The sequence below is a fragment of the Scomber scombrus genome, chromosome 20, assembly GCF_963691925.1.
Source record: "Scomber scombrus chromosome 20, fScoSco1.1, whole genome shotgun sequence".
Classification (NCBI taxonomy): domain Eukaryota; kingdom Metazoa; phylum Chordata; class Actinopteri; order Scombriformes; family Scombridae; genus Scomber; species Scomber scombrus.
Genome location: NC_084989.1, coordinates 16394190 through 16538368, shown reverse-complemented (window position 1 = coordinate 16538368; position 144179 = coordinate 16394190). Strand labels below are relative to the sequence as shown.

General features: G+C 38.6%; 4 protein-coding genes across 4 annotated transcripts; 2 read left to right on the top strand and 2 right to left on the bottom strand.

Moving 5' to 3' along the window:
• The first annotated feature begins 3865 nt into the window (after positions 1 to 3865).
• On the top strand, positions 3866 to 5464 carry LOC134002390 (uncharacterized). The gene is made up of 4 exons (XM_062441731.1): positions 3866 to 4024; positions 4114 to 4222; positions 4537 to 4611; positions 4760 to 5464. Exons 1-4 carry the CDS (start codon positions 3946 to 3948, stop codon positions 4980 to 4982), a joined length of 486 nt encoding a protein of 161 aa, XP_062297715.1. The 5' UTR covers positions 3866 to 3945; the 3' UTR covers positions 4983 to 5464.
• Positions 5465 to 9460: 3996 nt separating this feature from the next.
• ccl34b.4 (chemokine (C-C motif) ligand 34b, duplicate 4) lies at positions 9461 to 11830 on the top strand. The gene is made up of 4 exons (XM_062441933.1): positions 9461 to 9735; positions 11310 to 11433; positions 11535 to 11593; positions 11707 to 11830. The coding sequence occupies exons 1-4, from the start codon at positions 9666 to 9668 to the stop codon at positions 11736 to 11738; spliced, it is 285 nt and encodes a 94-aa protein (XP_062297917.1). The 5' UTR covers positions 9461 to 9665; the 3' UTR covers positions 11739 to 11830.
• A 9324-nt stretch (positions 11831 to 21154) lies between these two features.
• On the bottom strand, positions 21155 to 57956 carry LOC134002273 (vasoactive intestinal polypeptide receptor 2-like). Its single transcript, XM_062441597.1, has 13 exons — positions 57821 to 57956; positions 48422 to 48521; positions 45697 to 45804; positions 40601 to 40698; positions 27343 to 27440; positions 26378 to 26528; positions 25929 to 26079; positions 24618 to 24678; positions 22933 to 23002; positions 22337 to 22428; positions 22044 to 22182; positions 21634 to 21675; positions 21155 to 21521 (listed from the first exon to the last, which is right to left on the bottom strand). The coding sequence occupies exons 1-13, from the start codon at positions 57875 to 57877 to the stop codon at positions 21348 to 21350; spliced, it is 1341 nt and encodes a 446-aa protein (XP_062297581.1). The 5' UTR covers positions 57878 to 57956; the 3' UTR covers positions 21155 to 21347.
• Positions 57957 to 64964: 7008 nt separating this feature from the next.
• On the bottom strand, positions 64965 to 125542 carry LOC134001921 (disco-interacting protein 2 homolog C). The gene is made up of 38 exons (XM_062441104.1): positions 125464 to 125542; positions 108037 to 108108; positions 107265 to 107369; positions 106576 to 106701; positions 103045 to 103242; positions 100682 to 100837; positions 98882 to 99001; positions 96993 to 97190; positions 95485 to 95576; positions 93822 to 93932; positions 92647 to 92770; positions 92043 to 92152; positions 91295 to 91397; positions 91119 to 91183; positions 90625 to 90718; positions 90380 to 90499; positions 89288 to 89402; positions 88933 to 89072; positions 85782 to 85918; positions 84979 to 85187; positions 82989 to 83103; positions 81775 to 81976; positions 80761 to 80861; positions 79874 to 79882; positions 79240 to 79320; positions 78906 to 79029; positions 78665 to 78786; positions 77725 to 77836; positions 76664 to 76773; positions 76094 to 76224; positions 74499 to 74667; positions 72444 to 72613; positions 72076 to 72174; positions 71904 to 71961; positions 67833 to 67907; positions 67181 to 67355; positions 66963 to 67086; positions 64965 to 66106 (listed from the first exon to the last, which is right to left on the bottom strand). Exons 1-38 carry the CDS (start codon positions 125540 to 125542, stop codon positions 65854 to 65856), a joined length of 4704 nt encoding a protein of 1567 aa, XP_062297088.1. The 3' UTR covers positions 64965 to 65853.
• Positions 125543 to 144179: the final 18637 nt, after the last annotated feature.

Below are 144179 nucleotides of genomic sequence, written 5' to 3'. Positions count from 1 at the left end.
AACAGACTCACTTCCTTATCTCAAGCCATCATGTGTTCCCTAAATATGCTTTAATGAGGAGTGACCACTCATAGTCACCAGAGGGAAACTCCATTGGTGAAAGTTACTGAATTGGTCGGTGACCTTAGTGATTCAGTGTAGTCTGTTTGCTTTGATGATATATCTAATCAGAGACAATTACTTAAAGGAAATTAGCGTCTTTTTTAAATTTTTACTTTTGAAAATGTATTTTGGCATTTTTTTTAGACAGTAGCTGGCAGAGAGGCCAACAGGAAATAGGGAGAGAGAGAGAGGGGGGGAATGAGCATTTAAGGCCAATTGTCATACAGTTAGACAGAAAAGGCTCTGCTTTTTATGAGAATCTGACATCACCTGCAATGACCTCGTGCTACGATCCTGCACACGTGCACACAAGCTTAATGAGAAGAAATTTCGGATACTTTATACAGAACCTTTTAAATGTTAAAGCTTTTTAAGATAAGATAAATACTTTATTGATCCAGAAGGCAATTAAGGCATCCCGTAGTCCATATTAGGTCAGGTCATACAGTCAGTCAAAAAATAAGAAAAAAGAAAAAAGTCAAAGTGACAGTCACCACAGGTTGGCGGGGGGAAATGCAGGCTGCAGTGGCAGAAGCTGGTGGAGGAGGTGTTGGGTTTTTTTTACTATGGCAGTGGTGGTAGTGGCAGAGACAGCAGTAGAAGGGCTATCAAACCACAATGCTGAAATGAAATGATTTGGAAAATTATAACAAGTGATACCAATCAGCCAATACAAGCATGGCTTCAGTGCTCTGCCTGCACTTTAGCTCTCATCCCAACTGCAAACACAATCTTTTCTTTATATCTGTTTTTCGTAATCTTAACATCTGCTTCCAAACAGAAAAGAACATGTGTGTGCAAGCCTGTGTTGACATCAGTTCACCGAAGCCTTAACAGCTGTAGTACATGCAACACCTCCCACCTCATTACCCCAACACTTCTCAGAAAATTCTGTCATCAAAATCACACATAGTCCTAACACCGTTTACACCTCTTGCATAAACTGTGACTGTTTACTTAATAAGGTAAAAAATGAATCCCTGACTGACATACATACATCACCAAAAAAGTATGTGGTCAGTAGGATGACGAAGACAGTTTTGATGCTATTGTGGCAAATTAATCTTCAGTTTTTACCAAATACAATGACGATGATGATTAAGAATATTGGTCTGTCAGGCATTGCTTGGTTCAAACTACTTCGATCAAAATTAAAACAGCAGCCTGGCTCCAAGCTTTTAGCTTTTCAGACTCTTAGGTTTTGTTTTCTTGAAAAAACATTGTGGCCAGATGCTTTTACTTTTACTCTTACATTTTACGAGAACACACCAAACCGAAAGTCTGCCCAGTGTGGAATGTTCTGCTTAAACTCTGATTCACTTCCAAGTCATTTCCTGTTTCCTTTCTATAATCTAGTTAGTTGAATGAGCTGCACATTTCCTTGTTTCGTTTACCATCAGTCTTTTCCCATTGACACCATTGTGGGTGCACATGTTTCAATATACACGGTCGGCAATAAAGTTGGAATAAAATATTTTTTACCTCTTTCCATTAAATGATTGTGACAATGTGATGTATTCTTGATAGATAAAGTGTATATATGCTCAAAATTGTATTGATCAATCTCATTATACCTGGTCAAAGGTGATAACTGATGCGTATAAATAGAAAATAAAAAGAGGAATGTGTCTGAAAACAAAATTATTCCAACTTTATGGGCGACCGTGTATGTAGGTGTTGATTTTCTTTAGACAGAGAACTACTTCCTGTTTCATAGTCTCTACTTAATTAATACTAACACCCAATACATTTTTAATTTACTGCCTCCTCCTTCTGCAAACTAACTTCTGGCGGCAGTTACTTACTGTATTTATACCTATTTATACTCATCTGACTCCAGTATTGTCTAGAGCTGTTCTGATTTGTGTTGATTAGTTTTTCTTGTCAGTTCCGATGAGAAAACCATGCGCATAATATTTAGATTTATGAATGATCTGTGGTCTGATCCATCAATCCATCTATACATTTTTGTAGTATACACTTATAGGAGGAAATTAAGGCTGTCATGGATGTCTTCTCTCACTGATGTTTCCAGTCAAAGAACATTAGAAAACACAACATTTGTGTTTGTTGTCCATCTGTAACTCTGTAGTATTATTATTATTATCATCATTGTTATAATTAGCGCTTACATTCACCACTTAAATGCATCACATATTGACCACATTGTGAAATCATAGTCAAAAGAGGCCTTCATGGTACAGTATCGAGGATTTACTAAAGTGAGGATTTACAGGAGTGAATGTAATAACATTGCTGCTGTTTTGAGGAATCAATGTGCATCGGACCCTATTTTTCCTTCATTTGTGATCTAAGTGACTAGATTATACATTACAGCCTGTTTTGTTGCTGCCAATTGAAGCAGTCCCCATTAGTCACCAAATGAGACAGTTCGTATGATAATACATCAAAGCAATAGACATGTTAGATGTAGAGCATTTGGATGTCACTGTCCAAATCTTGGACATATTCTTAGTCTGGATCCAATTTAATTTAAATCCAGACAATTTAATCTTGACCCAAACCACTTTTGAGTGACACATCACGATCATGTGACCTCACCTATCATCATCAGTCTACCAGTCGCCACATTTAGTAAGGTTATTATTGGATGTAGGAGCTCTGGCTGTCTTGTTTGAAAATATCAGATATTAAAAAAAAGTGAGGTTGACAGTGAAAAACATGCACTGAGAAATGTATGTTAATTTTGCTGAAGCGAAGTATGAGACTATTGTGCTTAATTTGTAGTGAAACACTGGCCATGAATGATGAAGGATGGGAATACAAAATGCCACAGAACTACCCCAAAACCACGTCGGTAAAAACCACAAAAATGAACCGATTGAAGTTATGATATTAAGACTCCAGCAGAATAATTAAGTCAAACATTTCAACAATGAATGCAGTGAAGAATACAGCAGACACTAATGTCTCCGCCTGGCCATCACACCTTTTTATGCCCAAGTTAAAGACTTGAGTACACAGTTATTACCATTAATAAAGAAATGCTGTACATTTACAGAGATCTTGAGGCTTGTATTTGAGTACCCTTGCTCTATAATGTATTACTGACTAAATAGTGAATACTTTGTATGTGACATACTTTGTATTTAGAATGTAGACCCTGCACTCTGGTGCTGTACAGCATATGACATATTAGTGGGAGTTCAGAGGTCTATGTTGTGACTTGTCTGTGTGTCACTGGGCTGGAATACAGCATGACTCGACACTATAGCTAGTCCTGCCCAGGATGATTGCCAAATTCATTGTGACACAAATTCCACACAAGTGACTTCCTCAAAGAAAAATGAGAATAGTTTCACTTTGGAAACATTAAATAATTTGTTTATTATTTGTTATTTTACTGAGATATAAAAAAACCTTTTTGAATACACTAGATCGAGGCCAGTTTACTAATTAATCCATAATTTCCTTTCTTTGTTAACACTTTGATGAATTCATTGATAAAAGAAATTATGACATGAGAGTGACCTTAGGCCTCTAAGGGTTTCCTAACCTCCCCCAGGATCATCCATTCAGGAATAACTGTGACTTAATTTCTTCCATTCGCAGTGTGAATGATGAAAGTTGTTGGTCACTTTGCGGAAATCCCCATACTACTGTTGGTCATTCTTTCACATGAAGAGAGAGGATGGAGGGAAAAAAAGTAGAACGATGACTAACCGGAGGGATTACTTCTGCTTTTCAGGACATAAGTAGCCAGTATCTCCAGTTGTTTGTCAGTTCACCAAGTTCTCTGGAGAGAAAGGTAGAAGACGGACGAACAGCAGTCGCTTTATTCAACATTATCTATTAAGCTCATAATAATCATCCTTTTTGAAAATGGTGAACTGTGGAACCCTGCTGAAGAGTGCGCTGGTCGCCATCGTGATTGTGGCTCTGGCTGATACTGGATCAGCTGGTGAGTTTAAACTCTAGACATCGTATAGATAAGCGATTTAAAATGACCAATACTGTATTTAACTCTTTTCTGTTTCCTTCCATCTCTAGCTGAGAAGCTTGCATCCTGCTGTGAGTCAGTCACCAGACAGGTGATAACCGAACCGATCTTGGGATACTTGGTCCAGAGACGTAACCCTCCATGTGTCCAAGCAGTCATGTAAGTAAAAATGTAATATGGTTCTGTATGTGCTCTGAAATCTGAATTTCATCATTTATAATCTTTAAAACTGAATTATGGAGAGTTATAAGTCTGGAAAGTGATTGTTAATGACAAATAATTCTAACTTTACTTTTTATTCGCCATAAACTGACACATCATGACTGCTTTGAAAAGAAGCTAAATATACAACCTTGTACTCTACTCAATTTTTAGGCTTTTTAATGTCACACAAAGTCTAGCCAACATGTATTTCAAGAGAAAACAGTTTGAAAAGTACTTATGTTGCATTTGTTTTTTCTTCCTTTTTGCAGCTTTCAGACAGAAAAAGGTCTATTCTGCAGCCAGCTGACCGCTCCCTGGGTTCGCAGCAAGATTGTGGCATTTGAGTGAGTTTAGTTTTATTGTTCATTCATCAACATGCTCACTCTTAAATATCTACATTTATTCATTCAATCCTAAAGTACCAAAACTATTTAGTTTGTTCACTGTCTTAAGATAACCTTTGCATCTTTTATGTTTTAATTTTTCTCTCAGGAAAGCAAAAGCTAAAGCTACTCGTTCATCTGTGGTCTCCACGACTCCTGTCTCCCTGCTCTCCATCATCACATCCACTGCCTCTCCTTCTTCACCATCCTCCTCCTCCACCTCCACCTCCACTTCCTTCTCCTCCTCCTCCTCCTCCTCCTCCTCCCCCTCCTCCTCCTTCACGTCCCAGAGGCCTGTTGATGAAACCTTTTCAGCCAAGTATGAAGATTAGGCTGCCTTCCTCTCCACCTCCAGTCAATGAAAACAACGACCAAATTTTGTCAAAAAGGTTCACGATTATGGTCTCAACATTGATATAAACAAATGTTTGAAGTTACACAAATTATCACTTTAAGTTCATATATATAGTTTCTTTTAATGCCTTTGGAGTAGAAGTATTTATTAATTTAATTTAATTGACCAGTGACGTTACAAGTATTCATTTATTTATTACCAAATGTATTTATCATTGTTTACAAGTTACTGTATACAACTTAATGGAGTTGTGTCATAAATTATCTCTGCTAAATGTTTTTGTTATTACTACATAACATTTTAGTGTTAAGAAATTATCGTCAAAATGTTTTGAACTATTTATTTATTTGAAACTTTATGTGAACTTGTGCAACCATGACAACATTGTTCATAAATAAAATGTTCATTGTATGAACTTACATCCAGTGTTAATCTGCATATTATTTGATCTCTGTCTGACAACCTTTCTGCAAAAATAAGTAGCTATGTATGACATTTACAGAAGTTTATCTGTCAAAAGATCAAACATTATATATAGCTATATGGTAGCTGTGGTTAGTGGTTGGAACATTTAGTTACGCAAATAAAGTTGTCATCGTTTATCATCGTACCATCTTGTGCACCTCATGTATGTTCACTTTTATGCAAATGGTTGGACCCTAGGAAGGACGGCTGCAGCAAGGCTTCAGCAAATGGGGGTCCTACTAAACTAAACTAAACTATCGTGTCCTTCATTTTCCATTCTGGTCTTCCATAAGTATGTGAAAATACCTTTGTTCACATGGTCATGGTTTGGCACAAATGAGATTGATGAAAAATATAAATGTCCAACAATTGGACATTCATTGGTCAGAAGTCTGGCAGGTGGAGAAAGTAGAATTTGTTTTTCCTCTGGGATAGTACAGGCAGAATTGTTATCTCTGTACAGTCACAGGCACATTTTGGGCCATATACCAAGCCACAATATGTGAGCAAAATGGCACATTTGAATGCACTTTAGGACAACGTCTCACGAACAATATGTTGCTTCACATGAAGCGAAGACAAAATTCACATCGTTTCCCGCAGTTGGGTCTGACTGATGTCAGATCACATTCATACCCCAAATGAACCGTACTGAGACTCAACAAGGCAGGTGTCAAAAAAACGCCCTATGAATCAAACTTCTCTAACTTTGTGAGAACTTATTTTATGTTTCAGTTTAATCTAAGCCACAATCAAAGTACTGTCATTAATATTTTTTTCTGCTTTTGGGGAACCAGGCCTTCTTGGTCAGGGCCTGCCAGAGGATCTGGCTCACAGGTTTGACACACTTCTAAATCTTCTAAAAATTTACTTTTAGATTTGCTTTCATGTGATGTGTCTTTTACCTTTACCACTCATGATTTTAATTTTTCCCACTGATCTACATTTCTTTTCCATTACCTCATTCCTGTGAGGAATCGTATGCTGTTTTGACACTTTAATTTAATTATTCATATGTGCTTTTGTTTATAACTGAGCAGACAATGTTAAGCACTGTGTAAACAATGTTTTTAAAAAGTGCTGTATAATTAAAGTCATTATCATTATTATTATTATTATTATTATGACAAGCATAATAATTATGTAAAACTGCATGTCATAAATGCCTCAAATAAAGTGCTTCTCGGATTGTGGAACAGAGTCTGAAATCCCCTCACGTTCCACATTTTCAGTCAGAGTTGAAGAGGCTGTGTCTGAGAAATGTTTGTAACAACCCACGATCTGTCTGGCATGCCCACTTTAAGTACCTTGTCTGAACTTCTCTCCCAAGCTCTCTTTTTTCATTCTTCTTCACACAACTACTTCCAACCTTTGTACAGTGCAACCAAGTGCAACAACACATTTTAGACTTCCCAAAAGTGTGCACTATTGCATGGTCAGTCAGACCAGATCAAGTGGAAATTTATAATTTTCATGTCATATCATACCATATTCATATTTCTGTTGCTGTGGTGTTTCGGTGAGGGCGACAAGCTATTACAAACTTTCTGAAAACTTCTGAAATCACAGTATTGTGGATATAGCACAGGACTCTCCACCGGCCAGTCCTCTTCAACGACTAGCAAACAGTAATAACATAGTTTCAAGAATCAAAAGACATCTAGACATCTAAGTTAAGCTGAAAGTATAGTTTGAACTGAAAGTTCAAGATAAAATACCTACATGTTCAAATATACTGTGGCTCTTGAAGGGATGTTGAAACATTCTAAAGAAAAATGTTAACCAATGTGATGCAAATGAACAAAAACATTTTTACTGAGGTTGTTTTTTTTAAGAACTGCATATCCAATACCTTAAATTCCTAAATGTTGGATATCTAGATGATTGAGAGTGTTTTCTATTGACTTGTTTCATCATTTCGTCACACTACCTTTTCATTCACCAGAACCATCCTACAGTCATACCCTCTGTTTGAGTTACTCTTCTGTGGAGTGTGTGAAACTATTTTTGTTTCAAATAAAAACTGAGTCAGAGCCAAGGCATTTTCTTTTCTCTGATTCATAAATCACATGACGGAAACCATGAAAGCAGCAAGTTAAAGCCATTTTTTATTTAAAGGGGTGACTGGCAGTAAATGTGCCACCAACTCAGCAGTAAGCATTGAGGTCGACTCTTTCCGGTGTGGTAGGCCCTTTACTCTCATTCCAGTCATCAAGGATGACACCAGTGTCAATCCCTCAGGGTCTTCTTCTTCTTTCCATTCTTCTCATTCATGCTGCTGGTGCTCGTAGCGATGCTTTTCCTTTGTTGAAAGTTGAAGAAAGACTTTAGAGCAAAGCCTTGGGGGGTTTTATGTATATGGCAGAAGTCATGATGATGCAAATGCCCACACCTTTGCATTTGTAGTTTTCTCAGGGGAGCTGTCTTATCTGTGCTCACAAACTAATTTGTTATTTAATTTTCTCAAAATTGAATTTCAGTTTCTGATAGTAACTTCTATAGTAGAGTTGACCAGTCTGAGGAAGGAATGGAAAGTAAACTGCTTGAATAAAATTGAAAGACAATTGAAAGAAATGTTGAATGAGAGATTGAACTGAGTTACAGAAGCTGATGGAACAAAGGCCAGACAGGAAGTGAAGTCATAGCTGATGTGGTTCTCAAATCTCCAGTTTTCTTTGATATCAGTCTATCACCTCTTTCTTTTTCATTCGTCATTTAAATGAAACTGTTTCATGTGTACCTAGCTCATAAATGTTTTTATATTATGTTACTTATTCTTTTTCCCTCCCAGATGTGACTGGCCTGCTGTTCTGATTTCACCTCACTAATTAAACCTAATTTAATGTGACATACACTGAGATGTGTGTCCATTCATGTCCTGTTATCTTCTGTCTGTTTCTAACCTTTTAGCAAAATATGCAGTATATGCATTTAGGTTAAAAATAAAGTTTTTTATTCGGATCAGTGATTGTATCAGTCAGTTAAGTAGCAGTAAGCCCAGTCTGTAAAAGTTCACAACATGTACTTAATTTCTGTAACCATAATTTGCAGAGGTATGGTTAGACTGGTAGCAGTTGTAGCGTCAGGCTGTATTACTCAACTAAATTTCACATTTCCGTTCACAAATGATTGCACCAGCAGTTACTTGCAGCTTCTGCCTGTTTCATGTTCAACCAAGTTCACATATTTTCCCTCTTACCTGGTTTCATATCAACTTGTTTATATACTACAGAAAGGTTTGTTGTGGCATACTTGTAGATGTGACAAACCGAAACTTCTGCTGCCAGTCTTACACAAAGGCTGTGCAAGCAACCACCAACTAAACATTATCACAGTAACCTGAACATTGTTTCTAAAAGGAAGCAGTGTCTCTGCTGATAGCTTTATGTTTGATGCCAATTATAAAGTGACAGTCTCTGAGCGTGACTGTATGTCAATATCAGCACGTTCAACACTATCACATTTATGTCACTGAATCAAGTGTATGAGAAACTTGTCTGACCTGATAACCTGCCAAAAACTGTAACTAATTTTAGAGGGGAAATACAACACCAAATTAAGTGTAATTGTAAATGGCACCTACAGTATCTTTACTTAGACTTATCTTTGGATCAAATTAAAGAATTTTGCCTCTCAAAAATATCCATATTCATTTTGTGGATTTTAAGGTATTTATTAGTTGATTTCGTGTGTCATTACACTACAGAATGTGAGTTACTGTTAACCTGAGTTGATATAAGAGTAAGCATGACACAAACGTCCCATTACAAAAAACCTACAGCTGTAATGACTGTAATAATTGCAGAATCAGTGTGGTTTTATATCTGTGCCTATGTGTTCTTTAGAAGTGTGTCAGGTTGTTTCTCAGAAAGATGTCAACTGATGTGTTGGTGGTTTGAAGAAGCAAAGAGGGCTAAAAAGATTCTCTGACGAGGGGCGGAGGTGTTATAATATCATGACCTGTCACACACACACACACACACACACACACACACACACACACACACACACACACACACACACACTGTATTTACATGTGCCAATATAACACATAAGTACGTCATCAACACTCAGGGTTAGAGTTTAAATACAACCAAACCCGCCTGAAGATGCTCATTTTGACGTTGCCCATAAATATCGAAACATCTCCCAGTTTCTTCAGTCAGTTGAACAACTAGCAAGTCAACCGACCAAAATGTCCAAGATGATCCTGTCCATCACTCTCATCCTGCTCTTGTGTCTGTGCAGCGACTCCGCAGCAAACAGTAAGTACTAAACATCCTAACATTTGAACTGCCTCTCTTCACCTTGCTCTCATTTTGTTATGTTTTAAGGTTTTAGGCAAAGCTGTCCATGTCAGAGAACTTGGTCTAGTTCAGGATGTGAGCATGTAAAGACTCTTTTTTATGTCTTTAAAAAGCCTGTGAGATGACAATGCAACAGAAATGCATTAACAAATTATTTGTTAAAATTTTAACAAGAAACAGAGACACTTCATTTTATCCTATAAAGACAGTTTTATATTGAATTATTTAATAATGAGATGCAGCAATGTGGAATTTCAGGGCTGAAAACACTAAACAATTATCAGCATGTTGTACCAATAACATCGATGAAAGCACAATATAGGCTATTTTTACGTTGACAGGTTTATTTTCCTAATGTTTAAGGAGCATTTACCATCTATTTATCAGAAACTTGTTTTTAATAATCTTAGTCCATTTTCTGCAATATGAAGACAAATTAACGCCAGACATGGTCTACTTACTGACAAACATATAGTAAAACTTATTGAAGATACAATGCTAATTAGGCTCAATAATTAGCGTTCGATTACAGCAACTCTCCATCTCCATCTAATAAGCTCTGTATGGCTGTGTGAAACATGCTGTAAATAAAGAATGGACAGACAAGTAGTCTCATCATGCCTTACCTTATTTTGTCAACTTTTCTATTACCATTAATATTATCTATTTCTATATTCTGATAAAGTTACTAAAGGACTTTCAACACTTTCATTTTGTGTTGATTTTAGCAGCCTCTATGGACCAAAGTAGTAGTGTTTGCCATTTTCAATGAATACAACCACATCATGTTGTAAAGATCTTGGCTAAAGTGCATTTGCTAATCATTTATTTTTTAAATGGAATCATACATTTATTTTTAACAAAAAATATAATTTGTTGTTTCTGATGTGGTTTTCGCACAATTACTTTGTTAACAGCTTTAAAGGACAGGTTCACAAGTATACAAGTCTGTCTTAAAACACAGACTTGCCACATGTTTTCATTCCTCCTGTTAATGCACTTGAGTAAGTGGTGGAGGACGAAATCCACAGTCCTCCTTTCATTTTTCAATATATGTTCTTGTCATTTCAGTACCAAATTTATTCTTTTTATAACAATCCTTCCACTGCAGCTGTCCACAGAGAGGGATATTTTACTGAAAAAAAGAGTAATTGAAGAAGATATTATTTTATTAAGTCATATTAAATACAATTTTGCTCAAGGTGAGGGCTATGGATTTTGTCCTTGAGCACTTACATTTTTAAGCTCATTTGGAGAGAATCGTTCAATGGCCGGCAAGGACAGGAGGAATGATTTCAGCAAGCAAAACCCATTTTCATGTGGGCACCTGAATATTGTTTTAAGAAAGACTTGAAAAATTATGAACCTATTGTCCAACGTTTACGGTTTCTATTATTTTTAATCTATGCAAAGACGCTCTCTTTAAAGACGTGTAAGCAGTGTGCCACCTGCAAACTAGAGTAAGTTCAACCCACCAAGCAGCAACAGGAACTCTGCCCAACACTCAACATATATCTTTCTCTTTATCTCAGGCCGCTCTCCTGGAAGAAAAATACAATGCTGCAAAAAGGTCTCAACAAGAAATTTCTCCGAAGACATAGAAGGGACCCGTTACCAAATCCAGTCTGCCAGAAAACCATGTGTGGATGCTATAATGTAAGTTTAAACATTGTCTCTGCGCGCGTGCACACACACACACACACACACACACACACACACTGGATCATCTTTTTGATGTTTTTCTTTTTCTTTTTCAGTTTCAAGATAAACTATGGTATGGTCTGTATTGATCCCAAAGCAGCATGGGTAAAGGAACGTAAGTTACTCATTGTGGCACACACATCACAAAACACACACACACACACACACACACACACACACACACACACACACCAGCACTTTATGATTTGTTTTCTTTCTGCTTTCTAGAAATTGCCAATATGACAGTTGGAAAGGTGTGAAGCATTGCCGCTTATCTACATTGTCCTGCTCCTGTTTGAAAACGCCATCATGCATACACACACACATAGATAGATAGATAGATAGATAGATAGATAGATAGATAGATAGATAGATAGATAGATAGATAGATAGATAGATAGATAGATAGATAGATAGATAGATAGATAGATAGATAGATAGATAGATAGATAGATAGATAGATAGATAGATAGATAGATAGATAGATAGATAGATAGATAGATAGATAGATAGATAGATAGATAGATAGATAGATAGATAGATAGATAGATAGATAGATAGATAGATAGATAGATAGATAGATAGATAGATAGATAGATAGATAGATAGATAGATAGATAGATAGATAGATAGATAGATAGATAGATAGATAGATAGATAGATAGATAGATAGATAGATAGATAGATAGATAGATAGATAGATAGATAGATAGATAGATAGATAGATAGATAGATAGATAGATAGATAGATAGATAGATAGATAGATAGATAGATAGATAGATAGATAGATAGATAGATAGATAGATAGATAGATAGATAGATAGATAGATAGATAGATACACATATTAAATGACTAAGAATCCCTCCTGAATGCCTCTGTCCTTGCAGCTGATATATGTGCAGAAAGTGTATCATCAAGCAATAATCATATTTGTATTCTAAAATAAAAAGAATGTTTGTGGGTTTTTTTTGGTTGTTTTCTGGATTAATGTTTGATTCATGGCATGATATTTTGTTGATCAATGTCCCCCTTCAGAGGTCATGTTATAGTATGTTGCTTGTGAGACTGGGTTGCAATTTCTCATATTAAACAGCATTGATTAAGAAAGACACAACATGAAGGGTGTAATGGTTAATCATTCAGAAGGGGTGGGAGGTTGGGACCAGGGAGGGTTCAGGGACATTTTGCAAGGCTGTTCAATGGCTTTAATTGTAAGCGGAAGCGACATAAAATAAATGTTTAATATATCACATTTCTAACTTTTCAACCCTGTATTAATAAAAAAATTTAAAAAATAATAAATGATGTTTGGTTTTCTTGACTGTTTGGACATGTGTATTCATTATTGTGTCCTAGCCAGAGCATTTATGTTCTCATCTGCCCTCAACCCATCTCTCACTGTAGGGAAACAACATGGTCCAGGAAAAAAAACAAAAAACTCTTACATGTCTTTTAGCCTGCTAAACAGTGTTTGTGGGCCCTAGCATTTTAACTCTCTGACCTCATTACCTAGTCAATGTGCCTCCTCTCCCTCTCTGGCCACCCTTCCTGCTTGTTGCTATGTTCACCTTTTTGGATCTGACTAAATTTAAGATACAACTTAAAATTTTAAATGACCTATACCTTATATTATCAAGATAATCTCAACCAGCTAGCAGCTCCAGTAAAAGTATTAGTATCAGATTATATGATGACTAATATTAGCCTAGCTATTTTACAGTTCGACTAACACAATGAACCAACAGAAAATAAGACTTTCATTTGACTCATTAGTGTTAAAGCCATAGCAGTAGCATACCTCTTGTTAATAAGAAGTTTACAATTTTAAGTTGTCTGTCACTTCTGTTTTCACTTTTTATGCAGGCTTGCTTTCACATCTACGATTTTAGCTGCTGCTTGAGAAGGTGCGAGGATGGGGGTGGGGAGGAGCTGACAAATTATTCTTTTTTGACTGGCTAACTACATTGAATCGAGAAAACCAACCACATCATCATGTTTAATAACAGTCAATATCATTGCGATATGATATTATTGGGGGCTTGTAATAGCCAGTTTTGATTTTTGGGGGTGTTACAACTCCCCACCCCATATTTTACGCCGATGCCTGACATGTAAGTTGTTCTTAGTAGTAGTCAATAACAATTATAAAACAAAAAAAAACCTCAATGCAGTCTTAGTTCAGTAAGGATAAATGACATTTATCTGACATTTTCTACATTTTATTGAAATTTTTACTTGTATATACCTATGCATTACTGTTATGTTTATGATAGAGAATGAAAATACGTATTGATTACACTCTAGACAAGCAGCAGAGGTCGGTAATTGTGATGGATCTTGCTTTGTGGAAGTGGATTTTAAGCACTTTAAGCACAAGCATTGATTTTGTCTCCTTGACCTCCACTATTTACTACTTGATCATCAGTTTGGGGCTCATGTTCAACACTCAACATTATAACAGTATACAAATAACGAATTCACAAAGAGCACATATCTTCTGAATGAGCTGCACAGTTTCACATTTGTATGTTTTTTTTACTTTCAGGAAAAGGAGACACTTACTGAATGCATGTCTTAGTGAGTGAGTTGGTCAGTTACCCAGAATAACTCAGTGAGTAATCAAAAAGGATGGCTAAGAGACTGAAGGGTGGGTGATCGCTGATGTATATCATCTTCTTCCGGGTGACTTCCTCAGTCTTCTGTACCAGGGCTTTGTCTCGTGCTGTGGGGATACATCTCTCAGAGTTTAAGCCTATGAACTGCCTGGAAAACCAAGAAAGCGTTTTAAGAAGAATATTCTGGCTGAAATTATGTGTCTATAAAAACCCAGACAAGTCTGTGACAGCACCCATAGAGACACTACAAAGCTACAGTATGTGTTTCCACTTGCTGACATCATTATGAGTTATTATCAGCCAAAGAAATCTGAGGGTGGAGCTGCAGAAACCACGGCTATCCTGTAAGTCAGGCCAACACACACATAGGAATTATTATTATATCAATTGAGTTGTTGATTAGTACCAGTACACAGTGGATGATGTATAATGTCTTCTGTGGAGAAGTTTTATTGTCTAAGAAAATGACCCTGATGATGTAATTTTGATGTCATCAGGTTATCTCAGCTTGGCATGGAGATAACAAATGTTAAACAGAAAGCCTCACCATTCATTACAAAATCTGTCTCTTCTGAGTCCCAACTTCATAGAGGTGGAGCAGTACGTCGCTGAAGAAGTCCTTTAAATCACCACTATACATTGGAGATTATGGATTAAAGGGGAGTGCCACCAATATTCTAGAAAAAACTGTGTTTCCAGGTGGTCGGGAGTTCTACTGCATGTGAAAAAAGTAGTTTAAGCCTTTTGTATCTCCAGATGGAGCTGAGTGAAATCTGATAAATGTCATCACATGAGTCAGCATCAATTGGGACCGAAGGCTACAAGTTCTCCAGGCTCTCTGCTGGAGGGAAAGAAACCTTGAGCTTAAGAAACCAGAAAACATTCACATTCAAGAAGGTAAAACCAGAGAAATGTGGCCTCATAATAATTCATTAAAGTAGTTGGCAACTTCTATCGACTAATCTTTGCAGCTTTAGTATGAATAAAACAATGCTTCTCAAGCCTGAAAACAGCTTGAATATTGTGTGTCTTACTTAGTCAACGTGGAACATGTGTTGTGTGATTAAACCACCTGCTATATCCCACTTCTCAGACTCAGCAACTGAAGAGCTGACACAAGCTGTGCTTCATCTTGGGGGGAGATGAGGGATGTAAAAATGGAAGGAAGATCAAAACAACAGATATGAGAGGAATAGTGAGAGAGCACAGATTGTTAGAAGGGCAAAAGGAGGAGAGATAGATGGAACAGCAGATGGAGGCTAATTGAAAAGATGGAGGTGAAGGAGAAGTACAGGACACAGGAGGACTGATGTCTGTGTAAGTGGATGGTTGTCTTGATCTTCTATATTTCTGAGGACCAATCTGAGCTTTAGACCTTGAGAAGTCAAATTGGGAAAGTTTCGGGGGAGAGTAAAGGGTCTGACATGTGGTTGTGATGGTTAATGGCAGGGTTAGATTCTATTATTGCACACGCATAACTGTGCAAATATGAATATTTCCATCGAAGCACAACTGCAATCATGTTATCGATACAGTATTGACCCAAATCTGTGCACCAGCAGAAGTATGTGAATGTAATTGTTCACGTACTTGCTATACTGTACACATATTATGTACACTGTATGTTACTGGAGGATTCCACTAGAGGGAACACCAGAGAACAACTAATATAAACAGAACTTCAAGATTTGTATAATATAAAATCTGCCAAAAACACAAAGAAAATGAAGCATGATGTTAAAAATAACATGGTGACACTTTGTTAATTCAAGCACATGTGCAACTATGCAGCAGCAACAACACATCCTACAGATGCAGGGTTATTGCAGACTTGGTCATTTAACTTGTCTTAAGAACTTAACACTATTGTCACTGCTGTCGTGCCCACTGACCCCTGACTCTGTCACATCCCCATACTGCTCCTACACTGCCCCCAACTGTTCATGTGCATATTGGATCTTGCAGGTGTTTCACGTTAATTTTTGAGGATGTGCACAACCTATGCTCCAGGCCAGTGGTCTCCAACCCTGCTCCTGGAGAGCTACTGCCCTGCATGTTTTAGGTATCTCCTCACTCTAACTCGTTATCAAGCAGCTGAGGCTCGTCAAAGGGCTTGATAACGAGTTGATTATTAGAATCAGGTGTGTTAGAGTGAGGAGATACCTAAAACATGCAGGGCAGTAGCTCTCGAGGAGCAGGGTTGGAGACCACTGCTCCAGGCATTAGTGCTGTAAAATGTGTGTGGATGCATGAAGCGTTGCAGAGCAAACTAATCTTAAGTGAAGGCCATGAGAAGGGCGTCCTGGCTGCTCAGCAGAAAAAAAGCAAGACTCCTAGGAAAGCAGCCCTTTTATATTCTTGGGCCACTCCCTCCTCAGGTGCAGCTGATCAACTCTGATGGACCTCTAGCACTCCTGGAAGAAAGACAACAAGATTATAACTGAGGAGAACTAGAGGAGAGAAAGAGAGAGGGCCATCACACTATATAGTACTTCCACCACAGCTCAAGAGGGAAACACTCTCAGAGGAAACACAAAGAGGGAATTTGATGCTACTTAGACTGTAAATGTGGCAGATATCCACTTAGTATGACTAACTCATTTAAGCTTCACATCAACTTTTAAATGCATTTTACACTAAATGACTGTGGTGATTTTGGCCCTCATCACTTACACTGAAAGCACTGAAGGATATATTTTAATAACCAGTATGGACAGAAGGAATGATTACAGGAAAACCTCTTTCACTCTTCATATGGACACTGGACTGCTGTACTGTCCTTTAACACAGATCCCAAGGCTTACTGACAAATTATGGACTGAGCTGTGGTTTATTTAACTTTATTACGCAGGAGGAAAGGTTTGTTTGATAAAAGTATTTCTTAGAGGCAAAGCTAAGTCTAAAATATTCACTTTTCTCATTTTAATCTGGTAAAATGATGGATAACTCACAAAGCTGAACAGTACAACAGATGATTGGCACTCTAATAGCTGATTGGACGAATTCATCCCTCGTCTGTGATTTTGAAGAAATACATAATGTTTGTATATTTTTATGTTCTATGTTTCTTCATTGCCCTCCAAGTTAGCCAGATATCAGAGTTGCTTGTCTTTGTCTCTTCTGACTCAGTTTTAACATTTACCAATGAGATGATATCAACCTCTCAGAAATAATGGCACTCTAGTCTGCTCCAATCCAAAACAAACACGACCACTCCCAGAAGAAACATGAAGCCTCCCAACAATTAATTCAATTCTCACTCAAGTTTGTTTCCTCTATTTACCAGTGGAGCAACATGCGCTCTTCCTCGTTGACCTCTGACCTCTCATAGCACGGTTCAGTGTGACCTGTCAAATGCAGATAAACACACACTGTCATGGTGGGCTTACTGTGGCCAGTGGAAATATAAACACCAGTTAAGAATAGAAGAAGTGTCTCTAGAAGTGAGAGTGAGTTTAAAACCAGTTTTTTTTTGTTTGTGGCAGAAATACTGCAGAGAAATAAAGATTTGACATGAAGTAATCTAATATTCGTTCTAATCCTTTATTGCATCCTTTATTCTGTTTTACTTTGTTGTCTGTCCATGTGAAGCTTATCATTACTGTTCCTATGGTTACCTGCAATTTACTGGTTTTCTCAGTTGATTTGGCTCAATTCTCGACTGACAGTTGAAGTCATCAGAATGAGTGAAATTCTTCTATGATCATCAACTACAAAATCAAATGTCTCGTCTTGCTGCAGTGAATGCTGCTTGTGATGATGTAACAGCAGAAACGGGCAGAGGATGGTTGCAGCGTACAAGACGATTATTACCCCATAAGGGAAAGCATTAAGTGTGGTGAGAGTCTGCAGTCAAACAGAGTTAACAGCATATCCTGTGATCCCCAGTATGTTACTGTAGTACTGTATATGGTAGACCTATGTTTTGTTTCAATTTTCAGTTATTTTTCTGTTTATTGTATTGTGCTGTGTTGTATGACCAGTGCAGGAAAATAAAGAAGTTGTTCCTCACATTATATGCACATGTAAGAATGTAAGTGCTCTCTTACTTTACAAAAAGGAATGTGAAAATAGTCTGGCACAGTAAAGGCAATCAGTGTCAGTGGAAAGCACTGATACAGAGGAGCAGTGGTTCTATTTACTGATTTTCTCGTTTGCTTTGGCACATTTCTCCAAATATTCTTGAAGTTCTCAGCACTGAGGATGTATTTCCAAAAACAGCTCACACATGCAGCAAAACACTAAAGTTAACTTGCACCAAAACCTTTAACCCTTGGTTCAAAATGAAGTAATTGCCACAAAAAATGACACAGTCCTTTGACATTGTGAAACCAAGGTGGATGAAATGTTTAGTTGTGGACTCTGGAGGTGTGTTTCTCATCTGCTTATTTCCAAACAGTCTTGTCCTACATGTTTCCTTTGACATTGAATGCCCTGCTGTACCAGACTGTTGTTTTTCTGAAGCGAATTGACTGCTGTTGAAATCAAAGTGAATATTCTTCAGACGCTGATTTAAAGAGGACAAGGTTTGACGTTCCCCTTTGTAAAGCAAAAGAGCGGTGAGATTTGCATATAATGTGGAGGAAAACAATTTTATTTTCCTGCAACAGTCACACAAGTACAATATAGTAAACAGAAAAATAACATAGGCTTACTATACACAGTACTATAGTAACATACTGGGAATCACAAGATATCCTTCTTTTTGACCACAGACTCTCACCACACCTACTGCTCTCTCTTTCAATACAACGGGGGAAGAATAGTCTTTTACGCTGCAACCATCCTCTGCATCCACTGCAGCAAGACAAGGCATTTGATTTTGTGGTTGATCTACATATCATTATAATTTCTGAAACATTAGATGGAATAGATGTATGTTTGAGAGTAAAACTATTTAACTGAGAAGAAACACAAACTATTTTGATCACAAAGACATATACAATCAGTAATTGTTCATAACATTTTGTCTAAATGTGCTAAAACATTTGCAAATGATAACAAAGAGAGAAATGCTCTTTCTGTTGTGCACAAGTATCAAAATGATACTGAACGAGAAATGAGCCAAAGCACCTGGTTGTGTGTTATTGCTTACATAAGAGACAGAATATCACAGAAAAATAATCAAAAATAGAATAAACAACAATCATAGACACCCAAGCATATGTATTAGACACTATCTTCTTGTCATAATTTTTTTTGAATAATTTTCAAATTCCAATAAATGATTTAGCATTTGCAAGTTCGTGTATGCAGGTATGTGTGTGTACTAGAGCTGCAAAAATTACTTGATTAATCAATTAATTGCCACTATTAACATAAATTGAGTAATCAATTTTCAAGAAAAAGTGTCCAAATTCTTTAGTTCCAGCTTCTCGAATGTGGATATTTTCTAGTTTCTTTAGTCTTCTATGACAGTAAACTGAATATCTTAGGGTTGTGAACTTTAAGGACATCATCTTTGGCTTAAGGAAACAGTGATTGACATGTTTCACCATGTTCTGACATTTTATAGGCCAAACAACTAATTGATTAATAGACAAAATAATCAAGAGATTAATCGATAATGAAAATAATCATTAGTTGCAGCAGGTAAGTACGTGAGTGTATTCTTACCTGTGGGGAAAAAACAAACATGTCATGATAAAAGCTTTGATACTTAAAAGATATGTGGAGTCAAAGGTTTACAATTGTGGTCAAAACTTTACAAATTATATTGATGCTCAGTCTCGACCCTGTGTACATGTACACAACCAGCATTAAATACACTTGACTGTATTAAAAAAACATAAAATACACAGTCAGTCTGTACAAGGCAATAATATTATATTTTTGGCTGTTATGAGTAGAACTGAAACCCTGTTTGTGTCATTTTGGATAATATCCACTGTTCTGTACATATAAACAGCTGGTGTGTCTGTAAGCTCATATGATGCTTTTAATTGTATTTCACATATTATACAGAATCATCTCTGATAAAAGTCTGGAAAACCTGCCAGGAAATGTTTTCTGCCTTTTTAAATAAATGTATTGAACTTAAAAGCAGCAATATCTCGGCTATAGAAAAGTGTGATTAGAAGGATTTGAAATAATTTTGTCCCATAATGTTGAATTTCAGATGCTTTTCCACCCTTTCAATGAAAATTGTGGTTGGAAACACTGAAATCCAAGGCTGACTGAATAAGAAATGCAAAACTATCGCATTCCAGGGCCCAATAGTGGTTGAATTCTGACTTTGGCAACAACTACTACACATGAAAAATAACAATCAAGTAAACAATCAAATGGACCATCAAGATTCACTTGAGCTACAGTAATATATATTTCCTGAACTGCCAGATGAAGCTTTATCATCCCATGAGGGCAGCAAGGAGGCTCTGGTAAATCTGAGGGGTCTTGAGATGATTAACAGGATATTAAAGCAGAAAAACTGATACACAATATTACATTTATTTTTTCAGGATTTTCTTCAATTTCTTTTTAACATTTTTTGCTAATGAATTATTAGACCAGTTTTGGCTGGTAAAAATGATTCATATATACAGTAAGAAGGAAGAAAAGTAAAGCTTTGGTTGAACTGGTCACTACCAGTAGTTACCTTTATGGACCACCAGGAGGCTAACAAGAGCAGTCATTTCCCATCAAACATGAAGGTGGCATGACGTCTGCCATGCCCTCATACTTGGGGGTCATATGATTTTTTTTTTTTTAATTCATGATTGTCAAACTCAGTTATTCTCCACCTCACATATTAACTCATTTGGTTATCAATAAAATTACAAACAAAATATTACTAATACATAGTTTCTGTGCCCTTTTTAACCATCACTGTGGTTTAAATGCAGGCATAAAATCACAACTCACTATTTTAATCAATAGTTGTCTTGAATGGGTTTTTTTGTTTTGTTTGTTTTTTTAACTCCAAATCTGATCAGCCTGTACATTTCTTTTATGATGTTTTATCAGTTGGGGAAAAAAAGTGTTTCCATTCTGCATGATTTTGACTGCAGCAGGCACTGTTTTGTGTGGGGATGGTGTGAAGTTGAATGATATTGGGAACCAGTGTGATAATACATCTTCAATAAGATGTCCTTCACCTTAGGAACGTTTGCAGGTCTCAGGTTCAATCCTGCAGTAAACGATATGTTGTGTAAAAAGTGTCCTTCAATTCGACTTCTGCAGTATGAGTCCCTCTGAAAACGAGCATCAGTTCTGAATGTCTCTACAAAGACAGACCCTCTCTGTCTTGTGGTCAGAGCATAATGGTCTCAGTCTGCAGGATGGACTGGGCTCGGGAGTTTCGGGGGAACTGGGAGGAGTTTTCAGTGCCGTTTCGGCTGACTGACATGGCGTGTAGCCTGTAGTCCCGCCCCACATAACGCTTGAGAGACAGACTTCTCCACGTCCTCCTCAGCTCGCTCTGGACCTTTTCAAAAACACAAAAGTTGATGTCATGTGTCTGTGAAACGGAAGATTATACTCATATTCATGAATATGGAAACCTGTGTGTGTGTGTGTGTGTGTGTGTGTAGGCTCACCTCGCTGTTAAGGAAACAGTAGAGAACGGCAACGATTAGACCCTAAAACACACACACATATATACACAACTGTTACTGATTAGGCATCATTAAATAGTTTTGATTTAAAGATGACAAGTACTGTACAAAAAGGCTTCTGGCATCAAAGAAAAATTACTTTTAATATAATGTTATTGCTGCATATTTTGAATCTTTTTGAACCTACAATCTGAGCCCTGTCATTGACTGGCTCAGACTGTTATAATACATGTCTGACAACATTATGGACGAAATTAATGGAGTTTTCAGCTTTATTGTCCAGTGTAAAACATTTGCGAGTAATTCAAATAGTAACATTATTATGTTTAGGGTAGTAATCTGTAACCTGTTACATATCTAAAGTAACCTTCCCAGCACTGGTGGTTCTGTACCTGGAAGGATCCGAGGGCCAGTTCAAAGAAGATCTTAATGCGTCTCATATTTTTATCAGCCGGCTCCATCAGATAGACAAACACCACGTAGTTCACCCCGCACAGAGGGATCAGCAAGAGGGTAGACTTTGCCAGACGCCTGCACACACACACACAGACACACACACACACACATAGCACGATGGCACTGGATCACACTCAGTTGTTAACGTTTAAATATAGTATGTTTTTGTTTTCGGATTTGTAATATCTCAAATTGAGAGCAGAACATATTCTTTATTTTGGGAGTGTACCTGTATTGTGATTGCTCATTTCCCCCAACATCAGTGCAGCGCAGTTTCTGCACCAGGATGCGGATGATACTGATGAACAGAATGAAGTTAACCTTGTGGAGACACACAGCAGAGAGACAGTGCTACATTAGCAAACGTCACTTCTTCAACATCAGCCATTTGTGGGCATGCACGAATAATCTGACATAATCATGAGGAGGAAGTAGAGGTAACTTTGTAAATTAATTGTTCAGAGCAGACTAAAGCCCGGACTTTTTATTTTGAAGGCGGCATTTTTTGATTAACTTTGATTATAACTTTGTTCAAAATAAATATCTGACATTATAACATTAAATCATTGACAGAATATCACAAAAAAAGCATTATGTCTCCTTTTTTTTTTTTTAGATGTAATAGAATCCTTAATCTACTGTAAAACTTCTGTAGTTTCACAAAATATTTCAAACAATGATCACAAACAACAAAAACAGGATATTTGAGAGAAATAATCCATCGTTAAATAACCCTATATATGCGTCTTAAAATCAGTCATGTTACTGAACTTTTGAGTTTCATCATGATAAGATGAAAGATGACAAAACTGGCACAAAACTCACAATGACAGACGCCACAATAGGCCATTCCATGAGTCTGTTGGGGATGGGGTCATCGTTAGTCTCCCAACACCTGAAAAGAAATAAATAAATCAGAGAGCTTTTCACAAGTGTGTTAGTGTTTCTATTAGGTGAGCTCGCCTCCTGCATATTATCATTAGCTATATTAAGTATATTAGTCCAAATTGTATGTTATTGACAGGATTGAGTATTTTGTCGATAACATGAGGAAGCCAGACTTTGATATCCAACTTCTCGTCTGTGGGATTCAAGTTTCTGGCTATAATATTGAAAATTAGAGCAGCAAACTTCCTTTAACACAGATCCCAAGGCTTACTGACAAATAATGGACTGAGCTGTGAGCACAGGTTTATTTAACTTAATAACACAGCAGGAAAAGTTTGTTAGTTTCCTCGTGGCAAAGCTGTTCTCTATATACTTGTATGCAGGGCCATTTTCACTTTTCTCATTGTAATCTGGCAAAGTGATGACTCAGAAAGTTGTACAGTACAACGGATTGACTTTTTTTTCTGTCATCACTCAGGATGAACTCACAGTTGATTGAACAAATTCATCCCTCGTTAGTCTGTCATTCTGAATAAATACACCTTTATGTTTGTATAATATTTATATTTTCTATGTTTCTTCATTGCCCTACAAGTCAAGCCAGATATCAGAGTTGCTTGTCTTTGTCTCTTCTGACTCAGTTTTAACATTTACCAATGAGATGATATCAACCTCTCAGAAATAATGGCACTCTAATCTGCTTCAATCCAAAACAAACACGACCACTCCCAGAAGAAACATGAGGCCTCCCAACAATTAATTTGTCTCTCACTCAAGTTTGTTTCCTCTATTTACCAGTGGAGCAACATGCGCTCTTCCTCATTGACCTCTGACCTCTCATAGCACGGTTCAGTGTGAACTGTCAAGTGCAGATAAACACACACTGTCATAGTGGGTTTACTGTGGCCGATGGAAATATAAACACCAGATAAGAATAGAAGTGTCTGTATAGAGAGAGTTTAAATTCTTCTTTGTAGTTTGTGGCAGATTTTCACATGGGCTAATCTTTCTAGTTATTCATGACAGGTTGCATCCTTTATTCTTTCTATTTTGTGTGTCTGATGATGAAACTTTCATGTATTTACAAGTTTATCTAAAGCTAATATGAAGCTGTCCAAATGAGGCAAATCAAGTAGATATCTTTCACCGTTAGTCTTTTTAGTGGCAAAGTCCCTCTTTTTGTTACTATACTTCCACTGCGACTCAACTGGGAAACACTATCTGAGGAAACCTAAAAAGAGAATTTCATGCTAAAAAAACTGTAAATGTGGCAGATATCCACTTGGTATGACACATTTACTTTTAAAATGCATTTTGGCTCCCATCCCTTACATTGAAAGCACATTTGAGAAGGATCTTTTAATAGTCAGTATGAACAAAAGGAATGATTACAGCGACGAAAACCTCTTTCATTCTTCAAATATACACCCGACACCTGTTCACAACTGTAGGCGTACTGTATTGTACAGTACTGAGGAGAATAAAAAACCCAACTCAACAAACCTAACGTTATTAATCCTGGCTGTGTCGCTAAAGGCCACGAGAGCCTGACAGTCTTCATGTTTATTAAAATATTATACAAACACTTCAATTTGCTACTGGAGCGGGAGGAGCAGACTCACCTTGTGTCCTCAAGGTTTATCCTACATATAATCCATGCCACCATGAATACAAAAGGGATTCCTGAGAGAGAGGAAGAAAGAGAGAGAGAGAGGATGGAAGAGGGGGAGAAAGTCTGTTTAGATTCTCAGTCTACCAGACACAGAACATCTTCATGAGGTGCCACGCAGGAAATGTGATGTCTACACACATGTACATTAAACAGCTGGGGCTGGATGATGATGCATTAGGGAGGAAGTGTTGGTAAAGTGATGATGGATGGTGCAAGGAGTTGTCACATGGCAGAGGCAGAACGGAACTTGGCGAACAGTCCGAGTCCAGGAGACTGTTTATGACCCGACCTTTCATTAAAGACTCTACACTGGTCCACTTCACCAGCATGACGTACTGTCTGTCGCTCTGTCCGCGCTGTATGTGTGCGTGTGAGTGTTCGGTTGAAGTGTTATGCAAGAAATGTTTTGCAAAAATAAAGAAACAGACTTGATTGTGAGTTTAAATTGACAACATGTGAGTGATGTGTATTTATATATTGCACCACCCTCCTTCCAACTACTAGCTCAAGTTTTATCCACCATAAATTGCATATTACATTTGGACATATTGTAAAAAAACAAAAACCCAATAAGAATTACAACTGTGTAATCTCTCCCTCCCTAAAATTGGCCACAATACTAATTAGAGGGCAGACACATGTTAACATGCCCACACAGTCCTCAGATAAGCTTACATCTAATCAGGCATGTAAGTGAAAACACCTGTGTGGGGTTGCAAGGCCTTTAATCAGGGTAGTTGCATCATGTTTATGCTGATTGATCTTCCCATCCTTATTTTACATCACAGCTGAACATCAGGAGTGTGCATTCATGCCTTTTGTCATTACAAAATATACAGAAATGATTGAAAACGTGTACATTTTAACAATTTCATACTTTTGAGAAAGACAACATGCAGTCATGACACTGCATCTCCAAATTGCAGTTATTAACCTCTTGACATCTTTTCCTTTTGTTTCAAGTTTCTAGGTAAATTAATAATAAAATAATAATAATAATTCCACACATTTTAAGACTCTTTCTCAAACTTCAGCCATATTGGAACATTTGGGGATCTCCATAAGAAATTAAATAAAGATAAGTTTGAGTAAAATTTGGACTGCCCAGCAGAGATTTTAAAGGCTGACCTGACTCCTAACTCCTCCCTGCCTAAGTGCAGAGGGTTTTAACTTGATGGGGTTAAATGTTTTGATAGGAATGATGACCACAACTAAGAAAAAATAAGATCCAGGTTGGTATTTGTGCTGCAGTGCCTCTTACCCCAGCCGATGAGCATGTAGAGGGACAGACGGGTGGAGTAGTGGTGGATGACGAGCAGAAGCGTGTGCAGGTAGAGACCCTCCACCAACAACCAGAAGAAGTTGGCCATGATGAAGTAATTGACAAACACCAGACTGGCCTTACAGCCCACCTGAAACAATATTATTTATTACATACAAGTGACAACAGAGGAATAAGATATATATCTGACTTTCAATACATGCACAATACTTCTAAGTAAATCAGTTCATTGTTTGTTTGGATCCAAACATGAGATTTGTTGACAATAATAAAAATGTAGAAAATCACCAGACGATGATTGTGTCTTCAGTAGCTAAAAATAAATCTACATTTTACCCATTATATTATAGGTGAATAGAAAAGTTGAAAGTAAAGGTCCTTTTAAGTACAATAAAAATAGGGGTGTGTGTGTTTGTGTGTGAGGTCACCAGTGAGGGCTGAGTGCCGCAGTCTGTGTTTTCTTCATCTGGGAAGTCATCTGAGAAGAGCAGAGTGTCTTTAGTCAGCACGGTCACGGCTCGCAGCATGAACGACACAAACAGGTTCAGATGGATGTAGTTCCTTGTGCAATGGAGCCTCCTACACACACACACACACACACACACACAGAAGACACATGTTAAGAAGTGTGTTTACAGACGGTGTCAGGGTGTGAATCAGTCCAGTGAAAGATGTGGTATCTAAACACGCTGATAGCAGCCGAGTGAACAGCTGGAGCTGATCCAGGCCGAGCTGCAGCGTTCATCAGTCTCACACACTTCTACAACAAACTGTTATCACCCTGAGGAGTATGAGTGTTAGGAAACATGTACGTTTATGTTCATATGCTGAGTTATCATACATATGACCTCAGTTAAAATATCCAAGTTGTTTCGACTTTTTATTCTGCACACAAAGTCTGACGTGTTTGTCAGTAAATGTCAGATGTTCACAATTGACTCTAAACAGTCGTCCACTGTCAGGAATGTTAATTAAAATATTCTTATTTTTCAGCATTTTTGCATAGAAAAACAAGATTTGAAGAGGTAATCTGTAGGAGAAATATATACAGTACAGTGAAGATTCTGCATAAAAATACATTTTGGAGGGTTATTTTATAAATATTCTGGGTTATTATGTTAAAGGCCTAACATAAAAAAGTGTAACACTCTCTTAAGGCAAAAAATAATAATTTTTTTTAACAAAAGTATAAACTAAACACTCCTTTGTTTGTTTTGTCTTTACAGAGCCCCTTTTTTTTGCTTATTTAATATCATATCACTTTTTTGGGGGGTATGAGGAAATGCATGTGTGACTATTTTAAACCGTGTTACATGAAGACTGCATTCACTGGTTTAACTGGTAGTGGTTGTGTTACCGGTGGACAGGTGGACAGGTGAGTGTGTGTGTTTACCTGAACAAACAGATGATGATGGTGCTGGTGAGCAGAGTGACGAGGGACAGGCTGTGACCAAGCGTGGACAAAATCTTTACCACCCTGTAGAAAACCAGCTGGACACACAAACACACAAAATACATTTCATAAGATAAATTAAACACAAAATGTAGAATTAAAATCCTTATGAGGAGCCTAAGCCTTTTTATTGTATTTTTTGACTAGATTTAATCATTGTATGTTTCTCTTGATTACATTTCACAGAAGCAGTTCTTATTATTTGTTAAAAAATATAAATACATTACATAAATGAAATATAAATAATATGAGACATCCACTAGGGGACGCTGCTCCCTACTTTTTAAACTTACACATAATAGTTATTTGTATTTGCATGAAGCTATTTTAACTTCTTTAATCCAAATAATAAATAAGTGACATTTCTGTGACATTATACACCGAACCTTCCCTCCAATTTACAAGAATGACTATATGAATAATTACTGTTGACTTATCAGAGCTGTGTGGCTTTCTGAGAATGATTAAAAAAAGAAATTTGTTTTCTGTGTCTGAAACTCATTTTAAGGGTGAGATCAAAATGGGGATGTGGTCGGTTTCAAAACATCACAAACGCTCCTCAAACCCTTCAGAACTGGACTGTGAAGATGTGTGTGTGTGTGAGAATCTCGGTGCCTGGCGTTCATCGCTCTCTCATCATCTATAAACAACATTCCCCATGTATGACACACCATCTGGCAATTAACTGGACATACAAACACACATGCACACACACACACACACACACACACACACACACACACACACACACACACACACACACACACACACAGAATATATACATTGAGACATACATGAGTCTTTTTTCGTATACTGTTAAACACACATTTAAATACACACATGCAAACAAGTGGGTTTACAATCCGACTAATACATCAGTTAAGTGTTTAAAAGTTCCAAATATATACAAATAAAATGCAGGAGGATGCACACACACACACACACACACACACACACTGACACATACGCGCACTCACATACAGACACACATACACAAGTGGAAAGTCCTGGTCACCCACTTATCCAGCTGCTTTTCTTAAGTATCTTCTTGAGACACTGTCTGGTATTTTATGTAAAGATTTCCATTTTTGGAGACTTTTTCATTTTCCTCTTCTTCGTCAATCTTTTTTTATTTCCCTCCATGTCACTCCATGCCCACTTTCATCTGTTTTCTTCTTTCTTTCTTTCTTTCTTTCTTTCTTTCTTTCTTTCTTTCTTTCAGTCTTAATAAGGTTTTTCCCAAAAACCTTTGATTTCTGGTTTTGGGGATTTTCATTGTCAGTGTTCTTCTACACAGTGATTACTTTTTCATTTTGATACAGTATATTTCTTAATTTTAACTTAAAGCACCTGTAAATGAGGAGGCACTGCTCTATAATATCAAATATATATTACTTCAAGTAAATAAAAATCATTTTATTTACTTATTGAATTCCTTTGTCATTAATATCACTAAAATGTTCTGCATTACCAATTTGTGAACTTAATTTTTCTCTTTATGTTATTTATGTGGGATGGGAAGTACGTTGGGGTTCATAAAAGTCACGTTGATTGTAATGTCTACACTCTTTACACTGTCCATCTGTTTTTCATTAAACTGCACTATAATAAAAGGATTATTCTAAAAAAATCCATTGCAAAACATGCAAAGTTTGAAAATAAACATAAGTTACTGTTTATGAAAATTTTAGTACTCAAAAACTCCTTCCGGACTGTGTGGGTGTGATCTAAGCAGAAATTTCCTACAGATTCCAGGCTGCAGATTTTGCAAAATCTACGGACTGTCCAAGTCCACCATTCATCAAGTCCATATGGACTGTGATGCACATTGCCACTTTTGCCTCAGTGAAGGGTTTCAGTACTTCTTGCAGAACTGTGTCTGAGACTACAGAGACACTCACAGCCTGGCATCAGACTTTCATTCCTGAGTTTGATTCTCAGGCCCGCTGGCTGGGAGCTGATGACCTGCTGGCTCTGGTCTGCTGCAGCCACACTGCCTTCTATGTCCAAACACATCTCCATCCATAAACTCTGGCTCGCTCCCTGGCTCGCCCTTTCTGTCTTCCTAGCTGACATCAGAGAATTAAAGCGATGTTGAACTTTAGGCTGAGCAGCTTCCTAGCTGTGGTAACAGTCTGAATCTGGTGGGCTGCCTTTATTTCCTGCTTCTGTGTGCTTTGTAGTGTCGTAAAGCAGCAAAGTCATCACCAAGACAAGAGGAGCATGAGCCATATTTGTGTCTGTCACATTATAGCCATGGCTTTCTGTCAATATTTAAAAACTAGAAGATCTGCATTACCTGAAGAAACTATGGGTGATTGCTGACAGCTGCTTTTTTCAGGCCCAGCTGCTGACATATTTACTGCAAGATGTTTAATTTTTATAAAATTCAAAAGCTCACAGCACTCCAGTTGTCAAAAGTTGCCAAACTTTTCAAAGTATTCCGATATTTCAATTGCATACACTCACAAAATGCTGATCGATTTTTGCTGGCATCGTAACTTTTTGGTTGTATTTGTATTGTAGTGCCACCTACAGGTAAAAGATCAAATTGTTAGGTTGTTGAACATGCTGAGCACATCCTGAAAGAACCTGAATATCAAGAATACCAATTTTCAGTCTGTGCCTCATAGTTCACAAGTTACTAGTCAAAATGCAAAGTGCTTCATAACTGACCATATGGTGGTGCTGTTGGTTTTCAATGTGTTGCCTCATGGTAAAACATAATTAGCACAACAGCTGGCCACAAGGTGGAGCTATTATTTACTAACACAATTATTTGCAAATTACAGTTAAAATATGATTAAAAGCAGAATTCATAAAGATAAAAACAGAGTCAGACTTCTTACTTTCAAGGCTTAGACTTGCTCCCTTAGGTTCAATGAACAAAAGTCTTAATGCTACACTTTATAATGATATTTTAGACAATAGTTTACTTCCAATATTGTCTCTTTCCTTTTTTAACATGTGCAGACAAAGTCGTGAGATGAACCAGAACGCCGACTGTGAGCCATTTCTCACTGAAGGAAGGTTTTGGTATGAGAGTATTTCACAAGACATTTTAGCACTGAAAAGAAGCTAACATATTAGAGGAAGTCAGTAAGAGCTGCTCAGTTAGCTGATGCTGCTGAACCTTGTTGTGTCAGCATTTTGGAAAAATACAAACTTTTAAAAGCATATTTAGATCGGTCCAGTTGATAAAGATCAACCCCGCTCACCAACAAAATCTCCACTACTGTGACACTAGGAAAATGCAGTTTGCAGCACTGATTCATTTGAAATATTTCAGAAGTCATATTGTCAGAATTATTCAAACCAAAATGCTCTTCCGACTGTAATTTGCTTTCTTTACATGTAAATTAAATAATCAACAACTGATTTAATGGCTGCTTATTTGAAATTGATGACAAATGAAGAATTTCTTCATTAAAGGACACAATGTGAACATGCAGATGGCATTTATTGCCAAACATAATGTAATTGACATTGTATTTTAACAATATTGATCAATATTTTACTGTTTCATGTGTGAAGTCTGTGACTCAGTGTACAAAATATATAAAATCTCAAAAATAAAGTTCTATACTAAAGCTTGAACACCCCATTGGTCACAATTAACTGCAACTCTTTCTTTTTTTCACTCTTTTTCTGTGTGGAATCATTTAAGAATATTTATTTAAAAATATTTATTTATTTTGTTTTCTATCATAAAATAAAAGCTTTAGATATGATGATATAACTTCTGCATGCTGGAGTCATTTTGGCTACCTGAGAAGTTTGTTTTCATTCATGTTTTCATAAACTTCAGCTACCAAGAGACCCGTTCAAGACAAACAGGTCGATTTTCCAGAGTGTTGGAGACATTTGACAGAGGTTTGTTATGCGAACTGTGTAAAACAGACGAGACAAATGATGTGTGATGTTTGAACATACTGTGGTGTGATGGCGTGGTCTTTTGTCTACCATGAGCTTGAAACTTGTAGGTGTATTTAGCATCAAGCAAATCATTTACACCCTGAGCTTAGATTGGGAAGTTCTTCCTCCCGCGTTGCCACTTTACAGACACTTTTCTGCAGTTCAGTTCCTGAGTGATGTGTTTTCCATGCCTCATTTTTCTTATTAAAGTCAGTTGCTTTATAGTTATATCTACCCTCGACAGCATGCAACAAACAGCTTTTCCTCCATTTAATTTGAAGTTCTTGAGTGGAGCAGGAAAAATAAGTCTATGCTGTCTGCTGAGGAAAGATGAGGAAATCAAAATGAACTTAACTGCTGGTCCCTTCAGTGCGTTGAAAGACGTCTGCATAAAGTTCAACCCTTTTTTAAACTTCCCCACATCACACACGGGACATGTTTAGATGTTTTTGCAGAGTTAATCATGACCGTAGAATTTTAAAGGTCACGATACACAATTAAAATAATAATTATAATGGAGAAAAATGTTTGAATTGTTTGTTCTTCAATCGCATTGTTGAAAGCTAATGCTCTTATGTCTAAATTTAAAACATGTATTTAAATATTTACAGAAAATTAGTTAAAGGGGACATACTCTGCATATTTCCAGGTCTATATTTATATTCTGGGGCTCTGCTGGAATATCTTTGAATGATTTACAGTTTAAAAAAAAACTATTTATCTTACACTGGCTCTTCATGCAGCCCCTCAGTTCAGCATCTGTCTGAAACAGGCTGTCTTAGCTCCTGTCTCTTTTGTTTATTAGCCAAGTATGCAAGCATTCAAAGAATGTCAGGCAATATGGACCAAGAAATGGTGACAAGAGCAAAAATTAAATGTGACGTGCAATAAATAATTAAATAACAGTGGAGGCTGAAGGTAAAGTACAATAGCAATAGCTCCTGTGTCTGCTGGTGAAGGTTTTAAGTCCCTCCTCTCCTCCCACTCTGTTCTGATTGGTCCGTTTCAGGAAGCTTCTGCCAGCTCCAGAAGATACAAACTATAGTAGCTGGATTTCACTTCTTTTTCCTGTTCCTTATTTAAAAACTTTTCACATACATGTGCGAAAATTTGCAACATGAGCAGTCATAGCAACAAAGATTATGTAATTTACGGCTGTCTGTGGGCATGTGCAAACAATCTGACCTCAGTTTGACAGGGAAGTAGAGGCAATTTTGCAAAACGGCACATTCAGTGGAGGCTGAAGTTTTGGATTTAGACTTGCAGAGACCACTTTTACTTATGGTCATATCAAGTTCTGGAGCTTTCACCATGTTTATCACAGACATCAGACATCGTAACAGTATGAAAATGACCAAAAACCCTTTAAAACCAGGTTAAAGACAGAACTTTATATCCGAAGATCACAAAATGGCACCTTGTCTTGTCTGTTGAAGGTTCGTTGAAAACTATTCGTGTGTGATTTAAAGTTCGACTCGGAGGGATGATGAAGATAATCAACCCTATCTGCTGTGTGTGAAGTGTGTGTGAGCCGAGTGCCAGCGGTGACGTCTGGTCTCAGCAGAATGTTTTCCAGACGGAAAACCTCCGTCTCTTCAACAGGAAACAAATAGAAGCTTCATCGAGAGTCAAAGAACGGGAATCCCACACCTGAGGGCTCTGGAGAGGATCACGAGCCAGCTGTGTGTCTGTCTGTGTGAGGGTATCAGGCCTGTTCAAATTCATCTTTATGTCCTGCTGTGATGTGTGTGCAGTGCGTTATTTATTAGTCTCGGTTACTCACTTTCGTTCATCCCCATTTTCCTCAGTTTGCTGCTCTGTTTTAGACTTTGCAAGTAAACAAAAACAAGCAAAACCATTTACAGTAAGTCAACTCGCTGTCAGCAATCAACAGACTCATACATCAGTGTCAGGAGTTTGTATTAGAGGAGCTGACGCGATAAGAAACTATGAATCCATCAAAGGAGCTGCACTGCGACAGAAATAAAGGGGAAATGCTTTGACGTGAAGTTCGATGCTAAAAACTTCTTTCTAAAGCTAAGCACTCCATGAATAAAATGAGGGGTAGCCATGTGACCGCCAGAGAGCTATTAGGGAGAATATTACAACCTACATGTTCATTAAATGATTGTCAGCTGCAACACAACATGATGCTGGACTGAGAGCTGCAGAAACACCGTGAACCAGCTATTAAAAATGGACTGAAATGTAAAAAAAAAAGCTCACTAAATTGGCAGCTGTGGTGAGGATAATAGAATAGAATATTAATTTTGCACCAAATACCAAAATGACAGACTAATTCAGATTAGGCCAATATAACTTTTTCTTCTTCTTTTACTTTAGTGATTTGATTTAAAAGATCCTGAATAGTTTCTTCTGATTTCTTGTGATGGATTCAAAACTGCAATACCAGTTTTAAATACAAAGATCAAACAAACTTAGCATGCATCTGATTTAAGTTGCAACTAATGATTCTTTTCAATATTGCATAACATGTTTTTCTGATGAATTAAATGTTTAGAATATAAAATGTCCATCACAATTTCAGAGAACCAACAATCCAATACCCAAATATATTAAATTTACTATGATATAAAACAGAAAAACAAAAAAAATTTGGATCATTTTGCTTGATAAAATAACTACATTTGCAGGTATTTACTTTACTTTATTTAAAATAACCAGATGGTAATACATACAAACAAGTTTTTTTTCTTGTGAAGAAAGTCAGATTATCTGTTTGTGATGTTATAAATAGCAAAAGTGGAGCTGAAGAGAAAAACGTATTTTATTCTGAGACTGGGTTCATGCAGGTCACAAACAAAAAGCTGGCTGAGCCGGGCAAAAACCGAATACCGGACAAGCATGAATAAATAGAGCCAAATAAACCGATTAAACAGAGAAGAGCAGCACAAACTGAGCAGAACAGAAGAGAGGATCCAAGAAAACTGAAGTGCAAACCAAGACTTTAATACAGACAGAACTAATAAATGAACAGGGAACAATTGACTTGACACAAGGGCAAACTGGGGAAAAACACAGTGCAGGACAGGGCTAACGGACATGATGCAGGGCAGGTGCGAAGGGTAAAAAAAACTAGAGAGAAGTGAAGTAACACAGCAAACAGAAAACTAATAACCTAGAAAACACAATATAGCCACCCTCAAGTTCTCATACTGAGCAAACACAAGCAGATAACTTGAGCAAATAAACTTCAGTACACAACAGTATGAGCTAAATAATCATACGAATGAACAAAACCATGACCAAAAGTACAGAAAACCAAAACAAACACACAAAGAGTCTAAATACTGACTCGTACGAAAGGTCTCGTTAATTTTGTTTGTAACTTAAAGAAAGTTCTACACTAATGCCAGAAAGTTTCTTAAATGCCTCTTAAGAATAAACCAATTCTTATGGGCACTTCCTGCATAAGGCCCAAAGTGAGCAATCTGACTCAGTGTGTCACCCATTTTTGAAAACCCAAACTATCTTTACACAAATAAATGTAGTCTGTAAGAATGCAGCTGCAGTTCAAGCCAAGTTGCAGTTATGGTTTATATGTGAACGTTTATCAGATCAGTCTGCTGCATGTTTCTATACAAGGCAATATTGTACAAACTGCCTCCTTATCCGTTTTCTGTGCAACAGCTAACATCTCCACGCTATCAGCAGTTTCAGCTGTCGTTCAGGAAGACAGAGAGCGTATTTATAGGTCAGCCCGCACTTCATCTTGGCATAAGTTACAGTTTTAATGACCATTAACCAAGATATGAAGCTGCTATATAAACTATCATATGTGTGGAAGATTAGAAAAATATGATTGCAGCATGCACATCTCACGTTACCAAAACCAGGTCTGAAACTGTAGCAAAACAAGCCTAAGGTGTTCATGCTTACAGACACACAGAAAAGAAAAACAGCCCAGTAATGAGAAAATAAAGATACTATAAACAGAGAAATACAAGGATGTGACAGACGTGTTGGAAAGAAAGGCGAGGAAAAATATACACATGTATCCACAGGAGAGCAGTTTTAGATGTAAAATAAAGATGTGTTAAGAGTGGCCAGATTTCCCTCTACTAGAGAGTATTTAAGACCTCATTGAACTCTATGATATTTAGGATACACAGTTTGTCTTTCTGAGAGTTGGAAGCACTTTAAAATTCAAACATCAGTTCAGCCAGACCAATTTTTCTCATCTGTTTAGGAGACATTAAGATTTGTATTATTGATTTTACTTTTTTTGTCATTTAATTCCTTGTTTGTTTGAACATTTTGACACTACAAAAATACAGATACAAATGTTTGGACCTCACATGATTTCTAGCTCTTCTTTTGCTGATATAGTCATATTCCACTGCTTTGTTGTAAAGCTGTCTTGTTAGAACTAAACTTGCTCATTTTTATGACACTAACTTTGTATCACATTAAAAGTTATACTGATATTATTATGAATGATATGATGAATGGACTGCACTTATATAGCTCGTTTCTAGTCTTCCAACCACACAAACAAGCCACACTGACCTATTCATACACACACTCACACACTGATGGTGGCAAGCTACCACACAGGGTGTTGGTGCAGCCATCGGGAGCAACAGGGTTTAATATCTTGCACAAGGACACTTTGACATGTGGATTGGAGAAGTCGGGAATTGAACCGCCAATTTTACAATTAGTGGACGACCCGCTCTACCCCCTAAGCCACAGCCAGCCGAAACAACAACAACAACCTGTCTATGAAGACAATCTTGTCTGGTCTTTTTTTAAACTCTCTTATTTAAAGATATAAAGATATAATATGTAACCATTCTGCATTAAAATGTCTAAAAACAATTAGACCTACTTTATGAATTTTTATTAATAATATTTTAAAAACAATTAAAAACACATTAATGAGTCACACTGCTGCACTGGGTGACATGTTCCTTCATCACCATGAACACACACTGTAGTTTATTTTGACTTAATCCCACACACACCGTCCTGCTGCCAGAAAATACTCGCTAGAGCACCAAATGTAGATTCCTCCACCACTGAAAATAGTTCCCAACAAATGCACAGTTTTCAAAAACTGCACTGACCAGCTGTTTTACAAAATTACTGAGCCTTTTTTAAACATGAAACTATATATCTGCAAGCTGTTTTTTAAAGATTTACATCAGCTGATTTAGGAGGAAAAGTCAGAAATAGATATGATAAAGATTTTTAGTCTATACAATAAAAAAAGTAAGTCACAGAGAGCAGGAGTGTGTGGCATGAACACAATAATGGCTCCGGATATTCTCTTAAACCTACATGTTACTCACTTGTTTAAAGCTCAGTACAAACCAAAGGGTCCTGGAATGCAGCCACGAACACAAGCAATAACTGAGAAGGTCAGAAAATAAGCTCCGTGGCATCACACGGGATGCTTCGGGGCACAAACCCACATAAATGCACACCAACGCAGTAGACAGATAACACAGAGAGAAGGGAAATCTGTAGGAGGTGGCCCTTTTTTCTGCAACCCCCTGCAACATTCACAGAGTCAGATATTCAGCTGTGCTATTCCACTTCATAATCCTCTGAAGAGTTGGCTGAAGGGTAAAAGAAAAAACTCCCAACTCCAGTTTACCTTCATCTTGTGAAAAAGCAGATATGGGAACAGACAAGGGCGGATTAGAGAGCAGAGAGTGCCATTTAAGCCAGTGTCTCGCCGCAGGTCTTCACAAAACATACATGCAGTTTGAAGGTTTAACCCGAATACAACTGATGGCTCCTTTGGATTGGATGTGTTTCTTTTTTTCTTTTTTTGAAAAAGGACTTATGAACTTTACCTGCAGCTCAAGCTATGATTCCTGGACTGTATTTCTTCTGATGGCATAAGAGAGAAAGAAAGGTGTTGACAGCATTGACGTCGTCAAAGAAAACTACAATGAAAATGAATTGACAACGCTTTTCCGCAACAAAAATAAAACTAAATCTAAATAAAAACTAAAAATTTGAATACAAAAACATTACAAAATGGAAAAAACAAACTGCAGTACGTGCAAAAGTTTTAGCCTCTAATAGTAAGTAAATATTTGTTGTGAGCAGCTTTGCCTTTAAAACAGCAGCAATTCTCTTCAGTACACCTACACACAGTAAGGTACTTGCAGGTCGGTTGTTCTGACCACAGTTCTTCTTCTTATGTGAATTTCAGCATCTCAGCTACGTGGGGGCCAAACCACCTGCTGCAGGACTACTTGTTCTTCTTGTTGCTGAAGATAGTTCTTTATGACTCTTTTTGTGTGTTTGGGCTCGTTGTTTGGGACCAACAGACCTCCCTGATGATGTTGCATTATGGAGAAGAATTTATAGATCTTAAATGCATAAAACTTTTGCACAGTACTGTATAATGTGAAAGACGGATGAAAGGCTACTTATATATTTACCGCTGGTGCCCAAATATCTCTTTTTCAGAAGTTGATTTGATTGCTTGAGAGAGAGAAAAAGAGGAGAGAGTAGAAACCAGCTGAGAGCACAAATAGTGAGCAAATGAGAGAAATAAAACTCAGATTATTCTCAGATTGTTTCATGACCGAACCAACAAACGATGAGAAGATGATTTCCCCTTTTCATTCATTCAGGAAATCAAACAATCTGAGTCAAGCAAAAGTAAATATAAAGAACAAGAGATGACATGTTGTTGTTTCCTCATGTATTAATACTGCCCCATCATTATGTTTTAATATGTCATGGGTCCAATTTGCATGATCTAATTAGTTCCCCAGATGCGTTGAAAATTCAAACAGGAATGCACCACAGGGACTTTTAGTTCTATTTTAGTTCCAGAGATTAGTTTTTGATCAAAAAGCAGCTTTAGTTTGTGAGTTTACTTCCTAGGAATATATTGTGGAAAAGGGTTATGATAAAGTTATTTTCTGCTGCTTGTTCTTTATTAAATGTCTAATCCTGATATGACAGATCTGACCTGTCACTCTTGTACTAATCTCTACAAATATATTCACAGTCATTTGCACTGAATTTATGGTAATAACTTATTCAAGTTTGTTTTTTTTTCAGCAAAAAAGCAAAACTTTTTAATTTTGGGCCAATAAAGACTTCAAGTGTGATTCAAGTCTGATCATCATCATCTTTATCATAAAAACACAAACACATTCCTCTTCTTTTCTTAACATCCTAACCTTTTTCAGTTTGAGATGCTAAGTAAATTTCTCAAACGTGACCACAGTTCACAGTCCTGACCCGAAGAGCGGCCAACTCTTTGCCCACTGACAGATTTCCCTCATTTTTAGGTGTATAAACACACACTTCAGATACACACAAACACACTCAGGATACAATGAAAGAGACAGATGATTTCACGGCGGTCTGAGGAAAGAAAAGAGGAGCTGAGCTGAGAGATCAGCTGGAGGTCAGAGATCTGTCAGCCAAAAAAACTCTCCCCCGTCTCTGTCCTCACATCTAACCTTACTCTTCGTTTATCTCTGTCAGAGTATCTTCCACGAACAGATAAACACACACAGGGATGCTTGACAAGCCACGCTGATATGATACCAGCCCTTCGCTTCGCTTTGCTTTCCCAGTCTAAGTCATTTAAAACGTATTAGGCTGATTAAAAGCTGTGATACCATCAGTACAGATAAAACTTAGGCAATTAGTTTTAGTGAAAGTATTTTGTTTGATTGATTTCAAAAAGATTAGTCAGCTCTATTTCAGGGACTCTTATTTGTTTTTGGTTTTGACTCATCCAGAGCTAGTTGAGTCAGACTATGTTGACACTGAGCAGACTACTTGTAAATGCATTTTTTTCACTCAGTTTGTTATTGATTGTTGATAACTTGTGTATCTTCTGAATGTCATTATGCACATTGACTTTTAGTGACATTTGTGACAGTTTTTAGCTAAGCCCTCTGAATAACAGATTTGCTACTGGGTTAAGTTAACACAATGTTTTATTGGTGCTGTATTGGCCCCCAACTGATTAATCGATAATTAATATAATCCGTTTTTCTGTCACACAGATTTTATGAACAGTTAAACCAGTTTGTGGCCGGGCCTTTTTTAAACCAGATCACAGAAACATTGTTCTGTTGAAAACTGGGCCTGTGGTTGATTTGTGATAAACCTCCACTGAAAAGCTTTCAAAGTGGGTCAAACAGAAATATGAACTTCTGTCTGCTCCACAGACTGCATATCAAGCACTTTCTCTTCTGCTACGTGGGAGTTCACACGTACGTACGTTCTTGTTAAAAACACAAACGGAAACCACTGTGTTGTCAAAGTGAGCAGCATTTATAAGTTACTGCTTGGACCTTTTTAACTCCAGCCCTGTCAACCTAAAGCTCCTGAAGCACACTGATAATCACATTCAATTCAATCAAAACCATCAGTTTAGTCTTCAAACAGCATCTTTACATGCATAGTTGGCCTGTTGGCCATAGTATTACAGGCATGTAAACAACTGTACAATTTCCTGGTAAAAACTGAAATAAATGAGCAAGTTCTTACAAGATGCATTGTCTCTACTTTCCCTATGATTACTAAAGAGCTAAATCAATTAGGCAATAAATCAATGATCAGCAACAATCTTAATAATTGACAAATCATCCATTTTCAAGCAAACATGTCAAACATGTGCTGGTTCCAATGTGAAGATTTTTGCTTAAGTAAAATGTGATTGTAAATTGAATGTAAATTAATTCAACTTTTTTTGATAATATATAATATGTTTGTAGTAATGTATTTGATTTTGGACTGTTACAGTAGGAATTGGAGGCCTGTGGGAAATTGTGACAGGCATCTTTTACTATTGTCTCACATTTTAGAAAGAAAACAATAAACTGATTTATTGATGCTTAAATCATTGTTCATTGCAGCCCTACAAATAAGAGTTTTTTCTAGGAAAGTAAAAACAGAAGTCATAAAACAAAACTTTTTTTTTTTTGCAGTAATGTTGACCAGTCCATTGACACTTAATCACTTGTGGAGGAACAATGAGCCTCCATCTGATCTATTTTTTTGTACATTTCCCAAAACTGCCTCAGACACATGACAGGATATTCTCAGCAGCTAAAGGTTGAATATGAACTTTTAGCTGCTTGGAGTTCATCCAACCACAAACCTCATCCTTTCTCGCAGGCAAACACTTCTACATCATACATACACTCATCGTTATCGTCATCGTCATCATCAGCCCATATCTGCATCCACAGACACACGCAGTGCAAATATAACTTCATACACAAACACAGGAAGTGACTCCTGCAGATGAGCAGGGGGATGAACTCACCTCATTGGGTTCGTCTGTGATGTTTGAAAAGCAGGCGAAGTTGATGACAGGGTAGACATTTGACCAACCTTGCTCAGTACAGTTCCTGCTGACATGACCTGAGACAGACAGACAGACACATAAGCACAGAGATTTATATCATATATTTATATTCACTAAAATTATCCATTTCCATTGAAACAATTAGTCAATTAGTTAAATAGTCATTAAAATAATTCTTTTAGGCAAAAATGCGAAAAAAATTCACTGGTTTCTTATTAATCTGTGATAGTAAAACTAAATATCTTTGGGTTCTGAACTGTTGGGCAGACAATTTGAATATATCAATGTGCTGCTTTGGGAAACTGTTGCAGGAATGTTTCACTATTTTCTTCCAAGCGATAAAAAGATAAATTGAGTAAACAGAGTCCTAAATCCTGACCACTAGTGTGGAAAAACTATAACGTATAAATCTGAATCAAAACGACATAATGGAATAAAACTTTCATGACAACCTCCTTGGATTTGAAAAAAAAGTTACAAATCCAAAATTAACACTAATACAGTTGATTCAGATTCAGCATTACACTGTGTTTATCTAGTTTCATATACAATGCTGCAAATACATAACACAGTTTGTTTTGTTTTTGGAAAAAAAGGCTAATTTAGGATTAATTTCAATTGATTTGGTGTCTCGGCTTGTTTCAGCCGCAACAGGGGTTTCCAATCTTGTAATAACATACGATACATTACCATGGCATTGACATCTAGCATTAGACATCCACACTGCACCACTAACGTAGCTAAAAATGTTGTATAGCTTGGTAAAAACTTCTCTTTTGTCACCCAGAACTGTCACATCTGACTCTGGCTTCTCAATCTTTACTCATGCAGATAGAAGCGACATCTCCACCCTCTGAACTGGAAATGAAGTGCTCTCAACTTGATGGGTTACAGCTGTGAACGTATTAAGTAGAAATGTTGGTGTAAATAAAGAGGAAGCATAGCAGGGGACTGGAATATTGGAAGTCCTCAGCTGTTGGCAGCAGTTGCAACAGATTGTGTTGCTAAACTGTAAATACACGTGATTTGTGCTCCACAGCAGAGTGTTTGCTAATGAGCCTGTTGGCCAGCTGACAGCTTGTTCACGTTAACTGAATTCCCGTCAAAGTGAGAGTGAAAGTGTTTTCAAGAAGAGACGATTTTTAGGACCAAATTTAAGCTAAATTGATCTAAATATTCAAAGTTTTCTAAATATTTTTTGGGTAACCTAGAATGATCAGCAACTAAACTGTCGAGAAAATATTCACTTCTGACCCACAATCTGCAACATACAAGATCAGATACGTTAATTTATTCATAATGCATTTTCCTGTTTCCAAAGTAAACAAATCTAAGTACAGTGAAAACTTTTGAAGGAAAAAGTTATCCTTTTTTTATCACAAAAACAACAAGCCCCTTTTAGGCATATACCTTGTCATGTAAATTTGCCAGTAATGAGTGAACCAAAGATCATAAACATGGTTATTAATAAAAGATATTATCATACCTTATCTTTGACCCCCACAAATCATCCCTTGACATGCTTATCCTGACCCTAACCTTACTAGATTCCCAACAAGTTGTTTCTGCTGCGCCTAACCATAACCATAAGCATAAGTATAACCATAACTATAAGCATAACCATAACCATAACCACAACATGAGCCCTTATGTTGCATTCATGTCATGTCGTAGTTGATCGTTAATTTCAAGTCATAATTACAACTGAGAAATTGGTATTTTTCTGAAAGGTCTATTAAATATGATTTGGCAGTTAATTATATAAATGTTGCATAATTACAGCCTTTCTTTGCAAACAGCTGCCTCCTACTGCCCAAAATGACGCTATGAGAGCGCAGAGAGTGAACCAACACAGTAAAGTTGCAGCCAGACAGCTATACAATGAGCTGAAACTCACTATAAAGCTCCATAAAGCAAAAAGCTCCAATACATTACACACTCACAATTTATAGATTCCTATTATAAAAATATTGATTATAATTACTTCACACTTTTAAATATGTAAATATTACACCATTAACAGCATTTCACTGTTTCCCTTTTATTCAAAAAAATGACAGCTAGATTCTGTTTCTATTCTATATTTCACAGCTGTCAGCAGAGGCAGAGCATGCACTTTTACATGCTGACAGACAGCAGAGTGAGAATATTTAATAGTCACGGTCTCAGTGAGTGACCTTTGATGTTAGAGCAGCAGTTGCTCTGGTGTGGTGTGCTGATTACACGCCTCATCCGTTAACTGGCTCGACTTAATGCTTTCCATCTCTGCAGGGGGTGGAGCGGGGAGGCAGGCCACTGACAGATGCTGTGGAGGGAACTTGCAGTGAAAGTCGGCCAGCCCAGATGTTGTCAGCTGCCCCGCGAATAATTAGACTCATTAACTTTGAAAGAGCCTAAAGAGGAGGAAACAGAGCGAAGGAGAGGAGAGGATGCTTGTGGAAGAGAGTGAAGAAGGACCAAACAGGAAGATGGACAGAAGTGGAAGAAAGATTCAGGATGATAAAAGAAATGAAGGAAAGCACGACAACAGCTTTAGTATCACTAACTTTTAACATTTTTTTTGTTTTTTTGAAAATATAATACAACTTTTTTCCTCGATATACCTTAAGGCTGTATACCACTGCAATTTCGTTATTTTTGAAATATTAAAACAAACTCATAACATTAAAGGGTTTTTTGTAAAACTACAGCTTGCTCAGAATATTTTCACATATTTTTGTAAAACTAGGCTCAAAATTAGGAGTATATTTAGAAAAATATATCTCTTATAGTCCACTGTCAGTTTCAGCCCTGTTTTTAAAAACATCATTCATATATACACTGCTCAAAAAAATCAAGGGAACACTTCAATCACACATCGGATCTCGCTGAACAAATCATTCAAGTTGAAAATTTTACTGTGTAAACCAAAATCATCACCCTCAACCCATTGAGGGCTCGATTCAAAATCACATCGAAAATAAAAGTAAAAAATTGAAATCTGATTCAATTTGTGAGAAATTCATCACGGCAACTCAAGTCAGTAGTGTGTTTGGCCTGTTTGCACTCCTGACAATGTCTGGGCATGCTCCTGATGTGTCTGCGGATGGTGTCCTGGGGGATCTACTCTCAAACTTGTATCAGGGCATCAGTGGACAAGTCTGAGGTGGTACTTGGCGGCATCGGATGCACGATACATAACGTCCCATAGGTGCTCAATTGGATTTAGATCAGGGGAACGTGAGGACCAGTCAATGGCATCAATGCCTTCGTCATCCAGGAACTGATTTAATCTGGATTTGAAAAAAAATGCTGCCAGTGAACATAATCCATTAGGCAGTTACATTCTCCAAAATGTATCAGGAAAAGTAAATTAGTAATTTACTAACATATTTTGTAAAATAGGGTTGTCTCTTTTCAAGTTAATCTTGGCCAAATTGATTGAAATGCACAGGAGTATATTTTATTGCAACACGTCACAATCACTGAGCAGTCTGACAGATTTACAGGTGCTAAACACATTTTCTGTGTCACAACATACTGTTATAATTGTAATAAAAAAATATGCACGAGGAAAAAAGCAGGGTTAAAAATAGGTTTTAGATATTTCTCTGACATTTGCCAGAGACACATTTCCACCATTTAGTATTAAAACTCAATTTTTCTTTTGAGTACTTTAAGCTGAACTTCCTTCAATTTTTTTTGTTTCCATTTCAATATATCTTTCCTGTCTTAAAGATTTTAGTCTGTAAGAAAACTTTTAGGAAATTGGTTCAGTTTGCATTAAAAATATTTAGAGAGAATGACAGAGTGAAAGTGAAGGTGAGGAAGGTCAAGACTGCAAGGTCAGAGAGGGGGCTGATGGGAGCGGAAAAGGAAGCAGAGGGAAGGAAAAGAGGAGGAGGGATGAAAGACATGTCAGGTTGTAATGTGCACAGATGAGAGAGGATGAAGAAGATCAAAGGCAGACAGATGAAAGGTGATCAACATGTTGGATGGAGCCAAATGAATCGAATGAAAGATGAGAGATTGTGAAACGAGTGGCTGGAAGGAAGGAAGCGTCTGGCTGAGGTAGAGGCTTCGGACACAACAGTCACTACAGACTCTGGTGGTTCAGTTCAGGGCCGAGATGCATGCAGGGAATTATTACTGGAATTAAAGCTATTATTATAACTATCACCGTAGCCTTTCAGTCTGAACTGAACATGCCAACTAACTAAGGCAACAAACCAAACACAACATGACGTCTCCTCACTTTTGTTGACTGTCACAAATCATCTAACATAGATGGTCAAAGCTGGAGTAGAAAAACTAACATCTCAAATGTGAACGCAAAAGTCGAGCCTAGCAAAACAAAAACAAAAAAAACAAAAAAAGGCCACTATTACCACAACTACAAGCTAGCAGCCATGTAGAACCCGAGTCTTGCAGCTGAAATACACCCAGCACAGATTTGATGCGTCACTTAAGTGGGGCAAAGAGATGTTGTTTACCTGCTACACAACAACTCAACAACTACCGTCTCCATCACTGCTTGCATTTTGAGTTTTGCTAAGTGATTATGTAGTGTGTTATGGGAGGGAGGCTATATTTAACTGGTACTGGAGTAGCTACTTGTAGAGAAAAAAAAGAATAAACCACGGGTGCAGTGTAGCAGTTTAAGTTGATTATAATGGACACGCTCTGCTGCGGCCATACTGCGACAGGCATGTTGTACCATGTCCGTGCCCAGCTGTTAGTCAAAACACTTATCAACCACTGGAAATGGACAAGTAAACACTAAAAACAAGTCACTTGAAAAATGTAATCACTTATGCATACACATTACTAACTTTAGTTCTGTAAAATGCACCTTTAAACAGATGGTTTGTAGAATATACAGACTTCTCCAAATTTCTTACACATACATAGACTTTTTTACATTCCCAGATAAGAGTGTTTACATTACATATGATAATAATTTTTTGGCAGTGTGGAGAAAGCCTGTGTGTGTGTGTGTGTTCAGTCCACTGTGGATGGCTGGATTAAGAGCTGAAGGAGGAAGCGTGTGTGTGTGTGTTTGAGATGAAGCTCACCTTTCTTTCCAAACAGGCGCTGGACGAGGGAAGGGCAGGGAAGGGTCATAACCTCGCCAACCGCAGCCCTCTTCCAACACAAGATCTTGTCCCACTCGCCGTGACATCCTGGACACACACGCGTTAGAGGCATAATTTAGACTTCTTAGAGCTTCCTGTTTGGCTGAAACACTTGTTCCTAACCCACTAATCCTGTGTGCTGCTGAATAAACAGTCAGGCCGTAAATCAAGTCAACATAAAAGACAGGATTTGTTACATTAGGCTACATTACATTCAGTAGGAATCAAAAATGATATAATACAAGAAAATACTCTTTAAAATCCCTACCCAATTTTTGTGCGTCATCAAACAGCAGTCAGGTGTCCATATGAACACTAAAAGAGGTTTTCCTCGCTGTAATCGTTCCTCCTGTTTATACGGACAGTGTGTCTACACAGTCATTTTTTGCATTTAAAAGTATATGTGAATCTTATATGAGGCTTCAGCAGTCTGAGTTAGTCATATCAAGTGGATATCTGCCACATTTACAGGCTTTGTGTTTCCCTGTTGAGCTGTGGTGGAAGTATAGTAACAAAAAGAGGGACTTTGCCACTAAAAAGGACTGTAAAATTGAAAGACATCTCCTTGATTTGACTAATTTTGACGGCTGAATCTTCAGATATATTTTTTAATAAATTTTTGCACAGAAGGAAGACCGTGGATTTTGTCCCCCATCACTTATATTGTAAATGTGTTATGAAGGGATCTTCTAATAGTATGAACAGGAGGAATAATTACAGCAAGAAAAACATGTTTCAATGTTCATTTGGGCTCCTCACTGTGTTTTAAGACAGACTTGGAAAAAATGTGAACCCATCCTTTAAGTTTTCATACACTAATATTATTTTATGGGGATAGGCAAATCCTTAAAAGACCAAAGTCTAAATGTTATTAGAATGTTATTATATATTACTTATGCTGTTCAGTCTGAGCTTACATTAATTATTAAGCTTTAACTTAAAATACCACTCTTGATATTGCAAATTAAGACATTACAATTAGACATTAAATGGAGCTTTGAATTGGTTGTGTACAGATTATTTGGTTGTTTGAGACACTTTAAAGCTTTTTTGAAGGAAGTTTGTCCTCTGATTGGGTTGGGCTTGGTTAACCACTTACAAACCGTTCTTTAAAAAAAAAAAAATCTAACAATTGTTTTGATGCTGAGAAAAAAAATCTAAATATACTGTATCTTAAATAAAAAAATAAGAAAATATGTTTTCATTGTGTGAAGATTTTATGACCATTCCCTTTAAAAAAAAAAAAAAAAAACAAACAACAAAAAACTGCATCTATGGTTCATCTAAGCTAAGTTTTTTCACTTATTCCTACATGTTATAAGCAACTAGAAAATCATCAAGAAGTATGAGGATAAGATGCTATTTCAAGCTGAAAATAATTGAAATGTTTGATTTCTAAAACTGGACACTGCATGTCAGATCTGATGAGTTCATATCTAACAAACATATCTGATGGTGGTTTGTCCTTTAAGATAGACTTTGTGTGAGTGTAACATACAGATAAACACACACACGTCTATAGATATGTGTGGGAAATAAAGAGGAATTCACAAGCTGCAAACCAAACAGATAAAACCATTTTTATTATCACTGTGGTGACACACTCAAACATACGTGACTCTTTAGAAAATGTACTGTGTGTGTGTGTGCATGTATGCGTACTTCCTGTTCTGCTCATGACTCTCGAGTGTTTGGTCTGAGAAGTTAATAAATGATTGATAGAGAGAGTGTTGCAACACCAGCTGAAACTGCTTGCAGACACACCCTTCTCCTCAAAAAACTGACCTCATTCAACACACACATTTGTATTTCTATCATCACAACTAAATGTCTAAATCCAACCCTTACCCAAAACTGAACCAAAACCCAATTCTAACCTTAACCTGAAAAACAAGTCTGAAGCTTCAAATTGCCCTTTGAAGTTGTGAGGTCCTCGCAACACAAATGTCCTCACAATGCTGGTTTTCAAGCAAAATTGGTTCTCTCAAGGATAGAAAGATATGAACACACACACACACACTCACACACAGGGAGCTTCCACAACTTCAGAGGACATTTCATTTCACAGAAACTTACCCTAATCTAACCTTAACCTTAAACCAAGTCTTCACCCTATTTTTTCCCCCCCGTTACATTATGGGGACCCTGCTCTTTGTCCTCATAATGTAGCTTTGGGAGGTGGGTCCCCTTAATGTCAGTAATACAGGTATAAGTAGTATCTATGTTTTTTATTTTCTGAGTATTTTTTGGTTCCTGAACATGCCAACCCTGTTAGTTATTAGTCATGTGATGGGAATTCCTTGTATGTGTGTAGGTGTGTGTACATTTATCTTTGTGAGGACCAATTTGAATACAGCCCTGTTAAAAACAAAGTGGTAGAATCAGGAATAAAACATTAAAAGGTCCAAAATGAGTCAAAAAATATAGATATCAGAATTAATCAAAATAAAATACTCAACAGTATAAAACATAAAGAACAATAGTATACCATGGGGGAGAGGACATTTTGAAAACATTTTGACTAAAACACACTTCAGACTTCAAAGGGCTGTTTGAAGGTTAAGACTTTTTATAGTTAAGGTTTGGGTTCAGTGTCAGGTAAAGATTTGGGTTTGGAATTGAGTCATGATGGTCTATCCTCACAAGGATGGAAATGTGTGTGTACCTGTGCTAGCAGGCGTCTGTTGCTGTAGTTGTGTCTGACAGTCTCTCCTGGCTCTCTCCAACTCCCAAAAGAACTGGCAGTGAGGAAGCTTTCCATTAACCTGTCGGGATGGGAGGAAATAAATATTATGAATATTATCTCCAACATGAACAAACCTTCTCTGTCAGTCAAAAGTTCAGGTTCTGGCTCCTTGTGTCTCAGGCTACATGCCAGTATACGGTATTTGATAAACGTGCTTCAGTTTTCTGGACAAAAGTTCATGTTCCTGTAATCTATTTGCTGCTTTTCTGTGGAAATTGAGGAATTCAGGGAAGGCGTTTTTGATAAGTTTTTCCTTAGATTAGAAGTCTGTGCCCTCATGTCCTCAAATAGTTAGCAGCCAATACATTTATTGCATTCCTTCACTTTTGTCATTTGTATCATCATGATTTCATTTTATCCCAAAAACGAACAAACTTTAGCCATCAGGAGCTCCCCATGGGATTTTGCGAGCTGCATAAAATCTGCAGTATCAACGTTTTTATAGTAAAACAATGAGTTATCTAGTGCTGCAATGATTGAGATGATTAATTGATTGATAGAAAATGAATCAGCAACAATGTTGATAACAGTGTCATTGTTTCAGTCCTCTTTTAAAGCAAAAATGCCAAATATTTACTGATTGTAGCTTCTCCAGTGTGAGGATTTGAAGCTTTTCTGTGTCATACATGATAGCAAACTGACCTATTTTGGATTTTGGACTGTTTGTCAAGCAAAATAAGACATCTAAAGATGTCACCTTGTGCTCTTAAGAAATTCTAACAGGCATCTATTCAGTTCAGACATTATTTAACTATTTTAACCACTTTAACCGAAACAGAACCTTTCCATATCTAATCATTACCAGTCATCCTCTGACATGATTATCCTGACCCAAACTTAACCAACACCCAACCAGTTATTTCTGCTGCACATATACTATAACCTCAGCCCTCCAAGTCCCAAAGGTACAATATGTCGGATTTGGAAGCATATCAGCGGAAAGTGTGTGACCACCTAACCCCCCAAACCCATCCTCCTCCTTCCCTCCAAATGCATCACCCCAAAATGGAAAAGGGATTTTTCTGAAAGCTCTGATATATCTGATCTGATAACCAATCACACATGTACAGCTCACATCAGTCAAAGTCGGTCATTCAATGCTATTAAATCCACATGTATTTGATATATTGCAGTTTTGTCGAAGCACAGTATTTTCAACCCTCATATGACCAACTCAGATACAACTTTCCTGAGTTGTCAGATGACGTGCATGGGAATATTAATTGAGAACGCATGATTCAAGACCAGCAGCCAGTTATAAGTCAGACCCACGTCACTTTTGGTCCACTTTGGCCACAGTTACTGCCTCTCATGTATTAGCATGCATTCCTGCTATGATAATAATCTGTTTCTCTAGAAAATAATGAACCAGCACTGAAATACCCAAATGATTTTTAACTTGTTTTCTGAGTTGTTACTCTGTTTCTTATCCAAGTAGCGGGTCGGCTTCAACCTTTGTTTTAATCATTTAGACCTTAGTCAGCTGTAAGTGTTTTTAAATGACTCTCTGGGTTTTTTCTCCAATACATACCTCTATGACCTGAAAGTATACACAAGATAACATGAAGGGGAACTAACTGGTGCTGGGTTCAGTTTTGCCAAAACAAGAGTCTAATATGCTAACACTGACTCAGCCAGACTCTGGTTGTTTGTTGGCAAGAAAATGAAAGAAAAAATAACATTGAGAAAACAAGTTGCTAATTCTTTTTGCAGATTTGTATTTGTGCCACTGATAGCATTTGATTTTACAATCAGATATAATAAATCAGAATCCATTCATCTTGACATTTTAATTAGCCTCATCATGCCAAATGTACCGACTCAGCCGCAGTTTGTGTCTCTCGTATATTACCTGAAAAACATTATTCTGCTGCCTATCAGCCCAGAGGCCTGTGTGTGTGTGTGTGTGTGTGTGTGTGTGTGTGTGTGTGTGTGTGTGTGTGTGTGTGTGTGTGTCCTGTCCTGGTACAGCTGACGTAACCAAGGACACACTCAAACAGAGTGTAAACAAAGGGCAGCGTGAACAATCTACAGAAAGAGAAACACACTCAAACAAAATGAGTCCATCTGTCAACTTGAATTCATTGATATATGGACAGTGTGTATGTGCTGGGAGGTCTGTTTACACTGAGATATATCGTCGCTCTCAGCAGCATTTCAGACCTGTCAGTGTGTTTATACCTCACACACACACTTCTCAGGCCTTCGTTACGTCCCACTGGGACTCATCTGTCCACCAAGCCAATCATCTTATCTTGTTGACCAATTAAACACCATTTCGCTTCTATCTTCACCTGACCAATCATAAAAGATGGCTTTTAAAACAATGTTTAACACCTGTGGATGCTAAATGCTTCACAGGCAAGACTAATTATCAAAAAATCAGCCCAAGCGGAACACAAACACCTCAGGTAAATACCATAATCAGAAAATAAAAATAACAAATTGTCCCATCCTAGAGCACTGCTTTCTGATTACTGACTGAGGAAACAAAACATAATCACTCTCACAATTTTCTTTGAATACTCATGTAAAACACTGAGTGTTGTTGTTGTTACTTTTCTTAAATATCTGTATTAGTCTTTAACATTATATGGACGAACACTTGCTATGAAAATGACTCAAGTAAATAAATAAATATATAATAATAATTATAATGATAATAATAATAATAATAATGATTTAAAAAACAAACAAAAAAGGGTACAGTATCGCTCTTAAAGGGCAACGTATTACTGTCTCTCAGCTCCAAACACATTATTTCCTATTGAACACTTTAAAAACATCTCTCAAATATGTATTTTAATTATTTTTTTAAAGGACCCAACAGCTGTACACTGCAGTTGTTTTTAGAAAACTTTACTCAAACTGAAGTGAATGGTGTATTTGTGGGGGACTATTTTCAGCAGCGGATGAATCCACATTTGTTGCTCTACTGAGTGTTTCTGGCAGCGGGATGGTGTATGTGTGATTGAGTCAAAATAAACTACAGTGCTTGTGTCCATGGTGATGAAGGAACATGTCACCCAGTACAGCGGTCTGACTCATTGATGTCTTTTTAATAGTTTTTGGACAACAGAGGTCTACGACACATAGGAATAAGATATATCACACACAATACTTATTAGTAGATCAATTCACTGTTGGATTTGTTTTTTTTATGGGACTTATTGACCAAACTCATCTTTTAGTTTTAGTCTGTCTGCTAAACATCAAATGTGCTTAAAATTCCTGCAGGACTGTTTGGATGAACTATATTAGAAACCTTACACATAGATCTTAAACGTTCCTAAAATGTGTAATCCACTACAGCCAAACAATACTGTATATTGCAAGAGATAATGGTGGATGTAATTCTTCTTCCCTTTTTAATACCATTTCAATGTAAGTGATGGGAGGCAAAAATCTACAGTACACATTTGATGAAAATAAAAAATAAATTCTTAAGTTTAGATAAAGCTAATATATGAAGCTTCAGCAGTATGAGTTTGACAATTCATGACTGCATCCTCTAAGGTTACTGTCTTTGTAGTAACAATTCCCGCCTTGTGTTATAGTCTCTCCGCTGTGGCTCTTAAACAAAACAATGTCCATGGAAGTACAAAGCAGGACCATACCTTCAGCTTAACTAAAAAGTAAAAAGGACTGTAAATTTAGCCTCCCATCACTTACATTAAAATTGGTTTAGAAAGGGATTTCTTTGAGGCCAGTCTTGACTGTAGTAAACCTTTCAATGAACAAAGGGGCATGTCAGTATTATAAGATATACTTTGAAAATGTGAACATATCCTTTTATTGTTGTAATTATTGACTGGAAAGTGTGCTGGTCATCTGGTGCATTCAAGCGTAGGTGGGAAATACCAGCACCCATGGCTTTAACCTCAAATATGAAACAGCAGCGTGTCTACTGACTGTTTCAACAAACCCAGATAAACAGTAAACAAACATGGACATCTTGGACAGGATGATTAGTTTGAGTTCTTCTCTTACAGTGAGGCCTTAAAGTTAACTTTAAAGTCCTGATGGCTCATTCTTATAGCAGACATTACTCAGCAAGGATATTACTGAAGATAAAGAGAGAGATGTTTGGCTTCATCAGTTTTTTCCCCCTACAGAAGCTGTTTGGACATGTAATGAACATTTTATCCTTTAGTGGTTTGAGAGAAAAAAAGACATCTGAGTAGGAAAAACAAACAAACTCACAGTGTGTTTGCTTTTCTGCCACCTTTAACAAGGCAGGCTTGACGTGGTGAGCGGATGATGAATTTGAATTTGAATTTCAGTGTAAACAAATCTTTGCAACCAAAAATAGTTTCTTTATTTCCCCTCACAGCTTCGTTAACGGTTGGAAGTGTGGCAGATATTTCAAAAAACACAAAGGCTTTGCAGACAAATTTGCACATTAGAAATATTTTTCCAGGCTTCCAGTTAATAAATACTGACCCAGACTCCAGATGTTCCTCATGGAGACCTTGTGCCTTTCACCAGATTTTACAGCTCATTAGCAATGTCTGATTTGGATTCATGTCTTTACTGATGCAATTTATTTCCTGCTTCTCAAAACAAAAAACTATGAATAGACAAAAAGCAAAGGGCAGAGAATAAGCCATTTGACCTTATTCAATCCACCACTGTCTACCAAATAACATAATCTCAGTCATTGAATGACCTCTAATACACACAAACACACAGATCAATTACGAAGTAGAGGATAAAATGTTCTGGATTAAACTAACAAAATAATGTTTTTTTTATTTATCCCCAGCTCGTAATCCTAAACCTGATCCGACCTCGACTCCATCCAAAAATCACTGAGCAGACTCAACTTGTTCTCAGAGAACAATGAAACCATCGTGAAATACCAACATCCAGAATAAAAAACTATAATGTGTTTTTTGGATGGATACATAAATGCCCTCAAGCTTTCATACGCTCGTTCTGACCATTAACAATCAAAACAAAATATAACAAAAGGGCTCTGCAGCAAATAAACAGACACACAGGGGCACATGTTAACAATGCCGCAATTATTTTTCTTTGTGAAATGGAGCCAATTTAGGCCAGAAACCCTAATAAGTATCACAAATTCAATTCCCACACAACCCTCCTTTTTCATACTATGAACTAAAGTTATAACAATGTGCTTTTCTTCATGATGTAATATTTCTAGAGAGAAAGTAAGCAAGAACAGAAATTAATCACGGTTCATATTAAGCTGAAAAACAAAAAAATACTAAGAAAAAAAAGAACACTTTTTTTTAAAGCCATGAAAATTGGTCTTGCTGAAAATCCTTATTGATTTTTTTCAGCTCTGAGTTGCTCTTCATCTCCTTTCTGCAGTGTTGCATCAGTCTTGTGTGTGAAATGAAATGATGAGGAAATGAAAGTATCATAACTGTCACTACTGGCATGGGAATCATCAGTCGGATCAATCTGACTACTGAAAAATGCAAAATATGGCCGGGATCGCACTTAAAAGGCAACATCTATTTCTACAGCTCTCAACCCAAAGCCCATTGGTTTCTACTAAAGATGTAAATCATCTTGCCTATAGATTTTTGGAAAATTTTGAAAAATGGCATTTAAAATTTCTGAAAAAAACTGTGTGTTTTTGACACTGACTGTTCTGAAATGTGCTCTTTGTGAATTTGTGGACCTGTACATTATGATTTGTCATGTGGCCATCCTGGTTATAGTTTCTGTCTTTTGTGTGTGCTTGTTTTTCACCACATTTCAGAGTACTTTTTTACTTAGCTTATAGAATACAAGACATTGCTGAACTGTTTTTCTTGTGGCTCTTTACAAAGTCTATTTGGTTCCACTTATCATGTTTCAGTTCCACCAAAGATACAATTTAAACTCTAAACTTCCTACATGATGATCCAAATCAATCAATGAAAGATTAGAGAAAAAGTCCAAAAACTGGAAACAGATTTGTATATCAACACTGATCCCTTGGAGGGGCCCAACTCCTAGGTTGGACCACTGGACAACACTATCAAAAAACTCCACCTCCAACAGTGAAATGCTGTTTACGCACTGATGCTTCAGTCACTGAGGTCATTTTTCCTCTTGAACGAGTAAATTAACCTTTGATACTTTTAAATGCAGGACTTTTACTGGTAATGGAAGATTTTTACATTGTTTTACCTAAATAAAAAGGACCTGAGTACTTCTTCCACTGCTGTCAATCTGTCTCCTGATCAGACTCTCTGACATTGATTTGTCGTGTCTATTTGCATCTATTTAAACCTCAAAGGTCAGCTGAGTTTGACCTTAGACTGTAAAAAATGATGAACATCGCCACTGTAACATCACCTGTTGATTTGTGGACTCCTGATTTGAAGCTCCAAGTTTGCTTTTTGACTGTTAGCCATCTTAGATTTTTGGAGCCAGAAATGACCACATTTGGACAAGAGGGTGTAAGTGACCCTAATGCTAGCTGCTAGCTTGGTTAGCGCGTTGCATTTACAGTCTATGTAATAATGCTAATGCTAATTTTCACTAGCAAAAAAACAAAAACAGACTCAAAACAATTAAAACAAAATGTACTCCTGTAAAAAAAAAAAAAAGAACATCCAATTAGTTAGAGAGTCTTTTATTACAACCAAACACTGAGCAAGATGTTTTTAGGTGGTCATTAACTGAAAACAGTGAATCTGGGATTACACCGTGGTTATTTTACTTAACCAACATTGTCACTGTCCCTTAATTATGCATAATTTTAAGCCTTAATAAAATATAAACTGGTGAGTTATATAAAAATTCACCCCGCATACAGTTGTACAGTTGAGCCAGGAAAATAGAAGCCAAAAACGTGTTTTGTACCAGGCTGTGAACATTTATCTCTGATGTAAAGTTAGACATGTTAACATGGGGGTCTGTGGGAATTGACACGCAATTGGAACCAGACTCAAGGGCCATTTGAGGAACTGCAGTTTTTGGCACTTCTGCTTTGACTTCATATTTCAGCTTCGGTTTGACAACATATGAACAGTTCAGTGACGTGTGCAGGATTATCTTGCTGAGTCACCTGCTGCAGCTTTGACAGTAAAATATACAAAACCAACATGAGATTAAATCAGTTCATTGCTGCTTTGTTTTAATAATCTCACTTGGGGTGATGAACTCATATTTTTATGTGGGGGCTGCAGTTGTTTCATTTTAAACTTGCTTTTTTTCCTTCTCCTTTACCTTTTTCTGCTTTGAAAATATCAACATATTCTTTGACATAGAGTACATAACAAGGTAAGCTTTAGGCCTCAGAAACACAAATAATCAGCCCTTAAAATAACATTTGAAATTGAACAATGTGAGCGAGCCCTAATAACACTGAAAATTAATCTGTGATTCACTGCAAATTGAGAAATTTGGGGTTTTCTCAACTCTTTCTTTTTTACAGTGCAAGGTCTTGTATAAAAAATACAGGAAATGGAAAACGTTTATATAATAACTGAAAGTAAAACTGTATTTAATGTTGAGTCATGTGTCTGCAGCTTGTTGACACAGCAGCAGGAACTTGCTTTACACAGAATAATAAAAGGAAACACGTCACACACATACAACTGATCGACTATATTTCTTGATAGCAAAAGTCTGATGTGAAATTTATACTTTTAGCAAAGAGGAACCATTGTAGGTGAGGTTTGTCAGGGAAAAGTTTAAGAATAAGTCTGGCTATTTTCTATATTTATCTTACTGTCAACAAATTTCTTCTCAAACCAACAATAAAATGATCTATTAAAACCTGATATATCTTATTCCTCTGTGCTGCAGACCGCTGTTGTTGTCCAGAAACTATTTAACATACGTCAGTGAATCACACCGCTGCACTGGGTGAAAGAGTCTAACGTTAGTTTGTTTAGAAACAGCTCCAAGGACTAATGACAGCAATCAAGAAACATGTCACCCAGTGCATTTTAGATATTAATTGATTACTTGCTTGGTCTTTAAAATATCAGAAAATTGTGAAAATGTTGATCAAATGTCCACAAAACAAGGATATTCAGTTTACTGTCAAAGAAGAATAAAGAAAGCAGAACATATTCACATGTTAGAAGCTGAAACCTATCAAAATATGTGGCAATTATCTGCGAATCGATTCATTATCTAATTGTTGCAGCTCTATACTGTGTATGGTGACAATAGACTCAGAAGTATGTTTTAGTTACTCCTAAATCAGTAACACCTTCACAGCTTGGATCATCTTTGTTTTGAAATGTTTTAAATCATCAGTGGTTGTTACTTTCGGACTGACTGACACAATTAACAGAAGAGAACAACTCAATCTGTGTTTTAGGGTTTTTTTTTGCTTTTAAATGTGTTTGTGGAAACAGCAACAAACAGATTGGGGCTGTTACTGTAATCGTTTTATCTATAAAATGTCAGAAAATCTGTGAAAAATGTCCAAACGTTCTACAGACGCTCGTTTTATTTGATCTTAGAGCCAAAAATCCCCCAAAATATTCAGTTTACTTTCATATGTGACAAAGAAAATCCTCACATTTGAAAGATATCTCTAATTATCTTTTGAAAAACTCACAAAATACACGTTTTTATATACGTTTTTTCTTTTATAGGAATTATTTTGGGACCACTGACATCACTACTACAACTAGCCTACTGACATAAAGTGATTCAACCATCCATTTAAGTCATCTGGTGTTAATGTTTTAGATGCAAAGCTGCAGGGAGCCTCCTGGTTCTCATCCAACACTTTATAATAACTTCTATAAATGCGCTAATGGTCCAGGCTGCAGAGTCTAAATTTAGAGTCGAGTCTACCGTATAAATCAGGCCTGTATATAAAAAATTAACCGACAGCTACTTAGAAAGTAAGTCACTATAGAAAGTGAATCTATAATTAATGTTTTCACGCTGTTAACTAGACATTGAAGATAAAGGTTCATCAGGCTGCTGCTTGAGGTGATGTGCTGCACTGAAAGGTCCAACCATTGTTTAATGGATTATGACAAATTGACAAAAATGGCAAGAACATTATCAAAATATCTGTCATGTGCACAAAAAGCAACTTTAGAAGTACAAATATAGCTGTCTATGTAGGAATATTAGAGGAAATATGAATCAAACTGGTGAATACACTATAAACTCGGTTTTAGGGAATATTTTTTGCCTAATATTACAATAATACAACTATAAAGTCACACCAGGAGATAACTGGGTTTAGGTATTGCTACAGAAAATACCCTAAAATCCTTTAAACTTCTGTATGTAAACATTAATTCTATATATTTTTTAAAGTTTGTGGCATTTTAAAAGTAAATATGTAATAATAATAACAATAGGTGACGGACTGACCGTGTGGATGAAGGTGAAGCCCAGCAGAAGCAGAGCGAGCCGGTGCGTAAAGGACATCTCATCCAGCGGAGGGTGAAGCCCACCTGAACTGCAGCTGTCACTTCATCCGTGGCTCATCCTCAGCACGGAAACGCGTAAAGTTAATGTCACCAAACCTCAGGCTGAGAAAACATCCAGTCACAATTAGTTTAACACGTCACCAGTTTTGTGACCAGTGACTTTGGCGCAAAAAACCCCAAAAAACAAAACAAACAAAAAAGGATTCAGTGTTTTCCAAAAATGAAGGTTTGAGTAAAACATTCACACCAACTGTATGTGGAGGAGCAAGTGGAGGTGTGGGAGCTCCGATGTGTAGAGCTGCAGTGAGGCGGTGGTCTGCTTCACTCTCCCTTCACTTTCAAATCAGAAGCGCGTCCCCGTCACACGTGTCCCTAAGGACACAGCGGACTGATGCGCGCTCCCGCCGCCATACAAGACCCGAAAGAGCTTCCTGGGAGCTCTGAGTGTGTGTGTGTGTGTGTGTGTGTGTGCGTGTGTGTGTGTGTGTGTGTGTGTGTGTGTGTGTGTGTGTGTGTGTGTGTGTGTGTGTGTGTGTGTGTGTGTGTGTGTGTGTGAGAGAGAGAGAGAAACAACAACAGCGACCTCTTGTGGGAGAACTCAACTCAGAACTCCTGCAATAATAAAAACTTGTTACAGTAACTTATTGGTTCCCAAATACTGGTCCTTGGGCTCTTATAGGGTCTTTATTAAACTATGATTACATCTGCTGAACTTTAATTTATTTACCCTAGAATAGAAAAACATATAAAAGCCAAAACATCACTGTACACAAGTATAAAAAAAAATCTAAATAGAAGAATAAAACATTAAGACAACATTGAAAACTGTCTGACTTTGCAGAAAGACTTATAATAACCTCAGAATGGACACAATACAGCCATAGCTGCAATGATTGATCGATTAATCAGCACCTATTTTGCTAACTGAATTATCATTTAATATTTTTTTAATCAAATATGCCAAAAAATAAAAGGTTTCAGCTCCTCAAATATAATGATTTTAAGTTTTCTTTGAATATCTTTGAGTTTTGGACTGTTGGTTGCATCTTTAACCTACAGTAGGTACTGTTTATATTATATTGATATTATCAATGAGCCACTTTAATATGAATACATCATAACATCATATATTAACTTTATAGACATATTAAATACACAACAAGATTCAGCCTGCATTTATTTGGTTTAATTTACTACATTCTGCAGAAATGCAAGAATGCATAACAATCAGGGTTGCATTGTGGATAATGTAGGCACATGCAGGTTTTGACCAGAAAGACAAATGCATGGAATAAAAAAATATATCTGTTGTTTGTTCTTTTTACTTTTATGTTTTTTTGTCCGGCTGTCCATCGTAGCAGCTTCCTCACTGCAGCTGGAAATGAAAAATAAAACTGTAAAAACCTGAAAATGTGAAATGTATTTACTTATTTTGTTTTATTTAAGGCTTCAGAGACCTGCATTAGTGTTTTTGTGTGGTTGTGATAACGATAAACTTGAATATGTGAACTAAACATCAGATAACATCCACAGGAAGCTGTAGAGATCATAGATTTAATGGATGATGATGATGCTAAAGAAAAGGGTGAGGAGGTCACTGAAAAGTCCTCTTCTGTGAACTGTTAACACCATAAGTTTTTATGATATCTCATCCTGCATGTCAACAAGAGGAAGAGTTTAGACTGAGTGTTGTAGGAAAGTTATATCATTTTGCCTGATGTTTATTTTTAAAATGTCAAATAGTTTGTTTATTTTAAAGAGTTTAACTAAAAAATCTGAAGTACTGTTTTGTTGGAGTAATCATCTTTTTTGTCTTATTGTCTGTTTCACTACCTGCAGAGAATATACTGTATATCTTAGTGTCTGTGCTCGAGGAGAAGTCACCAACATGAATAATGCTTTCAGCTGATCTGACATCACTGTAAGTTTAAAGGTATTTGTGGTGGATGAAAGAACGCAGGATTAGAAAAGATGGGAACTTACCTCCATCTGCTGAAACCACAGATCATTAGTCATTTGTGACTCTTAATACATTAACAACTGAAGCTTTTACTGCAGATATATAGTCTGATCAGACAGACAGGAGGAGAGGAAATCAGAAACAGAAAGTAAAAAGATTAACGAGGAAGGAAAAAGAGTTTAAGAGTATTTTTACACTTTAATTGTGTTTGTTTCTGACTGTTTATCCATTTATGAGCATTTCTGAAAATATAATTTGGATGTATGATGTTTGTTTGTTTTAACTTGTCTTCATTTTATGGTTATGGTTTTTATTATCAGTGAAAGTGAGCCAATAAAACCAGTCTGCCTCTGGGAAAACTGAGAGATGGAGAGAGGACTGGAAAGAGTAAAAAGTTCTGTAAATAAACAATTAATGCAAAGCTGCCAGACAAGAGTTATTTTCTCTCCATATAATACACATATTTAATTATCTCCAACAATATAAAACATATTAAGCTGGTTCATGTTAGAAATGTGAGTTTCTCTGCTGCTTTAAAAATGTGATTTAACTGAACTTAAGTTGAATAATTACTTCAAAGTTGTCTGATGAGTTTTGAAAATGTAAAACCAGACAGAAGTGAATTTGCCTAAAACTGCAGAAAAGATGTGAGATAAATAGACTGAAGGGCTTTATAACAAGTGCAGATGTCTTCTGACTGACAGACAGAACAGCTGACACTCTTTATGAACCGAAGCTGTCACCTGTTATGAATGTTAGATCTCTGCAGAACATCTCAACAGTGAAGTGTAGATGATGCTTTTTATTTATAGACTCACTTCCTCAGTTGTTACAAATAATTTACAGATGTGGCTGCTGTAGTTGGAACCAGATTGTACCAAAGTCACACAGCAAGTTTCCCTCATGTGTTTTCTTTAAACTACAAAGAGTCTCTGGAGAGATTAAACTCTCAAACAATGCATGCCGGGAAGTCTGTTAACGTCAAGACACTTCAACAAAGTCAGAGTTGACTTAACTCTCAGAACGGTCATTGAACTATGAGATTCTGAAATGGACTAAAAAATGAAAATGATACATTTTTAAAATTAATTAAATTGAAATGAAGTAAACTTTCCAGTCTGTGTTAAATTAGTGACAAAGATGATTAGATTTCACTGAATTTCTGTGTGATTTTTTTTTTTTACAGTGTATTCACTGTGCTCATATATTTAACAATGTCACTTCTATAAAGCAAATTATATCTGCTGAAGAAGACTTTGTGATACAGTCAAAGGCTCCAGTGCAACTACTAAATGGACCTTATAGTGATATTTTGTCAGATGGATGTTTCAAGGGATGTTTTTAAAAGTTGCAAACATTAAAGGCGACCTGCAATACACAATGCATTGGTCTTGTTTCTCCAAATTAAGCCTACATGTCCCATAAATCTTTGCTGCTTCGCTCCAAGAATTTCAGGTTACTTAAGGTACTGTATAAAACAAATATGATATATCAACAGTGGTACAATTATTTATTATATTTATTTTAGGCTAATTTAATTTAAAAGCAAAATATACTGACTGTTATTTTAATATCTGTGTAGTCAGAGACATAAAACAGTAAGAGCAACTTCTGTGGTCAATTATTACTTTAAAAGCAGGGAGACGCTGACAGGAGGCTTATAGAAGAGATGAAACAGAAGATAAAAAAGAGAGATTAAAGAGGAAGAAGGATCATAAAGACAGAACAAAGCACAGCGCTGACAGTAGCTGAAGTGTGTTTGATGATGAGGATGATCAGCAGCATCTCACTGAAGTTTCTGCTGGATCGTCGTCACTGAACGCAGCAGAAATAAAAATGTTTGGCCTGAAACAACCTGCAAACACAACAACCTTCACTTTTTAGTTTGGCCTTTTTGATATTTGATAAAGAATTTTACTTCATTATTAGATTTTTTAACGACACAGAATCAAGATAAATGTAAGAACTAAAAGAAAATGTATTTAAAGTAGGTAAATGACCCGCTAGAAGACATTTGCCTGTGTTAAGTGAATCAGAAATGATCCAAACGTCAATATACATACATCAAAATGTCTCAGAGTTATAAAAACTAATGTTCAGTAGTTTGTGAGACCTGCTGTTTATTTTGTAAACTTTACAGCTCACTAATTACTAAATCAAGAGCACTAACTATAGATCAAAGGCACTAACTACTAAATTGAGCACTAATTATTAAACTGAAAACACAAATTATTAAGTAAAGAGCACAAATTTACAAAAGCAAGTGCTAATTATTAAATTGAGAGCACAAATGAATAAATAAAAAACACTAATAACTAAATAGAGCACTAATTATTAAATTGAGAAGACAAATTATAAAATTGAGCACTAATTACTAAATAGAGCACTAATCATCAAATAAAGAGCACTAACTACAAAATTGAGCACTGGTTATTGAATCAAGAACACAAATGATTAAATCTAGAACACTAATTACTAAATTGAGAGCACTTATTACTAGATCGAGTGTGAATTATGAAAATGAGCTCCAATTACTAAATTAAAAGCACAAATGTTTAAATCAAGAGCACAAATGACTAAATTGAGCATTCATTATTAAATTGAGAGCACAAATGACTTATTTTATTTCTTCGTGGCCTTTCCTTGACTCCGTAGAAAATAAAACAACTCATTCTTTTTCATTTTAATATTTAAGTTTCTAATATGAAACATGCACAGACCTAAAACTAACTAGTCATGTGACATTAATGATGAAATGAGTCCAAATAATAAAACAGTCTCAGTTGTAGCCAATCAAAGCACTTTATTGCACTGTATAGTGTGACGGTGAGCCAATAGCAGGCTCTTATAAAAGTGTCATTTAATCTTTTTTATCATGTGTACAAAACAAGTCACACACACTTGTACCGTACAAAATCAACACTATTTACATACAATATACACACACACATACATACACACCTAACACACACACACACACACACACACACACACACACACACACACACACACACACACACACACACACACACACACACACACACACACACACACACACACAATCACACACACCATGCGGTCTCTCTCCCATCTCCCAACACACAGACGAGTCCTCTGGGTTTCTGATGGGATTTCCTTCTTGTTCAACAACCTCCACTTCTTTTTCTCTCTCTCTAACACACACACACACACATACACATACACACAAACACACACACACTCACTCAGGGACTGAAACATGACCGCTACGCTGCTACCAACAAACCCAAACTGCTATGTTAGCCAAACAAGCGCTAAGCAACTTCTGATATGCATAAAGATTTTTTTCTTCTGATAAAAAGACAAACGATGATAAAAGACGAAGAGACAGACGTCGACAAGAAACAAAAGAAGAACGATGAGATGATGTCTTTAGATACTTTTTTCCCCCACAGGAATGTAAACAAATATGTTCATGGATGAATTTAAATAACGTCAATACTTTGAATAAAGTTTTTCTATATATCCTGCAGTGTCCCTCCAAACTGTGCAGATAGTTCTCATATTTCACAGTTAGCCAGGAAGCCTTGATCACTACTATTTTTGGGATAAATCACTTTATCCCAAATTATTTTAAAATCTTTTTACAGTTAAATATCTCTCTTTATTCTTTTGCATTCTTACTATATTTCAAGAGTCAGTGCACATAAGGTGGTAACTGTTGTACCAAAGCCCAGAGGACGTTCTTTACTGGGGATTCTTGTCTTCAACAAAATAAAACAATTTGTTTCAGAAAGATGTTTTAGTGCAGATTTTTATGTAGGTTTTTGTCATATAACTTAAATTAATCACAACTTTTTTTGTGGTAATGACATGTTTTCACTTCTTACTATGATGTGATGAAAAAAACAATTGTTATTCTCCTGTAATTGTGTGTATTTCAATATAAGAAATGTCAAACGTTAAATATTTAAAGTATTAACTAATATCTTCTGTTGTTAAAAACAGTTAAGAACAGGAGTTTCTCACACTAGGGGGCGTCTCGTTGTCTGACAATAGCAGCCGGTTAGCAGCTAATGCAGTTAGCGCTGCACTTTTCCCCAGTGAATGTTTGTTTGGTGGCTCGTTTAATAAGCTACGCTGCAGGACAAGATGTGTGTCCATGACTCTAAGTTGGATAATACAGAGACTTTAGCAGGAAAGCTGATGTGGGCTGTTGTTCAGAGTCTGTGGCTCACGATGTGTAGCAGGAGGCTATCAGGCTTAGTGTGACTCACGCCTATATAATAGAACAACACGCTTTACGCAAAGATGTGATTGGCTGTATGGAAAGAGGGGCTCCTGCTGTGTGAGCAGGAACTAGTGGTATTTAATTAATTTGTCTAATGAAACTAAATATATTACTTCCCTGAATTTTTTCTCAAAGGACAACACAGGAAGTTATTTGCAGCTCAGATATATATATATGATGTAGTAAACATTCATTTCATTTCAGTCGGACTTGTTGCTGATTTCATGTCATGTCTTGAATCTAGAGAGGATTAATCCCTGCAGTGAAGAACGTCTTTTTGGGCATTATTGCTACAAAATTAGCTTTCCCATGTAAACTTTGTCTGTTGCTCCCTTTATCCTAACAACCGCGCTCTAATTGGCTGTTTTAAACAAGTAAATGTAAAACAACTGCAGCAACACGTCGAGGCTGTTAAGTCTTCAGTTCCCTTTGATCTAAAACTGGGACAAAACACCTCGTTTCCCATAAACTCCCTTTAAATAATATAATAATAATCTTCCCTTCTATTCTTTCATATTCACACAGTGGACTTTGCTTGGTAAGAAAGATGCTTTGGGGACGGAATTTCACAGGTGTACTGCAAGTAATCAAGTAAGATAAGTTGAAAAGCTTGCTGACTGATAGGATGAAAGATGATGATTAGTGTGCATGTTGAAATGTTGCTTTAAATGAACTACTGTATTGAAACCATTGCACTTTCCTTTTGCTTGAATTTGTGGTGTTTTTTTATTCTTTGCCATGAAATAGTTCAGAGGTCAGAAAGATCACGAGAAATTAAAAAAGATTCAGAAAAGATAAATCTGTGTGATTTTTCTGAGACACTTCGGACACTGAAAACACATCTAGTTGTTTTTTTTGTGTTTTTTGTTTTTTTAAAAAGATGTTTTCAGTGGTTCTGCTTTTAGTTTTTCAAGTCTTAATAAAAGCTTTTCTTCTTTGATCGTCTGTGGATAAAATCTGTTTGTAGTCGGCGTTTGATTCACATTCGAACTACAGAAAATGTCCCTGTCACACATGAACAGACGGATGAACACACTCACAGACAGAGACACACACACACACACACACTGCAGACACACACACATACACACAGGGTGCGGGTGGAGAGAGCTGCATATAGGGGCTACTATACCTCATTGTGTTTTAGGTACCTCTCCATATAGATTATTATGTCTATGTACAATATTTATATTTTTACAATAATCTGGCTGCCCCTGTTCTAATTGAAATAATACCACAAATCTGGGATTTTTTTTCTTTTTTTTTTGAATCGACCAGTAAAACATGATGACAGATCTTTATTAGTCTTTATTATTTTTCTCTCTCTACTTTTACCTCCTAAAACGACACGCGGTGTGACGACTAGAGCTTCTGCCCTGTACACAGTGTTCCCCTAAGGCTTTCTACAGTGACAAGCTCCTGGTAACGGTCACGAGATTAAATGGGGGTGTGAAAATGGTCATACCACCACTGAGCAATCAATCAATCAATTAATCAGCCAATCAATCAATCAATCAATCAATCAATCAATCAATCAATCAATCAACCAACCAACCAGCACAACACGACTTTAAAGAAAACGGACGACTTAAGACCACACCATATGCAGGTTCAAAAATACAGTACATCTTGATTTGGGGAAATAAATGAACAACAACGGCGATATGCATGGCATACAAATGCATGCTCGCTCTCTCTCGCTCATTCCTAAACACACACACAAACACACACACGCACACTCAGGCTACATGTTGTAGGCCACGTAGATGGGGTCTAGCTGGTCTTGTAAGAAACCGTCGCGGAGGTGCATGCGCTGTTTCTCGCCACGAGAATTGATGGGGATGACGCCTATGTCCGTCACCACGACGACGCCCACGATCAGGTAGTGCTCCTCCAGCACCGCCTTGGTCACCATGGGAACCAGGTCCAGGGCTTCCTGCTCAGAGCCCTCCAGCTCCACCACCACCACCAGCAGGTTGGTCCAGGGGAAGACCGCGCTGAGGAGGACAGAGATTAAATTTAGAATCAGATTTATTGACTGGATCTGTTTTCAAAGCTGCAGTATTTGCCTTTTTTGGCCACCAGAGAGCAGAAACACTTCACAGCAAGCTGAAGAACTCTCATCTAACATTTGTAACAGTGATAAAGATACACTACAGATGATGTCAGAAATCCAGTTAGAGATAAAAGCTTAAATGCTGTTTTTGTGGGTAAAACTGGACCAAGACATTTTCTCTTGGTTTGAAAATTTAGTCTTTGCTTGAGTTTGATCTACGGCAGGTGGGCAAAAAATCTGTATGCCCTCAACTGGTAGAAGTTAGGTTTGTGCCAAATAAGGATGTATACAATGAGACCATAGAAATCTGTCACATCAGACGTTGCTGAGAAAGTCTCTACCCTTTTAAAATCTCTAATTATTTATACATTTGTTGGATTTGTGCATCAATGTGATTTGATTTCTTAGATTACATTCGCTTCTATAAATGATTTCCCAATTCCCAGAATATATCCTGATATATTAATATCACAATATACAGTTACTGGAGGTAAAACTAAGGAAGCCCACCCCACTTTGGTTGATTTTCACAGAGAAAGTTAAAGACAAAGGAGACGAAAAAAGACCACAAAGAACACACTGACAAGAATAAAACAGAGGAAAGGAAAGAAAAGATTTTCACAGAATGGGGACAAGCTGAAAGCAGCAGTTGTTTCATTACTCTTTAAACATTTCTGAAACACAACCAGAGTCTGGAAGCTTCAAGAAAAATAAAGGAGTGATAAACATCCATTTTCAGTTCCCTTCAAGTCTGTCTGTCTGTTTGAAAACTGGCGAGAGATCAAACTGTGACCCACCACTCCATGATGCTCTTGTGTGCACGGATGACGGAGGTCTCGATGTCGATGGGGTGGTACCTCATCCCTCGCAGCTCCATGGCCTCCTCCAGCGCTCCGACCACAAACAGAGCATCATGTCTCTCTGTTCACACAAAAAAGAGAGCGAGGACATGTTGGTGCTGATGTAGAGAATGGAGAGAATCAACTGAGAAAATGGAAAAGGGAGAACAAATGACCTCCGTTGGCGTCGGTGAGCTCGGTGCGGCGCAGAAAGCCCAAATAGCCCGTCCTCGCCCAGACTGTCTGAGTGTCTCCAAAACTGAGCCTGGAGTTGAAGTGGTCGGACTGGAGAACCTCCTCTCCGTAACCGCTGTAGTAACCGCTGCCGTTATGAGCGCTGTGCACCCAGATCTGCAAGAGGAGCACAACAGTCAGAGTCCAAAAAAATCTATTGAAAAACAATCGTATCTAAGAATCTAATCTAAAAGAAAAGGAGATGAAAAAAGAGCACAAAGAACACACTGACAAGAATAAAAAAGAGAAAAGGAAAGAAAAAAAGAAAATCAAACAATCAAAATAAATAATATAGTTATAAAAGAACTGACACGATTTATGACAAACAAGGGAAAAAAGGGGAAAATAAGAGACAAAAAATAAAAGGAAGAAACAAAGGAAATAAAGCTAGTAAAAGAAAAAGAGAAAGAAAAACAAATGGGAGAAGAAAAAGGACAAAAGGAAAAGGAAAAAAAGGACAGAAGGGGAAGTGACAAGTTTCACAGAAGCTAAGAAATGAAAAGAAGAAAGACTAGAAGAGACAGGAAGAACAAAAAGGAAAGAAATAAAAGAAAAGAGAAAATATAAACAGATAAATAGTTTATTTCTGGCGACCTCTCCAAGGTGAGAGTCTCCCAGCGGTCCTTTGGTCTCTGGGTTTGCGATGATGATGCGAACTCCTGGCAGTATCTGAAAAAAACCCAATAAACAATTAAGAATAAAATAAATAAAAATACAGTTGCCATGGTTACAGCTTTTTTTATGAGTCTTTGATTGTGTTCTAAATGCGTCTATGAAATTAGACACAGATGTTTAAAATGTAGTAATACTTTAAATTTCAGGTGTCAGTGCTTCATCTCCACTAAACTGATCTGACATTAAAAACGACAGATTAGTTGTTTTTTTCTCTTTCTTTCTTAATGTTGTAACAGATACAGAAACACAGTTTATTAGATTTCAGCCCTCGGAGATTTTTCCACAAACACAACAAACATAAACTGTGAACACTCTGTTCAAGCTGCATTAAAGGACAGGAAGCATCGACTGGTAAACAACCTATTTATTTCTTTTTTTCCCTCCTCCCACACACAGTGAGTCAAAATAACCGCCAGGCTGATCGATGACCAGCGCTGAAACATGACGTCCTCTCTTTGTGTGAGTGTGGGGGAAGAAAAGACACGAACGTCTCATCAAACTCCAAGAAAAGATCTGTCAGTTTACCTTCCACAAAGATTCACTTTCCTCCACCATCACGACTGTTTTTACATCATAAAACCAGCATGAACACGATCCATAAAACTGCAGGTATCTCAGTGAACTGAATCTGTTAAACATGAGTAGATTTATCGCCAACTGTTTGGATAATCGATTAACTATTTTTAGAAAAAAGCTGAATGCTTCTCTGGTTTTAGCTTCTTAAATTTGAGTATTTGGTGGTTTCTTTAGTCCACTGTGACAGTAGACTTTGGGTTGCAGACTGTTGATCAGGACAGAAAAAGACATCTTGGGCTTTGTGAAACAATAATCAACATTTGTTACCCACAATATCTGCAGCAAATTCATCCACATTTCATTATTTTTAGTGTTGTTTAGTCACATTCAAGAACTCTAGGGTATCTTTCTTAAAAATCAAACTTTATTTGTGAATTTCTAATAATATTTTTGGGTTGCCAGTTTAAAAACCCCAAATTTGGCTGATGTTTATCCATATTTAGCACACTGTAATTTAATTGTAAGAAAATACATGTGTTTATTAATGCATTTACTCTATAACTAGAGGCTGCTGTATAAACAGATAATGAATGACAGTGTATTCCATTCGATCTGGGTAAATATGTCTCCATTTGTGTAATTTGATATTTACATTATAATTTTGTGCTTGTAAAACACTTTGTAATCTCTATTTTGATTAGTGATTTGTCTTTCAGGTCTTTTTTATATGAAATTGATTGGGACTTAATGGCATTTACAATTGTTTAGAACTTTTTAATGTTTCACAGCTTTGCAGTTATATATACTAATAACTATAAAGCATAAGCTAATTATTTATTTACTGTAATTAAAGCAATTAGTTACAACCATTTAAAGATGATGCCTAACTCTAATCTGCCTGTCTAAACTAAAATGTTATAGTATTAAATAGTACTGTATAAGAGTAAAAAACCGAACAAAGAAAGGTTACTGATGATGTTAAGGTGATCCTCCTCCTGGTATTCATCATACATTTAAAACCATATCTTAGACAACATATTTGACCAGCTGGTTTATAATTAATCAGTCATGAATAAGGTTGGATTGTTTAAAACAGCACTGATTCTGTGTTTTATGCCAGCAAACCTGACCTACCTGTACTTGCACAAAGTTATGGGACCAATTATAAACAAAGTTCATGTTCTGGTTCCTCTGGGCTGACTGTTGTATATTTAGACGTTATGCAGCGCTGCCAGTTGCTAAGAGATCTGTAATGAAACTGAAGTAAGTGCTGCTCGGGGATCAGATGAGTATAATGTCATGTTCTCCTGCACTAAAAACAGCACACTGGTGTGGCTGCAGGAAAACTCAGTTTTGCCTCTATTACTGTAAATCTGCTGCAAACAAGTAGTTTTTAAAGTTTATCCATCAGCTGAAAGTCAAAGAAGGTATAAGAGTGAGAGGGGGATGAGATGATACAAGATGCAGTTTTAACTTTGAAGCATTTTTTTTCTCTGGGTTTGGTCAAAAGTATTTGTTACCTTTGTCTTGATGCCTGGATTTTAATTTTTAAGCCATTCTTTAGGATTGAAGTTTGTCTTTCGGATCAGTTTAGCTCAGCTTAGTTCAGTTTTTAGGTCTTCAGCTGAATTCAAAATTGTTATCTTAGAAGAAGATGCACATTTCCTGGTCTACATTTATATTCTTAAAATCTACTGGATTATTTCCGGTTAAAAACGACTTATTCATCTCATACTGGCTCTTTATGCAGCCCCTCAGTTCAGCCTCTGTCTGAAACAGGCTGTTTTAGCTCCTGTCTCTTTAAGCCCCCCCTCCTGATAAATCTACTCTATTCTGATTGGTCAGCTTCAGGAAGCTTCCTCTGTTTCCAGAGGCTACGGAAACAAACTATAGTAGAAGCCTTTCACTACTTTTTACTCATTCCTTACTTGAAATACAAACATATTAATACATTTGTACATGTTTAAGCCCCGTTCAGATCTGAAATATGCAATTGGAACAAACTTAGTAGCACTGGATGGCGGTTTGTGGGCAGGAAGAAGCAGAGGTAATTTTACATTCAGAGGGTCAGAGCAGGAAGCTGAAGCCACTGAAGACTTTAGACTTGAAGGCGACATGTTTAAACACGTTTACCTCAAGTTTTAAACTCTGATCCACGTTTAAATTTATGACAATATAAAAACACAAAAAGCACAACATGTCCCCTTTAATAAGAACAAGAAAGAGTACAAGTTGTCTGTTCATGGTACATTATGTGTCTTTGACAACTGGGACACCAGACATGTTGCATTAAATGTGCTCTATAAATAAACTGACTTGACTATTGTCTGCTAATTGTGGGCGAGACATACACTGTAGGCTATGATATTTTCTTCCTATGCCATCTGCCAGCCTGTGATGACGACGTCCTGTTATCTCTGGACAACAAAGTCATTTTCTTGTGATAAAGGATTAATTATTTTATTATCTCAAGTATCTGACCCTTTGTTTTCTTCAGAAAATGACGAGTTATTACTAGAAAAACTACAAAATACATAACTTGTGATCTCAAGATAACAGAAAAGCAATTATCTATTGTACTGTAACTTATCATTTTATCACTCTGAAAAAGTCTTTGATGCAATCAAACATTAATTAAAATGGAATGCGCTCCCAGACCAGTAATTCCCCTCCTAAATTCTCCTCATGTAAAACCAGATCTGACGAGGTGAAAAGAAATCTAAATTCTGAACCTGACAAAAGTTTTTAGGCCAACAAGATGTTTTTTTTAACCAATAAACGAGGCAACACTCCAATAAATGTGATGTGATGTTCTCCACACCCACATATCCGCAGACAGAGACACACACGGGGAGGGAGGGAGGGAGGGAGGGAGGGAAGGAGGATGTTTCAGGGCTCGTCACGGACTCAAACCAGCTGTCTGTTTTGACTCACTGACTGTGGGAGGACATTCAGTCCCCAGCAGAAATAATCCTTGATAAATAATCTTTTGTCCTTCAATTTGTGGCCGTTTTAGTGCTTCTTGTGTATTTCTGTAAAGTGTTTTCATTGTGATCTGGTTTGTGTCATTGGTTTTCTTACAGGGGATTCATTTAAAATGTTCCTCAATAGAAAAATGAAAGTTTAAAATTCAATATTAGTACAATTTAATTTGTTATATTTCAATAACAACTTCCACTGTCTGATATTAGTTCCTCAGTTTATACATAAATCTTGTACAAACCTCTTCAATGAGCATCCCAGGGGCAAAACAATTTAATTAAATAGACATCTGTGGTTTTTCATTGTATCCGTTTTGAGGTTTTAACATGATAGTAAGTGGGCAGTTTAGTTTGTTTTAAGTTTATTTTTATTTTGTGGTCTTTTGATCCACCCTGCAACCCGAAATGTGATAATTAAGTCAACTAAATGTAACACAGTACTGTATGTGGACACCAAAAAGCTTCCGTACATCTAAATCTAAATCTAACTCACCTTTCCAGATTCCATTAAAGGCAGACTGTGAGGAGAGCCTCTCTCCACTAACCGGACCCTGAAACACACAAATGTGGAAAAGTCAAAATTGATCATAAGACCATAATGTCGTAGGGACAGGTGTGTAGGGTCAAAAAAAGAAAGCTGACATGACTTATGGTTGATGTCGTACCTGTCATGGCGCAGCGCCCTCATGTCCACGTACACAGTTGTGGGGTCCGGTCCTGAAGTGCCCTGCAGCCAATCACAACGCAGACAATAAGCATGTGATCAGAGACTCAATGTTACTGGGGAGCCACAGTGACTGTAAAGCCGGCCAGGACAGACAGAAGACAAGAACTACCACTTACATTTTTGTTTTGGAGTGTTTTTTGTCTCTTGTTAACGTGGTGAAACTTTAACAGATGGATTTATGTCATTTGCAGTGTTGAGGTACTTGTACAGATACCAAGCTTAAAACGATCCCTTTCTCTGATTCTTTAGATTGAGGAAAACATAAAAGTCTGAGTGCAGAAGCTGCTGCTGTGTTTTGTCTGTACCTGCAGGCAGATAGCCAGGTTAACTCTGCAGCCGAAGGCCGTGCTGACGGATCGTGGGTGAAGGCCGAGGTCTTTGAAGAGTTTGGAGAAGGAGTGTGTGAGTGACATCCTGGGCCTCTCCTCTGCCACCACCACACAAGCCCGAACTCGGGACAGATCCAGACCCCGAGCCTGGGCGGGAGAACAAACAGGTCTCAGAGAGGGTCTCAGGAAAAAAAGGACTGAGGAACTTTATTTATGAATGCGTCTGAGGGTTTTTATCATAAAACTGATCAGTCTGTTAATATTCCCGACATCTGTTTAAATATCCATATAATAGGCTACATTTAAACTGCAATAAAACACAGAAACAAAAACCCTACGATCCAACAAATGTATTTTAGTCAGCAGAATTTACTCTTCACAAACTTTGTAAAATAAATAGCTTTGCTGTGGTAATTTAATGCAGACTGCAGCTGCAGCTCTGCCACCACCTCCACCTGCCGCAGTCTCCCGAGCCCACCTCTCACTGGGCCGGGGAAAAGTTAAACTGGCTGCATCATGCGTCTGCAGATTCATCCACACAGGAACCAAAAGTACAAAAATATACTGTGGGATAATTTTCGAGCCCTGTAAGTTAAAACATTCCTCCTGCTGTATGTTAAATGTTTTCCTAAATGTCTTCAGCCACCATCGTCGGTTCTGAATGTTGACATGTTTCTTCCATCCTCACTGGGGTCGGGGGGATACTTAACCCTCCTACTGATTAATTACATGCTATTTAACTGTGGAACTCTGTGGTTAATCTGTTTGTTTCAGTGTACCAATGCTGCATGTAACGTTACCTGAGAGAAGACAGTTAGGACTTTTCAGAGTCATGTTAACTGCAGTGGAGCCAAAAGTCTTTACAGTGGAGGCAAAGCAAAACTTTAACATTATTTTATCAAGCTATCTTGTTAAAGAGCTGAGTAAAAAAACTAAACAAAACTATAACAGTGAATTTAATATCCAAACAAGGTTATCTGCATCTATTAAAATCTGTAGAAGAGACAATGTGGGCTTTAATCATTGTACTTTTCTAAATGTACTACAGAACCTTTTAAAGGAGCAAAATGACACAGGTGTGTGTTTACTGAAAAATCAGCCAGTTAGTAAAGAAAATGTCTACTTTTCACTCAGCGTGCGACCTTCAGTCTCCATGGAGACTTGCAGAAAGATAATCACTAAAATTAACTCTGCAGCTTCCATCAGTGACCAATCAGAGACATCTGTGGCTTTAACTTCAGCACTCAGATGTGGCCTCAGGCTGAGCAAACAGGCAGAGGCGGTGTGAGTTTATTACCGCTGAGGACAGACAAATGAAGTCGGTTAAAGTCTGAGACGAGTTGACTCCAGAGTTGCGGATTTTCTCACAGTTCATATTTAGCTGTAAGACAAACTGGGTTCTACTGAGTGCACCTGTGCAGATGCAGATTAAGAAAAAGTGGTCATGATGAAGCTGTTAAATAGCAGCTGGTAGGTTTGTCAGCTCTTGGCAGCTAAACAGATTTCAGAAGTAACACTGAAATCTGTCAGTCAAACAGCGACGGTGCTTCCAGACTGCCGGCAGCAGCTCCATTGATTTGAACGTTAACACGACTGCTCTCTTGAACTTCACTCTTTGCTGCTGCAGTCAGACTCATGATGATTTAACTTTTGTTCTGCTGCCATGGCAACCACAGGAACTACCATGAAAAACATATTACTGGTATGTGAGTTTCCCTAATGATGAACGTCTTCAGCTAAACCAGCTACAAAGTCCAATAACCTAACAGGAAACTGTGATCTAATATTGGAAATATCGATACTAGCAACAAGAAGTGTTTGTTTTCAGTCTGAATAAAAGTTATTCTAGCAGCAGAGATGCTTGTGACCAATCAGCAGCTTTTACTGCATCATACGCCACTTTCAGTAAATGGAACTGTACACTTCTGAGATCCTAAAAAGGTTCTCACAGTAAAAAAGATCCTATATACTGTACATGAAACCAATGTCATACATTTATTTGTATTGTAGGTTTTTTCAGTGTCTTGCTGACCTTGAGCGCCTCTGTCTGCAGGCCGAGTCCTTTGGTGCAGAGCTCCATGACGCTGTAGGAGCAGAAGGTGTCTCGCACCCTGAGCTGGCTGACGGCCAGCAGCCACAGGGCCGGGTTGGACTCCAGCTCCACAGGAGGGATCAGGATGGACTGGTGGCCTGAATACACACTGCAGACAACACACACGCGCACACACACACACACTTAATTCACAGACCCCTTAAATAGTTGCACGCAATAAAATGAATCTGAGCTGTTACATAAACAGTCTCGTTGAGATCGAAATGTATTTTCCAGAGAGACCCGGGAGCCAAAAGCACTTAATAACAATCAGGTGCAAATGTGAGTTATTGTTGCTTTAAAGTCATTGAGATGTTCTCATACTGAAAGTGATTTGCAGTCTGTTTTATTCATAAGACATTCAGCAGCAGAAATCTGGTCTTGCCAAGTTCAGAACTTATGAGCAGAGAATTTAAAATTAACCAGACCGAAAGATTTACAGACGGTCGAGACGAGAGGAGCATTTCAGACAGCTGTGAATCTCTCTTCCTGTTACTAAAGGAGGCCAGACGACTCTCTGACATAAATCTTAATGAGAGCATCCGAGACGTCTATGATGAAACAAGACTGTGGTGAACTGCAATGACACATTACTTGATATTTTGCTTCCCTCTCTTGCCAGTGATTATGAGGAACATATAAATGATATTAAATGGCCAAAACTAAATGAACAGCTGAGCACTGGAATCAGCCACCTCAGATTTATGGCCATTAGAGGTGCTTCATATGCACAGACATGGAGGAGACAGAGGCTGAAGCTTCCAGGAGTTATTCTTACTCTACATACATCTGATGGTTTAAATGAGAATTCACAGGGAAGTAATGCATGATTGCTTATGTCCTTATGCTACTGTTGTGAATTTCTTTGGTCCTATGGATGGTTGTGCCAGAAAAAAAGAAAGAAAAAAAGTGAAGCCAGGTCTAACATTATAATAAGTCAATAAATGTGTATGTAAGTGTCTAAAAAACATAATTTAAATGTTCTGCAATTCAGTCTTCAAAACTAGCAGCTGTTTTAACCTCAGACTGCACTGAATGTGCATTAACATTATCTTAAGATTGTTAACTATGCATTGCAGAGCACTCACCGCACTTAAAAGCACTCATTGGTATGTTTTGCACTCTAATTTTGTGATTTTAGTTTGCTATTAGTGTTCCTCTAATAACACTAACAGAAAACAATAGTTATACAAGTATTAAATGATGATTTTTTCTGCAGTAGCCACTCTTTTTTTATTTTTATAAATGTGGTTGCTACTAATAGTACAGTAAAATTATGTGTTTCTATGCTTGCACTGAGCTGGAGTAGCTCTCCAAATCTCATTATATAGCAATGTACAATGACAATAAAGGCTTTTAGAGCTTGACTCATACTAGGGGCTAAAAGTCAGGATATCTCAGCCTCTGTCGATTCCTTTTTAATGTGTCTCTCACATGGAAGTGCAGCACTACATTGCTGGTGCACACTTAAAAGAGTGAAATACATAATTAATAGTGTGTACGTCTGCAGGGACAAATTTGAGGGTTACACAAACCTGCAGAGACACCAGAGGACAAAGCCGAGGCCACAGTAGGGATCCAGACAGATGGCCACTTCTCTGGACGGGTACAACTCACACTGCAGCTTCACAGACCGACAGAAGGCTCCGACGGCATTATGAGACATCTGGAGAGATGGGAGGGAAGGAGAGAGAGACAACACACACACAAACACACAGACAAGAAACAGGATAGAAAGATGGATGGTTAATCTTTAAATTCACATGTAAAACTTTTTCATGACTAAAAAAAAGACGTGGACCTGCTCAGATTTATATTCCATACTTTAACAGATGTATCTGCTTTGATGTAAACTGGAGGAGGACACAGCCTTCACTGTGATGATTATTTCAAAAAGGAACATAAATAAAGCTCTGAAGTTTATTCTGTTAGCCAAATGTGCTTTTATTCTGCTCTTTTGTCATGTTTACTGTCTGCACTGCGTGTCATTTGTCACAGCTCTGACAGCTGAAATTTTCCTGTGGAATGAGTGATGAATAAATAAAATAAGAAGGTGGTCCACAGGCTGTAAGCGGTCGGGTGACGAGGATTAACGCTGAGCTGACCTGAACTCCAGCCAGCATGCCGGTCGTCGACACACTGAAGTCCAGATAGGCCAGGCCGTCAGGGTTGGTGGGCTTATACAGAGCGGGAGGCTTCTTCTTTGGCAGGTCATCTGCAGCACAAAAACATGCACACACGCACACACACATATTTTGTTTTATTACACTCAGGAGGGCAGACAGTTGAGTTGCATTCAGTTCAGAGACACTAACCTCAAGCTGAACCCACAATGCAGCTTGAGCAGTAATGTAGGAATAGCAGGCTGATACTTTACTTTAAAGTAGCTCCTTTAAAAAGTACCAAATCTTAATTTTTTGCAAACATCATTTGCAGTTTATTTTTTATTTGCATAAAATTGGAATGACAAAATTTTAGGTGCACAAAAAAAGTGAAGCCAAGTTAACTGAATGTTGCCTTTAATTTACTGCCAGTGTTTCCTAAACATTAATCTATATGTGACAGCCCACCACATTATCAACACTGACTGCCACATATTTATTTTTTATTTATTTTTATTATTTAAAATGGATCAAATCTGAGTTCCTTGTAGCCCCTCCTTGTCTTCTTCCCTCCTTCTTTCCATGCACTCTGAATCAAGACATGATTATGTGCAGGAGGAAGGATTGTTGTTGGCTTTTCCCTGCAGAGAAGACAGCTGGCCGAACTCCTGAACAGAATTCATCCGGAGTTCATTAATGGTTAGCATCATGAACACCTCTGCACAAATTTGTCCAAAACTGATGCATTCAAGTTAGTAGTCAGATTACTGATCACTTTTAGAAGATTACAGTCAAATAAACATACACACAGTCACATTACAGGGACTCCTAATATCTGGATCCCTAAAAGATCATCTATTTTAGGGTTGAAGTGCAACACACACCCAACACTTTTTTAAGAGTTTATCCGCCTGCAATGACGCATTTGTGGGTTTATGTAAAACATTGCAGGTGTTTTCATGTGCATCATATGCTGCTAGTGTGTGTTGTCCTGTTTTGTTTTTGTGTGAGTGTGCAGGGCCTTTCAGTTTGTGTGTTTGTTTGTAAGAGACATGATGCTGTACCAGTGTCGAGGACAGGGGGCCAGTTCCTAATGTCCACCGTGGCCGTGGCCTCCTTGGAGCGCAGCAGCTTGCAGATGACCGCCGTGGTCATCACGCAGGCTGAGTGACTGACCTGGAGAGAGAGAGAGAGAGGGAGTATCTTTAGGTTGCCTTTAATGTGACTTGTGACGAACAAGACATATCAACATAAAAAAAGAAAACAATAATACTAGAGAGTGAAGAAAAAAAAAACAGATCATTTTCTTTGTCCTAAATGCTTTTAGAACATAATGTTTAGTTCATGCAAGAATTTGTAAAAATGGGTTTAAAGTTGCAATAAATGACATTCACTTCGCCCACCAGTATCAGCAAACAACTTTCTGCTTCGTAAAGATACAATGAAGTAATGTTGACCTGAGCAGATAATGAAGTCACACTCCCTCTGGTCTGAATCTTGGTTTGTATTTCAGGGTTTTCCAAACATTCATTTATTTGTGCCCACCAAAAATTCATTTTCTATTTTTGGAGCTGTGCATCCCGCTCTCTCTCTGATTTACTCCTAAAAACACGACTAATGCTCCCCCCGCTGCTAACAAACAGCCTTCTGTGAGCTTTCACCCTGCAGTCACATTATGCCTTTTACAAGCTTCAAAATCAATGGGAAAAATGCAATGGACTCAAGGACAAAAAAAAACAAACATGCCTTTTACATCTGATAGGCGCAGTCTTGCTATATCCACTTAAAAACTCAAGATCGATTGTGCGTCTAAATTGCTTTGTAAAGTGCCGACCGTACGCTACAAAAATAAGGGACTCCATGCTGTATTCAGGTGCACCTTGTAAACTCAAAAAGACATACAGTACATAAATGGCAATTACTTACTAATTATGGCATTTATTTCTACAAAGGGGGGGGGGGGGGGGGCTCATAAGTCAGAAGTTTTTTTGATCAGGCTCTGACCTCCACAATCATCTTGACAGTGGGCAGGGTGGTAGAGATGTTCTGAGGGTGAGGCGGTCGCACCGTGATAGGAACACAGCCGGCATACAGGGCGCCATAGAAGGCTGCGATCAGGTCTATACCTGCAGGACCAAAGTCAGATAGAGACGTGTGAGTGTTTGGAGAATTTAGAGAGAGTTTTTTTTCAAGTGCTCAAAATCTTTAAATGTTGCTCAGATGTGAGGTGTACATCAGCTCTGACCTGGCGGGTAGACCAGAGCGACGTGGTCTCCTTCCTGCAGTCCTCCTCGCTCCATCAGCAGAGCCGCCACTCGTTCTGCCCTCTTATGAAGCTGCAGGCAGGTGAGAGAGCTGGACACCGCCCCCTGCAGGAGGGGAGGGAGGAGAGACAGATGTTCAATTCAGAGGAGTTAACACATTAACATAGTGAACCCTGATGTCTTTTCACATTTTCACAGAACTTAAACATTCTCTGAATTCATAAAAGTTATTCTGTCTTCTGTTTCTATGGCTTCATCTGTTCATATGAATATAAATTGTAAGTCTTATAACTGTGTTCAGAGGTGTGTTGTTACCCGGGAGCTGAGTAGAGTGTAGAGGACATGGTCCGGTGTGGTCTGAGCTCTCCACTGCAAAACCTCCGACAGGAATAGGAACTATAAAAACACAGAGGTAACCAAACACATTTTATCACCCTGAAGTGTGTTTTCTTTGCCACAGATCCTGCATTCACACAGACTTTCTTTCTGCAATCTGAGTCTATGTGTTCAAATAAACACAGATCTTACAGTTCCACACATTTCATCTTTCAGGACTGAGGGTGAAATTTCAAATATTGTAAACTCAGTTAATATAACTCTATTGGCTTTAAATTTGTGAAACAGGCATAACCAAAAGTACATAAGATGACTCGTTTTGATCTAAATTCACTGTGAACAACAGAAGAGCTGCACCAAGCAGTTTCACAGAGGCCATAAAATTGTGCTTTTTAACCACAAATTCCACTAACATCAGCATATTAGGTAGAACTGCAAACCAGACATAAGTAGTAAAATTCTCCATCATATTAAGTCCATGTTGGTATGTGCTTACTCACATGTAGCTGCTGATAGTGCATGATTATTATTTTTTAACTGCAGCAGCTGAAGCTCGGCCTTCTGTCCGGCACATTAAAGTGGCTTTAATCAATATCACAGACTGAGAAACAACCTGCCGATACTTGTCTGAACAAAGCATTTATAACTAATGAAACCTTTTCTTCATCAAGCAGTCGAAACAGTGATTGGCCTGTTTAAAAACTTTATTGGCTGTTTAGGATGGTAAATCAATTGGAGCTCCTGATAACGTAAAGACTGTTAGCTGTACTGTTTCTCCAAAATGTCAAGTTTTCAATCAACTAAACAAAACAGTCTTGACCTTCACTTCACTTATCTGCAATCTGAATTCACTTAAGATTTCAAGCTTCATATAACCAGACAGCAAAAATGACTCTCGCTGCAAAAAGGAGGGTACTACTCCTGCACCAACAGATCTTTTTAATTGATCAAAACACGCTCATATATTCATCACAAAAAAGAAGACAGGGAGAGCTTCTTTGTAGATGTCTGTGCTTTTAACATTTACTTCTGTGTGATTGTTTGACACTGAGGAGAGCCGGTATGCAGCTGATACATGTCAGCTTTTGTGTTTAGTCATGTAGCCACAATTATAAAGACTTTTTTAGTTAAGATTGACAATCAAGATACAGACAAGACATGCAGGAGAAAGAGAGAGAGAGATAGAGGTGAAATTGAACAAAAGTTCCCAGCTAAATCAAAGCTGGGCTGCTGCAGTTACGTGATGTGAATCTAAAGCAGTCAGCTACAGGATATCACAAAGGTTTTAAACTTCATGCTTCAATAAAGCAGCGAGCCTTGACTTTTCATGTTGAAATATTTCCTCCTCCATTCTTACCCTGATTAACATTTGATTATCATTCAGAGTTCAGAGTTTATCCAGTATTTTATCTATCATTAAATCGCTGTTCCCCGCCTCTTATAAAGTGTATGTGTGTGTGTGTGTGTGTGTGTGTGTGTGTGTGCGTGTATGTGTGTCACCTGGTCGTTGTCATCAGTCTGTCCCAAATCCCTGCCGCTGGCCTGAGCGATCCTCTTCCCTGACACCAGATTCCCCACCATCACAGAGGCAGGACCGATCTCTGCAACACACACACACACACACACACACACACACACACACACACACACACACACACACACACACACACACAGGATCAGCACAGCAGTATACAACACTTAACCAATCGATCAATGAAATGCAGCACAAAACAAATCATGTATGAATCATTTAAAGTTAAATGAGAGGTAACTTTTAGCTCTAAAACACACTTGCCCTCAGTGCCAAACAGTGTCATTAATCATTTTTATTCTTCAAATAAATAATTCTTTCAAAACATGAAGACCTGCCAATGAAAAATCCTGAAAAAACAAACTTGAAGTCAGTGTTGTTACTGTTATTTAACTACTTTTTGTGGTAACTAGTGATGTAACTAATTACTTTTTCCAATTAAATAACACAGTTACAATTACTGAGATATAAATGGGCTTGTTACTCGTTACTTTTGTCTCACATTAAAATACTGGACAGACAAACACACACACAACACAAACATCATGTGACCTCACCGTGTCTGCATCATTGTAGCCAACTGGTACTAAAACATAAGTCTTGTCTCTGGAGTTAGAACGTTATATATTGTAATTAATCACTGTTACTGAACTCTTGCTGCAGTTCCAACTTTAATTTCCTGGTTTGCGTTGAGGATCTGCAGTAAAACGTGGAGTGGATCCTTGAGTAGTAGTTTGTGAAACTGAACTGAACTGACTTGGTTTGGTGGGGAAAACAAAACAGAGTCTTTATTGAGTGGATTGAACTCTGAGATTTTGGGAGGGATTGTTAATGGTACCGCAAAACTAATTACTTTTTATATATTTAGTAATTGATAAGTAATTCAATTACTTTTTGAAAGCAGTTACTAGTAACTGTAGCTAATTACTCTTTTCAGTAACTCGACCCTGCTCCTCTTTGAACCTGACACGCTGTAGACTCACCTGGCTGTTTCTGCCGTGGTTTGGGCAGGTTGGTGACGCAGGTGTGGGGGCACATGAGGACGTTGCAGGGGTGCAGCCCCCCTTCCAGGTACAGCTGCTTGATCTCTGATAGGTGGATGCCGCCCAGAGGAGTCTTAGGGAGGGTGTTGGCCGGGACCAGAGACAGGCAGAACACGCCCACCCCGTGGATACTGTCTATGGCCTGAGAAAGAAGACAGAGGACAAGCAGAGGACAGAGGGATTATCTGCTGATCAGAAGTTATTTTGGTGAGGGAGGGGAGCTGTGAACAGGTAGTTTGGGGTTCATTTTGTCAATAAAAGGGATTTCTACAAACTGCATATGATCAATAATTCAAAACTGCTCAGACAACTACTAGAACATACTTAAAAAAACTGTCTGATTTTGGACTGGTTTTGACTAAAAAGAGCAAATAAAGACACAAATATTGTTAAATAAGTTTATTTAATTCATTTTTCTTTCATTTGTCATTCATAAACTAGAAACAATCACAAGCAGTTTAATATTATAACAATGTTTGCTATTGAATATGTTTATCTTTGCCATTTCCAGTGTTGCTCTTTTGAGCCTGTCTACTTTTGGGTTGGTGAGTAATAAAAACAATAAATGCTGGATTGTTACTATGGAAACCCTGGTTGAGGAGCTTGTATTTACGTTTTGATTCATTGCTTTTGTGGTCTGTGATTTTATCTCATGAGACATGAAGATGGAATCTGTGTAAATCTAAAAAAAAATCAACAGATGGAGGACAGCAGAGAGAACAGCCCCTAACAAACCTTACATTTTGGCAAGCCTTACTGGAAATGATGCTCTCCCCCCACACTCTTCTGTAGCAAACAGAAGTGAAGAGACGCCTTAAAGACTTTGGATTGTTTCAGTAATGCAAGTTTTTTTAAATTCTCCGATTGTTTCTACCCAGTTTTAACAAGGAAAGGGAGACTGGGGAATTGTCTTCAGTTCCTATGACTCCACTTCAAATGTGAGAGAAACAAAAATACATTTAAACTGCATTATAAATTAGAAATATTTCATTGCTTGGTGTCTTGCTGCACCATTCTCTGTACTAGCTGTGGTACCTGATTTAGGCTGACAAGTGGAAGTTAACATGAACATCCTGCCTGGTGCGACTTCATCACCATCATTGTACTCTTTGCGCTGAGCCGCACAGCACCACAGTGTGTCAGCAGTAATATACCTGCAGCACGCGGCTCATCCACTGGAAGCTGTCCTCCTCTGTGGAGTCGGGTCTCTGTTCGGCCACCACCACGATCCTCTCATCCCTCAGCACCGTCACAGAGAACACGGCTATCCTGCAGGGCCGGAGGAAAAGAAAATGCACTCAGTACAGCTCAAAGCCAGATTTTGTTTTACATTATTACTCATTCTTTATTTCTCTATTTCTCTTCAGCAGCTGTTAGGCTACACTGACACATTCAGTACATACTGTTTAATATCCGATATCAATCAGTCATCCACAGTTATGACTCAAGCTTCCTGACCACAGCAATTTATCTACTATTAGACACTGAAAATTAAACTGGTAATTTTTTACTGCATATATATATATAACAGCTTTCTTAGTCTTCTGACCACTCAAAGCACTCAACATTCACTCATTCATACACTGATGACAGAGGCGACCATGCATGCTGCCAATCTGCCTGTCAGGAACAGTTTCTAATCATTCACACACACCGATGACGCAGCCTTTGGGAGCAATTTGGGGTTCAGTATCTTGCCCAAGGACATTCGGACTGGAGGAGTTGGGATCGAACCGCTAATCTTCCAATTAGTGGACAACCTGTTCTACCTCCTGAGCCACAACTGAAAACCTGACTGATCTGCTATAAAGAGCTTTAACAAGGTTTCAGAGGAGTTTTCTTTTCTTTTCTTTTCTTTCTTAACTCTTCGGTCACTTTTACTTCACTTATATTTATTAAAGCACTACACACTTTAGTTTTTAGTCACACTTATGTTTCATGTTTTTGTGTCATGCTTTATTTTCCTTTTTATTACATATATTTGTGTATTTATTATTTCTATCTGGTCCCGTGTATATTCTTATGGATGCAGGGTGGGGAGATATGTATCTGTTTTTCTTTTCTATTCAACGCCTGTGAATCTTAAGGAACTGTGAAAAAATATCTGATTCCTTTAGATCCCCAGGATTTAAGTGTCTGGTGTCACAATAGAGGAGAACAACAGGACTAAAAAACATGCCTGCTGAATAAGAATCACGCTGACTGTGCTGAAAGGTGAACGTTCATTCACTTTCAGATGGAAGCTCGACTGCAGATGGATTAGAGTTTGTTTGATGCAGGTGTTTTCCTGAAGTCACTCGACCTTCTTCGTTCTACTTTTTTATTGACGCTGCATAAGTAGATCTGCAGGAGAAGTAACTGGAGGCTCAGAAGTATATGAGCGTACGTTTTACACATCAAACTATGCAAACATCTGGATGATTTTATTTGGAGCATGTTGTCAGCAAACAGACCACACTTCAGCAGCAGGAGTAATAAAACATAAACATAGATAAACAGGAAACCACATACAGTATACATACAGTCATATACTTGAAAAAAAGCAGCACACACACACACAATGAAATCTGTGTAGTCCCTTAACTTTCAGCTTAATATAACACTTATATGTTATCTGTTAATCAAACTTGTAATAAAATGTTTCATATTATATCAGCAACTTAATCAGTTTCATCTTTCCATGTTTAATTCAGAGGATCTTTGTGTATTCACTTGGTGCCTCACAGTTTCTACATCAGCTATTACCTTAAATAGCTGCAGAAAACGTCATCAGACCCTGTCAGGTAAAAGATGAATTTCCTCCTCGATGGCCACGGACACAATTAAACTTCACTCTATTAGTGTTTCTGGATTCATCCACTATTGCTCTACTTTATTAAATTTATTATGTGCGGCGATATGTGCTCATTTATCAGCGTGACAGTTAATGTACAAGCGTTAGACATCTGGAAAGTTTTCAGATGCTGTCGATGGGAACAATGTTCATTTACTCTCGGTGTGACTGTGGGTGTTCTGCTCTTCGTGTGCCAGTGTGTCTGAATCCAAAAGATGACTTTTTTTTAATCCCCTTTTTTTCCACATTTTCATCTCAATCGATCCCTCCTCTTGCTTTTTTCTACTAGACTCCTCCCTCTACACACTCACCTGCCCCTGTAGACGAATTTCATCGGCTCCACCGCCAGAGCCGTGGCAACGATGTCATCGGCGTTGTGCCTCCGTCCGCTCACCATGATGAGTCCGTCCATCTTGCCGGTGATGAATACCAGGCCGCCGGGGCCGATGAAGCTCAGCAGGCCGGTCCGCACAAAGGCGTACTCGCTGATTAGCCCCCCAGTGGAGCTCACCGGGTAAACCTGCAAACACACAGGCGTTCAGCTGCAGGGTCACCATGGCAACCAGCCAGCACTAGAGCTGCACCACAGAACCAAAATCAGATATGACAGTATTTTTAACTTAGTGCCTTTGTGCTGATAATGTCACACTGCTGGTCTTAATAAAGTGGATAAAATGGCCGAGAAGGTTTTCATTTAATTCAAGTTCAGTTTGTTTGGTATATAAATAATCACAATATGTTAGAGCACAAAATGACATTGTTAAATGTCTTGATCAGAGTGACCAACAGTCACCCAAAAATATTCAATGTGATACAATGTAAAAACCAAAAAAACCTGCAAATTCTCACTTTTCAGAACCTGGAACCAGCAAATATTTGGCATTTATGCATTAAAAAGAGCTTAACTGTTTAATCAGAATAGTAACATGTAACATGTACATGTAAAAACAGCCAGTGTTTCTACATCCAGTCACTACATGCCGTAAAAGCCAACATGTATGTGTGTGTGTTGTAACATTAATATACATGCTGACCTGGTATTAAAAATCATTTACTGTAAAAATACCAGCAACCATGCAGTGTAAGAAAACAGACACACTGCAGGCTGCCTCACCTCAAAAGTGTTCTTGGTCATGCCGGTGAGGCCGTAATAGGATGTGCCGGTGGCGATGGAGCACACACAGAGCTCACCAATCTCATCTGTCTGACAGAGCTGAGGGACGCCTTCAGGCTTCACCACACACACCAGGCCTGAGAGGGCGAGAGACGGAGACAGAGACAAACAGAGACACTGCTGAATGAAAGAATGCGTTTTTTAATCAAAGCTTCTAGCTGTGGTTGTCACAAATGAATCTAAGAAATCCCATATCTCCTTTTCAGACAACCGTTTCAGTCATATCCACGAAATTCACGAACCGTACCAAACAACAGGCAGTAAAAAAAGCAAAATGATCGTCCATAAGAAGAAACCGCTGCAAATCTCCTGCACTGAAACTCAGTAAGGTGCTCTGCCTTTAAAAAAACAGCAAAATTCCACCTCATGTTTCGGTTTTTTGAGCTTTATCCTAAAACATGTCAGCAGACTTGTCAGCCCACCCTAAAAAAAAATTAAAAATACATTCATCTAAAAGACCATAACATGAGGTGCTTTTTTTTGGAGTTCTGCCTTTTACATGACTTTGTTCTGGAGATTATGGACAGAATCACAGATCACACGCTGGGAAAATTAGACTTTCCTCCTCCAAAGGAGCGTATCGACCCACATCGACATGAAGAGGCAGTTTACCTGCTTTAATTTAATGAGTACAAACTGACCTTCTTTTCTTTGATGAATTATAAACAGGTGCACAGCTTCAGTTTACTCCAGATCTGATTTACCCAGTCATGTTTAACTTTGTGAAACACCTTTTTCCTCAGAGATACAATATTAATCTTCTACACCTGACAAAACTAATTAAATACAGACTTTGAACTTTTTATACAGACTAATACAGACTGAGATTTGACTTGTTTCCATTAACAAACTACACGGAAATTCCCACCTGTAATAGTTTTCACTCCAGTGCACCTGGTTTAATCACATTTTTCAAAGAGTTTGTGCTTAAAGTAGGTTGTTCTAACCCAATTATGATGTCTGCTGCTGTCTGTGTCGACCTAAAGCAGGTTACTTGAAAAACTGGATCAAAAACAGAATATCTTCAACATGTAATGTTTGAACAGGAAGCAGAGCCTGTGTAGTTTATGTTATTTAGAGTTAACAAAGACTTTTCTGTACATAAATCAGAGTGATCGATCTCAGAAAATCACTTTTCAGTTTCCTTCTGCTCACAAACAGACTTCAGTGAAGGTGATACGTGACTAAACTCCCCCTTTGTTATGGTGCAGCGGGCGTAGTTCCCGCAGTGAACACAGGGTGGAGTGTGTGGCAGTGGTATTTGATGAGCAGTGGCAGCCTGTGTGTTTGATCAACAGGGTTTACACGTTCCCTCCTGCAGATTACTGCCTGCTTTGTGGATTATAGGAGACAGACCTTCACTTCCTCATGTGTGGATTCTATTTACATCATCAGGATAAACGGGTTGCAATCTCACAGAAAAACAAGCTTAATTGTCATTTACGGTAATCAGGGTTTGGTACGGCCTGATTAAAAAAACAGCTTCTCACTGAAATCTCATTATTCTGTGTCGTATTGAATGGAAATAAAGCTCACATACAAATTTAAATGGTTCTTCTTTTCTCCCACAAGTTACTCTTAGTTGTTAAATTGGTGATATTGGGTTATTATTACTTATTTAAAACATCATGCTTTATATTAAAACATAATTTAAGTCCGTGACATGTTAAGGACACAATAAGAATACTTGACTCATGGCATTGTGAATTTAAAGAGTTATTTTAATGGGTTAATACACACTGTAATAATTGTGGTTAAGAGACAATAAGTCAATGAAACCAGATCAACAAAAGGTAAGGTAATCAGCAACAGTTTTCATTATAAGATTTAACATCTAATTAATTATTTGAGCAAAATGTCAGTTATTGTGTATCTCTGTCTCTAACAGGATATTCATGAGCTCAGAGACAGTCAGACCATCCCATGAGCAGACCGACCAAACTAGAATGCATGTTACAATAAAAAGTGACATTGTCTTAAATTGAATGTCAGCCTATGAATAATGTGACTGTCCTCCGTGGATCGGTCATTAGGACCTGAGCAGATGATGTTTTACGTACTAAAAGCTTTTTCATGTTCAGTATTATTGGAACTATCCGTGGAACTTTTTCCCAGGAAAGTAAAAATGCAGCTGATTGGTCTGCAGTCATATTAAAACTCTTCTCTCTTTATTGTTTTCTTTTTTCTTTTCTTTCAGGAGTTCAAAGCTTTGAAAATGTAAAGCAGATCCTACTTAACTCTCTCAGTCAAGAGGTGAGAGAGCGATCCCAGAGTTGGACAATGATGAAAAGGAGAGGCGACACACTTACACGCCCTTATAACAAACTCTACCATTTAATGGACTTAATGGATTTTTTGCCATGCTGTGCGCGACACCACTGAAGACCCACAGTTCAACTCTTCATAGGAGGAGAGAGCTTAGGTGATCACATTTTTATACAAGCACACATAGGAAAACACTGTGTCTTTGCATGATAATTAGATGATGTCTGCAACATGAATTATATAATAATTAACACACACCCCTTCTTCTTTAATTCTGACTGTTATCTAAACCTACATTTTGAATGTCACAATGATACAAAATCATGACTTTTCACTTTGTTAGTTCATTTTACAGTTCACAATATGTACATATATACACGACTTTCTTTGAATTCACTTTCTGGGAATCATCCTGCTGGATATTTTCCAATATTAGTGCTGAATGTACGCCTGAGGTTATGTACCAATGTCAAAACAATAAAAACTCAAACTTGACATCTGTCAGTGGGTATTTGATGGTGCACAGGCAGAAAAACATTTACCAATAATGTGATTAAATTTACAAAGATGTGATATATCTACACCTGTTTTTTCTGCTTTTCTCTCTCCATCACATCCTGCTGTGACACCACAAACATCCTGCTTCAACTGTCAAGATGTTAAAACACAAACTGCTGTGATGAATGTTTTTGAACTGTAATCTGTAAACGAGCGCTGTCAGAGCTGTGAAGAGCAGCCAAAGTGTCCCCTCAATTAAAGTTTGAAACTCAGCCTTCGTGTTACATCACTGACACACACGCACACACACACACACGCAAGGACATACCTCCTGGCATGACAGTGCCGACGTCCTGCACTGTGAGCACTGACAGGCGTTCCTCTGTGTCGACTCGCACGACGCCATAGCTCAGACCCTGCATGGACAGGACACCTCGGCCCGGAGGCTGGCTGCTGTCCTCCACTGGCCTGCAGACAACACACACACACACACACATAAACACAGACGCTGTGTACTGCTGGTGCATGTTTGTATACAGTAGGTGAGTGTGGGTGTGAGATTTGTATATTTGCATATTTCTGTTCATGTGTGCTCAAATATTTGCATATTCATGTATTCTGTGTATGTAAAGTAGGAGAGAGTGCGTGTGTGTGTTTATGTGAATGTGTGTTTGTTTGTGTACCTCCTGATGGCCACTGTCAGGGCCTCGGGGGAGCTGGCGCAGGGACAGATGACCTCGCCTCTCAGCCCTTTAGTCTGAAAGACGTTGAGGAAGGCGTCACAGGATGAGATGGACCCTGACAGACAGAAAGAGAAAAAAACTGTGAGAACAGCTTCGCTCAGGTGTTTAACTCCTGAGGTGTGCACAGGAATCAAACAGCCATCAGGTGAGTTTCTAAAAAATGTGTTGAATCCATTTCATTGGTCCCTAAATGACGAAATACATCACTGGCAAAAGTGTTCTTTTCTTTTCACTGCAGAAATCCAGGTAATCAATCACAGTGAACAACCTGCTGTCTTTATGTTTTTGTTAACATCATGGTGGCAACAGATCTGACAAATCCTCACTGATGGAGTGTTTAAGGATATCATCCATACTGATGAACTGTCTGTGAATGATTGTAGGTTGAAATGATGAGTCAGAAAATCAAACCAAAGCCTTTTCCCACACTACATACTAATCATAGACACTGTATGATATACTTACATTCCTAATATACTATTTTTACAGTCAGTGTACAAGAAAACTTTGTACACTTTTTGCTTTGTGCTAATAGGAAAATAAACTTCAATTTTTTTCAATCTGAATTAGGTTTTTCTGGAATTTGTATTGACATTGCAATATGGCCTACTGTAATTATCAAATCTCACTAAGGGCAAATATTTGTTAAAGGAATAAAAATGATCATTACCTCTAATATTGCAAATCATATCACACTTGCAATATCAGTCAAAATAATTGCATTTAGATATTTTCATCAAAATCGTTCAGCCTTAGTCTGCAGTTATGAAAACATACAATTTGTAGTTAATGGTCAAAAAATACAAAATCACCAGTATCGACCTGAAAAATTTATCATTTCCTGGTTTCCTACTGCTATTTTTCAGTTTTTCAGCTCAAATTAGGCTGATTCTTATTCCTGCGGAGTGACCCAGTTTCCCGATTTCCCAAGAGAGTTTATCCATTTCCCTGACATTCTCTATCTCAAATACACCTCTCTAAAGTCCCCAGTTAGTGAGAGTGCTCCTCTGTGGAGGCTGAGCATGACATTACAGGGGTTTGATCCGTCAGCCACCAGCAGCATGCGCAGCGAGCTCAGGTTGATGTCCTTCTGGTCTTTGTGGGCCACCAGAGCCCAGTGCATGTCTCTGGACTTCACACAGGCCACCTTGGCTGTAGAGGGACACACACACACACACACACATAGACAGAAAGAAAATTAGCATTTAATCTATTTGACAGACAGGTGAATGGAGTGAAGCGACTGAGCTGAGTGACAGGTGGAGTGCGTGTCTGACCTTTGTACTGGCAGACTTTCTGGATCCATGACAGAGGGTTGACCTTCATCAGAGAGTATGGCACGCTGATCACGTGCATCATGTTCATCACACTCTGCATGGTACACACATAATTACACATTAACATTTAAAGCTGAAAGGACTTCTTATAAAACTTAAAGCATAATTACCCTTTTTTTCATTTAAAAGTTGACATGTTTCTGTCTCAGTTTATTTCAGTTCATTTCCTGGATTTTGTTGTTATAATATTAAAACACAGGAACACTTCTGTAGCTCAAATATTACATACACAGCTTTAAAAATAAATATAATTAGTTTGATATAGGTGCTAATCTTTTCATTTTTCATTTTTATTTTTTGCTAGTAAAGCAAATACTGTGATTGTCACCCTGTCTGTATTGCTTTTACCCCCAGCTCCAGTGCACAGGGTGTAAAATAAGCAGGAAATGAGGGTCATGAACCCTGACCTCTAACCTCAAGTATACAGGTCTTACCGTCAGGATGCCGTGCCACAGACCCACGTCCTTCTTAAAGTCTAGAACGTTCACTATGGTCTCAGCTGCAGACAGAAAGGGAGAAAAAAGGGTTAAATAATTAAAGTATGACCTATAGACTGTAGACTCTGTGTATGTGTGTGTGTGTATGTGTGTGTGTGTGTGTGTGTGCTTACCCTCAGTGTAGCTGCAGGATTGGGTGAGAGCCTGGCAGTGTGTGAGCAGAGCGATCCTGGTCACTGTGACTCCCAGCACGCTGCCGTCCTTACAGGTTTTATACTGAGAGAGAAACAACAGATGGATCATTGAAATGACAGGAGGACACTTTTACTACAGTTTTGTAGCCTGCTGAGTCTGACAAAAATCCATATTTTATCTTTAACTATGAAATTCTAGGCATTTTCAAAGGGTAATTTGTTCATTTTGAAATGGACGCAGGTTATAAAGTAAAATAAAATACTGAGGACCAACTAAGTTAAACTACTGACCACAAGATGTTTTTTTTTTTTTAATTGGTATCACTGAACTTTTCTGTAAAACGACCAAACACACACATTTATTCTGAGAATCTTTATGTCTTGAACCCATCTGTAGCAGATTTTAAACTAAATGAAAATAAGATGAGATAAATGGACATTAACGCTAAAGAAAAACTTAGCAAAGTTTTTATTTTTTTGTTGTGATGGCAACTAACAAACTTTACACGGGAACATTTAATGAGAATAGATTACTTCTTTTTCATATTCCTCTAAAACATCACAAGGTAACTGTGTTTACATAAGTGGAAATTAAAATTAGGTGATAATTGACATGACATATTTTCATTACTGAATCTCAAACTTCTGCTGTACAAAATATCAGCTGGCAGCATAAGCAGCCCGGGGGTTGGTATGTTGACCAGTCTCAGTTAGCCTGTTAGCTCACCTCTATGTAAGCAGTGTCATTGTTTGCATCTTTGATGTGGGGGAACCAGTCTCTGGGAGGTTTGGAAAGGTGCTTCGACTCCGTTACAAACCACAACAACTTGGGCCAACCTGCAGAAAGAGGGATAGAAAAAAAGTGATGCATAAAGAAAAGAACAGAGAGAGAACTTCATTTAAATGGATATCAAAACCCAAAAAAGGAAAATCTGATGTTTTACATCTCACCAAAAATGAAGAGAGAAAAAACAAGAAGGTAGAAGAGGAAAGTAAAATAATTCACACATATGTTGAAACTATCAACACTTAAAACAACTTGACACTTTCAGTTTATCACAGTGTCACTCTGTTTATGAATCACAAAATATAGTTTACACTTCGAGTCATTCGATAAATATTATGAACACACAAATAAGAATTCTATCACACAAACTTGTTCTTATCTGTTTAATAACTGTTTTTTAGTTGTAGGTGTCATTTAGATTTTCAGTTGAATCTCACTCTCTACTCTCTCATTATGTGCACAGACAGGCCAAGCGCCCCGCCCCCCCTCCCACCCACCACACAGAGAAAACAATGCAGCTATGATTGATGACTTTCACTTTCACCTTTGAACTGTGGGATCTCCCCTGTTGCACTCTTGGGCAGACCCTTATGACAAGCATCGCTGGTCAACGCCACGGTAACACCACAGCTGCCCAAAAGGAATCCAATCTGCTGACTGCCGGCATCCTATTGGACGATACAGGGAGGGAGAAAAAAGATAGTTACTTCTACGTTTACTTAAAAAATGCAAAAACTAAAAGCATCTTCTTCTTCAGGTTCTTGCTTTACCTTTAAAACAACACGTACATGCACACACATAGAACAGGTGTGGCTGATAAAGAAGTGCTTCTCCCTGCACTGCTGCTGCATTCTTTATCAAGCGTGAACAGAAATTGTATGGAAAATCCTGCAGCACAAATGCAGGATGGGGCAAGGTGTTCGAGATCAATGTGAAGCAAAAGTCATTTCTTGCTGCAGAGTGATCACTCTGCATCCATGCCAACCCTTCACAGCTCACACTACTGCACATTCAATCAGACACGAGCCAAGGAGGGTCCACAGTGGATAAAAACTACGGCAGAAACAACTGATTGTGTAAAATTCATAAGTTCCTTTCAGAAAGCTTTTTGTGTGTGGGAATCCTTCAGTAACTGTAGGTAGTTACTAGATCCCAGCAGTTGACGGCACCAAGATCAACAGCTGTAACGTGATTAGTTGACAGTATTTTTCTGTGATATAGAACAGAAAGAAGGCTCGTTTCTTGTATTTCCAACAGTATTTCCAGTCTCTGACTTGTTTTTATTCTCTCTGTTCAAACAGGGTAATTTTGTCAGACATGCTTGTTGCACACAAACAGCAGAAACCGAAGATCCAAAACATTGTTTCAACAGTCTGTTGTACCACTGAGATGTCTACACAAACAGGACTGAAATGAAACACAGCAGGAGTCTGGAGCTGAAATTCACTCCTGGGTAAGATGTGAAAAACAGACGTGGACGAACCGGAGAGGATAAACATTTCACAGCAGCGCCGTAAAAAAATAAATTACCTGACCTCCCAAACAGAAACTAATCCTGCTGAGCAGCCTCGGTGTCAAACTAAAGGAAATGAGCTGCAGAGCTGCGGTGAAGACTAAAGATCAGTGACAGGGAGCGTTTGATTTGCTATACAGGACAGCCTGGTGACAGGGTGTGATTACTTCCCGGTAAACAAAATGCAGATGGATTTAATGTGATACCTTGCGACTAAGTGGCACCTCTATTGGAACTGGGACCACCTCAGCCAGCAGACAGCCGTAGAAGGCCACCATGAAGGCCACGGGGTCATTGTTGGGGAACACCAGCGCCACCTGTGGGGGGAAGCATATAGGATCAGCCTCTTTCTGAGTCAACTAGATCTTGTGATTACAGAGAAAATAAATCTTATAAACCTCTGAGTTTCTTAGCAACAAGTAAATATTAAGTGCACTACATACAACTGGTGTTTATCTAATTTGTTAGATGACTAAAATACATCCTTAGCTCTGAAAATCATTTTCGAGACAAAAATCTTGAAAAGAAGGCACAAGAGTGGTTTAAACATTTTAAAAAATAAATTAAAAAAAGAGAAAATAAAAAATCTGAATTGAATTTTCACTGTGTTTAAAGGAATAGTTTGAAATGTTGGGTCATCCACTTTTTCTTGCTAAGAATAAGATAAGAAGATCAACAATCCTCTCATATCTGTACCATAAATATGAAGACAACAGCTGGTTAGCTTAGCTTAGCATTAAAACTGCAGACAAAGGAAAACAGCTGGCAGCTCTCTTCAAAGGTAACAAAATGTGCCGACCACCTCTAAAGCTCACTAATGAACATGTTAGACCTCATATGTTCAAATCTGTAGAAGAAGATGAGGGTTGTGAGCGGGATCATTTCTTTGCAACTGGTTGCCTGGCAACTGGTGCTGGCAAAGAAATAGTCCGCCACTTAAATCCCTCTGAAACCACAACTTGTTGTTTTAACTGGTGCTGCAACTAATGATTATTTACATTATTGATTAATCTGTATTTTCTTGCCTATAAAATGTCAGAAAATAGTAAAAAGGCCCATTATGACTGCTCAGAGTCAAATATTATGTATTTAAAAATCTTACTTTGACCTACAGTTTAAAATAAAAAAGATATTCAATTTACTATCATATATGACAAAGAAAACATTTTGAAAAGATCATTCAATTATCAAAATAGTTTCTGATTAATTTTCAGTTGATCAACTTATCGATTAATTGAGTAATTATTAAACTTTAATACATAAATTCTATGTAATAAAGGTGCAGTGTGTAGAATTTAGTGGCATCTAGAGGAACAGACTAGAGGAACAGAAATTGAGCATAATATTCATAAGTGTGTTTTAGATGAGCCTTTATATTTACATAGGGAGCATACTCATCCATGGATGTCACCGCCATGTTTCTATCGTAGCCCAGAATCGAAAAACCAAACACTGGCTCTAGAGATCTGCAACCTCACTACAGGATGCCACTAATTCCTACACACTGGTCCTTTAAACAAACAGGATAATTAAAAATATGTTAATTAGTGAGCTTAAGAGCAAGGCTAGCAGTTTCCTCCTGTTTCCTCTGAGCGGGAAAGCGAATAAGCTCCCAGTACTTCCCAAAATGTTGAACTATTCCTTTAAAACATGTGACTTTGGGTAAGCTTACAAATGATATACACAGGAAGAAAGAAATCTAGAAATGAATCTTGATTTGAAAAAAACTGCTGCAAATTTACACAGAACACAAACATCCTATCAACAAATATAAAGTAAACAAGTTTTATAAAGAACAGTCTTGCATTGCAGACTTATAACATATTGAACAAACTAACAACGCCGCCACAGTGGAGGAGTGTGACTCACCCGATCGCCTGGTCGCACCATCGGCTCCTGCTTGCTGCCCAGTTTGTGGAGGATGTTGTAGGCAAGCTTGATGCTGCGAGACCACAGCTTCCCTGCAGGGAGCAGGACACAGGATATAAGGGTGTGAGAGAGAGAGAGAGAGGAGGGGGGGAAAGGCAGATTTCACAGGATATGAGTGTTGGTGTGCCTTGGTTTCTATTCTGAGAGCATGCAGTCGATGAAAGGAGTAAACGATCTAAAGTGATTCCATTTAAGAGTTTTCAGCAGTCTGTAGAGGTCACTTTTATTATTTATGGAATCAGAGTCATTTTGAGTTATTTTTGTCTGTATGTTCACTGATACATTTTGCAAATATTTTCTTTTTTTAAGTACTGAATCCTGCGATACAGTATGAGTGGCTCTGATAAATGCATAATCATGCTCTTAATGTTGTTTCAGAAGCTTTTCAACCTAATGATTAATATCAATAACTTTTATTGCTGTATCATCATGTCCGACCCATTCACACCTGACTGTGAGTTATTGAGCTGTTGGACTCCACTTTCTCCCAAGAACTCAAAACACCTTCTTTACTTTCACAACTTTGCAGCATTTGGCTCTAATTAATTAGAGTGAAGCAAGGACAGGATATGATCAGTCAAATACGGTCAGACAGATAATAAAGCATCATTATCAATGTAATTACTGAGCAGCTGTCTCATTTTTTCATAATGTTAGTTGAGAGATGTCGTACCAGCCTAAAGTAAAAACTTAACCTTCAAATTGTTAAAGGGGACGCATATATACTCGCCCTTCATGCAGCCCCTCAGTTCAGCCTCTGTCTGAAAGCAGCAGTTTTAGCTCCTGACTCTTTAAAGTCCCCTTCCACATGATTGGTTATCTCCCAGAAGCTTCTTCTGGCTCTGGAGGCTACGTTATAAAAACTATAGTAGCAGGATTTCACTTCTTTTTCTTGTTCTTTACTCTAAATATGAACTTCTCAAATACATTTGTACAATCTGATCTGAAATCGGCACAAATCAGCACACAGGTGGGATTCAAATGTATGCATATTATATGCATAATATATCATCATAATAATAAGATTATTGTACAGCAGCTTTCACACATACAATGCAGCTCAAAGTGCTTTACCACTAATTATTAAAGCACTATAATAAATAAAACATTTAAATGAAGCATTAAAACAAAGCAGGTTGTAATAGGAATACAATTTCAGATAAGATTAAAAGAAATAAGTAAACATTCAATAAGATTCAATATATGGCAGGAATAAAGACTACTTTTAATATATTACATGTAAGTTAAAGCATAAAAGTGAAGGCTCTACATTCGAATGAATGTGTTTAAATCTTCTTCTACAAGCAATTGAAAAGTTAATTTGCCTCTTTTTTCAAAAGCTTTGGGCGTCCAGAGCAGCTTGTGGCAAAGAATTAACTTACAGCTTACTTTAGTGCAGCACAAATAACTTCTGTAAACAACAGGGTGAGTAAACAACATGAGGTTACCATATGTGAGGACATAGAGGGGCTTCCCTGCCGTGTCCAGACTAGTGAGGCAGGGGGCTTTCGGGGAGATGGTTCCCCAGCGTTGGAGTGCCGCCTCCAGGGATGGGGGCCAGTTGGTGACCACCCCCAGTGCCTCGCCTCGCACAGGCATCATCTCTGCCCCCTCCGGCCGAGGCTGGTTGGGGTCCGGCTGCTGGACTGGAAATGCAGAGACAGATAAGTGTCGTCAGAGCACGGCTCACAAACCTTCACTGCTCACAGTTTGTTTACGATGAAAACACTCCAAAGTACAAGGCAGCTGTGATAAAGGCTATAATCACACGTCAATGAACTGATAATTAATTAAATCTACTTGTTATTAACACACATACACTGTGTGAATGTGTAAACTCTGTGACTGGACTACTGATTCTCTTTAATATGGAGTTGAGGCAGTAGTAAGGAGGATGAGGAAGGATCTGGCAGGATTCAACCCTGAGCCATTGTAATAAAAAGTGATTCCTGTGTGAACTGAGAGTCTTAACCGCAGCATCAACCCCTGAGCTCAACTTTATCTTGCATGACCACACCGCAGTTATTTAAAACCTAGTGTCAAATGCATTCAAAATATACTGGAAAGTGAAAACATAACACTTTTCCTACAAAACTAGTTTTTCTAAAATCACTTTGAAGAGTGTGTGTGTTTCAATGTGTGTATACAGAAATCAGTGCACATATAAATCAGGTCAAGAATATATACAAAAAAAATCAATTTTAAGAGGTGAAGTGAGGTAGGATGAACACCATGGTAACTGTCTGAATTATATCTGACACTGGGTGGAATTGGTTGGTTTTGAGCTCTATATATGACAAATATTGAGTTAATTGTTATGAAGAAGTTGTAGGACCATATAACTGCATACTATTTATGTTATTCTTGTTCTTTACTTTCATATTTGAAATAAACATAAACATAAAATAACAAGGAAACATTTCAAGATTGAAGACGAGAAATAAAGAGATAGAAAACAGAGCCGAGCTAACAGCAGACAGACGTGACACATGAGAGATATGAAGCTCTTTACACAGACACAAACAATGGTCTGACACTGATGGAAATGCAAGATGTGAGCAACTGTTAACAAGATTAGGTTAAAACCTCGTACAGTCTATGGCTGGACTGTGTATGAAACACTAGAAGGCTTTTCATTTAAACGGATACAGGAAGTGGCAGCATTCGGCCGACCAATGGTTTTACTTCATCATTCAGTCACGTGTCATTTCTGGATAATTTCGTAGAACAGTTGAAATCAAAACCAAAATATTTCTACGTTCCTTCTGCGTACACTTACAGAATCAAGTAGGACCCTTTTCATACGTGGGAAGGATACTTCCTAGCGGGTTTTTAATATAAACACATAACCCAAAACACTAAAAATGATAAAGACAGTTACAATAATTATTGATTATTACTTCCTCTATTTCTCTGCATTAAGCTGCCCTCAAGCAATCCATCATATCTGCTCAAAAATGCTAAATAATGATATTTGCATCCATATTACTTCTAATTGATTACACTCACTGCCTGCTGCTGGATACCAAGTTACGGTATATGCCCAGCTTTATTTTACATCCTGTTACACTGACACAAGGACCATGTGGGGTCCTCATCTACCCAACACATGGTCTGTCTGCTTCTCCGCTACCAGCTATGGATTAAAGGCAAAAATGCCCAGCAAAACATATCCCTAAAAAAACCTTTCCTGTGCCTCCCTCTGGACTTGAAAAGAAACTCAGTGACTCCAAAGTGTGAAGTCACATCAGGTAATGTAACTAAAGACAGTTAGACAGACAGACAGACAGACAGACAGACAGACAGACAGACAGACAGACAGACGACGGCCTCTGACCCTCTAGAAGTTCATCAAAGTCATCCACAAAGAACTCTCGTAGTGGAGGTCTGCGAGGCTGCTTCAGCGTGTTCACGAGCTGCTGGATCTTAGCCGACACACGACTGCTGACTGGGACCCCTACAAGGAAAACCACACACATGAAGAAATGAGTACCATGGCAGCGACAGTATCACCTTCCCTGAGAGTAATAGTCATTTATAGTGAAATGGACTAGAATCAGGCCTGTGATCAGGGCTGTGTTTCCTGATAAAGATCGATCATCAAGGTTTTTACGGATGCTCTTAAATTTCCTACACGCGTCTCCCAAAGCAGCACTTAAGAGCTTCTTAACGTCTGCTGTCTGTGGTGATGAAGATGATGCTGAATACCTTTTAAACGCTGAAAATACACACATTACAAAGTGTAAATGTTGTAAACACCAATAAATGTCTTACACTTAAAACCTATATATATATATATATATATATATATTATATATATTTATTATGTATAATGGATGTTTGATATTTTTATACTTGAAGAAAATAAACTTTGATTGATTTAGCTGCTGCTGGAGGCAGACGTTTCTCTGATAAACATATTCAAACTAAAATGAAACACTCGCTGCTTCTGTAGGTTTCAAAAAATATGCATCATTCTGTCGTCATTAGACCTGCTGTGTGTAAGAAAAAGCTAAAAGAAAAAACACACACCCTGTAAATAGAAAGCATTAGAAAAAAGACATTTTCGTAATATGGAATAAATATATTAGGGGATAAGAGGGAGAAGAATGCAGTGATGACAAATCATTAGTGCAGATAAAATGCTGTTATCTTAGATTTATTTTCTAATTTCCACATTATCACTGATTTCATATCAAACATCGCTTAATAAAGAACATCAGTGTTCATGATGAAATTACAGACTTACAAATGAACAATTACAGCTAACGATTGTAATCATTACTGATTAATGTGTTGACTGTTTTCTCCATTAATCAATATATTAGTAATCTGATTTATAAAATATCAGAAAATAATAGAGATCATTGTTTCCCAAAGCCCAAGAGGATGTCCTCAAATGTCTTTTTTGTCCCGACCAACAGTCCAAATCCAGAGTTTACTTTATATATTCAGTTTACTGTCAGAATACTAAAGAAATCTGAAAATATCCACATTTAAAAAGCTGGAATCAAATAATTTTTGCTTAAAAAAATAACAAAATGATTAATTGTTTATTAAAATAATGATTAGTCTGAAGCAATATGTTTTCTTTGTTTCCTCCTGCAGATTCTTGCAGGTTGATGCTCTCAGCCTCCTACAAGTATTTAGGAGTCGCTCTGTTATTTACAATAATTTCTGAAAGCGTATTCAGTTACAAAGTACAGAGGTTTGCTGGTTCCAGTCTGACTGAACTGACTACAGTCCAGGCAGCAGACTTCTTTTCTTTTTCTTGCGCTTGCTCTACAGTAAGTGTCCCACAGGCTGTGGTCGCTCTGAGCAGCTCTCTGTTTTCTTACTGTGACTGTGTGATTGTGAAGCGTGCTGGAAAAAAACAGGGAGACGCCTCATCAGCTTTCCTTGAAACACTAAGGAGGGAAAAAAAAAAAAGACCTAGCGATTCATCCAGGGGAGTGATATCAACAGACATAGAGTAATTGGTCAGTTCTCTAAGGCTGTGGTCCAATTTGAGCCCAACTCCTGATAAAAGACTTTCTATTTTTATCAGACTGTCTTCAGACTCTTTAGTTAGAGTCTCCGGTTGGGATCAGGCTGACACTGTGACGGTGTTTCACACAGCGAAGGTGATTAGTCTTACCGTCGCCTGTCTCCATGCGCTCTGCGTTGCCATACTTCTGCGTGTTCCTTGCAATGGTTCCCATATTGGCCATGTGGTGACGCTCGGTGTGGGAGTGGGACGAGTCCGACGAGTAGCCCGTCACATCCGGGGGGGCCGAGTGATTCTCTGGAGGGAGACAGAGAGGGAGAGAGTGAAGCAGGCAGATGGAGAGAGAACAGGCAGAAAACAGGCTGACAAACAGGCAAACAGTCAGGGGTGAGTCACCGTTCAGCGTCTACAGGAAATTAAAGACCTTTTGATGGCAGATTAGTTTTTAGTTCATTTGGATCTGAGGTCTGGTGTGACTGGTATAATTTATAAATCGAAAGTACAGCTGTCCTCTGTGAATTAACATATTTCACCATAACAGATTATAGATCAAATGTATAGAACTGGTTGATTAATCAATAAAATCAACAGATTAATCAATAATGAAAATCATTAGCTGCAGCTCTAATTAAAAGCACATTTTATGATACAAGGTGTAAACTATGTATATAAAACTTAGACAACACATCAAATTCTTTTCATTGAAAGAACCAAACATGATGAAGCTTGCAAATATTTTTTCAACGCCCTTAAATCAATATTAAACGGTGTGTAGAGTACACACATCTAAAAACCATTTACAGGTGTCAGATCTTTGTTGGAAAGGTCTGTTTGTGACTAATCAGTTGACACTCAGCACTCTAATGAAACTTTAGTCTAATAAACACATTTCAACAGCCTGCAGAAATTCAATGATAGGTAAAACCTTTTAATATACAGTACCAGTCAAAAGTTTGGACACACTTTCTCATTGACGTGAATGGGAAAGTGTGTCCAAACTTTTGACTGGTACTGCATATGTCAGTGTTTCTCCTATAATTGTACAGACCTGTTGGGCTACCGGGCCAAGTCATTTTATTTTAATGCCACATATCCATTCATTTGGAAATCAATAGCGTTTGGGAGCCTCTGTGCAGCACTGTTCAGAAACATGAGTCAACCTCTGTGTCGTTGCCTAGGAAACTTATGGTAGCATAACTCCTTTCAAGAAATAGGGCAGTGCGTAATGTGTGTGCGCACACAGTGAGTGGCTGAGTGGGTGAAGGAGCGTCTGAAAAGTGACGGTGAATGTGAGCAGAGGAAAATGTTAGCAGTAAGTTGTAATGGCAGTGAGTGTAAAGTAAAGGCTACATAGTGTGTCATTTAATAAATGCTGCAGTGCGTCAAGACCAAGAAAAGTATCATCTGTTGTTTCCCGAATTGCTGAAGAAAGTTCTAAAGTTAGCAACGATGGGTTACCATAACCTGACAACGCCTGACAGTCAAAGGGAAACACCGGATGTGTTGGGTGGGACGTACCGTCTGACTCCAGTGGTGGTGGCCACAACATATCAGATCCAAACTCGCAGGACCGTCGCAGAGATCCTCCATTCTCCGCCACGCTCAGAGCTCCCTTCCTCTTCAGAGACAGGTGTCCGATGCCTTCATGCATACATACAGTTCAGCTGTTTTACTATGAGGTTACACACTGATGCAAAGCTAAAGGTAACATAACATTGCAAGGATTCTTAGAGCAATAAATAACATGACAAATAGGAGAGAGACGAGTCAATGTTACAGTATGTTAGGCAGAAACAATCAATGAATAATGAATGAAAATTGATTATAGCATCATAAAGGGTGTCAGGACTCAGGATACAGGCTGCATTAGGAATTTGAGTGGGAAAATGTCTGTGAAATACTGTACGACCAGTATGTGAATAAAAAAGACACTATGTAATATAACACATGAGACAGAAGGGATCATTTTGGTAAAAAGATCAAATAAAGAATAATTATCTATCAGAATATATAGGATTTTATATGCACATTATGTAAAAAGTGCATTCATTCACATTAGTAGATTATATTAACTGTGTAAGAAGGTACAGTCTATAAACCTTAAATCTGTAAAACCAGATATATTCACTTTCAACATCTACACTCAAGCAGATTCGAGTCTATGTGTATTAGAGCTGCAATGATAAGTCGATTAATGTCTTATCTGACTGACAGAAAATTAATCGGCAGCTATGTTGATAATTGTTTAATACTTTGTCATTTTTCAAGTAAAAATGTGACTATTTACTGTTTGTCCTTGTCATACATGACAGTAAAGTGTTAAAGAGGGACGTTTTTAGACTAACAGGTGCAGATTTAAAATTATACAAAGAAAACACATACACACACACAGAGTCCAACCAACCAAGTGAGAAGCAATAAACTCTTACCATGGTGTGACTGTGACAGGTGGCTCTGCTGGTGGTGCGACTGGCCCAGGTGCGTGTGTGCCAGGTGCGTGTGCGCCAGGTGCGAGTGCGAGATGTGCGTGTGCGCCAGCGAGTCGGCCAGTCGCCCAGCGTTACCGCTGCCTCCGCTCTGCGTGGACGAGGACGAGGAGGAGGTGGAGCCCAGGTGGGCGGGGCCTAACTGGGAAGGGCGGCTCATCCAGTGCTCCATGCCCGACATGTCATCACCTGGCCCCGCCTCCTCTTCTGAGCCCGACGACGAGTCTGAGCACAGGGGGGACAGGCCTAGTGAGAGTCAGTAACCGGCATATTAGCATATTTGGCATATTATATTCAGCGAAATAAAATAAAACAGTTCTGTGTGTCTAAATGTGGATAAAACCAGATCAAAAATGTGTCAGGAGAAAAAAAAAGTTGTGTTTACATATCGAGCAAAGCAAACCTGCCATGATTGGGAAAGAATTTAAAAAGGGCTGTTTTAGTAAAGACTTTGAATCCATCCCAAAACCAACACTTAAACTTGAATGCTGTGGTGTTTACAGTCAAGTGGCCACTTGTGTGATGAATTTCAGGTATCTGCAGCAGTGCCAAAGTGCTTGTTTAGACTGTAAAAGTGTAGAGGTTCATCACAGCTCAGTGCTTGATTAATGAGGCCTTCCTGTGGCTCATGAAGTACAATACTGTACTATGAATCAGTGGAGCTCATGTTGGTTTCAGCAGGTAGAATCAACCATATAGTATTATGACAGGAATGATACAATCAAGATATTATATGGAGGTATCTAGAAGCGTGCAGGTCTACAACAATTTATTCTTTGCACATCAATAATATACGCTAAACCCTAAATCCGACACGCCACAACTTCTTCATGTCTGTTTATTAAGTTGATCCTAAAACCAGCTTTTCAGTGCATTAACGCCAACAGCTGGACTTGTATGACGCAGCAGACAGTGATGAATTGTGGGATACATTTGGCTCTAAATACATCATCTGAGTGGTATTTGAAGGAGAGTGAGTCAGGTGTAGTTTTTGTCAATGAAATTCTTAATGTACTTGACTTATTCTGTTATTTAGCTACATTAAACACATATATGAAGCCCCCTTATTTATTACTGTGAGGGGGGAGATACCAGACTGTACACAGAAGCATCTTTAATGGCTGATAATACGTAAAGTAATTAAAGATATCAGTTTCAATTTCACCTCAGACTCAAGGACACACATATCTTCAGGACTCGCATGATGAGGTTTATAATAAACCTGCAGCGCAACGGGTACAAATCCCTGCAGCCAGATTCCAACATCTTATCCAAACAATAGGTTCACAATTTTTAGGGAACCTAATTTTTTGTAATCATTCCTCCTGTTCATACGGACCATTAGAAGATCCCTTCATAATGCACTTAGTAAGTAATGGAGGACAAAATCCACAAAAAAAATGCAAAAACGTTTTTAAAGGTTTATCTGAAGCTAATATGAAGCTTCAGCTGTCCAAATGAGTCAAATCAAGTCTTTTTAATGCCAAAGTCCCTTTTTTTTGTTACTATACTTCCACCACAGCTCAACAGTGAAACACAAAGAGGGAATTTGATGCTAAAAAGACTGCCAATGTGGCATATATCCACTTGATATGACTAACTGAGACAGCTGAAGCCTCATATAAGCTTCACATCAACTTTTACATCATTTACACTGAAAGCACATTTTAAGAGGATCTTTTAATAGTCAGTATGAAAAGGAAGAATGATTACAGTGAGGACACCTGACTGCTGTTTGAAGACATACTTGAGAAACTGTGAACTTATCCTTTAATGCTGAGTGTTTTGGATTGACATGTTCCACCTTCATAATGACATGGTCAACCATGTTCACATGGGGTGACCTGGTGTCTTCATACTTTTGACCATGTAGGGTAAGTAAGCCTATCGGGTAGGTAAGGTCAGTAAACACTGTCCGTAACCATTTATATCCACATCTGCATCTGATAATCTTAATTGAACATTTAAATGTAATTGTCTCAGTTCATTAACAAAATGCTTCAAAGACAGCAGATCATGAGTCACCACTTTTCACCACTGAGGTTTTATGACCTCTGACTGACAGACCGCAGGCTCCTGAGCTTGCAGACCCAAAATGCCAATAATTAGTCAGCTTAAGTAGCGCAGCCACAAGAACGGAACCTGTTCAAACTGGCTTCAGGCTGCAGAAAGCAGAGTTTACCTCTTTTAATTGGAGTTAATTATCTGAACACAGCTGATTAGGCAGAGGAAGGCTCATTAGTTATCAGTCAATGTGAACAGAAATCTTAAGTTTAGCTAACATGACTGGCAGATTCAGACTTTTCCCAAAAGACTGATGGAGGGTGTTGCGGGAAAACATGATAAGAGTTTTCAGGTGCATGAGGCTTTGGGCAGATGTCAGGTTTGCGTAAGAGTTTTCTCAAAGGTTAAAAAGCAAATTATCAGTGAACAAAGTTATTACATTTCCTTCATTAAAATTCAATCAACGGCAAAATTATGCTTTCAACTCCGATTATGTTCAATCTAATGAGCTTATATTGGAGGTAAAGGTCAACTTCACTCTCCCATTTCAGCCAGCGTCTGCTTGTGGTCACAGAGTGCACAAAAACACTGAAAAATTGCTAATAATCAGTATTTTTCCAATTGCTGATGGCTGACTGCAGCGTTACAACTGTGTGCGGTTTGTTTTTGCTGTAAGTCTTTCAGCGGGTTTCCGTACCTCAGAAAATGTGCTTGTTTGCAGTTTTTAGTGAAATGAGTGTGTTTCTGTCAGAACTCAAAACGTCTGAGAACCAGAGACGCAGCATTACAGCATAATCCTGTCTGGGCACAGGGCAGCTGCTATGGGGTCAAATTTTAGGCTTAATACAACCCAGTTCAGCTGAGATAACCACTGTGAGCGTGTGTCTGTGTGTTTGTGTGTGTGTGTGTGTGTGTGTGTGTGTGTGTGTGTGTGTGTGTGTGTGTGTGTGTGTACTAGGTATTCCTAATGTTGTGGGGACTTAAATCTGTTCACACAGTTATGTTATGGGGACTCGCCTGTCTTATGGGGACAAAAAGCAAGTCCCCTTAAGGTAAATGATTTATTTTAGGGTGAAGACTTGATTTAAAGTTAATCTAAGTTTAGGGTTATGTTAAGTTTAGGATAAGGGTTAAGATTAGGCATGTAGTGGTTATGGTTACGGTTAGGATAAGTGTCCAGTAAATGAATGTAAGTCAATGTAATGTCCCCTGAAGTGATGGAAACATGGTGTGTGTGTGTGTGTGTGTGTGTGAAGAAAATAGTTTATTATTCCCTTTTCCTCTCTCTTCTTCCTTCTTTTGTGCAACTATTTCAAAGTCTCAGGACATTTTCCTTTAATGAACAAGACCCAGATTTGATATTTAACCTTTTATTTTTTGGTTGCTTGTGCTGTTGGTGGTCACAATTATGTACATTCATGAATGATTCTTTCCATTTTATGTGATCTCTCAGCTCAGCAACAGACTTACTTTTGCTAACTTTGGAAGATGGATGCATTTTTGTAGCATGTGCTAAACAACAATTAATGTGTGTTTTTGTATATGTCTCGTCACCTGGAGGTGTGTATGCATCCATGGAGGTCTGCACCACCAGCGAACGTCTTTTGGAAGGCATGGGCACGGCCACCTTCCTCTCCACATGTCGTGCCAATACGGCTTGCACCGCCTCGGTGTGGACGTCTTGGAGGGATACAGAGAGAGAAAGAGTGAAGTAACACAGAGGTAGAAATGAAACTTTCCTGGCTGAGTGCACGGTTTTCATGCTGGAGCTAATCTTAGTGGTTTATTTAAACGTCAATGAAAGGACACATATTTCAATTTTTGGAAAACAACATACTGTAGCTGCAGTAGTGAAGTGACAATGAATAAGACTAGTAAAATATCAATAAAAACAATTATAACAGGCAATGACTTTGCATTTTCAAAAATGTTCCATTTTCGACTGATGCATATTATTTCTAATTTATTAACTAAATATTAACATGTTGAGTGGTGTTTAATGTTGGTTCAATACTTTATAATAATATAATAATAATTGAAATCTACAATAACTGATTTTTTGCCCACTTTCAGCAGAAACAAGCAGAGAACACAACACTGACTTGTTATCACTGTTAGCAAACAGCTGATTATTTCCACATCCAGCAGTTACAGAGAAACATTATCATTTATTTCTGTCACACCTGCTGAGTGTAAGTCTCTCAATATTCACAGTTTTTTTCCGTTCAGTGGAGGTTCTGTACCTGATCGGTAGCGTTCGTCTCTCGTGCCAGAGGTTCGCCGCCGGTGGAAACGGGCAGCAGCGGGAGGGCCGAGCGGGGCCCGGTGAGACATGGGACCCTCCATTCCTACAGAGGCAAGTGGACAAGCAGGCAGACAGATACACACACGCACACACACATATATAGACAAACACACACAGACACACACACATGCACATACACGTTTCACAAAAAGCAATAGATACAGTGCGAAAAAGAAAACAAACATGGAGATGATTTGATTCGGCAGAAAAATCAAATTTTTCTGACTTCAGAAAATGAAATAATTAAAAAAAATAACATAAAATAAAATAATGTGATAACTGTATTGCTGCTTTCTGAAAATATCCACCATGTCCCTCAGTAATTCATGACCCAGCTACAACTATCGTACGTTCCTGTGATAAATGATGAGGATAAACCAGATTGTGTGATGGATGTGTGAGTGTTTTAGTTGCAGTGTGTGTGTGTTTTAGTTGCTGTGTATGTGTGTGTGTGCCTGTGTGTGTGTGTGTGTGTGTGTAGGCAACGAGCAGTGACTACGGCGCGTTCAGATACAGAGGAGAGGGCCCAAGCTGAGCTCTAGGGAGTCTTAACCTACATTCGCTAATGGCAGCAGCTGAAGACTGAATCGACTGAGTACAGTATCATCGCATCTGTATTTGTCATGATACTCATGATCGATACTCCCGGAGCGTCGTATTTTATCTGAGGGAGAAGAGTGTGTGGCGGAGGTCAGAGGTTGCTAAATTACCTCCAGCATGTGGAACATATGCCCTGATCAGCTTGGACCTCTTCTTCTCATAACCCTTCTGAGTGATGTCCCCTGCAAACAGATAGAGGTAGAGAGTGAGAGAGAGAGCCAGTGACGGCTATGCAGGATGTTTTTTGGGGGGGTTTCATTTTGTTTGTTTATAAAATGAATGAATGAAATCAATTTCATTCATTTGTTTTTATGATTTCAAATTGCAATTTTCAATATTAAGTTTGAGTTTGGCCGGATACACTTGTCGCATGTCACCGAACCTCCTCTGTCTCTCTCAATCATTTAATTTCTAGACTGTTAATTAAAGATAAAAATGAAATAAATAAATACATAAATAAAAATGTGATGAATAATGATGGAAATGAAAAATGTGCAATAAAGCATAATGTAAAGCTTCTCATGGATTGTTCAACAGTTTTTCTTCGACACATTTTATGAAAGCTCTTTCTAGCTTTCAACCATATCAGATGGCGTACATCAGCAGATGAAAGCTCCAGAAAAGATGAATGAAATGACCCTGAGCTGTTTGCTGGTTTATCAAACCGTTGTATCCGAGGTCAAGACTGAACTTCAACACTTAACTTTTAAGCTAGATGAAAAGTCAGAAAAGTGCTACAGATGAAATTAAAAGCAGTATGTCAACAGATAATCTCCATGACAACCAACCGAGCCACCTTCATAAACTGATGAATGAATGACTGCATTATTATCTCGTAAGTAGAGCTGGGATTTTTTGTACACTGTTCACCTTCTTACTTTCTTGCAGGATGTTAACAATTAATATCCGTAACACACACACACACACACACACACAAAAAATCCCTCCATCAAGCAAGTGTTTATCACTGTCCACTTCTCTGAGAACAGCTGCCTGCTGCGGCCCAAAACGACACTTTGAGAGCACTGAAAGTGAACCAGAGCAGTAAAGTTGCAGCAATGACTCACTATAAAGCTCTGTAAAGCAGTGGGAAGCTGCAGTATCTCATAGACATATCTGTGCGATAGAAATCGTAATTGAAGCCTTTTATATCCAGATAATGATACACATCATGGTATAGCACACTTTCTATAAATTCAATGAATTAACAGTTTCTGGTACATGTCAATATTTTCATACTGAAACCACATCCATGCGACAGGAGTAGTCCCTCCATAGGGTACAAGCTTCACTGTCTCTCCTCCGCTGCGCTGTGTGCAGCACACACACACACACACACACACACACACACACGGAGGACTGAGCCCCGCCCTCACTGAACCATTAATTAATTAACCACTACACACAATTAGCTAGATAACATACATAGTGATTTACTCAGTGTGTGAGTCTCTATTGCGTCTTGCTGTCATTTATAGTTGCACTACCCTCCTCTGCTCTCTGTGTTTAACTGTGGGCGGGGCTGAACCCTCAATGTGTGCTGCACACAGCGCAGCAGAGGAGAGACAGTGAACCAGGTGAAGAAACCACACTGACAACAACTATACTTGTTACTTTACTGTTAGTGCAATAAAACTTTTACCAAGTAAAAAGCCAAGAAGAGTAATTTATGAATGATATCCATGCAAAAGATTGACAAATTATGAAATAAGTGTGATTTGCACACAAAGAAATAAACGATAGAGCTTAATATGATGCGATGTCACAATATATAACATTATATCACACAGCCCTAATGACAGATATAAATACATATTGATTACAGTTGCTTTAATGTCCTACAAGATATGTTGGTTTGCTTTTAAATATTTTTGCCAACCAGTTTGGCTAAGTAACTCTTTTCATTCTGTCTGTTTTGAGTCTCCATGGTAACTATTGTTGCTGACACAAACTCCCTTGTTCTTTTTCTGGGCTCCTGTGACCCCGAGGAGTTTCCCAGGAAAGACAAAGCATTCATGATCTGGTCAGAGGCTGAATTGACTTTGTTTTACATCAGTATCTTGAAACTTCCTGATAAACAGATGGAATTTTACCATCAGAGGATTTTACTTGTCATGAGATGAAATGTGATGTTAACAATTAGTAAGGTGGACTGTTAAGATCAGTGGCAGCAGCAGAGATGGGAGGACAGAGGTCAGCGTGGAGGGCCGGCCATGGAGAAACTCATTACAATCCCTGAGGGGGGAGGTGTTCACTGCCTAAGCGACCCCTGCCGTGCCCCCTCCCTTCACAACCACCACCACCTGTCAATCACAGCACCCCAGGGTCCTCGCAACAGGTCTAATAAGAGCTAATACCTCCTTGTTTGTCCTCATTAAATGCTGCTAAACTGCCTCACACCAGTTTGCTAATTATTGATTTGTATTGGATTGCTACAGAGAGGTTTTACTCACCGAAAAAACCAAGATGAAACCAAATCAGATCAAACTGTGTAACACTATCAGCAAAATAAGAGTGTAAGCATGCTGACATTCAATATGCTTGTAAACGTAACCACACTGTTGAGTTTTAAAATGTTACTCTCCTCGAAACATGTGGAAATGATTTACAAATGAGGGTTTGACCTCACTAACAGATGTTTCTGCGTTATGAAGAAGTAAACATTAATTTTAGAAGTATAAGCCCTAGCGATATTTTAGATTTTCTCTGATGTGAATAAATCCCATGAAGACCCCAAAACCAACAACATGCCAGTCTGTCCCTGCAATTAAGGCTGAAACTAACCATTATTGTCATTATTGGTTAATCTGTTGAGTATTTTAGACGTTTGACCTATAAAATGTCTGAAAATGGTTAGACTTGTTGATCACTGTATCCCAAAGCCCAAGATGACGTCCTCAAATGTCTTGTTTTGCCCAACACCCACAGATATTCAAATAGTTGCAGCTCTACTCTAAATACTTTCTGACTTTGCTACTGAATCACAAATATACAGTTTCATTGATTTAAAAAAAGGCTCAGCGATTTACTAAAACAGCCAGTCACTGTAGTTTTTAGCAAATGTTACAGCGACTCAAACTGGAAGAAACACTGCATTTGTTTGGGACTATTTTAAGCGGCGGATGAATCCACATTCATTGGTCTAATGAGTATTACTGGCTACAGGATGGTGTGTGTGGGATTAGGTCTTAATATACTACAGTGTGTGTTCATGCTGATGAAGGAACATGTCACCAAGTACATTAGAGTGACTCACTGATGTATTTTTAATAGTTTTTGGACAACAGCAGAGCTCTACTGCACAGAGGAATAAGATATATCACAGACATTACTTGTTAGTGGACCAATTCATTATTTGTTTTAGTCTTTTAAAAAAAATAATTAGAGCTGCAATGATTTGTTGATTAATCTATTAGTTTACTGCCAGAAAATTAACTGGCAGCTTATATTGATGATTTATTCACCATTTGATATCATTTTTTAAACAAAAATGCCCAAAATGATCTGGTTCCAGCTTCTCCAGTGTGGTTTTATTTCTCTGTTAAGTGAATATCTTTGGTGTTTAGACTTAGCAAAACAACATATTTAATAACCTCACTTAGGAGGTATGGAAAATATGATGGACATTTTTCAATATTTTATGATATTTATAGACAAAATAATTCGCTGAAAATAAAAATAATTGTTATTTGCAGCCCTTTTTTAACTATCAACAGACTTATCCTTTAACTGACTGCAAACTTCCATCTTAACTCTCCATCTAAAGTAAAAACATGTGCTTACAGGGCAAGAAAGATGCTCCTTTTTTCCAACTATCAGCTTGTTTAAAAATTGTGAATCACTTGTTGTTTTGTAGTTGCTCGTAAGTTGCCCTTTTCAAGCTGTTGTTGTTGTTCCATTTGAAATAAATGAAATTATCACACCTGAGTGGGAACTGTTACTCAATCTGCCAAAAGATGAACTCAGGTGTTTGCATACAGATTGTTTTTCTCTGGGCTCGAGGGCAAAGATGCAGTCGTGCATTTATGCATCCAAACAAATTACCGCTGGAACAAATATTGAAAAGTTTCCATTTCAAAACTATAATTGCAGCAGATCCAGTCTCCAAAAGAAACCTCTTTGAGTCAAACAATATGTTCCTGAGGAAGTCTGCGGACTACAAATCAAGCTCACAGATCTCCACTCTCCAACTCAAACGTACAAAATAGTGCTGAAATGTTCAATTGGAAACAAAACACACAGTTTGGAAGCAGGTCTGAAGTGAGAGACTGAATAACATGTGGCCGAAAAAAAAAAAGAAAGAAAGAAAGAAAGAGAGAGAAAGAAAGAAAGAAAGAAAGAAAGAAAGAAAGAAAGAAAGAAAGAAAGAAAGAAAGAAAGAAAGAAAGAAAGAAAGAAAGAAAGAAAGAAAGAAAGAAAGAAAGAAAGAAAGAAAGAAAGAAAGAAAAGAATGAGTGTCGGGTCAGACAGAAGGACGGATGGACAAATAAATAAAAAGATAGATTGATTGGTAGATGGGCAGATAACTAAATAGATATATGGAAAGAGATAGATAGATAGATAGATAGATAGATAGATAGATAGATAGAGAGATAGAGAGAGAGAGAGATAGATAGATAGATAGATAGATAGATAGATAGATAGATAGATAGATAGATAGATAGATAGATAGATAGATAGATAGATAGATAGATAGATAGATAGATAGATAGATAGAGATCTTTAAAAACAGAGTGAGACAGAGAAAGAGAAGAGTATGTGTTTCACAATCTGACCATGGAGAATGGCCAGAACATCTGGGTCCAATCTGCTCATCTGTGCTGCGCCGCTGTGTGTGTGTGTGTGTGTGTGTGTGTTATATCAGGCCTTTTCTCAGATCAACCGCAACATAACAACATTCCTGCTTCTTCTTTCTCGCTCTCTCTCTCTCTCTCTCTCTCCCTCTCACACACACACACACACTCACACATGGTCCATGGGGAGACGCCATCTTCCACTTGCAGCGCAGCCGAGCAGGGAGGGAGTTGCCTAGCAACGGTTCTCCTGGAGAAGGCCTGAGACGGCCATCTTGGATTTGGAGCGTCAGATGTGAGAAGTGGGCTAATGATACCTGCCAGGGTGAGTGCATATGTTTGTGACTGAGATGTGTGTGTGTGTGTGGGCGTGAGTGTGAGTGAGTGTGTGTGTGTGTGTGTGTGTGTGTGTGTGTGTGCGTGTCGTACCGTGTGTCTGTATTGGCAGTCTAATTACTTTCCTCCTTCTCGGCGCTCCCTCTCCTCCCTGCTCTCTGACACTGGGCTGTTTTAATGGCACACAGCTGAGAGAGAATCGATAGCGGCCGACTGCAGATTGGAGTTTTTCCGCCCGCTGAGATTGTGTAGCCCAAAGGTCTGAGCTTTCAGCACCGCTACAAACTCTGTGAAAACTAATTTTGGCAGGTTCACCGCAAACCCGTGAAGTCGTCTGAAGCAAACATATTGTTCCTGATTTCTCTGACTCAAGTCATGCTTCTCTCGCAGCAATACATTATCTCCATCCTTTGGTTTTTCCACCAGTTTGCACCCAAAAATGACCCAGAATGTGACTACAGCTGCAACCGCTGATTATTTCCATCTGCTCTGCTTATTTATTTCATCAGGACATATCAGACCAACAGCCAAAAAAAAGACAGAAATCATAGAAAACCAGCAAATATTCACATTTGAGAAGCCTATTTTTTCAGTATTTTGGCTTAAAATGACTTAAATGATTAGCGAGAATCTTTTTACATCAGTCGACTTATCAATTAATCGCTAATCTTTTGCTTTCAACTGAATGTTAATAACATGATGAGTGATGAGGGCTGGGTATTAAACTGACTGGATGTATCTATGACACCAACCATCAAAACTAACTTGAGTGGTTAAAACTGGCTCTGTAAGTCTGGTGGTCGTCTTTGATCAGAGTTATTGATTTTTACTCTCATTTTTGTAGACTTGCTGTTTTTTGAAGAAAAAAAAAACAGGGATTTTGTTCCTGGAAATACTTTAAAGCATTGAGCAAAGTATTATTTTGGTATTTGAGCCACAACTTAAGCATTAGATCATTTTAAATGACACCCAACTCCATTTGCAATGTTTGATGCATGCTGGGAGTTATTCTGTGACCAATTTTTTTCATTTTTCCCAGATTTTTACACAAACCCCAACACGTCCTTGCTTGTGGTCTGCCTCCCTCCTCTGTGATGGATTTCAAACATGTGGAAATTCCTTCTTTGATTCTGAGGGATTAATATTAAAACTTGACATATAACTGTGGATGGCTACGATTTCAAAAACATTTTCTGCTTCAAACCAACATGTAGGGTTGAGTACCAAAATGTACTAAAAGTATAAAAAGTACTAAAGCCTAGGACTGAATTTCCAGTCAGTTGGAATCTTCTTTACTTATTCTTTGATCACAAAAGTCATGATTCAATTTAAAGTTTCATCAGTAACAAGTTTCTTCATTTTTAGTCAAAATATCAAACATTAGCAGGTTTCAGCCTTTCAAATGTGACAATTAAGTGTTTTTCTTTGTCATACATGACAGTAAACTGCATATTTGGACAAACTGAGACATCTAAAGACGTCACTTATGACTCTGGAGAATAAAATTAAAAATGATAAACATGATAATCATTAGTCGCAGCCTTGAACACTCATATCAAACAATTTCAAATCATGTGAAGCTGCAGGACGTCTTGTCAGGACGAAGAAGACACTGAAACACACGCACATACCGTCACAGACAGTTGATTTTGTAACTCTTTTGAAATGTTTTTATGATGTATTTTTACTACAAAGAGAAAAGAGATGAATACCAATCTACACTGCGCCACCCCCTCCACCCATCTCTCCCCTCATACTCCCTGTTCCTCCATCTTTTCATCTCGCACTGTTTGTCTCTGCTGTCTTTTTCCTCAACATCCTGCTTTTATTTGATCTCTCTCTCTTTTCTTATCACATCATCATAAACAGCCAGTCCACCCACAAAGCCACCATGGTAACCAAATCTACCTCCAGCAGGCTAAAACACACACACACACACACACACACACACACACACACACACACACACACATACACACAGAACTGAAGCATGCGTCATGCATTGGGACCTTGGGCAGTCACACTCACATGCAGGGACCCGTGTGGACTGTGGAGCGTCCACTGGCTGTGCAACGCATGTGTCCACTACAGAGCCAGGGGGAAGCGCACACACACACACACACACACACACACACACACACACACACACACACACACACACACACACACACACATATATAAACACATATACACATACACAATGGCAGTGGCAGTCATGTGTCACGTCCACCGAAGAAACAGAAAACCAGGGCGTCTTGGTGAATCAGTGGGTTAAGATGTAAATACAACCTGACATCCTGGGTCATCATTTGTAATTATTGATTATTATTTTCACGATGAATTAATCTATCACTTGTTTTTTCATTAACTCTATTAGTAATATGGTCTTCAAAAAGTAAAAAATACTGAGAAATACCAATCTCCACTTATTACACCTTGAAATTATCTCTTTAAAAGCTGATTTTCTGTATTTTTCTTATTTTAAATCTCATGTTTGGAGCCAAACCAGCAAAGAACTGATCTACTCACAAGTATTGTGCTGTAGACCTCCGTTGCTCAAAAGCTATTAAAATCACATCAGTGAGTCACAATGCCTCACTGGGTGACATATTCCTTCATTATGAAGAGTTTAATCATGTCAGTTTGTTTAGAAACAGCTCCAAAGACTAATAACAGCGATCACGTTTTCAGTCTCTAGAGAGTAGTTCTGTGTACTGCAGACGCCACTGAGCATGTGCGGGAACGTGGTTCAGTTTCTATTTATGCTGAAGTCCTTTGAGAAATGTAAAGTGTGGTATAAAGTCAAGATGTTGTGAGATGAAGCACAACAAGCTAGTGAAGCTGTAAACTGGGGTACATGCCCGCACATGCTCAGTGGCATCTGCCGTAAACAGAACTAATCTCTGGAGACTGAAAACGTGACAATTTATCGACAATAAGAGAAATACAGAAGAAAATACTCACATTAGAGAAGCTGAAACCAATATATATTTGGCAAATGACTGAAAATAATTGATTATCAAAATCGAATTGAACTGATTCATTTTCTTTCAATAACTCATCATCATTAATCATTTTTGAGACATTAATTGACATATTGATTAATCAGCATTGAAAATAATCTCAAACTGCAGCCCCACAAGCAACTCTGTGCTTAGTGAAGCGACAATCAGCAGATGTTTTGGTGTTTCCACTTGAAAAATGACACAGGCAGTTCAACAGTTATCAAAATTGGAGTCAATTCTCAGTTGATCTGCTTCACCGATTCACTGACACCTCGCTACATGTTTCTCCCGCTCTTCCCTTTGGTCTCATTAAAATGTTGAACTGTCAAATTCAAACAGTCAGAAACACACAAAAACACCACAATGAGGAAATACTGCTCTGAATTTTTGGACTTTTCTTTAAAATCACTTTGCTTCACTTCCCTTTTCATGTCACTGATTACAAAAGCATTACATGTTTTTACTGTCCTGTACAGCAACATGGATGCAGTTTTGTTCATTCATCAAGAAAAAACTGACAGAAATGTACTTGTTCAAACCTCGCTAATGTGAGGATTTGCTGCTTATTTCTGATGTGTATCATTGTAAACTGAAAATCTTCGGTTTTTGGATTGTTGCCCAGACGAAACAAGCTATCTGGTTTGTCAACTTAAGTCAGCGAAGGTGTCATACTACTTACACTCTTGTAACCCGAGTTAAATCAGGGTATTTTTTGTTTTTAAAGGAGCTATGAGATAAACTGAAAATCTACAATTATCAATATGAGAAATCTGCAACTAGACTTACTTTGGTCAATCCTGTCCCTTAAAAAACTACAACAACCAATCATGGTAGTCGATTGACAGAAAATTAATTGAAAAATATTTTGACTGGTTAATTGATTTGAGATTTGTTTTTAAAGAATATTTTAAATGTGAATATTATGTAGTTTATTTAGTCTTCTATGACAGTAAACTGAATATATTTGGGTTGTGGACAGTGGGAACAAAACAAGACATTTAGGTTGCATCCTAGGCTTTCTGACATTTTAGAAAGCAAACAACTAATCAGTTCAACCAAAAAGATAACATATTAATCAATAATGAAAATAACTGTTAGCTGCAGCTCTAAACATGTCAAATGTTTCGGTAGGTCAAGTAGAAACCTTCTTGTAGTTGTTTAGGAGCCATTATGATAACTACGAACGTTTCCTGATCCTGATATTGATTTTCTGTGATCTTCAGTCAATCCGCCTTTGATTCATGTTTTCTGTCAGCAGTCAAATTACACAACACACCCACCGATGCAGCCCACAGTTGTGCTCTGTTCTGTCTGATGAGGCTCAACAGGCGTTTGATGGAGACAGACATCATTTCAAACTGGCTGCACGACAAATGCCTGACAACTGCTCTATTTTGAAGACACACCGACGCATCGCTCACTTAGCTGTCACTGCCTTTACTTCCGATTTTAAACCGTAAACACGCTGCTTTTGTTCTGCAAACTTCTATTAAATCTAGCTTTCATTACCGATTATCGAGCGTGTATCAAACCTCAATGCTTTACCGGTACTGACTGAAATGTGTCGGTAGCACAGAGTATATAGAGAACTGTCAAGTACCCAAAGATGTCATCAAATGTCTGATCACATTCAAAGTCTTGTTTAATGTCTTTTAATCAGATATAAATTTGGATTTTGCCAATTATAGACTGTATTTTATTAAGCCTATATTCTTGAATGAGTGGTTGAGAACTTTAGCTTCTTTTGGGAAACACCAAAATGGGATTTGTAGAATAAAGAGAGAGAACTATTAGATCAGTCCTGACATCAGCAGTCCTACTGACTGAAGCAAAACCTGCTCCATTTAGCAGAATCATGCTTGATTTCATCCCTATAAACCAGATTTCAAGAGGCAGTAAAGTATTCATCTAAACCACCATCCATCACTCATTGATCCAATTAGCCCAATTTCTACTCAATAGATTCTCAGATCTTGCATTTTTAAACCTGCTGATGAACAAGTAATAAATAAAACACATCAGATTTGAAGTTGACATATTGAACTTGTTGGCAAATAGTTGCTCATTTCCTCATCCAGCAGTCACGTTGCTGTCCTTTCAGCAGGTGGAGAGTGAATATTCAGTCCAATATTCACTCTCTTTAAGCTCTGTTTTTGCTCTCTATCAACACCTGAGAAAAAAATGTCCACTATGTTCAATAGCTAATCTACAGCTAACTGTGTGTGTTTGCTGTTTGGTGCTGAGCAGGTAATGTACAGCAGCTTTTTTACAGCTTCTTCTTTTGTTCACAGATGCAGCCAGACAGCTAAACAATGAGCTGCAACTCACTGCTGAGGGGAGCTGCAGAGTCGCTGATAATTCTCTGTAGGTTCATGACGACGAACGGCTATAAAAAAAAAAAGGATTATAGTTGCTTTAAGGCTTGCTTCGAAAAAGTTTTATAATCCACAGTTGTTAAATTTCACACTATTTATCTACACGAGTAAATCTTATGATCCACAGGGCATCGGCTATAAGAACAGTAGAGAAGCAGCATACATTCATTTATTTGTGGCGGCCCACCACAATATCAGCACTGCCCACCACATACTGATTTTCTATTTTTGGAGCTGCTCGGCCGCTCTCATTCAAACACATGATGTTACACACTCCGGTACAGTAAGTGGCGGCATACACCTTTAATACTGATTTGTCGTTTGCCATTTAAACCTAAAAAGAAGATTGGGGGACTTATATAGGGGGTGTATATAGATGTTGGCTTCTCTTTGCTGGCTGAATCACACATGTTTAGTGTCATGAACATATCTGCACAAAGTTGTCAAAAACTGATGCATTCAGGTTAACTCTGATGAATTAATCTATGTTTTTAACACAATACTGGAGACCCAACTCTTCAGTTCATTTATTAGCTAGCGTATCGAGCTTATGCGGACATCCTGTCAACGCAGGGACAAACGTTAAATTAATTTTGAGACAAATTTGGGACGAGACCTAGAAAAAAAAGGACAAACTGTGCAAAAACTGAACAAGCCTGTTAGCCTGAGTATGTGTGTGCATGCATGTTGATGATAAATTACTTATTATACGCCCCTGGACAATTCCCACAACAATTAAAATCTAATTCTGAGGTAAACACTGAGAGGTCGTTAATGACTAATATGCCAATTTAAAAAAAAAATGTAATAATGATTTAGTCTGAAAATGATGAAAAATGACCATCAGAATTTCCCAGAGTCCACATTAAGACCACTAAATTATTCATTTTATGTCACTGACAAGATATAAAACTGTGAAAAGCAGCAAATCTTCACATTTCACAAACTTTGGTTGTTAAATTTCAGCTAAAAACATCTCATTTACAAATCAAGAGACATTCACTTCACTGAAAATATGTCTCAAAAAATCACTTTAGTTCCATGGCAGCTTCATATTCACTTTGTTTCATTCACTGTGCTGATCAACTTTAAATACACAACAAAGAATAATTAATCATGGATTATTCATGAACACATTTTTTTGCAGTGTGATGCACTGCAGATACAGAAAAACAAGCCTACACTGACCTGAAATGCGCCGCTTTAGGGCACCGATGCACATTGTTGTTGTTTGTATGCACGCACACACACACACACACACACACAACAAACCTGGGCTGCTCTTACTTATATTTAGAAAAAAATTGAAACTGCAATATGGCATTTTCCAAAATCCCAAAATCTGCAAGAATTGGGAGGTGAAACATATTTCATTCTTCACTGACTCTCAATAAATATGCAATACAAAAAAGCAAGCTTTGATATGTTTGTGAAATATTTAGCAGAGGAGAAACTGCCCCATCAATTTTTACACCTGAACAGCACTTTGTTGATTAAATATGTATGTGTGGACATTCCTTAATTTTAAATCAGCTTCTCTTTGTTTCTCCTGGTCAGACAGTTTAATATTTAACATCAGCTTCAAAGTCGCCTCACACAAACCGTGCTCCGCCTTGTTTTTTGGCACAAAAACAGTCTGAGCAAAAATCTCCCAAACATCAAGCGTAGCAAAAGCATCTAGACTATCTTACAGCTTCATCATATCAAGATGATATGACTGCAGCTCTGCAGTTGAAGCAACCGTCCTGTAACAGAAAGCTGGCAGGTTCCCTCCCGTCAATATCCAACAAGTCCATCGACAGCTCGGTTTATCCCATCTACGCTCTGTGCTTGCTGCAAGTCACTCTGCATAACTATGCACTATGCCAGCTAAATGCTCTAAAACGCCATAGAACGGCGCTTTAATGCCTAGAGGTCACAGTAATACGGCACAGATGAACTAAGCGAGGGAGCGGGAGAGAGGCTTATCTACCACAGCTCAGCTGATTGCTGAGTTTATCTAATAAACAGGTGGAGCGCTGACTCGTCTTCTCATAGATGAAGAATAAAAAGTTTCATCCCGCAGCGCTACCCATCAAATCTGACAGGAAATTGTTGCCTGAGGTTCGCTTCTCTGCATCTCAATAACAGTTAGGTCTACGTCCAATAACTCTGCTTATTGGAGGGCACTGAAAACATTGTTAATCCTGCAGAAGACTTGTTTTTTGCTTTCATGCCAGTAGGCAGTGTTTCAATTTTGTTCAACTGTGACCGGTTTTAGCTGCTCAAATGCTTGAAACCTGCTCTAATGAGAGGCTTTGCGACTGCTGACATAGTAAGGCAATTATCAATTAACAATTAACAATTTTAATCATCAATGAATGTCATTTTTAAGGCAAGATTGTGAGACCTTTTCTGATTCCAATTCCTTAAATCTGCGAATGTACTGCTTTTTTGTTTGTTTACAGTTTCAGTTTAAAAACGATTTTCTTAAAATAAATGCCAACATCATAATCTTCCGCTGCTGCTACATTTTATGATTTCATTTAATCAAGAAAAATATCAAAAGGAGGCAATTTTTCTCTGTTTACAGCTTCTGAAATGTGAGGATTTGTTACATTTAAATATCTCATATTATTGTATTACTGGCCCTTTATATACAACCCCTCAGTTCCGCCTCTGTCTCTTAACAGGCAGTCTTAGCTCCTGTCTCTTTAAGGCCCCCCACCCAATGAACCCACTTTGTTCTGATGAGGGGCAGCGGTGTTAGAGTCGAGTTAAGTTATCGCCGACTGAAAACCTTACATTTCCTGCTTTACTGGATCATATTAAAAGGTTCTACATGTAATTGTTTTTTCTTGCCAATGAGTGAACAGAACAGGTTGTAATGTAACTTAAAAAGTGAAACCTTCATCGTCTTTCTTGGTTGTATGTAACAGCCTGAGGACTGATTTCTATGGGGCGGATTTTTCACAAAAATACAGTGGATGTGACATTTCTGCGTACTACCAAGTGCATTGCCTCTCTCCCGCTAACATCAACAAACGACTGGCATAACAACACAATAAATATGGTGCTATCTGAATAGAAGCACCTTGCAAATATTAGCTCCCAAGCTAATGATACAGATAGCTGCCGACATCAACCACAACACCCTTCACAACAAAACACTCCTGCAATGACAAGTCACCCGCTCCTGAGCACACGCAGCTAAAACTACATTATTTCCTTAACAAAGGAGCAGTAAGCAAGCTTGAGAGCAAGAGCAAGAGAACATAATTTACACCTTTTGTTTGCTCCAAAGGCGGTAATAAGCACACTTTTTACAACAAAACCACAATGCATTGATCCTTGGCCTCAGTGCGTTGCTTCCTGGCCACAGCTCACACAGCCCGCTGGGGTTTAGTAAACATATTAATAATTAGTAAAGCTTCGTTAGCGGGCAACACAACAATATATGGAGATTATTGGAGCTCTTTCTTCAGGGCTTCAGTTAAAAATAAGACAGAGAGGAATAGTACAAGCAGAAACAGCCTCAGTGATGATGATGTTTGATGAAGAGTGGAAGACAACCAGCACACCTTTAAAAGGTAAACTCCTTATTTAACATTGCTCTACTGTTTAATGGAGTCATGGCTACACTGGAATAATGCCATAATCTTAGCGTAGCAGAGAACTGTTGCACTGTGCGTGGAGCAGATGACCATATAAAGAAATCCGTGACCAGTTGTAGTTACTTCTACATATATTTACCTCATTATTTGACACGTTGGCCACTTTTTATATGAACAGCTCACATAGAGACAGAGCACAATTGAATCCATCCCACCATGGAGGAGAAAACAATTCATTGCTCTCCACTGACTTTGTATTGAGTGAAGATGCCTCTGTGTCACTTCTGTATGCTAGCAAACAGCAGAAAAATGCCTAAAAGCTGCCGTGTGGTGGGATGTACGACCAACAGCGTAAAGAACCCAGAACAAATTTTTTATAAGCTGCCAAACCGAAAAACTGAACCTTCAAGCAGACAAAAGTGGATAACGCTACAGGCCATGGAAGAACCGGACCCATCCTGAGCTGCACGGACAGCCTGCGGCTCAAAAACGTCCATAAATATGAAACATATACCTGAACACGCTGCTAGCACATGAACATGAAACCCACATGTATGAACGTAAAAACAGAACAGCTGTTTAATTGTAAGGTATGTCCTGCTTGTTATACACGTGTAAATGACAGAATAGCTAACCTGCAATCAGCTGAAATCCTAACTGTTAAAAGAGGCTGAATGGTAAATGATTGCATGTCTGTCCATGTAATTTCCTCACCTATGTTTATGAACTATACTCACCGTATCAGCTGCAGGAGTGGAGTTTGCTATACAGTTGTGCTATCTATACTTTGCAGGTGATTTCACCCATTGCATTCATGTATTGCATTGTTGCATATATAATGTAACAGGTTTCAGTATATGCTTTTCCTCTCTGATAGATATAGAGTGCTAAAATAATCCTTAGACATGCTGAAATTTTATGTTTTTAAGCCATCTACAGCCATTTTCAGCCCTTGATTGCATATTATTGCTCCAATTGTTTTCTCCTTAGGTGGGCGCGGTTTACAGATTAAACCTGTTGCACTCTGTCCCTATTTTAACTTCTCTGATTACAGCTTCTTAAATGTAAATATGTTATGGTTTCTCTCGTCTTCTGTAATAGAAAACTGAATATTTTTGGGTATTAGGGTTGGGTTTGTTGGTCAGGACAAAACGAGACATCTTAGGTTGCATCTTGGGGATTTTGGAGACAGCAGCTGACATTTTATAGACCAAATACTGAACGATTGATTAGATAAGTTGAAAAGATTAAAAAGATTAGTTGCAGGGCCTAAAAAAAGAGGCAACTTGAACTCTGAGAATTCCACTGCTTTCAGGTTTTTTTGAGAATACGATGAATCAATATTTTTTTAGAAGATGTATCCCAATGAAAAGCAGAGTTAAAAACTGAGTACAACACCATGTTCTTCTTTCCCTCGCGATGTTAAGCCTCTTTGAAAACACGCCATCCATTTACACGGACTCATCTGCAGCTGGCCATGACCGAACACACACACACGCATAGGGCCATCAACACACAAACCAATAGCAGACACATTCTCACTCGCTGTTTCGATGATCACCAGTGACAGACACACACGCTGACATGTCCATCACACTATCAGGAGGCCCGTCAGGCTTCATCTCACTGTGATCCTCCAATAACCCTGTCAATCCCACTCACACACACACACACACACACACACACACAGACACACCTGAATGTTTGGAGTATTTCATGCAGTCTGACGTTCGGCCGTTACGTTTCCACTTCCTCCCACCATTTCCATCATTAATAACATCTGCCAGCAGCAGGTTCTGCTCTGATAAACACTCTCGGCAGGATTAGGAGCTCCTATCGGCCTGCAGCTGCCTCAGTGTGTGTGTGTCTATATGTGTGTGTCACTGCAGTGAGAGAAAATAAAGGCTTTTATGAATGATGAGGCTGATCAGAAGGAAACGGGACAGTTTGATGTATAGAGGTTTGACTAGTTTTGGGGATTTCAAAGGCTGGCGCTGATGTTTTTGGATTGAAGCTGCAGATTCCTGATTGTCAGTCTGTCTGAACATATAAATTTGACCCTTTTCATGCTAAAATATGCAGCATTTGCCCCAGAATTTACACACCGAAACGGCATCTTACTCTACAGACAGTGTGGCGTTATTTTTTTCGTCGCACAACACCGCAAGGAGAGGCTGGTTTCACTGCAGGTTTTTTTGCAGACCTGACAAAAGTGACAGACGAGTAAAAACTGAATCATCGTCACCTTCAGTCAACCGGCATTTTTACTGCAAGGCAAAGCAACGCAATTAACCCGAGTGTGGTGTGGCAAACCGCAGTTAACACAGATCTGTATGTGCCTCACACACACACACACACACACACACACACACACACACACATTTATCCACAAGGAAATGCACATTTCAGGCAACAAGGTGGCTCACATCCAGCATTTATCTAGGCTTCTTCTCTCACAATGTAGGCCTTCCCGAGCCGGTATGAATAAAATATGCCATCCCCATTATATAAGGGAGAAATGCCCTGTTCCTATCCGAGATGGGATGTATTGCAATAGCAGCAGGGTGGATTGCTGTGATTGAGATTCAATGGCCCACAGAGAGAAAGAGAGAGATAAAAAAGAGAGATGGAGAGAGAGTGTTTGTTGTATCTGTGCATGGAAAGGAAGAGGAGAGAGGAAGAGGAGGTGGAAGTGGGGGTGGGGTTGGAGGGGTGGTGGTGGTGGAGGGGGGGAGTGAAAAATATTCCCAAGCATCCTCCTCATCCTCAGCTGCTCTGCAGGCCCAAAAAAACACTGAAGCAGGAGGCTGAGATCACGGGCATCAAACGCCTAAACTGCCCCTCTGTGTGCTGCTCTGTCATGCAGCGTTGCATCGCAATGCTATTATTAAACCCGACCACACACACACAGATTAACACACACACACACACACACACACACACACACACACACACACACACACACACACATGCAGGTAGACTCCCCCCTGATTGTGTCAACATCTCAAGGTCAAACAACAGGCTGCTTTTGGGGACCCAAAGTGGGCAAACATGCTGGCTGGGTGTTGTTTTCTCTAACTGAGACAAAGAGCAGCGGCCGAATCCCGCAGTGTGTTCCCCGCTCTGCCCTCATCCTCTCCCGGCTACAGAGAGTTGGCCAGGCCGGTCCCTGGCTGACAAACATCTGGATGGGAGGAGCGGGATGGGGACGGGAGGAGGAGGAGGAGAGGAGAGGAGAGGGAGGAGGAGGAGGAGGGGGGTCGTAGGAATGAACGGTAAGATTCCGTTAGTAGGTAGGCTCCCGGTGATGATGATGATGATGGTGGTGGTGGTGGTGAGATAACGGGATAACGAGGGGAAAGAGGAGGTGGAGGAGAGAGAGAGTGAGAGAAGGGGGGGGAGGATTTTTTGGCACCCGTTTTATGAATTTCTTACCCTCTGACAGCTCCAGCTCCAGCTCCGCCAGCCGGGCTCGGATCTCCATCGGTATCGGCGACGCCTCACGGTCCGCCATTCAGCTCGTACCGTAGAAAACACCTCCCCGGTTTAACCACCGCCGCCTCCTCCTCCTCCTCCTGTCGGAAAGGGAGAGCTTCTCCTCGGCGGCCCCTCCTCGGCGAAAGACTACGAGGCGTTGAGGGAAAGAACAAAGAGGATAAATCTGGGTCTCGGCTTTTTTTTTTTTTTTTTTTTAACGGGGGCCCGCCATGGTGCCCGGCTCCTCGAATCGGTAAAGACCCGGCGGTGGCTCGGTGGGCTTTCTACGCTGCCGCTGCCGTGGTTGTGTCGGTGGTAGTGATGATGATGATGATGAGGAGGAGGCTCCGAGTCAGCGCCGTCCGCTGCTTCTTGCTGCTGGGATCACGTGACTGCATGGAGGAGGGCGGGAGGGAGGAGGCGGTGATGGTCATCACCGACAGGGGGCGCAGCGAGCAACCACACCTACACTTACTGCATTTAACTACACCTGAGTGAAGCTGTTTTTATACGTAATTACAGCTTTTATTAATAATAATAATTATTATAATATACTGCACAGTTTGTTCAGCATTAATTTATATTTTAACAATTTTCTGTTTTGTGCAACTGCAACATTATTTTAAAATAGGCCTTGTTGGCTTTAAAAATGTTCCCAATTTCTCATGCATAAAATGTTTTTTAACAGTTTAACTACACCTGAGTGAAACGTTTTTATACTTAATTACAGCTTTGAATTAAATAATTCATCTTCTTATTCTAATATGCTACACAGTTTGTTCAGCATTAATGAATAGTGTAACACTTTTCTGTTTTGTGTAACATCATTTTAAAATAGGCCTAGTTGGCTTTGGAAAAACGTGTTTTAATTAAATCAATACACATTTTCAGCTGTGCCCACATACTTTTTATTAAGATAATTTAATCTTAACCCTGTGATGTATATTTGCTGCATCTTTCATGCTGTATACTAATATATGTGCCAATTAAATGTTTTGTGTTTGAGATAGGTGACATATTCCTGGCTTTTCAACCCAGGCCCTTACAGATTTTACTTTCCCTCCAGTTTCCATGACTCACTGTCTTCAACATCTGCACATGAAAACTGAGTCTGAAATGCAGAATGTGATTAAAATTAAAGGTCAAACTGTCTTTAATTGAGTCCAGTGTGATTGAACGAGCCTAATGTGGCAGTGACACATACTGTATGTGTGCATCACTTTGTTCTTGTAATACTATGTATTTCATTAGTCTTCATTGCATTCATTAAGCCTATTGCCGACCAAGAATCAAATCATCTTCATCGTAAATAAGTGGTGGGATCACATAATGGAGTAATGAGCGCTGTGATGTGACTCATGTGCCATCTGTTGGCTAGAAGAAGGAACCACAACAAACAGCATGGACGTCATCTGTTGTATTCTGTGAAAGGGCGTTCAGTGCTGTGTGATGGTCATGATGAAGGATCAATGCAGTGGTGGAAGAAGTATTCAGATACAAATGTAATGGAATATAAAGTACAATATTTCCCTTTGAAATGTAGTGGAGTGGAAGTAAAAAGTAGCATCAAATAGACATACTTTCCAGCACTGGGCCCCTGATCACAGTAGAGCATGTCTTATTGGACATCAGAACATATAAAAATATATAGATAAAACCTTTTATACAAATGTATTATGTTTAAAAATGTGCAGTGTTTCGAGCAAACCTTAAATAAAACAAACTAAAAGACTTTGAAAAAACAAATACACACAAAACAAACATTTTTAACTTCAAAGGCACTTCTTTAATATTTGCTCAATATTATATACATCTGTACAGACAAAGTAACATGTGCCACAACCACACCTGCTCTCTTTCTCCATGACAACTGCTTCACATTTAAAATTGTATATTTTAAACAAAAGAACATTGGACTCAATACAATACAATTCAAGTTCTCTGTGTGGAATCAGTGCTTGTTTACAGACACTAACTAACTTGCCCAGCCAAAAAGCATGCTTCCCTTTATGTGGTGACCTGAAATGAGCCCCCCTGTGTCTAAAATCCAGCGTCCAAGCTCAGCTTCACCTGAGCAGACGGAGACAATGAGACTAAGCGGTGACACTGGTGACTTCAGCTGGACTTTTAGTTGTCAACACAGGTACAGATGTTTGCAAATCAATAAAGCCTAAACACAAAAAGCACTCGTCAATTATAAATAAAAATATCACATAAATTAAATCCTAAAATGAAATTTATAAAAAGAAAAACATGCAGAGATAAAGGATTGATGTACAGTGCTTTTTTTAGGATAACATACTTTAAAGTTTGATTCAATACCTGGACTCATGAGACCAATCCATACAGAGATCTGATCCTTCCAATGCTCACTAATATATATTGGACCTTCGGTCATTACAGGCCTCAACATCTCACCAGCATTTGAGAGTCTAATGGAAACAAACTGGGTGACTACTCTAATGCCGTTATTTAGAGAGAAAGCATCATGTGTGCCCATAGCCACTCTGTAGACTAAAGAATAAAACAGATGTATGAAATAAACAAAACAAAACAAAAACACCAGAAAGAGTTCAGAATCATGGCAGAACATCCTGTACAGTGAGAAAACACCCAACACACACAAACGGCAGGTAAAGAAGTGCCAGTGCCATCAGCTAAAGAAACGAGGCCAAATCAAAGTGGAACCTGGCTCTCTTAACCGTTCTGAACTACAAACCAAGAAATAAAACTAAAACAGAAAGTAGCAGATCCAACTCAAACGTTGGCTTTGACGTCCTGAGTGGTTAATCAACCCAGGACCCACACCTGCTCACCTTCCTGCCCTGTATATTACACCACATCACTCTGTACATGCAGGTTATTCTTCATGTTATACGTGCAGCCTGTTGGTACAACAATACATTCTCAGCTTATACAACACTCAAAGATTTTTTTTTTCAAATTAATAAGTGTCTTTTTTCTCCATCCTGTAAGATCACCGTGACAACACAGTGGGGTCAGAGGCAAGGCCCGGATAGTTTGGGGTTTGCTCAGTCTCAGATGAGGTGTGGTCAGCTGGCGTCGCCGGCTCATTGGGTGACGCTCTCTGGCAGATCTGGGCGTAGCTCAGCTTCTTGGACTCCTGGTCAATCAGAACACAAAGTAGTGTGAGTGTTTCTGTCACATGTGGCCTCTTCTGCACAGTAATAACTTTAACGCAGAGCTGATCTAATACGTAGACGACTAAAGCAGCTCTCTCCTCTATCCTTCAAATCTTATTCACCATACCACCTCAGTTTTTGAGCAACTAGACCAAACACATGCATGCTTCGGCTTTGAGGTGTCCAGATCGTCAGTGTTTTTGCTACAGTCAGACGGTGCTGCAGGTTTGTGCATCCTGCTTGAAATCGTGTACTCCCTTTTGTTGAAAAAAAGAGTCGTGGATTTATAGTCTTTGAACTCTGAATTGGTTGTACAATTTTGGTAATTAAGTTTGGCAATCTTATGGGTTGATGCCCATATCCAAACTGGGTACAGTATTATAGTATTACAGTATATTACATACTACACTGTATAATTTTCACTGTAAGTCAAAGACTGATGCATGAGTGCTATCATGAAACTGTATTTAGAAGCAACTTGTTTCTGCATATATTTGTCCTTCTGGTTGCAAGCAGATGTTTGTGGATAGAAGACATTGAACATAAAAAAATGACTTAAAAATATGAAAGGCAGTCTGCAATCCTGCTCAAATTCCTTCCTCGCTGTGTTGTTTCCAGTTCAGTTTTAACAACTTATTGTCAGACTGTCAGGTTTAATAGAAATCTCTCATTTTCAAATGTCATATTTCAAATTGCTCTTACACAACAGGAGAAAGGGAGAAACTATAACCTGAGGTGCCAGATGGTGTGTTACAAAGAACCATCTGAGAAGTCGTCCTTGGATATTGTTTGGAAAAGAACGAGCACTTTCAAAGAACACTTAGTGGGTGATTGGATGAACCATCTGTCTATCATTGTCCTACCTTGCAAAGCAGCGTGATTCACAAGACCATGACATCATGCGAGAATCCTCACAGGACGCTGATTGGTCTGAACCACCAGTGGTTTGGACACAAGCAATTAACTTGAACTCAGACAAGTCTGATCTCATGAATCCAGCTGCCTCGCGAAGGTAAGAGAAACTACTGAACACCACAGAGTTGCTGAAAGTGTGGCTTAAAGTCTTACTGTGACATGTTCCGGTGTGAGCGGAGCTGGTTTGGCCTCGCTGGTCATCTCTGCGCTCTCCTTCACATTCCTGCAGGGACAAAGAGATTAATCCAAATAGACATCACTTTCACACCTCTGCCACAACATGACATGTAGGTCATAAACCTAATGGCAACTAAATCTCAAACAAACATACCCTCATACGAGGGCCGAAATAAAGAGATAAGCAGGGAAGCTTGTTATGCAGTATAGTAACAGTGAATCGTAGAGAAAACTTGAGGGACATCAGAGAATGAATCATGACAGCTAATGCAGCAAACTGCTCTGTTTGTAAATCATCATCCAGCTGCTGTCAGAGATACTTACTGTTGTGAGACTGGCTCAGACTCTTGTGACATCACTGACACTGGTGCGGAGGGGCTGCTGCTTTTGACTTGACTCTGTAATGAACAAAAGTCAGTGCAACCATTAGTGCATGTCTGTGTGTGTGTTTGTGGCCAGTGTTAAGGCTTTTACACAGAGGGATTTTCATGACTGAGTGAGTATGACAGACAGACTCAGTTACCTTGTTGAAACAGAGAAGGAGTGAGACAGAGAGAGTTGGTTACCTTGATGCTGCTGTCCGCTGCAGGTGCCGTTGCTATGGCAGTGTTTGCCGGAGGAAGAGGAGGGAAGCTCGACAGTCCAAGCTCGAGAGGAGGAGAGGGTTGACGAGGAGGCGACTGATTTGGTGCAGTCTATACACACACACACACAATCAATGCACAGTTTCAACAAAGTGAATATTACAAATAAATGTTCAGTTGCCACTTACTCGATTGTTTCCAGAAGATTTGTCCCATGACCTCGTGTTCTCTCGTCTCCTCTGGCTGAAGTTTCCTCTCCTTCAGGGCAGAAATTAAGCAGAGCAGTGATGTTACTGCAGCTCCAATTAAATGCTGATTTATAGTTCTGCATTACAGCGTCACTCAAGCTACTGAATGCTGGAGGTATTTGTGTAGTCACAGCGGACTGAAAAGAAATATAACTTGTGTATGTTCTACTTCTCATATAACAGTAATGAGTACAGACTCTGCAGACAATACATCACTTTCTGTACTGCAGCACCCACGGCTGTAACTACGGCAACACTCCGATGATGAAGTATAATTCAGGCTTAAATCAAATCCACCAGCTGTACTTTTACTGCCTCCATCCTTGGTTCATTTTTCTTGCTTATTTTTTTTTCTATTTGCAGGCTTACAGTTCATTTGCTTATTCTCCCTGCTGAATCTTATTATTACCTTTGATGCTGCTTTGGCCTGATTTCCCTCATTTCAGGGTTGCTGTATCCCACATTTCAACATGGATTTTTATCTGTGCCTTTCCAAACCATCATTATTTATCCCAACAGCCATACAGCTTAAAATTACTTTCATTTTTTCCCATCAGATATCACAATGTGCGGTTTCTTTTAAACAGCCACAGGTTTCTGCATACTTGACACTTCCAAACCTAAGGGAAATTACATGATGTTTCGCTACCTTCCTCTCTCAGAAGTGGACTGCATGACTTGCTTGTTGGGCTCTGTCCTTCCACCTCTGCTCTGACGGCGCATGTTGCCTCGCGACCTCCCTCGACCTGACTTTGGAGAAGACGGGCGTTCCTCTGGTGCTTGCTCTGAAGGGTGAGAGGAGTCATTTTGATGGACCTGCCAGCGGTCTCCAGAGTTTGACCACCTTGAGCCTCTCCTGCAAGAGATGAATTATGAATGCCAGCCGGTGCATATTCACACCCACATTAAGAATGCACAAGTACAAGAGCAAAGACAAAAATGTTTTAAAAGCTAATAAAGAGGAGGCGTGCAACTTCTTTCTTTCCTGTAACAATTATTTAAACAACAGAGAAAAGACAGAATGACAAGTAGCTACCTCGGCCTATGTGGGTTGCGAGGTTTGAAGTTGGAAGCTGCTGGGAACCCATTCATGAAGTCATTCATCAGTGGTGGATGCTACAGATGAAAAAACAACAGCTTGATGGAAACTATATCACACTGCTTATGATCTATTAGCAGACACAGGGTGAGAAGGGACCACAGAGTCACTGTTCACACATGAAATGAGCCATGAGAAGCAACAGTATCCACACATCAAAGAAAACAAAGAGGAGGCACATAAATCTTTTTTCTCAGCATGTTCCTGTAATAATAAACTCTTCTTGTATTTTTACAGGAATGTTTGAACTCACTTCAGCACACTCTGAGTATCCTGACGCAGCTGAAGTCCACACCTCATTGGTGAAATCATAAAGGTGTTGTGCAGGCATGTGGCCGGGGCAGGGCTGCTGAAAGGAGGTTGGAGGAAAGTAGGAGCCATATTGGTTGCTGTTGTCCAGCTGGGCGGGTCTGTAGCCATTTTTTGGAGCATAAGAAGCGACTGCCATGGTTTTGGCCTTTATCCTCGCCATGATTGGTTTTCCGTTGAACACCTGGACATCCTCTCGCAGGTACTTGTAGGCCTGATGACGCACACAGACAGCGGACAACATGAGATTTTTTCAAATTGTACAAACTCTGCAGATTGCCGACAAACACTAACAAAGTTCTGATGCAGTTCTCATATATTCTTCATAAATGTTATGAATGTATCTACTACTAAGTCTGGGTCTATCATTAGAAGATGTTGTACAGATTCTGGAGTCTCATGAGGCTAATTTGTGATTTGTGATATAAATAAAAAAACAAATTTCTAAAGCACAAACTAACAAACTAAAGTGGTGGACAATTGATGAAAATATTTAGTCAGTATTTCAAGAAAAACCTGTGAATTTACACTCTAGCTTGTATTTTAATTGCCCCGATAGTCCAAGATAAAAAAAATGCATGTCTGAAATAAAGCTGCTTATCATTACAGAATTATGCTGTCTCATATCAAATATTATCAACAGTTTATCTTTAACTGTGAAGAAGGTAAATTAGAAAAAAAATGTGTTTACTAGTCTCTGTTCTCGTCTACTCTAATGAAAATTTCACATCGAACACTGAAACAGTGATATACAGTACATAAACAATAAGATGAAAACATGGTCAGCTGTCCATTACCTGTTGTGCATCAGCTTCCGTTTTAAAGGTGACAAACCAGTTATCGTTGCTCACAAACTCACAGCTCAGGAACTCAGGCAGGTTCTCTCCCTGAAAAAGAGCCTCCACCTCCTGCAGAGCAACAGAGGTTAATATTCCAAAAACTGAGAAACCACATAGAGACTTTATGATTAGAACTCCCTTTATGTACCAGCTTCATTAATAATACAACAGCTGAATAAAAACTGAGGGGAAAGAATTTGGTTGTGTTGGTGTGGTAGGTGGGCTCCTACCTCATGAGGTGTGGTCTTAGGGATCTCACGCAAGATGACAACACATCGGCTCTGTCTGGGCCTGACCTTCTGATCGCATGGAGCCACCTGGACCAGCGGCAGGGCTGTAAGGCAGTGAGGTAGAGAAAGTCTCAGAGAAAACAATAAACCAAACAAGTAACTCACATTTACAGTGTGTGTGCTGTGTTGAGCAAGAAAAAATATCTTCAATGCTAACAGTCCTGAGTAATAAATAAAACACGTACATTTGAATAAAACAATAAATGTAAGTCAGAAATTGCTGTGGGGCAATAAACACTGACATTTCAGAATATCAGAGATGAGGTCCAGGTCTGTGCTGAGATTTTTGATCTTGTCAAGGCTGGCCAGGGTTGAGATTGAAATGTATTGGTCACTGTCCATCTGAGATTTGAGGTACAGGTCACTGCCAAGGTGCTCTCTGTGGAGGCAAAGAGCAGCTAGTGAGAAGAATCCTCGATGCAGAAATGTTTGGAAAGCTTAACAATAGTAAAACCTAAAGCAGAATGGAAGGTCAAATAATTCTGCAAAGGAAAACACAGCTAGGATGCCAAATCCAAGTGTTTTCTGTTGTATTATTAAAACTTCTTTATGATTTTAGGCCTCTGATATTGAACTTCAATAGGATTGGGAGAACTGGTGTGTTCAGAGTTCCTACCTGGTCAGGCAGGACTCCAAAACTGTCCTCAGCTGTTGTGCGATCTCATCTAAAAATCATGGGAAGTCATTAGCACATCTGAGAGTTGGTGCTCCTGTTATTGGAAAACTTTGAAAATGCAATTTTAGTGTTGTATAACCTGGGGGAAAAAAACCTTAATTGGACTGATACCTGTGACAGGTGGCTCACTGGGCTCTCCATTAACTATGGGAGCTTCAGCCAGCGTCTGGTACTCTGCTGGGCTGGGATCAGCCTCAGTCAGGCCCATATTCTCCAGCTGAAACTCTGGCACATATCCTAAAAATTAACCCACAGTATCTTACCACCACAACCGTACCATAATCTGAAAACATTCACATATACTCATATTTTTATCTTGTTCACAGATTAATGAAATCTTACATTGAAGACAGGATTTATTCTGGTTTAAGGAAAGAAAAAACTAAGTCGAGCCTACCTTCATTATTTATCTGATCGCTGGGGAACTGTAGCCATGGCTGCTGAGTCTCTGGGAAAGTTGGGCCAGCGACATCCAAGTTAAAGTTGTGATTGGTCCATACCTCAGCGTCAGGGTTAAGGCTAGGGGCAGCAACAGGTTCCTGAAATGAAAAGACACAGTGTACATAATATTAATCTGTTATGAAAAGTTAAGTCAGAAATATTGAAAACATTTTGAGTTATTCAGAAAACAGAGCATATGAATATAAATGTTAACAACAGATAAGACAGCAGACAGGACCTTGTGTGTCTGCAGGTCAAGAACAGACAGCAAATATATTTTAGCAGCTTTCACTGAACCTGATTCAATCCAGACAAAGAGTACTGAGTAAAATACACAGAACTACATGCTATTTAGTCTCACTCAAATCTAAATTTTTAACTTACAAATATTACTGATTTACTCTAACTAAACTTTACCAAAGTCTAACACGATGTCTATGAACCTGCACTGTAACAGGGAGTATAAAGAGTGCCTGCTGACATCCAGCAGTAGTTAGTTGTTCAGTGTTAGTCTCTGCTCTGTTCATCAGTGTATAAATACTCTGTCATTTACTCAGTAGTTCAGATGCATCATGATGCAGACGTGCAAACTGACTTCACTCAACCTGCCCCATGTGTTGAGTGAACACTTACAGACTGCATGCAATCTGTGTGCCAGTCCCACACACAGGATCCTTGAGGCATCACAGTACTGTAGGGATAAGCTCCCAGCAGAGCCATGGAGGGCTGGAGCTCCGAGACCGTAGCTGGAATCTGCTCCGTGTCTACGCCTGTCTCGCCCTCACCCTGGCCGTGCTTGGCCTCTGACATCCCCTGGGCCCAAGCCCCGCAGCTGTCCTCCAGACCCAGCTTGATCCAGGGGTGGGGATAGAGGAGGCAGACGGAGGATTCTGCCTCTCCCAATAGCTCGGACACCATCTCCCTCATCCCTCCTTCTCTCTCTCCCTCCTCAGCAGCTGCTGACGGCTCATGACCCAGGAAATGAATCTCATAAGATGGAGTTGAGGCGTGCATGTCAATCTGACCTGGATCCACAGTGATCATGTTGTGGTCCTCCTGGCAGTCCAAAATCGGAGCTATGTCATCCTCACAAATAATGCCATTAGGAATCATGTAAGAGTCATAGATGCTGGTGTCAACACAGACCTCGACACTTTTGGGAAGTGTCACAGTTTCTGGAGCCATATCGCTGTTCGGTGATGGGGGCTCCACTGGTGACATCTTCATCTTGTTGATTTCATCCAAGAGATCTCCATTTGATAAATCTGAAGGTTCAGATAAACTATAAGAGGCTTCATGTTTTAGGATGAAGTCAACTCCGGGCTTCAGACAGTCAGAGGAAACACTGGAGGGAAATATTTGATGCTGTTCTACTGCAGAATCATGCTCAACAGGCATCGAGAAGGGTTGATCAGTCTCCTGAGTACCTGCTGTCTCTTTTCCTTCCTCACATAATCTCTCTGGTGGGTTAACCTGCAGTTGGATTTGTCTGCATCTGCTCTCAGTAGTATTAGCCTCAGTCTCGAAATTAAACCTCTGCTCACTTTCCTCAAAAGATGTGCATGAGGAAGACAGAGGTGGAGAGGAGGAGGAAGTAAAAGAACGCTCGCTTTCAGCAACAGGAGGCTGTGAAAGAAGACAGGCACTCGACTCCTGACTGCGGCTCTCGTAGTCCTGAGGAGAGATGCTTGTGTTTACAGCCGTGCAGTCGTCACAGCGCTCAAACAACATGTTACATTTTTCATCACTTGTTTCTGGGTGAGGGGTGTCCTGGGCTGTATCAGGAAAATCAGCTGTAACATCTCCTCTCTCAACTTCATTGCTGTTCTGACACGTTTCTGGTTCTGGCTTTTCGGCGACCTGTCTGTCATCTCCACTCATGAGGACATCCTGATATGTCTCCTCATTTTTAAGAGAAACCACCTCACCCTCAGTGTTCACAGATGCGTTTACAGCCGAGAAGTCATCACGGGACTCAAGCATGTTACATATTTCATTACTTGTTTCTGGGTGAGTGGTGTTTTGGACCATTTCAGGTAAATCAGCAGTAAAATCACCTTCCTCAACTTGTTTGCTGTTCTGACACTTTTCTGGTTCTGGCGTTTTGGTGACCTGTCTGTCATCTCCACTCATGAGGACGTTCTGAAAAGTCTCCTCCTCATTTTTAAGTGAAACCACCTCACCGTGAGTTTTCACAGCTGTATGAACAGCCATGTAGTCGTCACAGTGCTCAAACATGTTAGATTTTTCATCACTCGACTCTGGGTGAGGGGTGTTTTGAACTGTTTCAAGTAAATCAGATTCTTTGCTGTTATGACACATTTCTGGTTCTGGCTTTTTGGCGACCTTTCTGTCATCTCCACTCATGAGTACATCCTGAAATGTTTCGGCGTCATTTTTAAGAGAAACCCCCTCGCCACCATCTTTCACATCAGCACTGTCAAAAAGTTTGTCACAGTCGTCAAACTTGGAGTCACTTTGCTCAGCGGATTCGACGTCTTGATCAGGAGGCTTAATGCTGCACAGTTCGAATGTTGGGTCGTTGGAATTAAAATCTAATTTGTCAGATGTGGTTTTATCGAAGTCTGAGAGAGGTGTCAGGTTTGTGTGGCAGGAGAAGGCCATCAGCTCGATGGGCAGTGACGACACAGCGGAGATGGTGGAGACTGATGACACCTCAGTGAGAGTTGTATCTGCTGTGCTGCTGCGGCCCACATCCTCTTCCTCACTTTGGTTTCGGCAGATACTCACAGAGATGGCCTCGCTCTGCAGGGAGGATTTATCCAGCTCCATCTGTCCTCCAGGCAAAATGTCCTCCTCCTCTTCCTCCTCCTTGTGCAGCACTTTGAAGTCAATCTTTGAAGAACTGAAGCTCTGACTGGAAGCATCCAGCTCAGGAGTTTCAGTGGCTCTTTCAGTGCTCTTCTCTGTTATGAGTTCAGACTCATGCAGGTGACTGTCCGCAGAATCTAAACTCTGATCTGATTCTTTTTTCTCGAAGCCTACTGATGTTTCCTTTGTGGCATTAAAGATTTCGTCTGCTGCTCTACAATCCTCTGTGACTATCTTCTCTTCTGACCCCATCACTCTGTCAGCCTCCACACATTCACTTTCTTCTGTGTTCGACATCATTAATGTGTCACCCGTGGATTCATCTGTATCCTTTGCAGCTGCCGGCCAATTCAAATCTCCAGCGGTATCAGGGCTGTCCGGTGCATTTGCCTGAGGGCCCTCGCTGGTTATGGGAGTGCTGGTCAGGGTCAGTGGGTCTACTATCTGTGGAGATACAACAGGATGAGGTACGGTGGTCTCTGACAGGACATTGGGAGTCTGTGCTGTGACAGTGGGAGCATGTGACTGTGTAGCTGTTTCCTGGTCATGTGACTGGTTGGTCATTTTAGATTCTTTGTCAGGCTTGCGGTCGCAGGCTGTGGATGCCTTTGGGTGTGATTGGCTGAGGACCGGAGACTCCACTATGCAGGGGAGAGCAGCTGTTTCTACTTCAGCTGTGTGCAGTGAGTGTGTTGCTCCAGCTGTTTGGGATTGGCCGTGTTCATGGTCGTGGTCAAGGTCATCAGCGTCAATGGAGCATATGCTGTAGAAGCTCTGGGTCCTCCTTTCGAAACCCTGGCCCAGTGTTGTCGTGACAACACAGACTTCCTCGCCATCTGCATTTCTGTGTTCGGCTCTGGGGGAATCCCGCTGCGTCTCCTGACACATGCCAGGTGGCGGCGACTGGTCATCTGACACCTGGCTCACTCCGATGTCGCCCTGCCAGTTAACAGAGGGTAACCTGGCGGGAGCTGACCAGGAGCCTGCTGGCATCTTCTGATCCTGCCCCTCTGGGTGCTGAGTGAACCATAAAGCCCTGAGTGTGGCATTCTCCAAAATCTTCTGTCTGGCTGGACTCTGTGTGGGCACCTCCTTGTAGGGAGCCGGCTCACAGCTGGGCCTGGTAGTGTGTGTCACGCCTGCTGCCTTGTCCGTGTTTGTATGTATGTTTGTGCTGGTTGTGATAATAATAGCCGGCTCCTCCTCATGAGTGCTCCCTGGTTTTAGATCTCTCCCACTCTGCCTGGTTTTGTCACTATTGACCGTCGCCGCCTCTGTCCAAACTTTGTTGTCCACTTCTGACGGTGTTTCCTCATCTTGTGGAGGTTTACACTTGGCTGTTCCGTCTGCCACACGTGTCTTCTCATCCTCCATGCCCACATGTTGAGCTACAGCCGCGGCATGTTGCCTGACCTGCTCTGTCACGTCATTCAGCCCATCGTGGAGCGGGGGCTGTAACAGACCTCTCCTCTCATTCTGCAGGCCAGGGTTGAGCTCTTTACTAAAGCAGCACCCCATCTTCTCTGGCCTAGAGTGGGAATAAAAACACAAGACTGCTATAGCCACACACGGTAAGTTCCTAAACAACACAAGACAAAAATCATGCGCAGCTCCTCACGATGGCTCAGCCACATGCAGAAAGAGAAAAGACCCTCTACTCCCTCCTGCTTCGCCCCCTCCCCTTCCGTCCCCGTTTTCCCCTCCCCTGCCCAGAATAGTAAATGTGAAGGGGCTCACATGTCCCTGCCACTCAACAGAGGACTGCACACCACTTTGTGTGTGTGTGTGTGTATGTGTATGTGTGTGTGTGTGTGTGTGTGTGTGTGGGAGCCCTAGTTAGGCTACAGTTAGAGAGGGGTCAGCACATGGCCCAGTGGCCACCAATCACAGAGCAGGACTGCAGCAGTCTCCACTCCTCCTTCCTCTCTTCCCACCATTCACTCCTCTCTCCCTCCCACTGACATCCTTCCCTTTCACTTACATCAGTTTTACAGTCATTGCTTCAGCTCCCCCCTTCCCAGTCTCCACTTCCCTCCCACTAGACCCCCGCCCCCTGGGCCTCAGGCATACTTGAATGGTTGTCTGGGCCCCAAAAAACAGTCAGATTATTCAGTAGAAGTTTTTTTATGATATATTTCTATAATGGTGTTTTTGAAAGCATACTTTTGTTTCCAGACTGAAATCTTATCGTGAAGTTGATTAAAATAATAATAATAATTCTTCTGTCTGGAGCAAGGACCATACTACAGTACAGTGTAGTCAGGATGTTTTAGGTAAATGAATACTGTAAGACAACAAGTGTGTAGAGAGGATTAATATTACTCTACCTGGTGGTAGCAGTATCCAGGGACCAGCGCTCCGAGCGTTAACTGCACCTGTAGATCAGCTGGACACAGTGGATTCTGGTCTGACGTCATGTGACACAAGCTGGTGGGCAACTTCACGGGACGAGTGCTGCTGCTGTCGATGGTCACCACGGAGACTGGCAGGAGGGAGCGGAGGAGAGAAGGAAATGAGTCACAACACCAGCTGGCACGATGGAAACAGGGCAACGACCAGATCACTTAATATGGACTAAAACTGAAACTGTCCTGCTGAACAGTGCGGGTCCAACAGCTGCAAAGTAAACAAGAAAGTCATTGTCTCATATTTGTTTAAGATAAGAAGAGTCCAAGGCATTTATCTGAAAAATCTACAGTGTGCAGGGCTGCATAATAACGACTACTTGAATTACTAATGCATACATACTGTATAACTTCATTAAGATTAATTAATACTTTACTTTAAAAACACTGTCACAAATACAGACATAATTGAGACAGATGACCACCATGAGCTACCAGAGACAAACATTATGGTTTCAAATGCTTTAATTACAGTCTAAGAAACAGCTGAACAACATAAAAGATCTGATTTATGACCACGCAAGCAGTTCACATATCTCAAACTAACCAGTAAATTCTTGGTATTTCCCTCTCTGATTTAAAGGATGGGGCATTTATGATAACAACAAACAATTAATTTCAGGGTTACATCTAACAACTGATTAGAGATGCCAGTGTGTAGATCTAATAATTAATCAATCGTCATTCTCCAAAGCAAAAGTGTAATTGTGTCATCAACATTTCCTGTTTCCAGCTTCTCAGTTGTGAGGATTTGCTGCTTTTCTCTGTTTTATATATTTTATTAGACACAAAAAGAATGTGAATGTTTTTTGTTTTTTTTACAGATTTAAGATTATCACAGTCATGATGTTAGTCACAGCCCTACTCTATTACACAGAGCGACTACAAACAAATTTTAACTTTCTTTTAGAAATGACATCAGGACACCAAGCAGCACATTCAGAAGAGATAATGACCACTAACTATCAGCTATGACAACAACAGAAACTAAAATCATTACTGACATTTTTCTGCAACAAGACCGGATCAGCAGCTCATCATACACTACAGAAACCAGTGTTACAGAGAATACAGTAAATCTAGGGCTACAATTAATGATTACTTTCATTATCGATTAATATGTCTTAGCTTCCTGATTAACTGAGTAGTTGCTTGTTCTATAAAATGTCAGAAAATGGTGTAAAATGTCAATCATAGTTTCCCAAACGTTAACATGACGTCTCTAAATGTGTAGTCCCTGCCAACAGTCCAAAGATATTCAGTTTAGTGTCACAGAAGACTAAAGAAACCAAGAAATGTTCACATTTGAAAAGCTGGGACCAGAGAGTTTTTCTTAACAGATTACTCAAAAACAATAAATCACATAAAAGATAGTTGCAGATTAGTTAAATAGTTGGCAACATATCAATGAATCATTTCAGCTCTAAGTATTTCCATGACATGACATGAACTGGAGGGTTAAAACACTTCGACATAAACCTTTATGGGATGCTGTACATTGTTTGACTCACAAATTAACCTCTCATCAGTTTTCTGGTCAACCCCAGTTTAACTAACACTAACTGTTATTAAGAATAAAGCATCTGGTTTACAAACCTTTGATCAGATTAAAACAGTTACCGACTACACAAGTATGTTAGTGTGAGCAAGGCTTTTATTAAATGGTTGAACCACTTTTTATCATTTTAAGGTAAATTAACATTTTACTTACATTTCAATAGTTAATAACAACCTTCAAGAGTTTCTGCGCATAATTACACTTCACTTTTTATCAGAATGAATAAACTTCTGAAAAAAAGATCTTTTAAATGTTGTACTTTGAAAGTGTTAACAAAACAATAACATTTCTTATTAATGTTTGTATGATTCAAACCTCACTGACACTTATATTGGTTATTATATACTGATATTAACTAACAGATTTCTCCTTTTCTTTATTTTTTAGCCCATGTCCATATAAAACTAACCAAAGTGGACACTGGCACCAAGTCTTTACCCATGTATCGGAGGGTCAAAATACTTGCTTTTGGATAATCTTTTTATAATGTGCTACTGACACCAACATTAATGAGATGTTTTACATTGTTAGCACAAACAAATGAGTTATTAGTTGGTGTTCAGGTTCAGCCTGTTATATACAACAAGTAAACAACATCAGCAGCTTTAACATCCCCTGCACAAGAGTATGATTCAAATGTGACCAAAGCTTTTATCCATGCTCTTATTAACGGATTGAACCACTTTTTTTTATAATTTAAGGATAAGTTAACATTTAATTATTTTGGCTGCGAAGAAAAGTTATGAGACGCAGCAAACTGTCTCACTTCATGTTTATAACAATTCAATGTTTTTAAAGTGAAGATGTGTCGATATTTAAGTAAATAAATGTCTAATTAACTCCACTGACACTTTGCTAACTGTCATTAACTGCCAGATTTCCCCATCTGATTAACACACTTGCATGCAGCTAAATAAGGTCAATAAGTATGATTCACATTTAAGACGACACAAAAAAAACAACAACATGTATTTGCAGCTGAGTCTCTCTACGTTAAGTAAAACTCTTGCATTAGCTTACCTCGGGTGTTGTTTTGGTGAGAGGCTTCACGAATGACAACTTCAATTAACAATTTTTTAGCTTTTAGCTGGAAGAAGGGGGTTAAATGAAGAAGAAAAGAAAAAAAGCCTCCACGCTTTTTTTTTTATGTCACAGGGTCAGACAAGTTAACTGAGCTGATTAGCATTTAATCCTCCGGCATTTAATGGTCATTACAGGGCGAAGAGCAGCAGCTAACTTTAAGCCACTTTAACCTACCTGCCGTTAACGTTAGCTGCTTTTAACGTCCATAATTTGAACAATGACAATAACGTTAAATGATGCTAACGGCTACCGCCTGCTAAAGTGAATGCTGTGCTAAATATAGTTTCACTTGATTGATTACCAAAAAAAGAAAAAGTGCAGTCTTCGTCAGTATTTCAGCACTCACCTGTCACCTTTCCTTTCCCCCTTGCTGTGATGAAGTCAAGCTTGTTTTCTTGCACTCTGGCGGCGTGTTTCTGCCACTTTCTCTTCCATAAAACCGCCTGTTAAATTTACTTTCACAAACACAAGGCACACACACAAGCTCTTCTGTTGCTATGGAAACTGTACGTTGCAATACAAGTCTTAAAATTAAAAATATGATAAATATAAACAACGATCATGTCACCACACCTGCGGGGCTGTGACCATGTTGTTGTAGAAACACTGAGGTCATGGGCCTGCACTATAGTGTATGGAAGTTTACGAAGGTCAAAATTGAAAAAAAAAGATTTTTTCTTCTTTTTTTCTCCTTTCTTTTCTTACAGTAACTAAATACAGTTACAATAATAGATTTAAACTCAACATCATGTATTCCCTAGTGGTTCAGTTTCATATATTGTTTTACATTCACTGGCCTCTTAATTAGGGTGAATTAGGGTAATGTGGGACATTGACTAATATGGGACAACTAAGCTCCAGTGCAATTATCTCTTTCTAATTAGTTGTTTTAAAGCTAACTATTATATGCAAGCTGTGTAAGTAAATATTGTTTAACATTACACATGTGAACATACTGGCTACTTGTTTTTTGTTTTTTTAACCTATCTGATTCAGAAAGCCAAAAACATGTAGGGCAACAAAATTAAATGACCAAATATGGGTATGCACAGTTCAGAAAGTCTTGGCAGATATAAGGTTTTCTATAAATCAAAGTATTTCTAACTCTAAAAAAGTGTGTGTCCCAGTTTACAAAATCTACAAATTCTGAAACTATTTGACACAAGGAACATTAATATATGAGCCTTTTTTTCTTCATTTTTGAGTACAATATCTAAAAAATGTGTTCTGAGTTAACAAGGAAACATCTCAGGGATTTCATAATGATATTAGGTGATGATATGTATTGGATTCATATGTAAATAGGGTAAACAAGTCAGAATTGCAAAAAAAGTGCCCCACATTACCCTGATTCACCCTAGGTACATCTGTGCAATCGAATGCAATCCAATACAACAGCTCCTCAATAAATATTATTTTTTTGAAGTTCATACATTTTCAGTTTTTGTTAACATTGTCAAAAGGGTGATAATGCTACTTTATGTTTATTACTGAGGTCGTACTTAGTGCTGGTGACATGCTGGGGTGCGTAATATTGACTGGTGTTGCTAATATTTTGCACCCCTTATGTATGTTAATGAAGTGGACAAAATATTAGGAATACCATTCAATATAATGCACCTTAATACGCCACCATCACCCACTATGACTTCAATAATAAACATAAAGTAAAATGATCACCTTCTTGACAATGTCAACAAAACCTGAAAATGTATAAGCTTCATAATTGTTGAATCTATAGCAGACCTGTTGTATTAGATTTCATAGGTGTACCTAATAAAGAGGCCAGTGAGTGTATATAACACTATATGAAACTGAACCACAAGGGAATACGTGATGTGGAATTTAAATAGATATCAATGAAATATGTTATCTTGAAAACCAGCTATATACATGTATTTGGTTTTAATTTTAATAATTAATTTAAATTCTATTGTAAAATTCATGCATATGCTGCAACACCAACACCATAAAACTAGGAGCAATGCAATAAAAGTGGATACATTTAAATTAAAAAGACAATGACAAACAATAATTCCCATCTTTGGAATTTTCAAAATTGTGCAAGTTAACTT

Coding starts and splice junctions, on each gene's coding strand:
- ccl34b.4 (XM_062441933.1), top strand. CDS start 9,666: ATGTCCAAGATGATCCTGTCCATCACTCTCATCCTGCTCTTGTGTCTG. Junction 11,434..11,534: donor CCATGTGTGGATGCTATAAT/GTAAGTTTAAAC, acceptor TTTCTTTTTCAG/TTTCAAGATAAACTATGGTA. Junction 11,594..11,706: donor AGCAGCATGGGTAAAGGAAC/GTAAGTTACTCA, acceptor TCTGCTTTCTAG/AAATTGCCAATATGACAGTT.
- LOC134002390 (XM_062441731.1), top strand. CDS start 3,946: ATGGTGAACTGTGGAACCCTGCTGAAGAGTGCGCTGGTCGCCATCGTG. Junction 4,223..4,536: donor CCATGTGTCCAAGCAGTCAT/GTAAGTAAAAAT, acceptor TCCTTTTTGCAG/CTTTCAGACAGAAAAAGGTC. Junction 4,612..4,759: donor AGCAAGATTGTGGCATTTGA/GTGAGTTTAGTT, acceptor TTTTTCTCTCAG/GAAAGCAAAAGCTAAAGCTA.
- LOC134002273 (XM_062441597.1), bottom strand. CDS start 57,877: ATGTCCTTTACGCACCGGCTCGCTCTGCTTCTGCTGGGCTTCACCTTC. Junction 27,441..40,600: donor TCACAGACGAACCCAATGAG/GTGAGTTCATCC, acceptor TTGTGTGTCCAG/CTGGTTTTCTACAGGGTGGT. Junction 26,080..26,377: donor GCGGCACTCAGCCCTCACTG/GTGACCTCACAC, acceptor ATATTGTTTCAG/GTGGGCTGTAAGGCCAGTCT.
- LOC134001921 (XM_062441104.1), bottom strand. CDS start 125,542: ATGGCGGACCGTGAGGCGTCGCCGATACCGATGGAGATCCGAGCCCGG. Junction 91,184..91,294: donor ATCCTGCAGCTACACTGAGG/GTAAGCACACAC, acceptor TTCTGTCTGCAG/CTGAGACCATAGTGAACGTT. Junction 90,719..91,118: donor TGTGGCACGGCATCCTGACG/GTAAGACCTGTA, acceptor TGTACCATGCAG/AGTGTGATGAACATGATGCA.